Source organism: Nycticebus coucang, chromosome 12 (genome assembly GCF_027406575.1).
Source record: "Nycticebus coucang isolate mNycCou1 chromosome 12, mNycCou1.pri, whole genome shotgun sequence".
Lineage (NCBI taxonomy): Eukaryota > Metazoa > Chordata > Mammalia > Primates > Lorisidae > Nycticebus > Nycticebus coucang.
In genome coordinates, this window is record NC_069791.1 from 81,288,472 (window position 1) to 81,402,542 (window position 114,071).

At 41.9% G+C, this 114,071-nt stretch overlaps 1 protein-coding gene, 1 non-coding gene and 1 pseudogene across 4 annotated transcripts; 2 read left to right on the forward strand and 1 right to left on the reverse strand.

Annotated features, from left to right (window-relative positions):
* Positions 1-13,030: 13,030 nt before the first annotated feature.
* ITGAM (integrin subunit alpha M) lies at positions 13,031-73,022 on the reverse strand. Of its 3 annotated transcripts, none has more exons than XM_053555024.1 (31): positions 72,962-73,022; positions 62,368-62,477; positions 60,328-60,433; positions 58,168-58,271; positions 57,803-57,873; positions 57,554-57,671; positions 52,650-52,780; positions 52,079-52,224; positions 50,883-51,036; positions 49,893-50,043; positions 49,161-49,234; positions 48,855-48,984; positions 48,449-48,591; positions 40,411-40,551; positions 40,108-40,317; positions 22,137-22,267; positions 21,880-22,043; positions 19,445-19,599; positions 19,229-19,360; positions 18,999-19,072; positions 18,644-18,785; positions 18,445-18,552; positions 17,854-17,933; positions 16,895-16,978; positions 16,488-16,563; positions 15,884-15,991; positions 15,606-15,689; positions 15,368-15,481; positions 15,181-15,282; positions 14,797-14,907; positions 13,031-14,065 (listed from the first exon to the last, which is right to left on the reverse strand). In XM_053555024.1, the coding sequence occupies exons 2-31, from the start codon at positions 62,393-62,395 to the stop codon at positions 13,994-13,996; spliced, it is 3,444 nt and encodes a 1,147-aa protein (XP_053410999.1). In that variant the 5' UTR covers positions 62,396-62,477; positions 72,962-73,022; the 3' UTR covers positions 13,031-13,993. The 3 variants fall into 3 exon arrangements, with proteins under 3 accessions (XP_053410999.1, XP_053410998.1, XP_053411000.1); XM_053555023.1 differs by having other exon boundaries at positions 40,108-40,320; XM_053555025.1 differs by lacking the exons at positions 57,554-57,671; positions 57,803-57,873; positions 58,168-58,271; ... (1 more) ...; positions 62,368-62,477; positions 72,962-73,022 and having other exon boundaries at positions 40,108-40,320; positions 52,636-52,760.
* A 6,368-nt stretch (positions 73,023-79,390) lies between these two features.
* LOC128562966 (small nucleolar RNA SNORA70) lies at positions 79,391-79,526 on the forward strand. Its single transcript, XR_008373650.1, has one exon. It is a non-coding gene; the product is annotated as a small nucleolar RNA SNORA70 (small nucleolar RNA).
* Positions 79,527-83,697: 4,171 nt separating this feature from the next.
* LOC128561227 (39S ribosomal protein L28, mitochondrial-like) lies at positions 83,698-84,677 on the forward strand (annotated as a pseudogene).
* Positions 84,678-114,071: the final 29,394 nt, after the last annotated feature.

Sequence of the window (114,071 nt, forward strand, 5' to 3'; positions counted from 1 at the left end):
CAGAAACTCCAAAATGGCGATCGGCCATGGAAGGTGGTTACCATGGTAACGGTATAAACTGTAAATCGGGTGTAAGTCTCGGAACCACTCACAGCGCCACCTGGTGTCCAGAAAGTATATTGCAGTATGAATATATTCCTACAAAAGTTGATCCCTACAGCAGACATACAGATATTTATAGGTATATTTCTACACACAAGAATATTTTTGTAGTTGGTGCCTTTTTGTTTTGTTTTGTTTTGTTTTGGTTTTCATGCGGTTTTTTGTTGTTGTTGTTTTGTTTTTGTCTGTTTTTTCCTCACCATTTTCTTAGAGGAGATTTCGATAACTTTTTATTATTACTTTTTATATAGATATATTTTTTATTTCTATGTCTTCTAATTTTAATTTCTTCTTTCTTCTCATTTAACATTCCTTCTAACACCACTTTTCTCTCTCTTTTTTTCTTTCTTTCAATTATTTTACAATTATCACTATTTTTATTGCAGTTGTTCTTACATTGCTGTTGTCGTGGCTGTTGCCTGTATGTCTGTGTGTTTCCGTCTGTCTCTGTATCTATGGGTCCATGTGCCTGGTAACCTTTGTATCTGTTTATTTGTTCATTTGGTCTCAATGAGCTTGGTGTTACGACCTGCAACTCTGAGCTCCTAACACTCCCCTCCACTCTCACTCCGTGATCTGAGACCTGCCCCCCCCGGGAGTCCAGATTCTTGGGTGAACTCTTGAGAGGTGTAGACAGGACCTGGACTGCAGCTGGCCAGTGCTGACTCTGTAGCAAAGGAGCGAGAAGACGACAGTCGGCTGAGAGGGAATTACACTGGAGCAGTGGTGCCCCGAGGTGCAGAGCAACAGCCGTCTTCAGCAATAACAAGGCCCACCCCCAGATATCCCGTAGCCTCTCCTCCTGTCTTCCTGGGCAACCAGATGAGGCCAAGCATCTTCTCAGATGGCAATCACCATGGAACAGACCTGGGACTGAAACACAGGCCCCGTGAGTAAAGGGTTTTCCTGAGACGGTACTGACCTGGGTAGAACATGGGAACTAGAAAACACACCCGCAGAGCCGGGAAATTCCCAGGGTGGGGCTGATCCAGAGGACCGCTCTACTGAGCCTAAGACGCACCTGGCCCTTAGGGGATCACAAGCCTATAGACAAAGGAGGCCACGAGGCTATAGCCAACAACTGATTGTGCTGCGAATACAAACCTGCAGGACTAAAGACAGGGCCTGAGGCACAGGTTCTGGGAACTCAAATCAGCCTCTCCTCTGCAGAGGAATCTGGCAAGTCAGAAACAAACTCCCACAGGGTTGCTCCCTTCACCCAGTAACATAAACTAAGGGTGGGGCTGGAACTGGAGTGAACACCTCCAGCCTCCATCAAGTGCCCGAGGTTGACAGGCCACACCACCCCTGCTGGATAAAGACAGAGAATAGCGGCCTAGTCGAGCAGACACAGACTACCCTGTGACTTAGGCAGGTGCAAACCCCTGGAGTATCTGCTTACTGAAGACAACTGACTGGGTCACAGCCCTGTGGGGCTAGCAGCGACTGGGTGTGACAGAGCTGCAAGATGGGGAAGGAGGCATCAATCTTCTCAGACTGATCTATTTACTGGTGGCTCTTCCTGACTCCACACAGCACTGGAGCAAGCCATTTTAGAGCAGTCACCAGACCCCTGTGATCTGGTTCCCAGGGACCTCTTGAACTCTCCCACCTGAGGCAGCTGCTGACTGAGACAATTGACTTGGACCTTTTGAACTGAGTCACTCACCTGGGGACTATCCAGGTGGTACCCTGGGTGTGTGGTTGTAGGAAGGTTTGATTTTCCTTTTCCATTTGTTGCCTGTGGTGGGTAGGGTGACTTAATTGCTGGTATTTCTCCACAGCTGAGACTTCAACCCAGAGTAACTGTTTCACTAGGGTCACATAGAAACCAGCTGAAAACAAGACAGAACCACTTAGCCCCTCTACACCAAACAGTGTCCCAGTTTCTCAGGCCACAGCACTGTACAGGTCCTCGACAAAACACCAGAGGAAAATCAAAGGGAGTAAAACAATCATGGGGCGGAATCAGCGGAAAAACTCTGGTAACATGAATAACCAGAATAGATCAACCCCCCACAAGGAAAGATATGGCAGATGTAATTGAAGATCCCATTCACAAACAACTGGCTGAGATGTCAGAAATCGAATTCAGAATTTGGATGGCAAACAAGATTAACAAAATGGAATTAGGAATTCGTGGAGAAATTCAAAAGCTGTCTCAAGAATTTAACGAATTTGGGCAGTGCCTGTGGCTCAGTCAGTAGGGCGCTGGCCCCATATACCGAGGGTGACGGGTTCAAACCTGGCCCCGGCCAAACTGCAACCAAAAAATAGCTGGGCGTTGTAGTGGGCTCCTGTAGTCCCAGCTACTTGGGAGGCTGAGGCAAGAGAATTGCTGAAGCCCAGGAGTTGGAAGTTGCTGTGAGCTGTGTGAGGCCACGGCACTCTACCGAGGGCCATAAAGTGAGACTCTGTCTCTACAAAAAAAAAAAAAAAAAAAAAAAGAATTTAACGAATTTAAAGACAAAACCACCAAAGACTTGGACACACTGAAACGAGAATTTGCAGCCCTCAAAGATATGAAAAATACATAGAATCCCTTAGCAACAGAATGGACCAAGCAGAAGAAATGATCTCCAACATCGAAGATAAAGCCTTTGAACGCTCCCAAACTCTCAAAGAGGAAGAGAAATGGAGAGCAAAAATGGATCACTCACTCAGAGAGCTCTGGGATAACTCGAAGAAGGCAAATATCCGACTCATAGGAATTCCTGAAACAGATGAAGTAGCCTCACTGGGCGCAGAGGCCCTTCTGCATGAAATTATGAAAGAGAATTTTCCAGACATTCCTAGAGAACCTGAAATTCAGATAGCAGATAGCTTCAGAACCCCAGCACGACTCAACCCCAATAAGACATCCCCCAGGCATATCATAATTAACTTCACTAAAGTTAATATGAAGGAGAAAATTCTCAAAGTGGCCTCAGGCGAAAGAAATCTATTATCTTCAAAGGGAAGAACATTAGAATGACTGCAGATCTCTCTGCTGAAACTTTTCAAGCCAGAAGAGAGTGGTCATCAACATTTAATCTCCTCAAGCAAAATAACTTTCTTTTTTTTTTTTTTTGGTAGAGACAGAGTCTCACTTTATGGCCCTCGGTAGAGTGCCATGGCATCACACAGCTCACAGCAACCTCCAACTCCTGGGCTTAAGTGATTCTCTTGCCTCAGCCTCCCAAGTAGCTGGGACTAAAGCCTGCCACAACGCCCAGCTATTTTTTGGTTCCAGTTCAGCCGGGGCTGGGTTTGAACCCGCCACCCTCAGAATATAGGGCCGGCGCCTCACCGAGCCACAGGCGCCGCCCAGCAAAATAACTTTCAACCCCGGATCTTGTACCCAGCTAAACTGAGTTTCATTTATGACGGAGAAATTAAATACTTTAATGACATACACATGCTAAAGAAATTTGCCATAACCAAACCAGCTCTTCAGTATATTCTCAGACCTATCCTCCATAATAACCAACCCAATCCTCTACTACAAAAGTAAACTCACTCAGCAACTTCTGATCAAACTCCAACTTCCACAATGGCAAAAGGATTAAAAATGCCCACTGGACTTTCGAAAAACTCAGTACCCCAAATTTCACCAAACTTATCAATACTCTCCATTAATGTGAATGGCTTAAACTGCCCTCTAAAGAGACATAGGTTAGCTGACTGGATACAAAAACTCAGGCCAGACATTTGTTGCATACAAGAGTCACATCTTAATTTAAAAGACAAATACAGACTCAGGGTGAAAGGATGGTCATCCATATTTCAGGCAAATGGTAACCAGAAAAAAGCAGGAGTTGCAATTTTATTTGCAGATACAATAGGCTTTAAACCAACAAAAGTAAGGAAGGACAAAAGTGATCACTTCATATTTGTTAAGGGTAAGACTCAATATGATGAGATTTCAATTATTAATATCTATGCACCCAACCAGAATGCACCTCAATTTATAAGAGAAACTCTAACAGACATGAGCAACTTGATTTCCTCCAACTCTATAATAGTTGGAGATTTTAACACTCCTTTGGCAGTGATGGATCAATCCTCCAACAAAAAGCTGAGTAAAGAAATTCTAGATTTAAATCTAACCATCCAGCATTTAGATTTAGCAGACATCTACAGAACATTTCATCCCAACAAAACTGAATACACATACTTCTCATCAGCCCACGGAACTTACTCCAGAATCGATCACATCTTAGGTCACAAGTCTAACCTCAGTAAATTTAAAGGAATAGAAATTATTCCATGCATCTTCTCGGACCATCATGGAATAAAACTTGAGATGAGTAACAACAGGAATCTGCATACACATACAAAGACATGGAAGTTAAATAACCTTATGCTGAATGATAGCTGGGTCAGAGATGAGATCAAGAAGGAAATTGCCAAATTTCTGGAACAAAACGACAATGAAGACACGAACTATCAGAACCTCTGGGACACCGCAAAGGCAGTTCTAAGAGGGAAATTTATAGCACTGCAAGCCTTCCTCAGGAGAACGGAAAGAGAGGAAGTAAGCAACTTAATGGGACATCTCAAGAGACTGGAAATGGAAGAACACTCCAACCCCAAATCCAGTAGAAGAAAAGAAATAACCAGAATCAGAGCAGAACTAAATGAAATTGAAAACAAAAGAATAATACAACAGATCAATAAATCAAAAAGCTGGTTTTTTGAAAAGGTCAACAAAATAGATAAACCTTTGGCCAACCTAATCAGGAAAAAAAGAGCAAAATCTCTAATCTCATCAATCAGAAATAACAAAGATGAAATAAAAACAGACTCCTCAGAAATCCAAAAAATCCTTAATGAATATTACAAGAAACTTTACTCTCAGAAATACGAAAATCTGAAGGAAATTGACCTTTACTTGGAAGCACGTCACCTTCCAAGACTTAACCAAAATCAAGTGGAAATATTGAACAGGCCCATATCAAGTTTGGAAATAACATCAACCATACAAAATCTCCCCAAAAAGAAAAGCCTGGGACCAGATGGTTTTATGTCAGAATTCTACCAAACCTTTAAAGAGGAATTAGTACCTATATTACTCAACCTGTTCCAAAAGGTAGAAAAAGAAGGAAGACTCCCTAACACGTTCTATGAAGCAAACATCACCCTGATCCCCAAACCAGGAAAAGACCCAACAAGAAAAGAAAATTATAGACCAATATCACTAATGAATATAGATGCAAAAATATTCAACAAGATTCTAACAAACAGAATCCAGCAACATATCAAACAAATCATACATCATGACCAAGTCGGTTTTATCCCAGGGTCTCAAGGCTGGTTCAATATACGTAAATCTATAAATGTAATTCAACACATAAACAAAGTAAAAAACAAAGACCATATGATGCTCTCAATCAATGCAGAAAAAGCTTTTGATAACATCCAACATCCCTTCATGATCAGAACACTTAAGAAAATTGGTATAGAAGGGACATTTCTTAAACTGATAGAGACCATCTACAGCAAACCCACAGCCAATATCATATTGAATGGAGTTAAATTGGAATCATTTCCACTCAGATCAGGAACCAGACAAGGCTGCCCATTGTCTCCATTGCTCTTTAACATTGTAATGGAAGTTTTAGCCACCACAATTAGGGAAGAAAAGGCGATCAAGGGTATCCACATAGGGTCAGAAGAGATCAAACTCTCGCTCTTCGCAGATGATATGTTTGTATATCTGGAAAATACTAGGGACTCTACTACAAAACTCTTAGAAGTGATCAAGGAATACAGCAGCGTCTCAGGTTACAAAATCAACATTCATAAATCGGTAGCCTTTATATATACCAAAAATAGTCAAGTCGAAAAACAATTAAGGACTCTAGCCCATTCACAGTAGTGCCAAAGAAGATGAAATACTTGGGAGTTTATCTAACAAAGGATGTGAAAGACCTATATAAAGAGAACTATGAAACTCTAAGAAAAGAGATAGCTGAGAATGTTAACAAATGGAAAAATATACCATGCTCATGGTTGGGAAGAATCAACATTGTTAAAATGTCCATACTACCCAAAGCAATATATAATTTCAACGCAATCCCCATTAAAGCTCCATTGTCATACTTTAAAGATCTTGAAAAAACAATACTTCATTTTATATGGAATCATAAAAAACCTCGAATAGCCAAGACATTACTCAAAAATAAAAACAAAGCAGGAGGAATCACGCTATCAGACCTCGGACTATACTACAAATCGATAGTGATCAAAACAGCATGGTACTGGCACAAAAACAGAGAAGTAGATGTCTGGAACAGAATAGAGAACCAAGAGATGAATCCAGCTAATTACTGTTATTTAATCTTTGACAAGCCAATTAAAAACATTCAGTGGGGAAAAGATTCCCTATTTAACAAATGGTGCTGGGTGAACTGGCTGGCAACCTGTAGAAGACTGAAACTGGACCCACACTTCTCACCATTAACCAAGATAGACTCTCACTGGATTAAAGATTTAAACCTAAGACATGAAACTATAAAAATACTAGAAGAGAGTGCAGGGAAAACCCTTGAAGAAATTGGGTTGGGCGAGTTTTTTATGAGAAGGACCCCCCGGGCAATTGAAGCTGCTTCAAAAATACACTATTGGGACTTGATCAAACTAAAAAGCTTCTGCACAGCCAAGAACACAGTAAGTAAAGCAAGCAAACAGCCCTCAGAATGGGAGAAGATATTTGCAGTTTATGTCTCCGACAAAGGTTTAATAACCAGAATCCACAGAGAACTCAAACGCATTAGCAAGAAAAGAACAAGGGATCTCATCGCAGGCTGGGCAAGGGACTTGAAGAGAAACTTCTCTGAAGAAGACAGGCGCACAGCCTTCAGACATATGAAAAAATGCTCATCATCTTTAATCATCAGAGAAATGCAAATCAAAACTACTTTGAGATATCATCTAACTCCAGTGAGACTAGCCTATATCACAAAATCCCAAGACCAGAGATGTTGGCGTGGATGTGGAGAAAAGGGATCACTTCTACACTGCTGGTGGGAATGCAAATTAATACATTCCTTTTGGAAAGAGATATGGAGAACACTTAGAGATCTAAAAATAGATCTGCCATTCAATCTTGTAATCCCTCTACTGGGCATATACCCAGAAGACCAAAAATCACACCATAACAAAGATATTTGTATCAGAATATTTATTGCAGCCCTATTCATAATTGCTGACTCATGGAAAAAGCCCAAGTGCCCATCAATCCACGAATGGATTAATAAATTGTGGTATATGTACACCATGGAATATTATGCAGCCTTAAAAAAAGATGGAGACTTTACTTCTTTCATGTTTACATAGATGGAGCTGGAACATATTCTTCTTAGTAAAGTGTCTCAAGAATGGAAGAAAAAGTACCCAATGTACTCACCCTTATTATGAAACTAATGTAGGACCTTCACATGAAAGCTATAACCCAGTTACAACCTAAGAATAGGGAGAAAGAGGAAAGGGAGGGGAGGGAGGGGGGGAGGGAGAAGGAAGGGGATTAATGGGATTACACCTGCAGTGCATCTTACAAGGGTATATGTGAATCCTAGTAAATGTGCAATGTAAAGGTCTTAGCAAAATAACTAAGAAAATGCTACGAAAGCTATGTTAACTAGTGTGATGAAAATGTGTCAAACGATCTATGAACCAAGTGTATGGTGCCCCATGATCATACTAATGTACACAGCTATAATTTAATAAAAATAAATAAAATAAAATAAAATTTGGGAAGCTGTCACTTATTAATCAAGTCCTGGACATGGGACCAATTGTTACTGTTATTGTTACACTGCCTGGACTGGTTGTTAGAGGTTTTGTCTGATTTCCTGTAAGTCTGAGATACGCATAGTAGGAAGGGTTCCTGGGCCAGTTATTGCAGCTAATGGGTTGGTTTGTTGGGCCGGTTGCTGCAGATCGTGGGTCAGAAGTCTATTCTGACACAGGATGTGGCCATTGTTCCTTTTTATATTCAGTCTCTCAGTATCTAGAAAATGTGGAGTAAACCAGCTGATACCACATGGCCCTGAGGACATGTGTTGGAATGTAGGGAAACAAAGTTTTAAGAGTTTTGTCTCCTCCTAGAGGGCACAAAGAGACAGAAAGATGGAAAACTCTAGTCTCTTCATTCATTCATTCATTCATTCATTCACTTGGCACATATATGCAGCAATTGTTTGCTATGTGTTCCAGATACTGTCCCAGGGCCTGAGAGTACACTGGGGTCCTCTAGGAATGTGCTGTCTCCAGGAGAAGAAACACAGGTTACCGTGGCAGTATTTAAGAAAGTAGAACTTCTCTCATCTGGGGACAAGGAGGCTCTGGAGGAAGTAACACTTAAGCTGACTCTTGAGTCAGGTGAAGGAGAAAAGGAAGTGAGATATAGCATAGGCAAAAATTGAGAGGTGAGGTGGAATATGGTTGGGGAGCACAGGTTAACATCCTTTCTGTCCCAGCCAGGTCATGTTTAAGGCAGACTTCCCTGTGTAGTCACAATACCTTTCTTTCTTTCTTTCTTTTTTCTTTTTTTTTTTGAGACAGAGCCTCAAGCTGTCACCCTAGGTGGTGAAACAGCTCACAGCAACCTCCAACTCCTGGGCTTAAGCGATTCTCTTTTCTCACCCTCCCAAGTAGCTAGGACTACAGGCAACCGCCTATTTTTTGGTTGTAGTTGTCATTGTTGTTTGGTAGACCCTGGCTGGATTCGAACCCACCAGCTCTGGTGTATGTGGCTGGTGCCTTAGCCAGCCGCTTGAGCTACAGGCACCAAGCCATCACAATGCCTTTCATGTTCAAGAGCATCACCCTAAATATGGTGCATATGAGAAATGTAAGGTTGGGGGTGTGGGGAGCAGAAGCGAGCTTCAGGGGTGGTCAGGGCCTCAAAGGTCAACTTAAATACAATTGACCCTGGCCTTAGAGGCTGGAATGCTACCTGGAGGGGAGACTGGAGAGAATGGAGAGCCAGGTCCCACCTAACAGGAGGGCTGTGTCTAGCTGTAGCCTCGTGTTGCCAACATTCCAGTTTTTCAAGAGAATCCATACATTTTCGAGAGAACCCATGGATTTTTCTTGGAAATCTCTCAATTTTAAAATGTTAACAACTGATCAAAAACAAACAAGGCCGGATGGCACCTGTGGGTCAGTGAGTAGGGCACTGGCCCCATATACCAAGGCTGGTGGGTTCAAACTCGGCCCTAGCCAAACTGCAACAAAAAATAGCCGGGCGTTGTGGCAGGCGCCTATGGTTCCAGCTACTCGGGAGGCTGAGGCAAGAGAATCACCTAAGCCCAAGAGCTGGAGGTTGCTATGAGCTGTGACACCACATCTCTCTACCGAGCATGACAAAGTGAGACTCTGTCTCAAAAAAAAAAAAAAGCCACGTGGGCCAAATAAAACCTGAGGGCTGGATGTAGTCCAAAAGCTGTCAGTTTGAAATCTCTTTGTGATTAAGAGCTAGGAATTTCCAAAACCAAGGCCTGTGTGTTTTGCCCTGAGAAAAGGTAATGCATACCATCAGGGCACATTCTCTAGGGAATCTCTCCAGACAAGACAAGGAAAAGGCCTTTCTAGTACCTTTCTCATGCATCTATAGGGGAGATAGGCCATTCTGCCACCAGGTGCAAAGTGACAAGGGTAGGACCCACCCCTACCCTTTGGTATTCTCAGAGGTAGAGGATATTTACCCTTGGATTTCCTTAGAGACCAAACCCAGTGAGATCATCAGGAAGGTCCTATACATGGAGAAGCGTAACTTCAGCCTATGCCCATCTCCAGGATGGAGAGAGGGGAACACTTCCACACTCTCTCTTTTGAAGACTGGCCCTTTCCTAAGTACTGAAGAGGGAGGGGATTGAAATGCTATTTGGGGTAGTAGCACCATCAAGAAACCTTCAGGCTTTACCACAAGTCCAGTTTCGTGAACAGTGGGAAAGCAAGATCCATCTCTGGGAAGGCAGTGATATTAGTTACAATACAGAGTCAACTGCTGTGTCAAAGGCTCAGAATAGCAAGGTCTCCAACAAGATCAGTGTTCGTTTCTCTCTCCTGTAATAGCATAAGAACATGGAGTCCAGGGCTAACATGGTGGTTCCACAGAGTCAGGACTCAGGCTTCTCTGTCCACTCTGGCATTCTCAGCTTCGGTGTTGGCCCTTGGCTGTGAGGTCCAGCGTGGTGCACACTCAAGCCAGTGTAAAGATGTTGAAGAGAAAGAGAAGATGCTTCCTTTCAAAGCACCTGATTCAAAAGTTGTTCCCTCTACTTCATCTCTCTAGGGAATCTCTCCCATTAGCCAAACCTAGCCATGTGGCCACCTCAGCCACAAAGGTGCTGGGAAATGTGTTCTTTCACTGCCTGGTTATATGAATTGCCCATCGAAAATGGATAACCCACTCCAGAACACAGAGTATTGCAACATCAGCGATTTATTATTTCTCATAGTGTGTGAGGTAACAATCTGGGTGGTTCTGTTGGACTTACCTGTGGCTGCATCATCAGATGGCTGGACTGCGCTGGAAGGTTCACATTGGCCTCATATGTGCAACTGGCAGTTGCAGTAGCTGTTGGCTGAGGCCTCATCTGTCTCCTTGTGGGCATACATTGTCCAGTAGGCTACATGCATCCCGGCATGCCAGCCTCTGCATTTGGGAGGGGGATGACAGAAGCTACCATGCTTCTTAAAGCATAGGCTCCAGAACTCATTTATCCATTCTACCACATTCTGTTGGTCAAATCTAGCCATGAGACCAGCCCAGACTCAAGGAGAGAGACAAATATGCTTTGGGGGTTACAATTATAACAATCTATCATGGTGGCCCAGACAGAAATTCTATTACTAAGTAGGAAAGGGAGGACATGTACTGAAGGAATTTATTTATTCCGAAGCGAGAGACACCCCTCCCCCCCCCAAATAAAAACAAATCCAGGCTTTCTGGGTTTCGCTTCTTGTCATTGGAGATTTATAGCCATGTTTATTAGTAACGTTGTGGTCACACCTGGGTAATTTGTCACCTGAAATGATTTACTTTTCTCACTCATTATGAAGCTTCTGTCAGGCTGAATTTAACAAGCTTCTAATTCAAAGATGCCGATGTGGACTCTGAGCCCACAGACCCCTTGGCTGCCCAAGCAAGGCCAGGTGACTGCAAGGAAAGGGGCTCTTTCTTTCTTGGTTCAATTAAGGGTTTCTGGAGATATAAAGGACTTTTAACTTTCAACTTAAGGAAAAATAAACATTCTTAACAGATTTTACTTTTAAGGCAGAAGAGGAAATTTTGCAGAACCAGCTAAAGGTGACCATGTGTGTGGCACCCCCCCAGGATAAAAAGAGCCATTGTCTCACTAGTCACCCTCTGATAACATCTTATCACACTTTGAATAAAAGGGGAACTCCTCACTGTCTTACAAAGCACATATACCCAGGTCCTGCCCTCTTTTCTAGCCTCATCTGTGCTACCTTCTGCTAGGAAAACTTCTGCCCCTACGTGAGTCAGATGTCACCTCCCTTGGGGCCCCTTCCTTCACCTCCCTAAGAAGTAAGCCCTTCTCTCCTCTTATCTCATCTTGAACAGGTCATCTAAGCCATGATTTTCTTATATTTCAATGAACATAATTAAATTGCATTTTTATAAAAAAAAGCGTCAGCAATTTTATATGGTTTAAGTTAAGATGGCAGCTAAATAACAGCCACCCTCTCCCCACACTCCCTTGTGCCCTCAGCAAGGCCATTCCTCTGAGGCTGTCAAGATAGTAAAAGAAAAGTTTTAGAGCTAGGTAGGGTCAGGATTAATTACCAGCTACATTTCCTTCTTAGCCATATGACCTCGGGCAATTGCATGATCTATCTAAGCCTCAATTTCCTCATAAGTGAAATTCAAATAACAATAAATAGCAAGTAGCAGCCCCTTAGCAGGACTGGTGTGAGAATTAGAGAGCTTACATGCTAAGGCCAGGGCAGTGGTTACTGTATTTTCACAGTATGGTTACTATATGGCAGTGGAGGACCATCAGTGCTGGGGTCCTCCCCCTGAGGAGAGAGGGCTGGAGACAGCTATCAAAACTTTGCCAGCACAGGTTCAGCGCCCACAGTTCAGCAGTTAGGGTGCTGGCCACATGCACTGGGGCTGGTAGGTTCCAACCCAGACAGGGGCTGGTAAACAACAATGACAACACTAACAAAGAAGTAGCTGGGCATCGTGGCAGGCTCCTGTAGGAGGATGAGGCAAGAGAATTATTTGAGCCCAGGAGTTTGAGGTTGCTGTGAGTTGTGCTGCTACGGCACTCTACCAAGGACAACATAGTGAGACTCTGTCTCAAAAAATAATAATAATAAATAGGCTCAGTGCCTGTAGCTCAAGCGGCTAAGGTGCCAACCACATACACCAGAGCTAGTGGGTTCAAATCCAGCCTGGGCCTGCCAAACAACGACAACTACAACCAAAAAATAGCCAGGCGTTGTGGCAGGCACCTGTAGTCCCAGCTACTTGGGAGGCTGAGGCAAGGGAATCGCTTAAGCCCAGGAGTTGGAGGTTGATGTGAGCTGTGACGCCACAGCACTCTACCCAGGGCGACAGCTAGAGGCTCTGTCTCAAAAAAAAAATAAATAAAAATAAATAAATAAATAAATAAATAAATAAATAAAATGTACATATTCTGGCTCCTTCTCCCCAAGGGTGGGATAATGCCAAGGTGCATGTTCTATACGGGCTCCAGAACTGCCCAGTGAGATTAAGCGTTACTGGCTGCCTGCCCTTCCTCAGCCCTTTCCCCCCACCTCTCCGTATTTCCTGGGACCACATCTTCAACAAACTTCTTCCACTCAAATTTTTGGGTTTGCTTCTGTCAGAACCCAAACTTCTAAAAATATATCCCATGAATTATCCTTACACATATACAAAACTGACATATATTCAATTTATTAATTCAGCATTATTTGTAACAGTGAGAGGTTGGAAATAATATATCAAAAAAGACAGGTCAAATACATCCTGATACAGCCACACAGTGGAATACTACACAACTGTATAAAAGAACGAAAAGTAATTTATGCCTAGATGTGAAACAATGTCTGAGCTTTATTAATGGAAAAAGCAAGATCCATACGGTATAAAGTACACTACCATTCATGTAAACAACTTGTGTGTGTCTGTGTGTTTCTTTCTGAAGGAGGTCCCAAAACCCACAACCTTCATTGCATCTTCCTTCCCCAGCTGAATATTGGGGAAGGGAGACTTTTCACCATACACCCTCGAATGTTTTTTGCTTTTTGCACGAGGGACAGGTTTATCAATTCAGAAAATGAAAGTAACATTAAAATAATAAATGAATACATAAAGAGAGATTCATAAATCATTCCTCATTGGACACCCTGATTGGGGCCCCCCAGCGCGGGGTGGATTTGGACAGGCTCCTGTTGGCTGACAGCTCCTGCTTCCACCCATGGCTTCTCCACAGGGTCTCAGTCCTCACTCACATGGACTCCGGCAGGTCTGCCTGCTTGCCGTGAAGGGAAGTCTCACTTCCTTCAGCAGAGAGGGGTTCTGCTGCATTTCCCTTTATGTTCACCCACAAAACCTGCCGTTCTCTCTCCCAGAGGAAGGCCCAACAGCATCTTCACCCACACATGAGGAAGCAAAGCAATTTCCCTCTGCCTGAGGGTTGTGCTGAAGACACTGCCCACACTCAAGAGACATCTGAGCCACACACACAACTTACACACACTTGTACACGTACTAATGGAAACCCAAGCAGGTCTTTTCCTAGTGAGACCTCACCGCTCCAGTCTCCTAATGGACAAGTCTGTCCAACAGCCTGGAGACCCAAATGCTGGTCTGACCAAAGGGCTGCTTGCTGCGGGACAGGGCCACTCAGTGAGGAAGGAGCCGTTACTGGAGTGGGGCCTCCTGGGGACCAGCTTCGGTCATCATGTCCTTGTACTGTCGTTTGAAGAAGCCAAGCTGTTGGGACAGAGACAGAGCAGTAAGGGCCACAGAGGCCCAGAGAGTGGGCGAGGGTCTTGCAGACCAAGAGGGGAGAAAGAAGGACCAAGAAGGGTAATAAGAATGGGGTAGCATGTAGAAGACATCCGGGAAAAGTAGGGCAGGCAGGGAAATAACACCAATGTTGGGCCCTGGAAAGAAATATAAAATATAACAAGAAGAAGAAGCATTCCTTATATAGTGGTCATTCTATATCAGGGGCCATTCTAAGTGCTCCACATATAGTAACCCAGTATCCTTCACAAAATGGGTATTACTGTTCTATTTTTGTGTGTGTGTGTGTGAGACAGAGTCTTACTATGTTGCCATCAGTAGAGTGTCGGGGCATCACAGCTCACAGCAACCTCAAACTCTTGGGCTTAAGAGATTCTCTTGCCTCAGCCTCCCAGGTAGCTGGGACTACAGGTGCCTGCCACAACGCCTGGCTATATTTTTGTTGCAGTTGTCATTGTTGTTTAGCTGGCCCAGGCTGGATTCAAACCTGCCCTGCATGTGGCCAGCGCTGTAACCACTGTGCTACAGGCGCTGAGCCAGGTATCGATATTCCTGTGTTACAACTGAAGAAACTGAGGTATAGAGAGGCTAAGGTAACATGGCACTCCTGAGATTTGAACCTGGTAATGGAGCTGCTAAGTAAGAAGCGAAAGAGGAAGAGGGAAGTGGGCAGGAGGAGGCCAACAGGGCAGCACCTTGTACAGCCCAGCCGTGATGAGGGCCAAGAGCACCAGGCCGCCAATGGAGCTGCCCACGATGAGAGGGACAGGGTTGTGAACTTCATACGGCTCCACCTTGGTCTCTGTCTGGGGAAGGAAGAGGAGAAAGAGGGTGTGTCAGGGGAGACAGACCTCAGCTTTCTGGGGTTTCCCTAATCAGACAGACTTTGTGCACTCCCTGAACCTAGGGACTAACCCTCCCTATGTCTCCCAATATCCCAACCCTCACTCCTTTTCTCCCACTTCCTTCTCCCTTTTCTCTCTCTCTCTCTCTCTCTTTCCCTCCACTACCCCAGTGATCTACCCAAGCCCAACCTCCCCGCTTCCCCCCAATAGTCTCTCCGTGCCTAAGACAGATACCTGGGCCCTCACAAATGCGTCCTGTCCTGAAAGCAGGGCAAACACTGAGTTATTAAACAAGATCTCAGCTGTGCTCGTGACCAGGAGGTGGTTGTGCGAAGTCTGTGGAAGAGAAGCCAAATGTGAGCTGGACCTGAGGGCTTTAAAGTCCATGTCTACGCCCGATGAAGACACAGGACTCACCTACCTTAATATACCAGTCAAAGGACAGGTTGCCTTTAATGGTGACATCTAATTCTTCCTGGGAATTGAAGAACGGGATGTCACACTGGATTCTCTGGCAGACAGCAATCCAGCAGTTCTGGGGAAGGAGAAGAGGAGGGAGATGACTAAGAAAGCCAAGTGCAGAAAACATGCCCGTGTGCCCAGAGAGAATGGACTGGGTCAGCACATGGCTCCGAAGCAGGGGCTCGGCCTCTTCTCACCAGCACTGGGGTTTTCTTAAGCTCAGCCAGGAAGTCAGAGTTAGGGGGGAGACTGTTCTCGGTGTGGCACATGCTCGAGAGGTTCTGAGGAAAGACAAATACTGTAAGAAGAGAGAAATGAGGGCTCCTGGGTCCCTGCTTAGGGAGCACGAGAGCCTGGGTCCAGGAGAGGGTCAGAAGAGGCTCAAAAATCCAGCAGAGGAAATACAGAGATTTTAGAAAAGATCAGGGCTATGGGAGGAGAGCTAGGCCCACTTCTCAGGCCCAGCTGGACTCACCTGGGCAAAGGTGACCTGGGGGTGGTCCCATACGGTCACCTGGTTCAGCTGAATGGGGACCCAGAAGACCACACTGATGGGGAGGGTCCTCTGTCCCAGGTTGTTAAACTACATTGGAGAGGGGTTGGGGGTCAGGGCTTGGACCTTTCGGCCCCACCAGCTCTTGCCCTCGGCATCCTCCCCTCCCTCCAGCCCGGTACCCCTGAATAAGGCCTGGCAGGTCCAGGTATCCTGCTGCTTCCTGGGAGGCAGCAGAGTAGAAACACACAATCGAGAGCCAGGCAGGCTGGGCTGAAGCCCTCGCTCTTCCACTTCTTACTCCTCTTAGTTGTGAGACTTTGGGTATGTTCTGTTCATGTTCATGACCCTGAGCCCCAGTTTCTTCATTTGTAAACTGAGAGTAACAAGGGCGCCTCCCAGTGTTGTTATGAAGATGCAATGAGCTAATTATGTATTTGCATGAACACAAATATGCGTGTGCTTATGGGCTGGAGACGTATCCAGTCGGCCCCATACGCGTCCCCCATCATTGTTTCTACATCTCTTCACATTCATTTTCCTCCCCAGCCTCTTTCTCAGGACCCGGATGGCCCCAGCTCCCCACCTGATAGCGATGCTGAATAACCTTATTGGTCTTCTCTGAGGCCGTGAAGTTGAGATACTTGGTAGAGGTCTCATGGCTGAAGGGAGAAAGAAGGGGCAAGAGATGGCAGAACATGAGGGGTGTCCTGGGAGCAGGTCTCAGGCTAAGTGTGTGAAGGAGTGACACATGGTGGGATGGTGTGGGGGACATGGTGGGATGGAGGGAGGGGGAAACGTGTGCCCTTTTGACGTACACACTCACGCATGCACATACAAATACACACCTGTGCATATACACAAATGCACATACATCCTCTCTCCCACTCATAAGCACACACAAACATAAGCTCAGACTCACACACACAGTTATGCAATTGCCCATGCCCAGCCCAGTGGCAGAGGCTCAGCTAAAGTCCTGGAAGCCAGCACCTGTTGACCACCAAGTAGACGGCGTATTTCACAGGCAGCTCTAGTTGGAATTCAGTTTTCTTGGTCCTGGGCATGTTGTTCTCACTAGAGGGAGAGAGAGCGCTCTAGCCAGCTCTTGAGAGCTGGAGTCCTAAAAATGAAAATCAGCCTTTCCTCTTCCCTCTCCCTCAGCCCTCACCTCCAATCACCAAGTCCTGTTATCTCTGCGTCTCGCACACCTCTGTTCTCAGCCCCCTGCCCCTGCCCAACCCAGGCCCATCCCTGCTCACCTGGCTGTCCGCAGAAGCCTTCTTCTAACAGGTCCCCCAAATTCAAAACTGCTCCCACCCCAATCTCCAGCCCTCCTGGAGAGTGACCTTTCTAACACACAAATATGATTAGGTCACGTCCATGGATGAAATTGCAAATTTTCTCACACTACGCATCAGTTATGGTGTGACATGACCTATATCTAACCCACACCAACTCCTTACATCCTGCGTTCTGTGCTGAGGCTGTTCCTAAAGACATCCTGATCTTTCTGGCCTCCAGGCCTTCCCTAGTATATGCTTCCTTCCTTCTGTCTTCACACTCGCCTTCAGTTTGTGCCTTTGCTTGGTGAGTTTACAGCCTAAATATATTTTTCTTCAGGAATCTTCTCTGAATGCCAAGCCCCCAAGAACACCAGACATCCCCCATTAATCTTTCATTTCATACTATATTGCAATGCCAATTTTCTTGGCTATCTTTGTCACTGAATTATAATCTCTGTGAGGGCAAGAACCACAGGTGCCTGGTCTCTCATTGTCCCACCAGCACTGGTAACCGTGCCCAGCACGTGGCGGATGCTCAGTGTGTGTTTGTTGAACAAATGAATGAGTCGAAGGGAGAACCAGTGAGGAGAAGGAAAAGGTCCACCCTGGGCAAGGGGCTGGTGCAGCACAGGGGAGGGTGCTTGCGGGAGGTTGGGCACAGTGCACCTGGTCACATTGGCCTTGAGGAGCAGTTTGTTTCCAAGGGAAGCTTTAGCATCCACATCAAGTGTTATATTAAAGATGACCTGGAGTTGGAGAAAGGAGAAACAGTGATTTGAATAGGAGAGAAGAAATAGCCCATATATCCATCAACTGATGAACGGATAACTAAAATGTGATCCACCCCTAAGACAGAATATTGTTCAGCAATAAAAATAAATGAAATATTGCTGCATGCTACAATGTGGGTCCTTGAAAACATTATCGTAAGTGAAAATCAGTCGCAAAAGATCACATCCTGTACAATTCCACTTATGTGAATATCTGGGATAAGCAAATCTATAGAGACAACATAGATTAATGGTTGTCCAGGGCAGGGAGAGATAAGAGGATTGGGGCTGGTGACCAGGGTGGCCAGGATATCTTTATGAGGTACGAAGATGCTCGAAAATTGGCCATGATGATGGGTACACAACCCTGGGAATAAAGCTGTTTTGCAAAAAGTAACCACAAGAAAGGAAGGGGGCGGGGAAGGAAAGAAATAGAAGAATTCCAGAAAAAGTCAAAGGAGAAAAGAGAGAAGTCCGTAGTTCTGACCTCTGAGTTGTCTGGGAGGATGGGGTGGTTTATGTTACAGCTGAAGCTCTTCTCAGCCCCAGGCCCTTCTGTGGAGGAGACAGACTCACAATTCAGGCGCCAGGATTGCTGGAAGGCAAGGGAGATAAAGGTGGTAATGTTAACCACCAGCTCTGGGGATGAGAAAGCAAAGGTCAGATGGAGCCTAAGATTTAGTTACCTGGGTTTGAGACAGCTTCCGGTAGGACAAGCCAGGTGGGTGGAAAAAGGCAACCTGAGTCCTATAGGAGTCCTCACCCTCATTTTTCACCGTCACTGTTACATTGAATTCCCGGGGCCCACCCACCACCAGGGTGTCCAAGCTGTGGGAAGAAGGACAAGATAGGCCATGAAGCGCTGAAGGCTTCCCTGTGGTAAGTCTGCTCTGGTAGAAAGGAGACACGCGCTCAGTACACGGGGCAGCCTCCAGGGACCTGTGGCGCACAAATACCTCCACAGGGGCTGCTCTGGGCCAGGCTCCCTCACACCTTGTCATGGTACAGGTGTGGAAGAAGTAATGAGAAAAAGAAACTCACTCCATAAAACTGAAGGTGATGCTCAGGTCATCCTGGCAGATATTGTCATTGCCACAATTCTTCTCAAATGGGAACTGTAAAATAAAAAATACGATAAAATGAAAGGAAAGGAAATTATGAATACTATGAAATGAAACAAAATAAAATATTGAAAGAAAATAGGATGAGCTTCAGCCATCTTGGCCTCTGTTCTCTTCCATGCCCCTGCGGGACCCCAACGCAGGACTCACCAAGGCTATGAAAGGTCTCTGAGCGTCCACAGCCAGCACTGGCCGAAGGTTCCCGAAAGAGGACAAGGGCATCCCCACCAGAGAGAAGTTGAGGCGCAGGGTGATGGGGCTCACTGAGTCTTCTATACAATCCTGAGAGACAGCAGGGGTTTGGGAATCTGCCTTCCTCAGCTTCCCAAGCCCAGCCCATTCTTGGAGGACCCACAGCCTGCTCACCAGCAGCTGTAGCTTCAGAGTCTCACACTTCTGTGTCAGCCCCAAGGTCTGTAGCTGCCTGCGTGTGCTGTTCTTTGTCTCATCAAAGATGGCACGGGGCTGCGTGCGGGTGGAGTCCAGAGCCAGGTCATAAGTGATCGTGCTCTGGATCTGTCCTGCGGGGGCAGGGGAGCATGGCGGTGAGGCGCCCAGGCTTTGAAGTTAGACAGAACTTAAGGTCCCATTCCTCTGCTCCCAGCTACGTGACTTAGGGCATTTCGTCTGACCTCTCTGAATCTCAGTTCCCTGTTTTTAAAGTGGAAATAATAATTACACCTTCCCAATGGCAAAAATGAAATGAAATAGTGCCTATAAAGCATTTAGCACAGTGCCTGACATACAGTAAGTACTCAATAACTGGTAGCTAGTCTGTCACAGACTAGAAAATTATTTTATTTATTTATTTTTATTAAGTCATTTGTACATAGATAATAAATATATTTATGCCATTATGGGATTCAATGTGTTGATTATTTGTACAAATTGGAGTGCTCACATCCTACTAAACAACATAGCCTTGCAGACTAGAAAATTAGTTGTATTTTTCTAACTGCTTTAAAAATTTGTTCTCTTGGTCTTTGGTCTTCAGAAGTTTGACTATAGTGTGCCTTGGTCTGAAAATTACCTTTATATTTTATCCTGCTTTGATTTTGTAAAGAATCTTGATATCTTTTGTCAGTTTTAGAAAAAAAATTTTTTGTGAGACAGTCTCATTTTGTCACCCTCAGTAGAGTGCTGTGGTGTCACAGCAACCTCAAACTCTTGGGCTCAAGGGATTCTCTTGCCTCAGCCTCCCAAGTAGCTGGGACTACAGGTGCCTGCCACAATGCCCAGCTATTTTTAGAGATGGGAGTCTCACTCTTGCTCAGGCTGGTCTCAAACCCGTGAGCTCAGGCAATCCATACGCTTTGGTCTTCCAGAGTGCTAGGATTACAGGTGACAGCCACCGCACCTGGCAGTTTTGGAAAATTCTTAATCACTATTTCTTTAACAATTGCTTTTGTCTTACTTCTCTTTCTCCCCAACTCCAACCCCATGCTTTCTATAATTCCACCTACATGGTTGTCAGATCTTTCACTATATCCCATATGTCTCTTTTTTTTTTCTTTGTCTCCCTCAGTAGAGTGCTGTGGCATCACAGCTCACAGCAACCTCCAGCTCTTGGGCTTAAAGTGATTCTCTTGCCTCAGCCTCCTGAGTACCTGGGACTACAGGCACCTGGCTATTTTTGTTGCAGTTGCCACTGCTGTTTTAGCTTGCTGGGGCCGGGTTGGAACCCATCACCCTTGGTATATGAGGAACCCATCACCCTTGGTATATCAGCGCCCTACCCACTGAGCCACAGGCACCGCCCTATCCCATATGTCTCTTAAGATGTTTTTCTGTGTTTTTCAGCCTTTTTCTCCTCTGTGTGCCAATCTAGATTCTTTCAATTGACTTGTCTTCCAATTCTCTATTCTTCTTCTAATCTGCTATTAAATCTATTTAACTGAATTCTTAATTTTCCATTGTACTTTTCAGTGTAAGAGTTTCCATGTGACTCTATTTTATGAATTCTAGGTCTTTGCTAAAGTTCTCCATTCATTCCTTTTTTTCTTGAAGATATGAATTGTAGTTACTTTTAAAAAATTCCTATTCAATCACTCTAATTTCTGAATCATCTGTGAGTGTATTTCTAGTGCCTGTTGTTTCTCTTAGTCGCTGATCAGGTGTCTCAGTGAAAAGACTAAGGTGTTTTACAAAGGGTCCCTCTCTAATCTCTGTCTCCCAAGCACTGGGAAGCTGATGAATTCCCTGCTCTGCTCTTTTATGTTTAGCTCATCAACTCAATCTCCCCAAATGAGTTTTCTCTCAGTATATTTTTTTTAAAAACTTGTTTTTTTGTGGGTGGTGCCTGTGGCTCAGTGAGTAGGGCGCTGGCCCCATATACCAAGAGTGGTAGGTTCAAACCTGGCCCCGGCCAAACTGCAACAAAAAAGTAGCCGGGGGTTGTGGTGGGCACCTATAGTCCCAGCTACTCAGGAGGCTGAGGCAAGAGAATCGCCTAAGCCCAAGATCTGGAGGTTGCTGTGAGCTGTAATGCCACAGCACTCTACCAAGGGTGATAGACTCTACTAAGGGTGACTCTGTCTCTAAAAAAAAAAAACCTTGTTTTTTTCACAAGTGTAGGGTCCTCAGTTCTCTGGATTGCGGCGAGAGTAAGTACCACATGGTCACTAATTTAGTAGGATTTGCTGAGTTTCCCCAACCAGCAGGAAAATAGCCTGCTTACTCTGGTCTAGCTCAGAGAAGGCTGCCAGAATCAGTGAGATCTTTGCTTGGGACTGCCATAAGGCCAGGCAGACTAGACTGAGCCACCCATCAATGTCCCTTGATATTTATCCACCAAGCTGCACCTTCTCTCAGCCGATCCCGTGTGCTCTTGCGGACATGGAGGCAGACTCTGACCTCCCCAGCGGCCCGGCTTTTTGTCACTTGATTACTACATTCAACTATACTCCTTGGCACTTCCCGGGGTGTGAATTCCATGGTCACCTCAACTCTCAGCACTGGCTGGGACCTGCAGGGATACCAAAAAATCATCATGGACCTTCAGACAGCAAAAACTTCCTCCAAAGGAGAATACTTGGTCTCCTACAAAAGGAATTCTCACCTGAGCAGCAGCACATGTCCCTGGGCCCCTACAGACAGATCCACCAGTCCATCCATTGTGAGGTCCTGTCCTCCGCTCAGCGACTGACCAAAATACTGGAGACGGGGAGAGACCTGAGAGCCTATGATCCTCTGAGGGTAGAAAAAGGGAGAGAAAGGGAATAGGAAAGAATAGGCAGGCGTGTAACTCAGTTACCCAAGGTGAAATAGACATTCTCTGAGCTCTACTCTAGTCTCATCTCCCACAACTAACCAAGGAATTAGGGCAACTTAGAACTTATCAAGGAATTATTTAACTTTAGGCTACAACCTCTAAATGATACCCAAAATTTCTAGTAACTATCTGTGTTTCCCAGGGAAAACAAACAGTTGCACAGGAAAAAGTAATGGTATATTATGTGGCTCACTGAATCTCATTTACATGGTCAGAATAATGTAAACATTCCATGTTGATCTAACCAAAATTATCATAGAAATATCAGGAGTGCCTGGGAGGTAAAAGTGATGCTCATGTGTGGGAAACTGAAAGAAAACTCAATCTTTACCTTCCCCAGTGGGAAGTCATTGCTAAAACACAAAATCAAGAAGTGGCAACATAATCATGCTATTTGGACACGTGGAGAATAATTGAAAGAGTGGTTTCCTCAAGAAAAGGGGAAATAAAATATGTACGGAAATTGTTGTTTTTCATAATAAGTCTTTCAGAGCTATTTTGACTCTTTAAACTATGTGCAAGAGCAATACTGAAAAAATAACAGCCAAATAATAAATTTAAAAGAATTAGAAATAAAAGTGATTTGGTTGCATACTTAATGCCAGTGAACAGTACATTTGAAAATATGTAAATATTATGTCATATGTTTTTTTGCCTTTTTTTTTTTTTTTTTTGAGCAGAGTCTTATTCTGCCACCCTGGGTACAGAGTGCTATGGCATCATTATAGCTCACAGCAACCTCAAACTCTTGGGCTCAGGCAATACTCTTGCATCAGCCTCCTGAGTACTGAGACTACAGGTGCCACCATGCCTTGCTAGTTTTTCTATTTTTAGTAGAGACTGGAGGTCTTGCTCTTGCTCAGGCTGGTCTCAAACTCCTGAGCTCAAGCAATCCACCTGCCTCGGCCTCCCAGAGTGTTAGGATTACAGGCATGAATCACTGCACCCAACCATTTTATGTCACATGTATTTTATCTCACTCTCTTTAAAAAGTGATTTTGTAGATTGAAAGGAAGCATAAGGAAGCATGGGATGCTGACGATTAATGTAAGTGGTGGTTACTTGGGTTTACTGAAATATAAAAATTCATCATTTAAGATTTGTGTGTTGGCTCGGCGCCTGTAACATAGTGGCTAGGGCACTGGCCACAAACACTGGGGCTAGCAGGTTTGAACCCAGTCTGAGCCTGCCAAACAACAATGACAGCTACAACCAAAAAAATAGCCAGGCATTGTGGCGGGTACCTATAGTCACAGCTACTTGAGAGGCTGAGGCAAGAGAATCACTCAAGCCCAAGAGTTGGAGGTTGCTGTGAGCTGTGATGCCACAGCACTCTACCGAGAGTGACATAATGAGACTCTGTTTAAAAAAACAAAAAACAAAAAACTGTAAATAAATATTTAATTCTAGTTAATAATATGCATGCTGAAGTATGTAGGAATAAAGTGAACTGATGCTGTGGAACTTAGCCTCTAGCACTGCTTATCCCACATGGCTGAGCCTCAGAGTGCATCCTGTGGTGCTCCCCAACTATAGATTCCGAACAACAGTACCACCCAACCAAGGAAGACAACCTAAAACCATGCCCAAATGGAGATATCACAAAGTCCAGCCAGCAGACCTCCCTGAGACCAGAGTCCAACCAGTGGTCTCACCAGACTGTGGAGTACAGCCAGCAGTACCATTTGACCTCAGAACACAGGAAACAATTCAGCCTAACTAGAGTAACTGACATCAAGGTATGCCTGTCTAGGGTGGCTACCAGCCAGCCCATCCAAAATCCTGAGCTAGGTTAAACAATAGAAGTCTATGACCACCAAAGAACAACTTCAAATAGCAGGAGACGTGGTCATCTTCTCTAATGTGCAAGCATCATTGTGAAAACACTAGGATTATTTTAAAAAATCAGAAAAATGTGACACTACCAAAAGAAACTCATAAAGCTCCAGTAATGGCATCAGAGGAAATGGAGATAGATGAAATGACTGACAATAATTCAGAATAATCCTCTTAAACAAGTTCAGGCAACTATAACAAATACAGATAAAAAAAAATTAATTGAAATTTGGAAAGCAACTCATGAACAAAATCAGAGGTTTAACAAAGAAATAGAAATAGTTTTTAGAAACTAAATAAAAATCCTAAAGATATGGTGGCATCTGTGGCTCGAAAGAGTAGGGCACCGGCCCCTTGTACCGGAGGTGGTGGGTTCAAGCCCAGCCCCAGCCAAAAACTGCAAAAAAAAAAAAAAAAAAAAAAGTCCTAAAGATAAAAAGCTTAATAACTGAGCTGAAATTTTGAATAGAAAGCTCAACAGTGGATTCAATAAAGCAGAAGAAAGAAATAGTAAACTTAAAGGCAGACTATTTGGAATTAATCAGAGAAGAAAAAAAGATAAGAAAAATAAAGTAAGACTATAGGAATTTTGTGATTCCAACAAGTGAACTAATAGAAGTTTCAGAATGGGAAGAGAGAGGAAAAGACTTAGAAAGCTGAAAATTTCCTAAATCTAGGGAAAGACAACAACATCCCAGTACAGAAAGCTCAGAGGTCACCAGTCAAATTCAACCCAAAGAGAAGTGTACCACAGCACATCATAATTTAATTACCAAAAGGCAAAGACAAAATGAATATTGAATGCAGTAAGAAATAAGAAACATATTACATTTAAGGGATTTCTTATTTCTTTCTCTAATTTACTTAGAAAATATATCCTTCAGAAATGAGGGAGAAATAAAAATTATTCTAGACAAACAAAAGCTAAGGGACTTTATCACCCCTACACCTGCTTTACAGGTATTGCTAAAGGGAATTCTTCCAACTAAAATAAAAAGCCCCTAATTAATAACAAAGGACACATAAAAGTAAAAAAAACTCAATTATTTAAGCAATACATAGTTATAATTCTCAAATACTGTAAAGTTGGAGTGAAAAGTAATTTTATTCCAAGAGTTAAAGGACAAAACTATTAAAAGCAACTATAAAAAAATCCTAAATTCCTATAGAACCACAAAAGACTCCAAATAGCCAAAACAATCTTGAGCAAAAGGAACAAAGCTGAAAGAATCACACTATCTGACTTCAAAACATATTATAAAGCAATTGTAATAAAAACAGTATGGTACTGGCATAAAAACAAACACCCATTTTGGCCCCCCCAGAGTGCTAGGATTATAGGCATGAGCCACTCACCCAGCCTTGTTAAAATGTTTTTTTCTCAAAAGATGAACAATAACAAGTATTGGATAGGATAGAGAGCAAAGGGAACTCTTATACATTTGTAAGAATACAAATTAATATAGCTATTATGGAAAACTGTATGAAGTTTCCTCAAAAATCTAAAAATGAAACTACCACACAATCCAATAATCCCACTTATGGGCATATATCCAAAGAAACTGAAATAAATATGTTGAAGGGATATCTGCACTCCCATATTCATTCTAGTATTACTCACAATAGCCAAGCCAAGGCATCAACCTACATGTTCATCACAGATGAATAGGTAAAGAAAGAGTGGTATACATACACCATAGGATACCATTCCAGACACTAATAACCTATCATTTGCAACATGTGGATATATCTGGAGGACATTATGCTAAGTGAAACAAGCCAGGCACAGAAAGACAAATACCATAAGATCTCACTTATATAGTCATGTGTCACATAGTGACAGGAATGTGTTCTGAGAAATGCAGTCCATCATTGACCAAACATCCTTATACAGTGCAGGACTGATGTGGAATCTAATAAAGTTGAACTCAAAGAAGCAGAGAGTAGGACAATGGTTACCAGAGGCCAGGAATGGGGGGAATAGGGAGATAATCAAAGGGTACAAATTTTTAGGTAAACGGGAGGGATAGGTTTTGAGATATATTGCAAAGAAGAGTAACTATAGTCAATAATGATGTGTTCTATATTTCAAAATAACTAGGAGAGTGACTTTAAAATGTCTCACCATTAAAAATAATAGGTAAGTGAAGTGATATGTTAATTCGTTTTATTTAATCATGCCACGTATGTGTATCAGAACACCACATTGTGCCTCACAAGTGTATATAGTTATGTCACTAAAAATAATGTTAATAATACATTTTATTTTATTTTTATTTTTATGTTTTTATTGTTAAATCATAGCTGTGTACATTAGTGCAATCAAGGGGTACAATGTGCTGGTTTCATATACAATCTTAAATATTCTCATCAAACTGTTCAACGTAGCCTTCATGGCATTTTCTTAGTTAATGTATGTACACATTTGTATTCTGCCTTTAGTAAGTTTCGCTTGTACTCACTCTAAGATGCACCGTAGGTGTGGCCCCACCCATTGCCCTCCCTCCATCCAAACCTCCCCCCTCCTTTCCCCTTCTTTGGCCTTTTCCTCATAGTCTTGTGCTATAGTTGGGTTATAGCCTTCATGTGAAAGCTATAATTTAGCTTCATAGTAGGGCTGAGTACATTGGATACTTTTTCTTCCATTCCTGAGATACTTTGCTAATAAGAATATGTTCCAGCTCCATCCATGTAAACATGAAAGAGGTAAAGTCTCCATATTTCTTTAAGGCTGCATAATATTCCATGGTATACATGTACCACAATTTGCTAGTCCATTCGTGGGTCGATGGGCACTTGCGCTTCCTCCATGACTTAGCAATTATGAACTGGGCTGCAATAAACATTCTGGTATAGATGTCTTTGTTATATTGTGATTTTTGGTCTTCTGGGTATAAACCTAGTAAAGGAATTATAGGATCGAATGGCAGGTCTATTTTTAAGTCTCTTAAGTATTCTCCAAACATTCTTCCAGAAGGAACGTATTAGTGTGCATTCCCACCAGCAGTGTAGAAGTGTGCCCTTTTCGAACACTTTTACACTGCTGGTGGGACTGCAAACTAGTACAACCTTTCTGGAAGGAAGTATGGAGAAACCTCAAAGCACTCAAGCTAGACCTCCCATTTGATCCTGCAATCCCATTACTGGGCATCTACCCAGAAGGAAAGAAATCCTTTTATCATAAGGACACTTGTACTAGACTGTTTATTGCAGCTCAATTTACAATCGCCAAAATGTGGAAACAGCCTAAATGCCCACCAACCCAGGAATGGATTAACAAGCTGTGGTATATGTATACCATGGAATACTATTCAGCCATTAAAAAAATGGAGACTTTACATCCTTCGTATTAACCTGGATGGAAGTGGAAGACATTATTCTTAGTAAAGCATCACAAGAATGGAGAAGCATGAATCCTATGTACTCAATTTTGATATGAGGACAATTAATGACAATTAAGGTTATGGGGGGGAAGCAGAAAGAGGGACGGGGGGGGTAGGGCCTTGGTGTGTGTCACACTTTATGGGGGCAAGACATGATTACAAGAGGGACTTTACCTAACAATTGCAATCAGTGTAACCTGGCTTATTGTACCCTCAATGAATCCCCAACAATATAAATAAATAAATAAATAAATAAATAAATAAATAAATAAATAAATAGAAGTGTGCTCTTTTCTCCACATCCACACCAACATCTCTGGTTTGGGGATTTTTGTTATGTGGGCTACTCTTACTGGGGTTAGGTGATATCTCAAAGTAGTTTTGATTTGCATTTCTCTGATAATTAAGAATGATGAGCTTTTTTTCATGTGTTTGTAGATCATGCGTCTGTCTTCTTTAGAAGAGTTTCTCTTTAAGTCCCTTGCCCACCCTGAGATGGGATCACGTGTTCTTTTCTTGCTAATGCATTTGAGTTCTCTGTGGATTCTGGTTATTAGACCTTTATCAGAGGTATAACCTGCAAATATTTTCTCCCATTCTGAGGGCTGTCTGCTTGCTTTACTTACTATGTTCTTGGCTGTGCAGAAGCTTTTTAGCAAGTCCCAGTAGTGTATTTTTGATACTGCTTCAATTGCCTGGGGAGTCCTCCTCATAAAATATTCACCCAGGCCGATTCCTTCAAGAGTTTTCCCTGCACTTTATTCAAGTATCTTTATAGTTTCATGTCTTAAGTTTAAATCTTTTATCCAGTGAGAGTCTATCTTAGTTAATGGTGAAAGGTGTGGGTCCAGTTTCAATCTTCTACAGGTTGCCAGCCAGTTCACCCAGCAGCATTTGTTAAATAGGGAATCTTTTCCCCACTGAAAGTTTTTAATTGGCTTGTCAAAGATCAAATAATGGTAAGTAGCTGGATTCATCTCTTGGTTCTCTATTCTGTTCCAGACATCTACTTCTCTGTTTTTGTGCCAATACCATTCTGTTTTGATCACTATCGATTTATAGTACAGTCTCAGGTCTGGTAGCGTGATTCCTCCTGCTGTGTTTTTATTGCTGAGTAATGTTTTGGCTATTAGAGGTTTTTTCTGATCCATATAAAACGAAGTATTATTTTTTCAAGATCTTTAAAATATGACAATGGAGCTTTAATAGGAATTGCATTAAAATTAATAATACATTGTAAAATATATGAACTTATGGATGAGATGGAAAAGGATGAATAGAAGGAAGGGTATGTGATAAAGTAAATCTAGCAAAATGTTTATTATAGATTCCAGGTGGTAAGTTTATGAATTTTCACTGAATAAGTTTTCAGCTCTGCTGTGAAATTTAAAATTTTTCAAAATAAAATGTTGAACGCAATCTATTGATGCCCCGAGGTCCCAACTCCAGACCAATTAAATCAGAACTCCTATTGGCAGAGTCCAAGCAACTTTGTTTCTTTCTTTTTTTTTTTTTTTTTGTAGAGACAGAGTCTCACTTTATGGCCCTCCGTAGAGTGCCGTGGCCTCACACAGCTCACAGCAACCTCCAACTCCTGGGCTTAAGCGATTCTCTTGCCTCAGCCTCCCGAGTAGCTGGGACTACAGGCGCCCACCACAACGCCCGGCTATTTTTTGGTTGCAGTTTGGCCGGGGCCGGGTTTGAACCCGCCACCCTCGGTATATGGGGCCGGCACCTTACCAACTGAGCCACTGGCGCCACCCGCAACTTTGTTTCTTAAGACCCTCTGGTGATTTTAATGTGCTGATGGAGTTAAACCTTTGTGGTGGGGGGATTTGGCAGGAGTATTTGCGGGTAGGAGAAGACAGAGAAAGGACATAAGAAAAATCTGAGAGTTATGACATCAGCAAGATGGCAGAAGAGAAAGCCCTGGATTCTCCTCCTGCCCCAAACACTCTGATTTAACACCAATACAGAGATCAATTCCTTTTGTCTGAAATCCAGAAACCTGTTGAAAAGCTTCTGTACCCCAAGTGAGTGAAACCAGCTATATCCAAACTAGTAGAAAAAGTGGAGACATCCATTTTCTATAATCCTATATCCAGCATACCACCATACAATTGGGAGGAGACCCCCATCTCCCAGCTTCTCTCTGACGAGCAGAAGAGTTGGAACGCACATCTAGCATCCTAACTTTTCCAGATACTATCTGAGGAATCCGCTTCTGTCTTGCCTGTCTCAGAGTACCAATAACCTAGCATATGCCTGTTCCCTGGGAGCTACGGAAGAGTTGGAATGCACATCTAACATCCTAACTTTTCCAGATCCTACCTGAGGAAATGGCTTCTGTCTTGCCTGTCTCAGAGTTTAAACAACACTAGCATATACCAGTTCCCTAGGAGCTTCAAACAGAGGTTTGAAATAGTATTTGGTCACTCAACACAGCTCTTCCTCTTGATTCAGAGCAAAGTGAGTGGCTCCTAGTATCTTCCTGGAAATGAAAAGAACTGAATTGTAAGCAATCTACCTATTCAATGCCATTCCGATCAAAATACCAACATCGTACTTTCAAGATTTGGAAAAAATGATTCTGCGTTTTGTATGGAACCGGAAAAAACCCCATATAGCTAAGGCAGTTCTTTGTAACAAAAGTAAAGCTGGGGCATCAGCATACCAGATTTTAGTCTGTACTACAAAGCCATAGTGCTCAAGACAGCATGGTACTGGCACAAAAACAGAGACATAGACACTTGGAATCGAATTGAAAACCAAGAAATGAAACTAACATCTTACAACCACCTAATCTTAGATAAACCAAACAAGAACATACCTTGGGGGAAAGACTTCCTATTCAATAAATGGTATTGGGAGAACTGGATGTCTACATGTAAAAGACTGAAACTGGACCCACACCTTTCCCCACTCACAAAAATTGATTCAAGATGGATAAAGGACTTAAATTTAAGGCATGAAACAATAAAAATCCTCCAAGAAAGCATAGGAAAAACACTGGAAGATATTGGCCTGGGGAAAGACTTCATGAAGAAGACTGCCATGGCAATTGCAACAACAACAAAAATAAACAAATGGGACTTCATTAAACTGAAAAGCTTCTGTACAGCTAAGGAGACAATAACCAAAGCAAAGAGACAACCTACACAATGGGAAAGGATATTTGCATATTTGCAATCAGACAAAAGCTTGATAACTAGGATCTATAGAGAACTCAAATTAATCCACATGAAAAAAGCCAACAATCCCTTATATCAATGGGCAAGAGACATGAATAGAACTTTCTCTAAAGATGACAGACGAATGGCTAACAAACACATGAAAAAATGTTTATCATCTCTATATATTAGAGAAATGCAAATCAAAACAACCCTGAGATATCATCTAACCCCAGTGAGAATGGCCCACATCTCAAAATCTCAAAACTGCAGATGCTGGCGTGGATATGGAGAAAAGGGAACACTTTTACACTGCTGGTGGGACTGCAAACTAGTACAACCTTTCTGGAAGGAAGTATGGAGAAACCTCAAAGCACTCAAGCTAGACCTCCCATTTGATCCTGCAATCCCATTACTGGGCATCTACCCAGAAGGAAAGAAATCCTTTTATCATAAGGACACTTGTACTAGACTGTTTATTGCAGCTCAATTTACAATCGCCAAAATGTGGAAACAGCCTAAATGCCCACCAACCCAGGAATGGATTAACAAGCTGTGGTATATGTATACCATGGAATACTATTCAGCCATTAAAAAATGGAGACTTTACATCCTTCGTATTAACCTGGATGGAAGTGGAAGACATTATTCTTAGTAAAGCATCACAAGAATGGAGAAGCATGAATCCTATGTACTCAATTTTGATATGAGGACAATTAATAACAATTAAGGTTATGGGGGGGAGCAGAAAGAGGGACGGAGGGAGAGAGGTGGGGCCTTGGTGTGTGTTACACTTTATGGGGGCAAGACATGATTGCAAGAGGGACTTTACCTAACAATTGCAATCAGTGTAACCTGGCTATTGTACCCTCAATGAATCCCCAACAATAAAAAAAAGAAAAGAACTGAATTGAATATCCAACTTTCAAAATTTTCCTGGTGCTACCCAAAGGACTTGCTCTTATCTCACCTATCTCAGAGCACTGATGGAGCCAAACATATATCAGATCCCTGGGGGCTACGGTGAACAAAGTGCCAGTTTGAACAAACATGCAGACACTTACTACAGCTCCTCCCTCCAGCTCAATACAGAGCAAGGAGGCAGAAAACTCTACCTCCAAGCTTCTCTCTGATGAAGGAGTTCAACCACACACCTAATGTTCCAGTTTCTCGGGGAGCTACCCAAGAAATTGACTTCTGCCCTGCCTTTCTTGAAGAGCTAACACAACCTAGCATACTTTAGCTGCCTAAGAACTACTAGTGGTTTGGACCAGCACAAATGTTTGAGATGTTCACAGAAGCTCTGCCCAGGTTGATTAGTGAAAGTGTATGCTTTCTTTTTCTTTTTCTTTTTTGAGACAGAGTCTCATTATGTCACCCTCAGTAGACTGACATGGCATGACAGCTCAAACTCTTGGGCTCAAGCGACTCTCTTACCTCAGCCTCCCAAGTAGCTGGGACTACAGGCACCCACCACAATACCTGGCTATTTTTTGGTTGTAGTTGGCCCGGGCTGGATTTGAACCCACCAGCTCCAGTGTATGTGACTGGCGCCCTAGCCACTGAGCTACAGGTGCTGAGCCAGTGTATGCTCTCTTGAATGAGGCCAATCTGTGAATACGAGGTGGTGGTTTTTTTCTACTGGGTAGAGACCAAAAGAAAGAGTCAAACATTGAGTAATTATGTAAGATTTACTGAGGGATCTTAATGTACCTTGTAGTCTAGAGTCTGGAGTCTTGGACTAAATCATGTCTAAGATTCCTTCTGACTAGTTCTAATATGTGTCTTGAAGACATGAGATTGTTGAACAAATATTAATTAAAAGATCAGAAATAACCTAAAAAAAAAAAGAGTCAAACAAAATGAAGAAACAAGAAAACACATTTCAAACAATAGAGCAAGATAAAACCCCACAAACCAACTCTAATGAAATAGAGATATATAAAGAGATATATAAATATATATCGAATTTTAAATAGTAATATTTTAAATGCTAAACAATCTAAGAAGAACAATGTACAAAATAACAATTTTAGCAAAGAACTAGAAATTTTTTAAGGTGCTAAACAGAAACGTTGGAACTAAACTACTTGTCAATGAATTTAAAATAATAATCATTAAAATGCTCAACAAGCTCAGGAGAACAATACAAAACCAAAGTCAGAAATTCAACAAGAGCTAAAAAAATTTTTTAAAGAGCTAAACAAAAATTTTGGAGCTAAAGAATATAACTAAACCAAAAAATTTAATAAAGGGGTTCAAGCAGAATAGTGCAAGCAGAAGAACTCAAAGATGTGTCGTTTGAAATTATCTGTCACAAGAGCAAAGAGAAAAAAGAACTAAATATAGAGTGAGGAGGGCACAATGCCCTTCACAGTAGCTTCAAAGAAAATGAAATACCTGGGAATGTGTACCAAAGGGGAAGGATCTCTACAGAGAGAATTATGAAATCCTAGGAAAATAAATAGCAGAAGACAACAAATAGGATAATATACCAAGCCCTTAGCTGGGAAGAATCAATATTGTTAAAATGTATACACTACTCACAGTAATCTACAAATTTAATGCAGTCCCCATTAAAATACTAGCATTGTACTTTGAAGAAATTGAAAAAATAGTTACTCATTTTGTGTGGAACCAGAAAAAACCCATATACCCAAGGCAATTCTTAGTAATAAAAACAAAGCCAGAGGCATCACTCTATTAGACTTCAGGTTATATTACACATCCACAGGAATCAAAACAGCATGGCATTGGCACAAAAATGGAGACATAAATATATGAAACAGAATAGAAAACCAAGAGATGGAACCAGCCTCTTATCACCATTTGATCTTCAGTAAACCAAACAAAAGCACACACTGGGGAAAAGAATCCCTATTCAACAGATAATGATGGGAGAACTGAATAACCACATGTAAAAAATTGAAACTGGACCCACACCCCTCACCACTTACAAAAATTGACTCAAGATAGATAAAAGATTTAAATCTTAGGCACAAAACAATAAAAAATCCTAGATGAAAGAGTAGGAAAAACTCTTGATGATATCAACCCGAAGAAAAATTTTATGAAAGAAAACTCTATTGGCAATTGCAACAACAACAAAAATAAATAAATGGAACTTAAGATGAAAAGCTGCACTGCTAAGGACACAACAATTAAAGTAAATAAACAACGTTCAGAATGGGAAAAGATATTTGTATGTTATAAATCTGATAAAGGGTTGATAACTAGAATCTACAGAGAACTCAAATTCATCAACAAAAAAGGAACAAACAATCTCATTTAACACTGGACAAAAGACATGAGAAAAATCTTTTCTGAAGAAGATAGACAAATGGCCAAAAAACACATGAAAAAATGCTCATCACCCCTAATCAGCAGAGAAAAGTAAGTCAAAACCACCTTGAGATACCACCTAACCCCAGTGAGAACAGCACACATCACAAAGTCCCAAAGCTGCAGGTGCTGACACAATTGTGGAAAGAAGGGAACACTTTTACAGTTGGTGGGATTGCAAACTAATATAGCCTCTTTGGAAAGAAGTATGGAGAATCCTCAAAGAACTAAAAATAGACCTTCCATTTGATCCTGCAATCCCATTACTAGGTATCTACCCAGAAGAAAAATAGTGCTAAAAAGAAAAACAATTGCAAGCAAAGAATACTATACCCAGAAAAACTGTCCTGCAAAAACTGCAGTACAGATAGATTTCTAGATAAACGAAAGCTCAGGGAGTTCATTAGCACCTGACCAGCCTTACAAGAAATGCTAAAAGTTCTTCAGGCTCCGTGCCTGTAGCTCAAGAGGCTAAGGCACCAGCCACATACACCAGAGCTGGTGGGTTTGAATCCAGCCCAGGCCTGCCAAACAACAATGACACCTACAACCAAAAATTAGCCAGATGTTTTGACGCATGCCCATCACAACATCAGCCACTTAAATATGTAAATCAAACATTAATAGAACTAAAGGGAGAAATTTCAGGCACTACTTCAAAAGGAAAATATACACTATTCAATCACTTTGGATGAATCAACTGATCTTACTGACTTGGTATACGTTTTATACTCCATTCAGGTCATAACAGATTTTCTTTGCTATGAAGAGTTACTCACTTTGGGCACTCTTGCAACAGGACATGGGAAATAGATGTCTTCAACAACTTTCAAAATAAATATCATGAAGTCGGACTGAGTTGGGTAATCCCAGCTACCTGGGAGGCTGAAGCAAGAGAATCACTTAAGCCCAGGAGTTGGAGGTTGCTGTGAGCTGTAATGCCATGGCACTCTACCCAGGGCAACAGCTTGAGGCTCTGTCTCAAAAATAAATAAATAAAATAAAAAAGAAGTTCTTCACTTGAAATGAAAGGACATTAAACATCAACATGGGGTGGCACCTGTGGCTCAGTGAGTAGGGCACCAGCCCCATATACCAAGGGTGGCGTGTTCAAACCCAGCCTTGGCCAAACTGCAACAAAAAGTGGCTGGGCATTGTGGCGGGTGCCTTTAGTTCCAGCTATTTGGGACGCTGAGGCAGGAGAATCGCCTAAGCCCAAGAGCTGGAGGTTGCCGTGAGCTGCGATGCCATGGCATTCTACAGAGGGCAACAAAATGAGACTCTGTCTCAAAACAAACAAACAAACAAACAAAATGATATCATAAGAAAGTATAAATGTGTTGGTAAAGGTATGTTTATGCACATATAGAGAATACTGTATTTTATTTAATAATTGTGGGCAAATCACTTTAAATTCTAGCATAAAAGTTATAAGACAAAGATATTAAAAATTACTACAACTAAAAATATGTCAATGGATACACGATATAAATAGCTATAGATTCTGAATCAATAACATTAAATGTGTAGGGGGAATAAAAGTATAGAATATATGCAATTGAAGTTAAGTTATTATCAGCTTAAAGCAGACCATTATAAGATATTTTATGTAACCCCATGGAAACAACAAAGAAAATACCTTTAGAAGTCACATACACAAAAAAGGAAAATAGAATGAAAGCATATTAATACTAAAAACTGAAATGAACTACTATCTAGTGCCTGAAAAAATAAAAAAGATATAATCCAATTATATGCTGTCTACAACATACTTTAAATTTAAGGACATATATAGGCTGAAAGCAAAGGAGTAGAAAATGCTACTCCATGTAAATGATAACCAAAAGAGAACAGGAGTGACATACTGGTATCAGACAAAATAGACTTTAAGTCAAGAGACAAATAACATATAATGATGAAATGGTCAATTCACCAGGAAGTTATAATAAGCTACTTGGGAGGCTAAGGCAAGAGAATTGCTTAAGCCCAAGAGTTGCTATGAGCTGTGATGCCAAAGCATTCTACCCAGGACAACAAAGTGAAACTCTGTCTCAAAAAATAATAATTATTATCATTATTATAAATGTATACAAAGCCAACATCAGCCACTTAAATATGTAAATCAAACATTAATAGAACTAAAGGGAGAAATTTCAGGCACTACTTCAAAAGGAAAATATACACTATTCAATCACTTTGGATGAATCAACTGATCTTACTGACTTGGTGTAAGTTTTATACTCCATTCAGGTCATAACAGATTTTCTTTGCTATGAAGAGTTACTCACTTTGGGCACTCTTGCAACAGGACATGGGAAATAGATATCTTCAACAACTTTCAAAATAAACATCATGAAGTTGGACTGAGTTGGGTAAATTTAGTGAGGGTATGCACAGATGGTGCCCCTTCCACGCCATGAAAGGTTTACTGCACAGATTTTAAAAAGTATTAACAGATTCAGATGCTCTCATTTCTTTTCGTTATATCTTGCATCAGCAAAATCTCTGTGGTAAAGCTACTACTTTAAGTGACTCTTTGCAACAAGTTATAATTTTGTTAACTATATTCATGCAAATGTAACAGAGCATCATCAGTTTCCTAACATACTAAAGTTGAATGATGAGGTATTCAGTGTGGATTGCCATATCATTCTGAAGTGCATTGGCTATCACTGGGTCAGGTGTCAGCCAAATTTTTATCTCTGAAAAACAGTTTAATTTTACGAACAGATCAGCAATGTGAACTATTGAAAGAAAACTTGTATAGGAATGCAGCATTTCAAGTCAAATCAAAATGACTTGAATATTTCTTTGCAAGGTTAAAAACTAAGTCTATACATGATGTGAACAAAAAATCTAAGCATTTTGAAAAAAAAAACAACTATCTTTCTTCAAAACACTTCTTCAAAAGGAAATTTCAGATGAGCATTTTCCCCAATTAGCAAAGGTCATTGATGAGCAGGATGATATATCTGAATCATTTGAAGAATATGCAGCTGTTATAGACCTATTAATTGGAGAATACAACAAAAGATTCATTGACTTTGAGAATCATGACATCACACTCAAATTAGCATTTCAGCCTTACCTAGTTTATAATCAACAAGGCACCTATGGGCAGCGCCTGTGGCTCAAGGAGTAGGGCGCTGGTCCCATATGCTGGAGGTGGCGGGTTCAAACCTAGCCCCGGTCAAAAAAAAAACCAAGGCACCCCAAAGAATTAAGGTGGAATTGAGTGAGCTCTCAGTATATGACATTTTAAAGTCATTGTTTGAGGCCGGGTGCAGTGGCTCATGCCTGTAATCCTAGCACTCTGGGAGGTGGGTAGATTGCTTGAGCTCATGAGTTCAAGACCAGTCTGAGCAAGAGCAAGACCCCCCATCTCTTAAAAATAGCTGGGTGTAGTGGTGGGTGCCTATAGTCCCAGCTATGTGGGAGGCTGAAGCAAGAGGATCCCTTAAGCCCAAAAGTTTGAGGTTGCTGTGAGCTATGATGCCATAGCACTCTACTAAGGATGACAAAGGGAGACTCTGTCTCAAAAAAAAAAAGTCATTGTTAGACACTAAGAAATGTCCAATTGAAATGTGGCAAAATATAGTAGAACACCCACACCTTTGGCAACATGCCTGAAAAATGTTTTCTTGTTTTTCAACCACTTAATGTTGTGACCCTAATGTTCTTCTACCTAACCCAAATCAAGGTGCCCTTAAACTCACAAAGGACTGATACTCATCTAGGGGGCCAATTGAAACTATGGACCTACAACGCTGCAACCAAATATTCAAATACTTTCCAACACAAAGCAGACATAACAAAGTCAAAGATTAGTTGACTTTAAAATTAACAAATGGTTTTCATTTTTGAAACTGTTAAGTATGTGGAAGTTAGATTTTTACAAAGCAGTATGCATTTTTAAGTATATCTATTTGAAGTTTCTTGAAGGTGGCTGTATTTGGTTGTAGCTAAATTAACTCAGCCTTCCAACATGAAAAGCTTCCCCACTGCTGGTTTGGGCAATGATTTTTTTTATATGATCCTGTAAGCACAGGCAACAAAAACAAACATAGACAAATGAGATTGCATCAAACTAAAAAGCTTCTCCGCAGCAAAGGAAATATTAACAGTGTAGAGACAACCTGGTTGAGAAGTTGAGAGAAAATATTTTCAAACTATACATTTGAAAAAGGATATCTGTACTATATAAGGAACTCAACAGGTTTATGAAAAAAAAAAAGCTCAACATCATTATCATCAGGGAAATGCAAATTAACTACCATGAGATATCACCTCCCATCTGTTAGAAGGGCTCTTATCAAAACAAAACAAAAGATAAGCATTGTAAGAATGTGAAGAAAACGGAATCCTTGCAAGCTGTTGGTGGGAAGGTTAATTAGTGAAACCATTATGGAAAACTCTGTGGAGATTTCTCAAAAAGTTAAAAATAGATCAGATGGTGATATGAAGCTGCGTGACTCCATTTATATGAGTTATCCAAAATAGTCAAAATCACAGAAGCTAAGAATAGAGCATGCCAGGGGCTGCGTGTGGGAGAAATGGGGACTTGCTAATCAATAAGTATAGTCTGGACTCGATGACTCACGCCTGTAATCCTAGCACTCAGAGAGGCCAAAGCGGGTGGGTTGCTTGAGCTCACAAGTTCCAGACCAGTCGGAGCAAGAGCAAAATCCCATCTCTGTTAAAAATAGAAAAACTAGCCAGGCATTGTGGCGAGCACCTATAGTCTCAGCTACTCCAGAGGCTGGGCAAAAGGATTGCTCAAGTCTGAGAGTTTGAGGTTGCTGTGAACTATGATGCCACAACACTCTACCCAGGATAACAGAGGGAAACTCGGTCTCAAAAAATAAAAATAAAATAAAGTAAAATAAATGAATATAAAATTTCAGTTATGTGGCTTGGCACCTGAAGCTCAGCAGCTAGGATGCCAGCCACATACACCAGAGCTGGAGGGTTTGAATCCAATCCAGGCCTGCCAAACAACAATGACAACTACAACCAAAAAATAGCAGGGTGTTGTGGCAGGTGCCTGTAGTCCAGCTACGTGAGAGGCTGAGGCAAGAGAATCACTTAAACTCAAGAGTTTGAGGTTGCTGTGAGCTGTGATGCCACAGCACTCTACCCAGGGCGACATAGTGAGACTCTGTCTAAAAAAAAAAAAAAGTCAGTTATGCAAAATACATTCTAGAGGTCTGATGGATGACATGATCCTAATAAAGAACATTATTTAATTGTACATTTTAAAATCTGTTAAGAGAGTATATCTCATTCTAAGGGTTCCTACCCAATAATTTTGTAATAATAATAAATTTTTTGAATATAAAGATGGTAAAGAGCCAGAAGACCAGATGGCCTCAGCTGGCTGTGATGGGAAAGAACATGACAGGTGAGGTGGAATCAAACTGTGAAGGTCCCTCCAGACAGCGGTCTCCATCTGGCAGGAAGCAGAGAGCTATCTTCAAGAGGAAACCAGGTATAGGGGCCAACATTTAGGTGATCAGTTATCTGGATGAACTATATAATTGCAAGACCCAATACAAAAGAAAAGTGTGGGACATCTTGTTCAAAATGTGTTAAGAATTTAAAAAGCAAGAGCAGAGCCTTAAACTAAGCACAGGGCCCTTCTGAAAGAATGGCCCTGTGTGACCGCACAAGTCACATACCCATGAAGCATGTAGTCCCACAAGGTGACCAACTTTACAGATTTCCTGACATGTGGGACTTTCTTAAAACCAGGACAGATCTGGGCAAGCCAGTACTGGTGCTGGTCACCCTCCCAGAATAAAGGAATGCTTACATCCAATACCTTCAGCTTGCCATTTACCATCTCCAGGTCTTGATCCACTCATCTGTCAAGTTGGAATAATGATGCCCCAGGAACCCTTAATCTGGAATTAAGATTCTCTGAGATTTCTAGGAAGCATGTGTTCTGAAAGGACTGGGAGAAATGATCTGGAAGCTATGGGAACATTGAATTAGAAGGGGACAGATTAGTAAAGAGGCTGGCCTCACCTGGCTGTGGGAGGAGCTGATGCTAAATCCTGAAGTTCCATGAAAAATGTAGACCGCACCCTGGTTCTCCTGTTCTCCAGGGGCCCCGATGGCCACATCCGTCAGCTTGTCCCCATTCACATCCCCCAGCACTGTCAGAGCTGCCCCAAAGCGGCCCCAGGGGTGGCCCTGTTCACCATGGAGAACAGCATCACACTGCCACCGAGCCCTCTGCTGAATACAAACAATGTCAGGCCCAAACCGAAGCCACCCCTTCACCCCACACCCAGACCCCACCCAGCCCAGGATTCATCAGCTACTCACCCCCCGGGGCAAGGGGCACACAGACACTTGGCCCCCCTGGGTGTGCTCATAGTAATGAGGCGCCCCGATGAGGACCAGGTTGGTACTGCCACTGCCGTCCATATCCACGGAGCAGAGGGAGGCCCCAAAGTAGGAGCCAATCTGAAAGAGATGAGGCTATTATCATACTAAAGCAGAGTACAGGGGAGAATTATGCCATGTGGGGAAAACCCTTTGGAGTAGATGTGATCTTCTGTATGATTCATGATAAATCCTCATTGAATGTGCTGTCAGCTAGAGGAGACCTTTATAGAGTCAATGAACACTGGGTGAGGATTTCCCCAAGTTATTCTAGGGGACATTATTAAATAAGCAAAGAAGAAAGTAGATTGGAAAATACAAACAGAAAAGCCTGGAAGAGCAAACAAGATACCCTCTCAATATAATGGAAATTCTTAGGAGCGTAAAAAGTCAAATTTGACAATCTAATTAATAAGGAATCATCTGGCTGGATTAAAAATGACTATTGCTACCCAGGAATATTTTTTGTGATATTAAGTAATGATGTCTATCTACCAGCGAAAGGATTTTTTATATATGTCCAATGTTAATATATACAATTCATCCATTTAATCATTCATTTATTCATTTATTCATTCATTCAACAAACAAGGGTTTGCTGTTTGCTGAGCACAGGGCTGGGCAGGAAAGACACGGTGCCCTCCAAGGACCTCAGTGCAGCAGGATGGGGGGAGAGTAGTAACCACATAGACAGGGACAAGTTCTAGGAAGAAAAACTGTGGGGGAACATCATGCCAGGACTCTCTACACACAGTATGATCTCTGCCCCACACACCAATGAGGGAAGACTCACTGAGAACCCAATAGAGGCACTTAAGCTTTCATTTAAGCAATAGGGTTAATTTAAGCTAAAGTCAGCAGGATTTGGGTTGTTTTTAGGTTAGGTTTATTGAAACACATAGAACCTCCATAGTTGACCACCTCCCCACACTGACCATCTCTAAGTTGACCTCGTTTTCACAGAGCAGACATGTGCCACCTGTACTCGTGGAAGTTCCTTATGTTAACCAACTCTGTATGTTGACCAGTTTGTTACAGTCCCATGGGTAGTCAACTTACAGAGGTTCCACTATATAATTTACATAGAAAAAAACTTAACCTTTTTGGTATACACTTTTATAAATTTTGACAAACATACAAAGTCATAACCATCACCATAATCAAGATATAGAATAGTTTCATCACCCCCCAAAATATTCCCTCATGCCCCATTTTAGTCAACTTTTCTCCTTCAACTACTAACATCTGGCAACCACCAATCTGCTTTCTCTCTTTATAATTCTGCCTTTTCCAGGATGATAAATAAGGATGATATAGGATGATGTAGAATTTTTGTCTGGCCTCTGTCACCTACAATAATTGCACTTAAGATTCATCTGTCTTGTCACATGTATTAGTAATTCGCTTATTTATTTATTTATTTATTTACTTGAGACAGAGCCTCAAGCTGTCACCCTGGGCAGAGTGCTGTGGCAGCATAGCTCACAGCAACCTCCAACTCCTGGGCTCAAGCCATTCTCCTGCCTCTGCCTCCCAAGTAGCTGGGACTACAGGCGCCCGCCACAATGCCTGGCTATTTTGGGGTTGCAACCATCATTGTTGTTTGGCGGGCCTGGGCTGGATTCAAACCTTCCAGCTCAGGTGTATGTGGCTGGCGCCTTAAACCATTCACTCCTTTTTATTCCATATTTCTATCCTACTATACAAACTGTTTGATGAGAATATTTCAGATTGTATACGAAACCAGCACATTGTACCCCTTGATTGCACTAATGTACACAGCTATGATTTAACAATAAAAAAAAAAAATACCACATTTGGTTTATCCATTCCCTAGTTGAAGGCATTTGGGTTTTTTCCTAATTTTTAATGATTTTCAATAGAGCTACTAGAAATATTTGCATACAGGTTCTCTTGTGAACATCTGTTTTCATTTATCTTCAGTAAATATTTAGGAATGAGATTGCTGTTATGGTAACTGTACGTTAAACTTAATAAGAAATACTTATTTTGAATTAATTTTATGTGGTGTGAGATATGGGTAGAGGTTTTTTATTTTAAAGACAAAACTAAGAAGATAAGAGATCTATTTTTTGACTATGGAGGGCCAATTTTTCCTGTACCACTCACTTGTTGAATAGACTCTTCATTAAACTTTGTTTGCCCCTTTATTGAAAATCAATTTGGGGCCAGGCACCACGTTTCACACCTATAATCCCAATGCTTTGGAAGGTCAAAGAGGGACGATCGCTTAAGATCAGGAGTTTGAGATCAGCTAAGGCAACATAGTGAGACCCTGACTCTGCAAAAACATTTTTTTTTTTTTTTGCAGTTTATGGCCAGGGCTGGGTTTGAACCCACTACCTCCAGCATATGGGGCTGGCACCCTACTCCTTTGAGCCACAGGCGTCGCCCCCAAAACATTTTTTTTTTAATTAGCCAGGCATGGTAGCAGGTGCCTGTAGCTAACTACTTAGGAGGGTCAGGTGGAAGGATCACTTGAGCCCAAGAGTCCAAGGCCACAGTGAGCTATGATCATGACACTGTACTCCAACCTAGGTGGAGTTGAAGGAGGAAGAAAGAATAAAGAAGAGGATGCGGAGGAGGAGGAGAAGGAAGAGAAGATTAATTGGTAAAGTATGACATTAATACCCTAAAATATTGGGAGGAGAAGACATTAAAGTGTGAGTTTTTGTATGTAGTAAAGCTGTTGTCGGCTTCCAGGGGTCCTCAAACTTTTTAAACGTGGGGCCAGTTCACTGTCCTTCAGACCATTGGCAGGCTGGACTAAAATTTAAAAAAAACAACTATGAACAAATTCCTATGCACACTGCACATATCTTATTTTGAAGTAAAAAAACAAAACAGGAACAAATACAATCACACCACCTCTTGTGGCCCAGCAGGCCGTAGTTTGAGGATGCCTGGTAGACTGTGTATAACAATAAGACGTTTTATGTAAGCCTCATAGTATCTACAAAGTAAAAAACCTGTAGTAAACACACCAAATGTAAAGAGAAAGGAATCAAAGCATGCCAGCATGACACTACCAAAATGAATAAATAAATAAACAAAATCACAAAGAAACACAGCAAGAGGTCAGTGCCTGTGGCTCAAAGGAGTAGGGCATGGGCCCCATATGCCAGAGGTGGTGGGTTCAAACCACCACCCCAGCCAAAAACTGCAAAAAAAAAAAAAAAAAAGAAACACAGCAAGAGAAGAATGAAACAAAGGAACTATAAAAATAATGAATAAGACAGCAGTAATAATTTCTACCTAGCAACAATTATTTTAAATGTAAATAGATTAAATTATCTAATCAAGGCTCAGCGCCTACAGGCTCAGTGAGTAGGGCGCCGGCCACATACACCAAACCCACTGAGTGGGTTCGAGCCCAGCCCAGGCCTGCTAAACAACAATGACAACTGCAATCAAAAAATAGCTGGGTGTTGGGCGGCACCTATGGCTCAGTCGGTAAGACGCCGGCCCCATATACCGAGGGTGGCGGGTTCAAGCCCGGCCCCAGCCAAACTGCAACCAAAAAATAGCCGGGCGTTGTGGCAGGCGCCTGTAGTCCCAGCTACTTGGGAGGCTGAGGCAAGAGAATCGCTTAAGCCCAGGAGTTGGAGGTTGCTGTGAGCTGTGTGAGGCCACGGCACTCTACCAAGGGCCATAAAGTGAGACTCTGTCTCTACAAAAAAAAAAATAGCTGGGTGTTGTTGCAGGCACCTGTATTCCCAGCTATTAAGGAGGCTGAGGCAAGAGAATCACTTAAGCCCAAGAGTTTGAGGTTGCTGTGAGCTGTGATGCCATGGCACTCTACTGAGGGCAATGTAATAAGACTGTCTCCAAAAAAAAAAAAATTATCTATCAGTGTAACCTGGCTTATTGTACCCTCAATGAATCCCCAACAATAAAAAAAAAAAGATAAAATAAATAAAAAATAAAAAAATAAAATTGCATAAATAAAAAAATTATCTAATCAAAAGACACAGAGTGGCTGAATGAATTTTAAAATCCAATTATATGCTGCCTATGAGAGACTCAATTTAGATTTAAGAACACACATAGATTGAAAGTGAAAGGATGGAAAAAGACATCCCATCTAAATGTTAACTAAAAGAGAACCATATTTATTAACATATCAGACTAAATAGACCTTAGGTCAAAACTGCAATAAGAGACAAAAAAGGTCATTATATAATAATAAAGGAGTCAAATCATCAAGAGGATGTAATAATTAAAAAAATACATGCCCCCAACATCAGAGTAGCTAAAAAGATAAAGCAAATATTAGCAGAACTAACAGGAGAAATAGACAGCATTATAATAATAGTGGTATTATATTATAGTAATATGTATTAGGGGACTTCAATATCCCACTTTCAACATGGGTCGAACATCCGGACAGATCAATAAGGAAACAACACTTTATCAGCATAAGCAGAACATTCCATCCAATAGCAGCAGAATACATAACTTTTTCAAACACACATGAAATAGTATCTAGATAGATCATATGTTAGATTACAAAACAAGTCTTAAAAAAGTCAAGAAGACTGAAATCATATCAAGTAGATTTTCATCATCTTGCCCCAGTTAAAATGGTTTTTCTTAGCGACAGAATCTCACTCAGTAGCCCTGGGGTTTAGTGCCATGGCATCATAGCTCATAACAAGCTCAAACCCTTGGGGTCAAGTGATCCTCTTGCCTCAGCCTCCCAAGTGGCTGGGACCACAGGTGCCGGCCACAGTGCCGGCTATTTTTTAGAGATGAGGTCCTCCCTCCCAGAGTGCTAGGATTACAGGCACTCTAGGATTATGAGCCACTGCACCTGACCCTAAAATGGCTTTTATCAAGAAGAAATAATGAATGTTAGCAAGGATGCAGAGAAAGAGGAATGCTAGTACACTGTTGGTAGGAATATAAATTAGTACAGCCACTGTGAAAAACAGCATGGAGATTCCTCAAAAAAATTAAAAATAGAACTGCTGGATATAGATCCAAAAGAAAAGGAACCAGTGTTGTCGAAGAGATAGCTGCACTCCCATGTTTATTGCAACACTATTCGCAATAACCAAGATATAAAATCAGTCTAAGTGTCCATCAATGGAGGAATGGATAAAGAAAATGTGGTACAAATATACAACGAACTATTATCCAGGATTTTTTTTTTTTTTTTGAGACAGAATCTCACTATGTTGCCTTCGGTAGAGTGCTGTGGTGTCACAGCAACCTCCAACTCTCGGACTTAAGTGATTCTCTAACCTCAGCCTTCCGTGTGGCTGGGACTACAGGTGCCCGCCACAATGCCTAGCTATTTTTTTGTTGTAGTTATCATTGTTGTTTAGCTGGCCCGGGCTGGGTTCGAACCCTCCAGCCTGAGTGTGTGGCTGGTGCCATAACCACTGTGCTACAGCACCAAACCTATGCAGGATTTTTATTGCATTGACTCTATAGATCAGCAGTTCTCAACCTGTGGGTCGCGACCCCTTTGGACTATATTAAAGGTTTGCAGCATTAAGAAGGTTGAGAACTACTGCTATGGATCAACTGTGGGAGAACTGACATCTTAACAACATTCAAATTCCAGCATTTCAGTCCATGGCCACAGTATAGCTCTCCATTTGTTTCAGTCTTTGATTTCTCTCATTAACGGTTTATAATTTTCAACATACAGGCATAGTACACATTTTGTTAGATTTATACCTAAGTATTACATGGTCCTTGGTACTATTGTAAAAGACACTTTTTATTTAAATTTCTAGTTGTTCAATGACATTACATACAAATTTTTAATAACAATAATTTAATTATTTTATTATTTATTTAATAATTATTGAATAACAAATATAAATTATTTTTAAATATTGATCTTGTATCTTCAGGATTTACTGAAATAACCTATTAATTATAGCAGCTACTTTATATAGTCTTTGATATTTTCCATGAAATGGTGTCATCTGCAAATAAAGATAGTTTTATTTCTTCTTTTCCACTCTGAATTCTTTTTTCCTTCTTTTTCTTGTTTTATTGTGCTAGCTCTTCCCTGATGAATAGGAATAGTGAAAGTGGACATTCTTACCTTTTTTCCAATTTTAGGAGAAAAGCATTCTCTTTCACTTTTAAGTATGATACCAGCTACAGATGTTTTGTAAATGTTCTTTTATAGGTTGAGGAATTTCCTGTTAGTTTATTAGTTTGCTGAGAGTTTTTAAACACAAAAGGATGTTGTATATATGTTGTCAGATCATTTTTCTATATCTATTAAGATGATTACATGTTTTTCCTTCTCTAATCTGCTGTTATAGTGAATTTTAGTGATTTTTCAATGGCTTTTTAAAATTGAGTTAAAATTTACCTGACATTAAATTCACCATTTTAAGTGAGTTTTAGTATATTCACATTATTCTGTAACCATTACCACTAATTCCAGAACACTTCCATCTCCCCAGAATGAAACTTTCTATCTGTTAGCAGCCATTCCCAATCCCCACTCCCTCCCACATCCCCTGGAAACCACTGATCTAATTCTTCCCTCCATGGATTTGTAAGTTTTGAATTGGGAAGTGTGAGTCCTCTAACTCTGTTCTCCTTTAAGATTTTTTTTAGCTATTCTGAGTCCACATGGACTTCAAGATCAGCTTATCCATTTCTGCAACATTATTATTATTATTTTTTTTTACAGAGATGGAGAGTCTCACTATGTTGCCCAGGCTGGTCTCAAACTCCTGGGCTCAAATGACTTTCCCATCTTAGCCTCCCAAGTAGCTGAGATTACAGGCATGTGCCACCACTCCCAGCTGTACATTGATTTTTCAAATTCTGAACAAGTCCTTCATGCCTGAGATAAACCACACCTATCCTTTTCTTTCTCCTCCTCTCTCCTTCACTTCTCTCCTTCTTCTGCCTTAGGCCTTGACTTAACTGTCACTTCCTCCAGGAAGCCTTCCCAATACCCTTATGTAAGTGCCCCTCCCATTTGTTGTCTTAACTCCCAGACTATCCCAGTTTAAGCATTTATCACCATTGATGGTAATTTGCAGGAGTTTGTGTGTAGCAGGACAGTTGACCAGCCATCCTCCCTCATGTGATCCTTGACCACACACACAAAACAAGTAACATTACATCCACACTTGACTTCTTGGAATTCCCCTAACATTCTCCTCCACCCACCCTTCGTATATGCCAGGCACTGACAGCATCACTGGTCATTGTGTGTAAAACATTTGGAAAGACTATGTGAAGTATTTGACTATTAGCAAAGAATTACAAAAAGCTATTTGAATATTAGGGCAAAGTGGTTTCACATTAATTGCAGACCAAAAAGAACTACGGATGAAAATTAAAGAAACACACACAGAACCACAGGCACGATATCAGGGGTGCAGTCCTGTTTCAGGAATTCTCAAGAATGATTTTGACTAGAGATTTTTGCCTCACACACCAGTTCCCACATAATATGCAACTATTCAGATTTTTCAGGGGGTGACATGCAAAATATTGAAGCTCTAGGGTTGCATAGGGATCAAGGACTAATTCTTGGAGCTTGACTGGAACAGGCCCTGGAGGTCCCCTAAGGTGTTCTGCCTGACCCCATAGTTGCTAGATCATAGGGAAGCCCATATGGCACTGGAAGAAGGGTCAGAGTATAGGGATGAGGGGGAAGTAGCCATTTATCAACAGATAAGGAACTATTTCAATATTTTATAACTACTATGGCTATACTGGTTACATACCAGTTGAATACCAGCTCCGAGATCAGTTCTGTACAGGTCAAGCATTCTTATTTATTATTGTTAGTTGGAAAAGCTAAGAACGTAGCATTCTCAAATACAGAGGCTGATCCCATGACTCTCCAGGTCAAAGCTCTCTGAAGGCTCCTTTACAAGAATCAGCCATGAATGGCAATTGCCAATGTCAATCCTAGGACCGCTCAGCCCCCAGGGAACCTCTGTTTGCACATTCATGCACTCACCTGGCTACCCTTGACAGCAGCGTTGAACTCCCATGTGCCAAAATTCTGTCTGAACATAACCACCAGGCCAATGTGCTGATGTCGGGGTGCCCCCAGAACCAGACTTTGCACCCGATTCCGTGAGATGACTGCAGCAGCATAACCTGAAGATGATGGGCTAAGCGGTGAATACTTTCTCTGCCCCCTTGTCCACCATACAGACCCATCCCTTGAGCTGAAGAATGGGGCAGCCCAATGCTTGGTAGGTTGAACTGAGCCCTGCATTATATTCTTCTTTACGAATATAATAAAAATTAAATTTTGAAGCTTCTGTCTTTAAAGCCATCCCGAAGGCCTACAAAAGATCCAATGACATCTACAGTAGTTGAGTTATGCCACATCCTGAACCTCTGTCCTCTCCACTTACCCAAGTAAGCATCATTCATGTCTGAATCTACCCTGGTTGTGTTGATGAAAGTGAATTTTTCCTTTGATGTGTACAGAAAGGCTCCACCAGACCAGTCAAAGCTTCCCACAGCACCCAGCAAGGGACCATTCTGGGAAAGGGGGTAGGAAAGGATTGATGAGAAAGAGAGAAGGGACCACTGCTACCCAACGAAGATGTAACCCCCAACAAGTACCCATCACAGAGAAGAACCTCCAAACCCTTAAACCTCATCCATCTCTTTCTCTTGTCGCTCCCTACCCCCAACTTAATGAAGGAGGCACTTACAGAGGTGATAGCTGCACTGAAGCCTTCCTGAGACATCTCATGCTCAAAGGAACTGGTGCTTCCCATCTGAGTACCTGTAAGGAGAAGTTTCTACATAAAAGAAAGCAGAAGTGCCTAGAACAAATGCTAGAAACTCAAATGCTTTGGGGACCAAACAGAATGAGGCTCAGATGGAATCTGTGTTGAACTGGAGAGCACATGCCCCTCTTATGCCCCTGTTAATGGGGTGGCATCTATTCAGTGCCAGCTACCTCTTGCCAAGCAGGAATGTGGTCCTCAAGGTGTCTAATCCTTCAACTTTCCCAGATAAACCATAAATCCAGATTATATATAACCCCCCCAATTACTAAATTACTTTTATTCAACACCTTCTATATACCAGGCACGATTTTAGGCAGCAGGGACATAACAGTGAACTAAACAGACAAATGTTGGCAACACATCCAAATTTGGGAGAAAAAAATACCATGTGGGATTTGACTCCCCCACACTCCAACTTATCAGCCTGTAACCAAGACTTGCAAAATTAGAGGTAAGAGTGTAGATGCTTTGATTTCAAAGAAATTGACCATATGAGGCCAGGGTGGCTGGGAGCTGGAGGAAGTGGAGAAAGAGTTGATGCTGGCAGTCAGGATACCAAGGGTTAGGAGGGTCTAGTTTCTAGAGCAGAATATATGTTTGGGGTTAGAGAGGACCTCTGGAGCTGTTCTGGGAACATAGATGCCTGCTTACCCTCAATCGCAAAGATCTTTTCCTGAAGCTGGTTCTGAATGGTCTTTAGAGCTTCAAAGTTAGTCACCCGGAACACGTGATCACGAGGTGGCTTGGATGCAATGGTATTAAGCTCTTGGAGGGATTTCACACTGTTGAAGGCATCTCCCACCTGTTGCCAAGGAACAGAGGCCAAGTCAGACACTGCCTAAGGGTAACAGCATCATCTAACAAAGAAAATCATGCAGGAAAAGAATCTGAAACATGATTTGTCAAATGAGAGAATGTACCGGAGGCCCCTGGGACGGGGCTTCAAAGTATAGGAAACTACTGAGAGCTAAAGCCTTTGGTCCATTTGCCATGCCATGCTTCCCGGAGGAAGGGAAGAATTTTTTTTATATATGAGGGTATTTCCTACTTGCTAAGTCATGCATCCATGATAATATCTTTTTCTATGTTACACAGAGTGTTATGATAGTTTGATTACACTGAGATGCTAGCTCTCTTTCTCTTCCTTTGTCCAAGTCCTTTCCCTAAAGCTTTGCTGTGCCATCCTTTTTCCTAGTAATGAGTACTGTAATGTTAACATTGAGCCATCTACCAAACCATGTACAGAGATGCCTACCCAGGGAGTGAAGAGCACAATCATCCCAGTTATTCCAACAAAGGCCATCTAGTTCAGCAGACATAGTTGGCAACCCTCAGAAATGAAGAGAGCCTAGCCAAGATCAGCAGATCTGCCTGACAGCCTGCAGTTGATTACAGATATGTGAGTGAGCCCAGCTAAGAAAAACCTGCCCAGTTGACTTTGAGGCTTATTTGTTATTTTAAACAACTGAATTTTTGAATAGTTTGTTAGACAGCATTAGTGTGACAAGAGGTAACTGATACAGGTGCATATGAGCTAGCAATAACCCTTTCCTCACTCTGAGTTTACTCATATTTGCAAATTAAAGAGAGGGTATATCCAAATAGAAAACCTCAGCAGAAGCGTCAGGCCATATTTCATACCCCAATGACATAGCGAATGACTCCTTCTTTGTCTGCCTCAGGGATGACATCCTCATACTCCAAAGGATCACCAAACTTTTCTCCATCTGTTATGACAACTAGGATCTTAAGGGCATTCTCCCGGGCTCCTTTGGTGACATTAAACAGTTCTATTCTGTGCAGGGAAAAGGAGGGGCCAATTCAAATGCAAGTAGACAGAGATGTTATTAATGTTAGGAAGGAAAAGTCAGCAGAGTCACAGACACAGATACAGCTGGCCTCTCCTGGGTCTTAACACTGAAATGTGCCCAAAGACCTGGAAGACCAGGGGAGAGAAAGGAAGCCTTCGCACCTATGTATACTTTTCCATAGCTTGGTTGTTTTTTGTTTTTTGTTTTTGAGACAGAGTCTCAAGCTGTCACCCTGGGTAGAGTGTCATGGTGTCACAGCTCACAGCAACCTCAAACTCTTGGGTTTAAGTGATTCTCTTGCCTCAGCCTCCCAAGTCACTGGCACTACAGGTGCCCACCACAACGCCTCTTTATTTCTTTGCTGCAATTGTCATTGTTGTTTTAGCTGACCCAGGCCAGGTTCAAACCCACCACCTTTGGTGTATGTGGCCGGCACCCTTACCCACTGAGCTACAGGTGCCACCCATAGCTTAGTTTTTAAACTGAATGCTATTACTTCCAATTTTTTTTTTAATTTAAAGAAATAAATTTAATTAGGCCTTCGTCTAACCTCTTCTAGAACATTGCACGAGCTCTCTAGCACACCTGGGACTCTCGAGTCCTTCCTGCACTTCTGTCCCAACCCTACCCTTTCCTCCACCCCACCCCACCCCACCCCCCACACACACTGAAATCAGCATGAACTTTCCAAAACAAAGTGTGGTGATGTCTGCCCACTGCTTAAAACCTTCAATGGATCCCCAACTGGCTATAAAGTTGCCTTTAGTGATCTGACCTCAACCAACCTTTTTAGCCTCCCTCAAGCCACCTTTTTCTCTCACTTCCCCGCTTTACCCTCAACTTGACTCACACTTGTTTTTCGTGAACACACTAGGCATAGTACCTCCACACTTTTCCCATGCTGTTCCCTCCCCTGGAAACACCCTGAACCCCAGCCCTGCATGAACCCCAGCCCTTTCATCCTTCAAAGCCCAGCTAAAAATATCTCCTCCTCCTCCCACCCTTACCAAAGAGGGAAGAGCTTACACTACTTTGAGGATTCCTGTGGCAGTGTGCGTCCTCCCCTGCAGCTGTTTTACTAGCCTCATCAGGGATTTTGGGTTGGGGTTTTCCTGGAAGTCTTTGAAGGTGAAGTGAGTCCAGAAGTCGTCAGAGTACTGCATCAAAGCAAACTGGAAAGGGGCACCTGGCATTACACTGGAGAAGGTGTCCCCACTCCCTTAAACATCTTCCAACAAGCCCTACCTAAATCTTGAAACACTGAAACATTTCAGTCTCCAATTCCTTCCCTGCCCTGCCCCCAGTCCCTCTTCCATCGGAGATCAGCCATCAGCTCCCACTTCTTCCCAATACCAGAATTCAGCCAGAGATGTGACACGGGTTTCATCTCCTAAGCCAGCCCCTATCAATCAGTCAGGGTTGCCTGATTTACAAAAGGCTGAGGGAATGCTGAGGCTACATCCAGAAAAAGGAGGAAAGAGGACCACAGTGGATTGTCAGCTTGGCACTGTCTACAATTGCAGTAGGAGGAGAAAGCAGTCGCCATGCATCTGCCACCCTCATATGGGCTGTTCCTAACCTACCCATTGGCCCTCACCAAGGTTTTGGACTTTACAAATTGCTGCATCACAGTTGAGACAAAATCCTTCATCCGCTGAAAGTCATTTGGGTTGATGCTACCAGAGCCATCAATTAAAAAGGCAATGTCACTATCCTGTTGGGGACACCCTGGGGAAGAAGAAAAAAGAGTATGAATCAATTAAGTGACTAGGGACTCAGTGCTCATTTTTTCCTTGCTTGTCAGCTCTCCGCTGGGCAATGAGAATAACAGGTAAACAAGATTTAATCCATGCTCCAAGCTAGATAAAAACATAATAAAGTGGTATGGGAACTTTGGGACCCATGGGAGTCAGGAAAAATGGTGACATTCAACTGGATCATGATGAACAAGAAATGTTATAATTTGCCAGAAATACACAGAAAGAAAGAAATTACAGAAAAAGGAATAACTCATTTCAAGGTACATTGGATGTGCTCCCCTCTGCCTCCACCCCTATCCCCACATCTATCCTTCTCCACTCAGCTCTGTGGTCCAGGAAGTCAACTTACATAGACCTCATCACCAGAGTTCTTTCTGGGCTCAACAGGAGACTGCAGAGCAGGAGGGGAGTGAGATCAGGGTATTCTCCCCTTGATTCCCCCAATGTGAGGTTGTCTTGAGCCAACTATGTCCTTAACAGAAGACCACTGTTCCTCTCAAGGAAGCGTGCTCCATGTAACTCTCTGGATTCTGGTGACCTCACCCTCTCCTCATCCCATCAGCCTAGGGGTGACAACAGGTCTGCTCTGCTGCTTCCCCCTCAGGGTGCTCAGACTATCCCTATAGCTCCTTTAGTCCCTATCACACCTTTATACTTAGTCCTTTTACAAATAAACTCTCCTCAAACTATTGAGATTGGGGTATGCCATCTTTCCTAGTTGAGACTCTGACCAATACAAAGAAGATGGGGCCCAAATGGATTCTGGCAGAATCAAGGAAAGCCATTTGTGGAACAGGGGTAAATGTACATGATGGGGATGGAGACAAGGCTCTGACATTAAGTGGAGAATAGCCAGCAAGGGCCTCTCTACTCCCATGAAAAGTTCAACTTTACCCCTAGGCAATGGGGAGCCACTGAAGGTTCTCTGAATAGGAATGACTTGTATTTTAGAGAGGTTGTCAGAGCAGTGAGGAGTTTATACAGCTCTAATCATGATTGCCAAATACTAGAAACAACCCAAACATCCTTCAGTGAATGAACAGTGAATGAGACGGTGGTAAAGCCACACAATGGAATACTGCTCCGCAAGGAAAAAGGAGGGAACTTTTGGACACAGACGACATCATGGGTAAGGCTCCAATGCTAGAGAAAGAAGGCAGTCTCAAAAGGTTACAATTCCATTTATGTAACGTTCTTGAAAAGACAGAAAACTGTAGTGAACCAGAACAGATCAATGGCTGCCAGAAGCTGGGGGAGGTGGGAGGAAGAGGAACAGCAGGAAAGAAGTTTTAGGGAGATAATGGAACTTTTGTATCCTGATTACGGTGATTGTTACACAAAATAGGTTAAACATATGAATATGTTAAAATTCATGGCTGAACACTAAAAGAAAAACAGGTCAATTTTACTGTATTAAAAAAATAATATAGGCTGGGTGTGGTGGCTAACACCTATAATCCTAGTGCTCTGAGAGGCTGAGGGATGTGGATCCCTTGAGCTCAGGAGTTGAAGATCAGCCTGAGCAAGAGCAAGACCCCATCTCTACAAATAGAAAAACTAGCCAGGCATCATGGCAGGCGCCTGCAATTCCAGCTACTAGTGAGGCTGAGGCAAGAGGATCCTTTGAGCCCAGGAGTTTGAGGTTGCTGTTACCTATGATGCCACAGCACTCAACCCCAGGGTGACTGAGTGACACTTGGTCTCAAAAATAATAATAATAATATAAAATATTCTAAAGAGTTTTGGCATTTTTGTGACTAGAAAGCAGATTCTAATATTTATGTGGTAACTATACAAAGCAAACTAGCCAGGAAATTTTTAGAAAATCAAAGATATATTGTTAAGTGAAAGAAATCAAGGTACAGAATGGTGTGGATAGCATGCTACCATTTGTGGCACAAAAGTGAAAAATATACATATGTGTATATTTTGATGAAATCACAAAGAAACCGGCAACAGCGGTTTCCTGACGAGAGAGAAGGAAATTTTCATAGTATATCTTTTATTTTGTGCATTCTGAATTTTAAACCAAGTGCATGTATTACATGTTTGAAAGTAAATAAGAACAAAATTAAGAAGTAGTCCTGAACTCCTGGAAGTGAGGTTGTTATAGTTTGGATGTTTCTCCCCTTCAAATCTCATGTTGAATTTGATCCCCAGTGTTGGAGGTAGGATGTGTTTGGGTCATGGAGACTGAGCCCTGAATGGAATGGTGCGCCTTTCGAGGTAATGAGTGAGTTCTCACTCTGTTCCTTCACTGGAGAGCTGGTTGTTTAAGAGAGCCTGGCACTCCCTCTTCTCACTCTAGCTCCCTCTCTTGCCATGTGACAGGCCTGCTCCCCCTTCACCTTCTGCCTTGGTTGGAAGCTCCCTGAAGCCCTCACCAGAAGCAGATGCTTACACCAAGCTTCTTCGGCAGCCTGCAGAACCGTGAACCAAATAAACCTCCATTTCCTTGTAAGTTACCCTTTATAGCAACACAAAATGGACTAAGACAGAAGTCTAAAGAAAGATGTAGCGATGGGTAGCTGAAGCCACAGAACTGATGATATCAGATAGGAAGAACATACGGGCAAGAAAAGTGGAACTCCTGAGTGGACAGGGTAGGCAAAGGAGGACTGCCTGGGGGTGATGCTGAGAAGCCCCAGCAGGGGCAATGTCAGAGACTGGGGTGTCCAGAGCAGGCAGAAAGGATCTACAGGTCACATGAGCAAGGCCAGTGATTGTGAGGACAGAAAAGAGATTGGGCATTCAGGGTGTCACCAATGCCATTGTCAAGATCAAGGTCTGTACAGTGGATGTACAGAGAAGCCAGACATCAGAGGGTGAAGAATTGTGAAGGGGAGCAGTGGAGATGAGGTGAGAGAGCCCTTGTAGAGAGGCGAGCTGAAGCCACAGAACTGCTTCAAGAAGCTTGGATGGAGAGATGGCAGAAGATAAGGAGAGACCACGGGAGGGAAGATTATTTTCATTGCTGTCAATATGGGTGGTTCATTGTTTTTAAAATATATGTAGCAGGAGCATGTTAACATTCAGGGGATGGGGGGAATTAAAGTTCCTGGAGAGATGAGGGGTTGAAGAAGTGGGCTTCTTAGTTGGTGCAGGAGAGACCTTCAAAAGCCCAGATGGAAGAATTAGTCATGGAAAGAGGAGAGACAGATCTTTTTCTAAAACCGAGGAGACACTGCCAAAAGTGGTGCTGTTACGGAAATTTGAAAAAGGAGAAGGGGGAAGTGGAGGGAGTCCATGCCTGGAAGCATCTGTTTTCTCTGTGAAGGAAGGAGGATCCTCTGAGAAGGCTGAAGTACAAAGGAGCAGGGCTTAAGAAAGAAAAATTGTAAAAGGGAGGGATTTGGTTCCAGAACCAACTTGGACACAAGCAAAAAGATGATCAAGCAATTGAACAAAGCAATGGGAGAAATCAGCATGAACAATTCACTCATTCATTCATATTCTCTCTCTCTCTCTATCAATAAATGTTGGGGAACAAGGGTGTGGTGGGAAGCCACCAAGATGGTCTCCAAGATTTCCACCTCCTGGCAGTGACACCTTTGCATAATCCCCTCCTCTTGAGTGTGAGCTAGACTTTTTGACTCACTTCAAAAGAGCAGTATATGGCAGAATTAATGAGATGTTACTTCTGAAATTAGATTATAGAAACTATGACTGATGTCTTGGGTGCCCACTGTCTCTTGCTCTCCCGCTATCCTGTTCACTGTCTCTGAGGGGAGCCAGCAGCTATTTTGTGAGCTGTCCTATGGACAGCCCCATGTGTCAAGCAACTGATGTAGGCCTCCAGCAACTGCCAGTGAGGAACTGAGGCCTCAGGCCAACAACCATATGAGTGAGCTTAGAAGTAGATCTTCCCCCAGCCAGGCCTTCAGATGAGAACAATTTGATTCAACAATATGACTTTAATCTCATAAGACATATTCAGGCAAAGGCACCCAGCAAAGCCATCCTCAGATTCCTGACTTACAGAAACTTTGAGGTAAGGAATATTTGTTGTTTTAAGCTGCTAAGTTCAGAGATAATTTTTTAAGCACCAATAGATAAAGGGCATGTAGCAGTGAACAAGGTAGACAATATCCCTGCTGTCATGAAACCTATATTACAGAAGAAAAGACAGATAAATGACAGGTAGAATATGAACATGGAGATGTGAAGAGGGTAAAGCAGGGCCATGTGACAGGGAGTGGTGGCCACACTGATTAAAGGGCCACACAGGAAAAGCCTCTTGGAAGAGGTGACATATGAGCCAAGATGGCAACGATGGATGGTTGACTGAGATCTGGGGAAGAGCACAGAGGACCAAAGGAATAGTAAGTACAAAGGCCCTGAGCCAGGAACAACTGAGTAAGCTTCCTGGAGTGGCTGGAGCACGGTGACTGTGACAGAAGGGATGGGAGGGTTTGGAGAGGTGGGCAGGGGCTGAAACCAGCCAGACCAGCAAAGGCTGTGGGTGGGAGATTCAGGCACTTGCTCTAAGGACAGTAACTATGACATCTGTTAATTCAGGGTCCCTGAGCCCCTTCTCTCACAAAGGTGAGTGGCCATATCAGGACTTTTCTTAAGTGCCAGCCCCTAGCACCTCCCCCAGCCTCTCTCACACAGCCCCGCTCCCCCACCTCTGCACCTAGACCTCTAAGTTATTCCCCAGACTATGAGCAGTCCCTAGCCCAGACCTGCACCGTCTTCTGTCTCATGTTGTCCATCTGTACCCTGGCCAAAGGCCACCTACCTTTGAGGACCTCTGGGAACCTCCGGGGCTCCTGCAGTAGGTTGGAGCCAAACAGGAAGCAGAAGCCTTTCACGTATGTGTTTTCCTTGCAAGTCTGGTGCACGGTCGGGCCACAGGCCTGAGGGACAGGGTGCCAGTGAAAAAGGGCTTCCCCTCTCCCTGTCCTTTCCCCCTGGCATCTCCACTCTCCACTAGTCCTCCCAATCCCTGCCCCCATCCCAAGACCTTTCTGTGACCAGGGCAACTCACCAGCAGCTGGGTGGGGTTGGTGGCGGCTGCCAGAGACAGACCTAGGGACATGTTCACAGCCTCCGGAGGGACTGAGGGGACAAATATGTGCATGGTCACCCTCAGTGGGAGGAGAGGGACTGTGTCTGAGCTGGGCAGGACCCACCTCCACCTGGGAGACACAGAGGACTGCCAGGTCAAGGGGCACGGAGGAAGGAACATGGACGGGTGGCCCGAGGGTGTCTGGGTAGACTGTAACGACAAAGAGGAGGCCGCAGAGCCAGTGCACCCTACCACAGATCCCCAGAACATGAGATGCCTGGGAAGACCATATGTGCTCACAGGCGATTTCTAGCCCTGGGGCCCAGGCAGGAGCAATGACTCACCCTGCAGGCGGATGGGCTCACACATGCCTATGCCATAGTCACACTGGTAGAGGCCACCAATTTGGTTAGGAGCCTTTATCTCCTGAGGGGCTCCAACCACCACCCTGGAGGGAGAGATTGGAATAGAGAAAACCCTAACATTGGGGAGGAAACTCTAACATGACCACGGAAGTTCTACTGCCCAGTGGAAAGTGGAAACCCTCACAGGGATTCCTGAATTCCCATAAACAGGACAAAAAATAAGCAAATTTTAAAAATGAATACATTTTAAATTTCACAATGGGAAGGGTCTTTTTTTTTTTTTCTGAGACAGAGTCTCACTATGTCACTCTGAGTAGAGTGCCGTGGAGTCACAGCTCGCAGCAACCTCAAACTCTTGGACTTAAGCAATTCTCTTGCCTCAGCCTCCCGAGTAGCTGGGACTACAGGTGCCCGCCACCATGCCCAGCTAATTTTTGATGTTGTTGTAGTTGTCATTGTTGTTTGGCAGGCCCAAGCCAGGTTCGAACCCGCCAGCCCCAGTGTATATGGCTGGCGCCCTAACCACTGAGCTACAGGCTCCAAGCCATGGGAAGGGTCTTTATAAGCTCTACACAAAAGCTGGGGATCATTTAGAAATAGATTTTTTAAAAGAGAGAGAGAGAAATAGATCAATTCAACCACACAGTCATTTTATTTTTATTTATGTATTTATTTATTTATTTATTCTGAGAGATAGCCTCAAGCTGTCGCCCTGGGTAGAGTGCCGTGGCGTCACAGCTCACAGCAACCTCCAACTCCTGGGCTTAAGCAATTCTCTTGCCTCAGCCTTCCAAGTAGCTAGGACTACAGGCACTCACCACAATGCTCGGCTATTTATTTTTTTTGGTTGTAGTTGTCATTGTTGTTTGGCAGGCCCGGGCTGGATTCGAACCCACCAGCTCTCGTGTATGTGGCTGAAGCCTTAGTGCTGAGCCCACACAGTCATTTTAAACAAATTTCTATATGTGATAAACTACAGCATAAGCAAAGTCAATAAATAAATGATAAACTAGGTGGAGGAAGATTAGAAACTCATATGGAGCAACTCTACTCTATGCAGAGTATCTGGAAAAAATCTATTACAATTATAAGCTTGGCACCCGTAGCACAGTGGTTATGGCTGAGGCTGGCGGGTTCAAACCCAGCCCAAACCATCTAAACAATGACAACTGCAACAAAAAAATAGCCGAGCATGGTGGTGGGCACCTGTAGTCCTGGCTACTTGGGAGGCTGAGGCAAGAGAATCGCTTGAGCCCAAGAGTTTGAGGTTGCCGTGAGCTGTGTAGCCACAACACTCTACCCATAGTGACATAGTGAGACTGCGTCTCAAAAAAAAAAAAAATATATATATATGCTTGTTTTTCCTTTAATCTATCAATCCTAGTTCTAGGAATTTACTTCCAAATACACTTGCACATAGGAAAAATGACAGCATTGTTCATATAGCAAAAGCCTGAAAGCAATCTAAGCATTCATTAAGAAGGTATTTAGTGTACTGTAAAACTATATTATGATATCTCCAAATAATGGAATCTGATGCAAGCATAAAACAGAATGAATAAGCTCTTTATGTACTTATCTGGTCAAGTCACCATGCTTAAGGAGGAGAGAAAGCAAAGGGCAGCATACAGTGAGATCAGCAAAGGTAATATTATCTCTGCAAATGTTATTTCTGTAAAGATAAATGCTTCAACTTTGTGGCCTTCCATCTCTGCCACAGTTGCTCAATTCTGCCATTACATCTTGAAAGTGGCCACAAGCAGTAAGTGACAGGTGGCACTTAATAAAATTTATCTTCAAAAATAGGTGGCAGCCTGCAGGCAGGCCGTAATTTCAGTATAATGTGTGCTGCATTGTGGTGGGGGGACAGGCCTGGGAAGATGTATGCATGTCACATGCGCCTAGACGCTCTCAGCCCTCCAGAAGAGCACACAGACACCACTGCTCTCCTGGGCAGGGAACCGAGGGAAGAGGGGGAGAAAGAGATTCTTACTCTTACACCCATTTGTGTCTTTTGAATTTTAACCCTGGAACTTTATGATCTATTCCAAAAAACCACTCAAGGAAATTGCAGCTTTTTTCAGGTAAAGTTTTGGAGAGAAAGCATGTGAGACAGGGAACTCCATCTCAGGCTCTTACCTGGATCCTTCTAGCTGGACCACGCTATGCCCAAAGCCCTTTGCATTCTCTTTGAAGATCACTGCATTTTCAGTGTCCAGGTTGAACCCGTGACATAAGGTCAAGGCTGGAGGGGGAGAAAGGGGTGGGGTCAAAGGAAAGGAGACAAGAAAGCAGGACGCCTCCCACTCTGTGCATCTTCCTGTCCAGAGTCAGCCTAACCCAGCGTCCAAGTGTCTGCCTCCCAGGTCCAGCTCCCATAGGCCAGAGCAGGGGTCAATACGATTTTCTATAAAGAGCCAGATACTAAATATTTTAGGCTTTACAGCAGTGATTTTCAACCAGTGTGCAGGAAGAGCATCTTAGGTGTGCCACAAAATTTTTTAAAGATCATTAATTAAATAATTTTCAGGCTTGCCGCTCAAGCAGCTAGGGCACCAGCCACATACACCAGAGCTGGCAGGTTCAAACCCAGCCCGGGCCTGCCAAAACAATGACAACTACAACCAAAAAATAGCCAGGCGTTGTGGCAGGTGCCTGTAGACCCAGCTATTTGGGAGGCTGAGCCAAGAGAATTGCTTAAGCCCAAGAGTTTGAGGTTGCTGTGAGCTGTGATGCCACAGCACTCTACCAAAGGCAACACAGTGAGACTCTGTCTCAAAAAAAAAAAAAAAAAAGTTCACAGCATAGTTTTTTCTTTTTCTTTACTCCTATTTTTTTTTATCAACATAATTTAAGTGTGCCGTGGAAATTAAACTATAGGTTCAAGTGTGCTGTGAGATTAAAAAAAAGGCGGGGGCAGGGGGGCTCTGCACCTGTGGCTCAGGCAGCTAAGGCACCAGCCACATACACCTGAGCTGGCAGGTTCCAATACAGCCCGGGCCCGCCAAACAACAATGATGGCCTCAACCAAAAAATAGCCAGGCGTGTGGCAGGCACCTGCAGTCCCAGCTACTTTGGAGGCAGAGGCAGGAGAATCGCTTAAGCCCAGGAGTTGGAGGTTGCTGTGAGCTGTGATGCTACAGCACTCTACCCAGGACGACAGCTTGAGGCTCTGTCTCAAAAAAAAAAAGGTTGAAAAACATTGCTTTACAGGCCAAGAAGCCAAGAGAATGTGTTGTATTAGGTACTTATATAACAAGAGCAGAAATACATTTCCACAAATTTTTCATTAAGGAAAGTCAAAAGATAATTATTAAGTACAAATTTTTGTAATACAAGTTTACTACTAAGGAGACACATGGAATTCTTTGGGGGTAGAGATAGCATTTCACTTAACTGGATGCAGTTAGCATTCCATCATATGGATTAGAAGTATCCATTTTCAAACTATGAATATGGCTCCCAAGTTGTACAAAAACAGGTGGTGGGCTATATTTGATCCACAGGCCACAGTTTGCTCACCCAAGATCTAAGAACCACCACCATCATTGAATGCATTCAGCACCTCTCTGATCTCCATTCTCATTGAGCGCACAAATGGCCTCTTCACTCAGTGTCAACGCCCCAATGATTTGCTCAATAATTAAGTTTCTATATACTCTTGATTAGAAAATTTCCTTCCTGTGAAACTCTCACATATTTCCTTCCCCTTGTCTTATTCTCCACAAAACACAGGCATAAAAGGAAACAAACTAAAATCACTTTGATTCATCATTCATTTTTATATAAATTCAATAGACATTTATATCTGGATCGTAGGGAAACAGAACTGAAGGTAAGGGGAGGTGGTGAGGTGGAATCCAAGAGGAAACACCTGCTATGCACCCTTGGACATGTCACTTCACACCTCTGGGCCTCAGTTTCCTCATCTGTGAAGTGAAGGGACCAGCCAAATGGCCTTGCATAGCCTATGACTTCAGTCATTTATCCAAGTTTCCCCAGCCATTCCATCTTGGTCCAGCTCTCCTCCCTGCTTCCTCTCGAATCTTTTGTCCTCCCCCAAGTCCCCTCAGCTTTTCCCAGACTAACTCCTAGATATTCTGTGCCTTTTCTCTTCACTCATAGATCCAAAAGTTCCCTTCATCCCCACCCCAAGGGCCCCCCAATCCCCTGGTGCACCTGATAACAGAAGGGCTCTGCAAGTCATGGCTGGAAGGAGCAGGAGCCTAGAAGGAGTAGAAACTGTAGGGTAGCAGGCACCGCTGAGCCATTCAAGGAAGCCACCAAACCTAGGAAGGGTAGAAAAAAGAGAAGTGGAAGGCAGAAGTCTATTACTGACTCAAAGGAAAAGGGCGGAGGTTCAGTGAGCACAGTGGGTCTGACCTTCCTCCCAGGAGTGCACACAGCCTACTCCCTTCTTACCCAGCTTCCTGACTAAACCATCAAGTTCACTATCAAAAAGCTGCCATTTATTGCCCACTTGATTCTGGGGTTGCCAAACTATTGTGAAAAACAAGCTGGACAGACTTGGGACCTGCCTCCCAGAATATATGCTCTAAACATTAACACAAATCAAACAAGTGTGGGGAGTCAAAGTCTGCATCTCCCCAAAAATACATTTTGCAAAATGTCCCTCCTCCAGCCCAGAGAAACAGCAAGAACCCTTCAGCCGTAGCTGTCCTTATGCATAGCCCTCAACACGGACAACTCAATTACAGAGATATCTAGTACTTTTTAAATATTATTTTGCTTTTTCTTAAAGCCTCAAAACTTTTGCCCAAGAATTATCACTTCCAATAATTTATCTCAAGACATAGGTAAGAAGTGACATCAAAGATATATGTACAATTGTATTTATTGCAGCGTTGTTTTTAATAGTGAAAAAGTGGAAGAACCTGAAAAACCAACAAAGGAAGAAAGGTTAAATGATGACGTATTTCATTTATGATTATAGAAGTCATTCTTTTTTTGCATAAAGGTTTTAAATACAAAATAGAAAGGAAAAAATTATCCTTGATATAGCCTTACATTACACTGTGTATAGTCACTTCTGATTCTGTTTTCAATGACACAGGTAAATGCTTTCACAAAATAGACCATAAAACCACACCTGCATAGGATTGCTAATATGATTACTTTTTTTTTTTTTTTTTGAGACAGAGCCTCAAGCTGTCATCCTGGGTAGAGTGCCATAACATCACAACTCACAGCAACCTCCAACTCCTGGGCTTAAGCGATTCTCTTGCCTCAGCCTCCCAAGTAGCTGGGACTACGGTACCTGCCACAGTGCTACTTTTTGGTTGTAGTTGTCATTGTTGTTCGGCAGGCCTGGGCTGGACTCGAACCCGCCAGCTCTGGTGTATGTGGCTGGCGCCTTGGCCACTTGAGCTACAGGTGTCAAGCCTGCTAATATGATTTCTATACTAATGGTTCTTTTCACTGGTTCTCAACACATTTTTATTTTTACCCCTAGTTCTACTTTCCTAATAACGAGCTGGAAATAAATGTTTCATGGCTGAAAAAAAAATTATAAAAATTCTGTACATTTTGTTTAAAGGTTATCTGTTCAAAAATACATGTGTGCAGGAAAAGACCAGGCACAGTGGCTCACGCCTATAATCCTAGCACTCTGGGAGGCAGAGGCAGGTAGATTGCTTGAGCTTAAGAGTTGGAAACCAGCCTGAGCAAAAGCAAGACCTCATCTCTACTAAAAATAGAAAAACTAGCCAGGTGTTGTGTGGTTGAGGTTGCCTATAGTCCCAGCTACTCAGAAGGCTGAAGCAAGAGGATCGCTTGAACCCAAGAGTTTGAGGTTGCTATGAGCTATGACACCAGGGCACTTTACTCAGGATGACAGAGTGAGACTGTATCAAAAAAAAAAAAAAAGGCTCAGCACCTGTAGCTCAGCAGCTAGGACACCAGCCACATACACCGGAGATGGCAGAGTTGAACCCAGCCTGGGCCTGCTAAACAACAATGACAACAAAAAAAATAGCCAGGCATTGTGACAGGCACCTGTAGTCCCAGCTACTTGGGAGACTGAGGCAAGAGAATCACTTAAGCCCAAGAGTTGGAGGTTGCTATGAGCTGTTAACACCACAGCACTCTACCCAGGGCAACATAGTGAGACTGAGTCTCAAAAAAAAAATAAATAAAAACACCAAAATGACCCAAGTGATAGTCGTTTAGTAGTGCAAATACTACTAAATTGTCAACCACACACACACACATATATATATTTTGTACAAATGTGTGCGTATATATGTGCAGGAAAACCAAAATGTAAATATGCTTATCTCCAAGATGGTAGGAATATGGGTATGTTCCAATACTTATTGGAAACTTAGTAGCTAAAAACAAAAATTTAGGCTCAGCGCCCATAGCCCAGTGGTTAGGGCGCCAGGTGGGAACCCGCCCAGGGCCTGCCAAACAACAATGACAAACTGCAACAAAAAAAATTAGCTGGGCATTGTAGCGGGCACCTATAGTCCCAGCTACCTGGGAGGCTGAGGCAAGAGAATCACTTAAGCCCAAGAGTTAGAGGTTTCTGTGAGCTGTGACATCACAGCACTCTACCAAGGCAACCTAGTGAGACTCTGTCTCAAAAAATAAATAAATAAATAAATACAAATATTTATTATTGATTCATAACAAACCACTCCAAAACTTTGTAGCTGAAAATAGCAATTTATTATTATCTTCTGTGACTTGCCTGGCCTCAGCAGTTCTCAATGGGGTATCTCATATGATTGCTCTCAGATCATGACTGGGACTGAAGACATCTAAAGTCTCAGTTGGGCTAGACTTCCAAAATGGATCACTCATAATGGAGTGGAGTTTGGCTATAGGCTAGGAGCTCAGTTGGGACTGTCACTTGGAGCACCTATATGTACCCTTTCCAAGTGGCTTGGGCTTCTTACAGAGTGATGGCTAGGTTTCAAAAGCAAGTGTTCCCAGAGACAGGAAGTAAAAGCTTCCAGTCTTGTAAAGTCTTGATCTAGAAACTGACAGAAACTCACTTCCTATACTGTCAGTACATTTTGTACATTTTGTTTAAAAGTCATCCACATTCAAAACAGGGGACATAATCAGGCAAGAGAAGGAAATCCAGGGTATCCAAATGGGAAGAGATCAAATCCTTGCTCTTTGCTGCTGATACGATCTTATATACAAAAAACTCCAAAGATTCTGTCAAGAGACTCCTGGAATCGATAAATTCAGGAAAATCTCAGGTTACAAAATCAATGTACACAAGTTAGTAGCATTCCTCTGCACCAACAACAATCAAGCTAAGAATCAAATCAAAGACCCAAATAAAATACCCAGGTATATATTTAACTAAGGAAGTGAAAGACCACTACAGGGAGAACTACAAAACACTGATGAAGGAAATCACAGAAGGATATAAACAAATAGAAAACCATATGCTCATGGATTAGCAGAATCAACATTGTTAATTACCACCAGAGTGATTTACAATGCAATCCCCATTAAAATACCAACATTGTTTTTGGCAGATCTAGAAAAAATAATTCTGCACTTCATACAGGATCAGAAACAATGCCAAATAGCCAAAGCAACCTTAAGCAAAAAGAACAAATCAGGAGGCATCACTTTACCAGACTTCAAGCTATACTACAAGGCTATAGTAACCAAAACAGCATAGTGCTAGCACAAGAACAAAGATGTAGTCCAATGGATTGAAACAAAGAACCCAGATACAAAACCATCCTTATATTGCCATCTGATCTTTGACAAAGCAGACAAAAAGAGACTGGGGAAAGGATCCCTTTTCAATAAACAGTGAGGGGAAAATTGGATAACCACATGTAGAAGACTGAAATAGGATCCACACCTCTCACCACTCACAAAAATTAATTCATGATGGATAACTGACTTAAACCTAAGGCATTAAACTATAAGAATTCTAGAAGAAAATGTTGGAATAACTCTTACAGGCATTGGCCTGGGCTAAAAAAATTATGAAGAAGACCCCAAAAGCAATCACGACAACAACAAAAATAAATAAATGGAAACTGATCAAATTAAAAAGCTTCTGCACAGCCAAGGAAACAATCCATAGACCAAATAACCTATAGAAAGAAAGAAAATATTTGTATGCTATACATCCAATAAAGGGCTGATAACCAGAATCTACAAAGAACTCAAGCAAGAAAAAAAATCAAACAACCCCATTAAAAAGTGAGCAAAAGGGGTGGCGCCTATGGCTCAAAGGAGTAGGGTGCTGGCCCCATATACCGGAGGTGGTGGGTTCAAACCCAGCCCTGGCCAAAAACTGAAAAAAAAAAAAAGTGAGCAAAAGACATGAACAGCAATTTCTCAAAAGAAGATAGACTAATGGCCAATGAATATATGAAAAAATGCTCAACAACTCCTAATTGGGAAATGCAAATCAAAACCACGATGAGATAATACCTAACTCCAGTAAGAATGGCTTTTATCAGAAAGTCCCAAAACAACAAATGCTGTTGTGGATGCAAAGAGAAAGGAAAATTTATACACTGTTGCCTGTAAATTGGTATAACCTCTATGGAAAGTGGTATGGAGATACCTCAAAATAAAAGTAGACTTATTATTTTCATCCAGAAATACCACTAGTGGGTATTTACCCAAAGGAAAAAAAGACATTTTATAAAAAAGACACCTGCACACAAATGTTTATAGCATTACAATTCACAATTGCAAAGATGTGGAAACAACCCAAGTGCCCATCAATACATGAGTGAATTAATAGAATATGGTATATGTATACCATGGAGTACTATTCAGCCATAAAAAATGGTGAACTAGGCTCAGTGCCTGTGGCTCAAGCAGCTAAAGCACCAGCCACATACACCTGAGCTGGCAGGTTCAAATCCAGCCCGGGCCCGCCAAACAACAATGGCAGCTGCAACCAAAAAATAGTTGGGCATTGTGGTGGGCGCCTGTAGTCCCAGCTACTTGGGAAGCGGAGGCAGGAGAATAGCTTGAGCCCAGGAACTGGAGGTTGCTGTGAGCTGTGATGCCACAGCACTCTACCCAAGGTGACAGCTTGAGGCTCTGTCTCAAAAAAAAAAAAAGTGAACTAATACTTCTTGTATTAGCCTGGACAGAACTGGGGACCATTCTTCTTTTTTCATTTTTTTTTTTTTTTGAGACAGTCTCACTCTGTCACTCTGGGTAGAGTACCCTGGTGTCATAGCTCATAGCGACCTCAGTCTCTTGGCTCAAGTGATCCTCTTGCCTCAGCCTCCCAAGTAACTAGGACTACAAGGTGCCTGCCTCCACACCCAGCTGATTTTTCTATTTTTAGTAGTGATGGGGGGTCTCTACTCCTTGCTCTATGCTCTTGCTCAGGCTGGTCTCAAACTCCTAAGCTTAAGCAACCCACCTGCCTCTGCCTCTCAGAGTGCTAGGATTTCAGGTGTGAGCCACCATGCTCAGCTGAGACCATTCTTCAAGTGAAGTATCACAAGAATGGAAAAATGAACACTACATGTGTTCACTATTAAAGTGGAACTAACCGGTCAACATTTCTGTCCATAACATTCTGATCAAATAACTTTTAAGCTGGTGGCAGGGGAGAGGAGAGGATGGGTAAATTCACACCTAATGGGTACAATGCACATTCTGGATGAAGTGCACACTTATAACTTTGATTCAAACTGTACAAAAGCAATTTATGTAAATAAAACATCTATACTCCCATAACATTCTGAAGTAAAATTTTTTAATTAAAAAGAGAACATAGATCCCACTTCTCAATAGGAGGAGTGTCAAAGAATTTATGGCTATCTTCAATCTGCCACAGGATGATTTTTTCTTCTCTATGTATTTTTTGTATTTAAAACCTGTATACAAAAAAAGAGTGACTTCCATAATCATAAAGAAAAAATACCGACAGACAACAAAGTCTATACTTGTTAACAGATGAAGAAGATGAGGAAAGGAGGCCCAAGGTCATGGGCCAAATGAGAAGATACCAACCAGGATGTGGGGAGTAGTTTAGTAGGTAAGCTAGGTTTGTTTCATACTCTGACCACCACAGGGATCTAATCTAATATAGGCATTGAGGTCCCTCCTTGCCCTGAACGGTGGCCAAGTATCTGCTCTCTATAAAGATACAGGCAAAAATCACAGAATGGGCAACCTGCAGAGCTTTTCTCAATGAACTAATCAGGTGAGCACAGGTGGGTGCATACCTACAGGCGGCCAGCCATTCCCTCCCACTGGTCCCCCACTTCTACTCTTGATAAAATCTTACCTTTTTTAAAAAATGTTATCTTTTATAGCAATTACACTAGCAGAATCTGTGTGATGTAACTCTCCCTGAGACAAGGATTCAAGTTTAAGTAATTTATTTGGAAGATCATCCAGGGAACCCTGATGGGAAAGTGGAGAAGAGAAGAAGCTCATGAAAGATGTGTAATGAAATAAATTACCAACTCGGGCACCTGTAGCTCAAGCGGCTAAAGCGCCAGCCACATACACCAGAGCTGGTGGGTTCGAAACCAGCCTAGGCCCGCCAAACAACAATGACCACTACACCCAAAAAATAGCCAGGCGTTGTGGTGGGCACCTGTAGTCCCAGCCACTTGGGAGGCTGAGACAAGAGAATTGCTTAAGCCCAAGAGTTTGAGATTGCTGTGAGCTATGATGCCACGACACTTTACCCAGGGCAACAGCTTGAGACTCTGTCTCAAAAAAAAAAAAGAAAGAAATTAGCACTGCAGACAACTGGAGCTCAGGAAGCTGAGGGGAAAAGAAGCTAGATTCTTCTTTTTTTTTTTAGAAGCTAGATTCTTATCCTCAATTCACATAAGCTATGGTTGAGAGGTGCTCTCTGAAGCATGCTCAGTTCTCTGGTGCTCCCAGCCCTGTCCTGCACTCAGGCAGAGTAGGCTCCAGGAACCAGAGAAGGCCCTGAGGCTACAACAATGCCTCAGGGCAAAGTACCCACAATTTGCATGTGGGTACTCTTAGCTGGAAATCTAGCCAGCTTGTATGAGAATATTAAATGCTGGCAGGACATGGCAGGGCAACTACAGCATCTGCCGCAGCATATTTTTCCATAGCACTTATCATTATATAAAATTACGTTTTAGTTTTTTATTATCTGACTCCCCTTATATAAGCTCCATGAGGGTGGAAATTCTTGCATATCTTGCTCAGTCTATCTCCAGTGGACAAATAATGACTTGTTCATAACAGACACGCGATACAAATTAACTGAATGAGAGAGAAGATTCTGGAGAGACGGCAGGGTAGGCAGCACCAGAAATCCATCTCCCCACCTAGACAGCAATTGCACTGGCAGAATCTGTGTGACATAACTCTTTTGGAACTCTGGAGTCTATTCAAAGTCTCAAACTTCCAGGGGAAGACTTAGACATAAATTATGGTTAATTTTGGTCAATTTCAGCTCTTAACACTATAACAGTTACCAATCCCTCACCGACCAACCCCTTGGCAGGCAGCTGTGTGTGCATTCCCGGAGCAGCCTGTGCAATTTACAGAGCTAGGGCTGTCAATAAGACCCCTGCCCTCCAAATATCAGAAATTTGTGTGCTGATTATTGATTGCTGCTTCTGACCTCAGAAGTATAGACACTGAGCAGGACCATCCCCTCCCCCATTGTTGCAAGCCCTTCCTCTTCTGGCTGAAGAAATTTCCAGGGGATTTAAAGGACGAGAGCCTTTTCCTCCTTCATGTGTCTCTCTTTTTACATTCGGGAGCCAAACATTTAAGGATAGGACATTCAAAAGCAAACACATGTACACAAAAATTTAGAAAGTCACCACATCTGCCCAGGAAAAAGCACAGACTCAGAAAAGACTTGAGAAGACCTTATGTGTATACCTCAGGCTGATGTCTGGCACAGAGACAGCTCACTTCAATAAAGAAACAAAAAACAAAATACAACCAAAGAATAACAGAAAACTCTCAGAAAGGGGGAGAATCTGATTGCTAGAGTTATCACATTATTATATTCAAATGCCCAAATTTTCAACAACAACTAAAATAACCTGACAAGGCATAAAAGAAAAAGTAAAGTATGACCCATTTGAAAGGGAAAAAAAAGTAGAAACCTCCAGGAGAAAGACCAGACAGCAGACTAACTACACAAACACTTTAAAATAACAATCTTAAAGATGCTAATAAGAACTAAAGGAAGATGTAGATAAAGTCAAGAAAACAATGTATGAACAAAATAGAAATAGGCATAAAACCTAAAAAGGAATCATAAAAGAATCCAGGAGCTATAGTGGAAATTATTGAGTCTGAAAAGAAGAAAGAAAAAAGATTGAAAACAAAGTGAACAAGGGTCTAAAGGACCTGTGGGACACCATTAAGGGAACCAGCATATGCATCGTGAGAGTCCCAGAGGAGGAGAGAAAGAAAGAAGTAGAGAGGATATTTGAAGAAACAATGGCCAAAAACTTCCCAAATTTGATGAAATCATGAATGTTTATCCCAGAAGCTCAACTCCAAGTAGGATGAATGCAAAGAGATCCGCACTGAGACATGTTATAATCAAATTGTTGAAAGACAAAAAGAGAATCTTGAAAGCAGCAAGAGAGAAGTGATTTTGACAAAAGATCCTCAATAAGATTATCAAAAACTTTGGAGGCAAGAAGGTAATGGGTTGATATATTCAAAGAGCTAAAAAAAAAAAAAAAAAAAAATGACCCTGTCAACCAAGAATTCTTTCTCTGGCAAAAGTGTCCTTTAGGAATGAAGGATAAATTAAAATAATTCCCAGACAATGAGTAAAAAATAATAAATAAAGAAGAAAAATTAAAACAAAAACAATTTAAAAATTTTTTTTTTTTTTTTTTTTGTAGAGACAGGGTCTCACTTTATGGCCCTCGGTAGAGTGCCGTGGCCTCACACAGCTCACAGCAACCTCCAACTCCTGGGCTTAAGCGATTCTCTTGTCTCAGCCTCCCGAGTAGCTGGGACTACAGGCGCCTGCCACAACGCCCGGCTATTTTTTGGTTGCAGTTTGGCCAGGGCCGGGTTTGAACCCATCACCCTCGGTATATGGGGCCAGCGCCTTACCGACTGAGCCACAGGCGCCGCCCAACAATTAAAAATTTTTAAAGCAGGCTCGGCACCTGCTCAAGCAGCTAAGGCACCAGCCATATACTCCAGATCTGGTGGGTTCGAATCCAGCCCAGGCCTGCCAAACAATAATGACAATTACAACCAAAAATAGCCGGGCATTACGGTGGGCACCTGTAGCTTCTTGGGAGACTGAGGCAAGAGAATTGCTTAAGCCCAGGAGTTAGAGGTAGCTGTGAGCTGTGACACCATGGCACTCTCTCTACTCAGGACGACAGCTGGAGGCTCTGTCTCAAAAAAAAAAAAAAAATTTTTTTTTAAAGCATTAGAAGTACTAAAAATAAAGAAAAAGTAGAAAACTAGAAAAATAAAATAAATAAAAAGAAAACACAATAAAGAGGTTCTTATTTTTAAAAAATACATAAAAGAAAAAAGATATTCCCAAACAAAATTTAGAATTACCACAAAATTTCCATTACCACAATACTTAGCCTATAAGAAATGCTAACGAGAGTCCTGCAGATTGAAATGAATGGAAATTAGACAGTGTAAAATCATGGGGAAAAAATATTGCAATAAAAGTAAATACGCAGGCAAATATAAAAGCCAGCATCATTGTAACAATGGTGCATAACTCCACCTTTTCTATATGATTTAAGATATTAATATTTTTTAAGTTATTGGTTTGTTTTTGGACATATATGTATAAAGATAAAATTCTGTGACATCAACAATCCAAAAAGGTGGGGATAGAACTGTTAAAGGAGTAGACTCTGTGTGTATTATGAAAATTAAGCTGCTATAAATATGAATTAAAGTATTTTAAAATCTTAAATGTAATCCCCATAGTAACCACAAAGAAAATAGCTAAAGAATATACAAAAAAGGAAACGAGAAATTTAAACATTTCACTATAAAAAATCAACTAAATACAAAAGAAGACAATAATGCAAGAAATAAGAGACAGAAAAGCTATGAGACGTGTAAAAAAATAGCAAACTCACAAAAGTAATTATTTTAAATATAAGTAGATTAAAATCTCCAATCAAAAGACAGAGATTGGCAGATGGATAAATACATATGCTGTATTGAAGAGATTCACTTTTGATCCAACGACACAAATAAGTTGAAAGTAAAAGGATAGAAAAGGATATTCCTTTCTAATTTAATGTGTAGAACAACCAGACAGAACATAAGTAAGGCAACAGAAAACTTGAACAACACAATAAACCAATTAGATATAAGAGATATTTAAGCATCCCAGGCCCAACAACAGAATACACGTTCTTTTCAAGTACACATGGGATGTTTTCCAGGATGGACCATATGTTAGACCACAAGTTAAGTCTCAATAGATTTTAAAATATAGATTCCATACAAAGTGTCTTCTCTGACCATAAAGGACTGAAGTTAGAAATCAATAACAGAAGGAAAACAAGAAAACTCACAAATTTGTAGAAACTAAAGAATACACTCTTGAACAGTCAATGGATCAGAGCAGAAAGCAGTGGTTCTCAACCTTCCTAATGCCACAGCCCTTTAATACAGTTCCTGTGGGTCGCAACCCACAGGTTGAGAACCGCTAAATTATGGGCTGGATGCAATGACTCACACCTGTAAACCCAGCACGTTGGAAGGCTAAGACAGGAAGACCATGTGAGGCCATGAGTTGGAGATTTAAAAATAAGCCAGACATGGTGTCACATACCTATAGTCCTAGCTACTTAGGAAACTGAAGCAGGAGGATTCCTTGTGTCCAGGAGTTCAAGGTTACAGTGAGCTGTAATCATGTCACTGTACTGCAGGCTAGGCATCAGAGCAAAACCCCATCTCTTGAAAAAAGAAAAAGGAGGAAGAGGAAGTGGGAGAGGAGGAGGAAGAGAGGAAGAAGAGGAAGCAGAAGAATCACAATGGAAATTAGAAAATATTTACAGAGGAATGAAAATCAAACACCACATACCGAAACTTACGGCATGCAGCAAAAGCAGTGATAAAAGGGAAATTTATAGCTGTAAATGTTTATGCTTGAAAACAAGAAAGATCTCAAATCAACAACCTAAATTTACCACTTAACAAACTAGAAAAAGAACAAACTACACCCAATCAGAAGGAAGGAAATAATGTGATTAGAACAGAGATAAACTAAATATAAACAGTCAAGAAAACCAAAAGTTAGTTCTTAGAAATGATTAACAAAATTAATACACTTGTAGCTAGATGGACTAAGAAAAAAGAGAATACTCAAACTACTAAAATCATAAATAAAAGTGAGGACGCTACTACTAATTCTACAAAAGTAAAAAGGATTGTAAGAGTATTATGGGGGCTGGGTGTGATGGCTAACTCCTGAAATCCTAGCACTCTGACAGACCAAGGCAGGTGGATAATTTGAGCACAGGATTTCAAGACCAACTTGAGCAAGAGCTAGACCCCATTTCTAAAAATAGCCAGGCATTGTGGCCAGTGCCTATAATCCCAACTACTTGGGAAACAGGTAAGAGGATCACTCGAGCCCAAGAGTTTGAGGTTGCGGTGAGTTATGACACCACGACACTCTACGAAGATGACAGAGTACTGAGTATATGCCAAAAATTTGGATAATCTAGGTAAAATGAACAAATTTCTAGAAACACAAAACCTACCAAGACTAAACCCTGAAGAAAGAGAAAGTCTGAATAGAACTATAACAGTAAAGAGATGGAATCAGTCATCAAAAATATCCCACCAAAGGAAAGCCCTAGACTTGATGGCTTAAGCAATAATTTCTAACAAATAATAGAGAAGAACTAACACCAATCTTCTGAAACTTCTCCAGAAAATTGAAGAGGGGAGAATACTCCTTAACTCGATCTATGAGGTCAACATTACTTTGACACTAAAGTCAAACAAAGATATCACAAGAAAGAAAACTACAGACCACTCTCCTTATGAACTTTGACGTAAAAATCTTCAACAAAATACTTCTCAATTGAATTCAGCAGCAAATTAAAAGAATTATGCACCATAACCACGTGAGATTTATTCCTGTAATCCAAGGATGGATCAACATACAAAAATCAATTGATGCAGTACAACGTGGGGGAAAAACGATTGTCTCAATTGGTACCAAAAAAGCATCTAACAATTCAACAATCTTTCATAATAAAAAACTAGGAACAGAAGGAAACTGCCTTAACATAAAAACATCATATGAAAAACCCACAGCAAACATAATACTCAGAGGTGAAAGACTAAAAGTTCTCTAAGATTAGGAACAAGGTAAGAATGCCCACTTTTACTCAACATAGTACTGGAAGTCCTAACCACAGCAATTAGGCAAAAACTAAAAGGCATCCAAATTGAAAAAGAAGAAGTAAAATGATCCCAGTTTGCAGATGATATGATCTTATATGTAGAAAAACCCATGGGCGGTGTCTGTGGCTCAGTGAGTAGGGCGCCGGCCCCATATACTGAGGGTGGCGGGTTCAAACCCAGCCCCGGCTGAACTGCAACAAAAAATAGCCAGGTGTTGTGGCGGGCACCTGTAGTGCCAGCTGCTCGGGAAGCTGAGGCAAGAGAATCGCCTAAGCCCGAGAGCTGGAGGTTGCTGTGAGCTGTGACACCAAGGCACTATACATGGAGCAACAAAGTGAGACTCTAAAAAAAAGAAAGAAAGAAAAACCCAAAGATTCCATAGGCTCAAGCGGCTAAGGCGCCAGCCACATACACCTGAGCTGGCGGGTTCAAATCCAACCTGGGCCCGCCAAACAACAATGATGGCTGCAACCAAAATATAGCTGGATGTTGCGGCGGGTGCCTGTAGTCCCAGCTACTTGGGAGGCGGAGGCAAGAGAATCGCTTGAGCCCAGGCGTTGGAGGTTGCTGTGAGTTGTTATGCCACGGCACTCTACCCAGGGTGACAGCTTGAGGCTCTGTCTCAAAAAAAAACAAAAAAACAAATCAGTCACAGCCAGACATGGTGGCTCACACCTGTAATTACAGCATTTTGGCGGGTCAAGGTGGAATGATCACTTGAGCCCAAGAGCTTGAGGTTACTATGAGCTTTGACCATGCCATTGCAGTCCAGCTTGACAGCAGAGTGAGACTGTTTCTAAAAAACATATTAAAAATAGGCCAGGCACTGTCACTCACACTTGTAATCCAAGTGCTTTGGGAGGCCAAGGCAGAAGTATCACTGAGGCCAAAGATCACTGAGTGCAAGACCAGCCTGGGCAATATTACAAGACCCCAGTCTCTACAAAAAAATTTTAAATTAGCCAGTTATGGCGGTACATACCTATAGCCCTAGCTACTTAGGAGGCTGAGGCAGGAGGATCGCTTAAGCCCAAGAGTCCAAGGCTGCAGTGAACTATGATCCTGTCACTGCACTCCAGCCTGGGCAACAGAGCGAGATGCCATCTGTTAAATAAGTAAATAATTTTTAAAAAATCAATTGCATTGTAGCTGGGTGCAGTGTTGTTCACCTGTAATCCCAATTACTGGGGAGGCCAAGGCAGGAGACTAAAGCAGGAGGATCACTCGAGCCCAGGAATTCAAGGCCAGCATAGGCAACATAACTAGACATGGCTCTACAGTCTACACCATGTATAAATAAATAAAATAAAATAAAACTGTAAGAAAAAAATTTGCATCTCTATACATTCATAAGAACCAGCTGAAAGGAAATTAAGAAAACAAATTCACTTACGATATCAGAAAGAATAAAATACTTTGGAATTCACTTCAACTAAGAAGATGGAAGTCTTGTACAATGAAAACAACAAAATGTTTCTGAAAGACATTAAAAAATCATTATTAAATGGAAAAGTATCCTGCTCATGGGTTGGAAAACTTAATATTGTTAAGATGTTAATACTACCCAAAGTGACCTATAGATTTCATGCAATCCCAATCAAAATCCCAATGATGGTCTAGGTGCAATGGCTCATACCTGTAATCCCAGCACTTTGGGAGACTGAGGAAGGAGGATAACTTGAAGTCAAGAGTTCAAGACCAGCCTGAGCAATATAGTGAGACACTACCCCTCCCCGCATCTCTATAAAAAGTAGAAAACTTGTCCAGGCATGGAGACCCATACATGTAGTCCGAGCTACTTGGTATGGCTGAAGCAGGAGGATCACTTGAGCCCAGGAATTTAAGGCTGCAGTAAGCTAAGATCATGCCACGCCGTTGTACTCCAGCCTGGGCAACAGAGTATTTTAATAAAATAAAAAAATTTTTTTGTAGAAATAGTAATATGCATTATAAAGTTCTTAGGAATTTCAAGAGATCATGAATAGGCAAAATAGTCCCAAAAAAGAAGAACAAAGCTGGAGACCTCACACTTCCTGATTTCAAAATTTAGTACACTACTTGGAAGGCTGAGGCAAGAGAATCGCTTAAGCCCAAGAGTTTGAGGTTGCTGTGAGCTATGACACTACAGCACTCAACCAAGGGCAACATAGTGAGACTCTGTCTCAAAAAAAAAAGAAAAATCAAAATTTAGTACATTTGAAGCCAGCTTGATCAACATAGCAAGATTCCATTTCTTTGAAAAAAGAAAAACAAACAAAAGCTTAGTAGAAAACTACAGTGTGGTACTGGCCTAAAGACAGACGTAGAGACCAAGGGAACAGAACAGGGAGTCCAGAAATGAACCTTCACATATATGTTCAAATGATTTCAACAATGGTGCCAAGAACATTCAATAGAGTCTTTTTCAACAAATGATGTGAGGAAAACTGAATATCCACATGCAAAAGAATGAAGCTGAATTTTTTTTTCTGTTTTTTAAGTTGGATTCTTACCTAACATCATATACAAAAAGTTAACTCAAAATAGATCAGGGACCTGAAAATAAAAGTTAAAATTATAAAACTCTTAGAAGAAAACAAGTAAAATCTTCATGACGTTGGATTTGGCAATGAGTTCTTGGATGTGACACCAAAGGCAAAACAAAAGAAAAAATGGGCAAATTGGACTTCATGAAAATTAGTAACTTTTGTTCATCAAAAGACATTATTGGCTCGGCGCCTATGGCTCAAGCGGCTAGGGCGCCAGCCACATACACCGGAGCTGGCAGGTCCGAATCCAGTCCGGGCTGGCCAAAAAACAATGATGATAACCAAAAAATAGCTGGGTGTTGTGGCGGGCACCTGTAGTCCCAGCTACTTGGGAGGCTAAGGCAAGAGAATTGCTTAAGCCCAAAAGTGAGCTGCAACGCCACGGCACTCTACCCAAGGGGACAGCTTGAGACTCTGTCTCAAAAAAAAAGACAATATTGGCTCTGCGCCCGTAGCACATTGGTTACAATGCCAGCCACATACACCGAGGGTGGCAGGTTCAAATCCAGCCCGGAACTATTAAACAAAAATGACAACTGCAACCAAAAACAGCTGGGTTTTGTGGCAGGCGCCTTTAGTCCTAACTACTTGGGAGCTGAGGCAAGAGAATTGCTTAAGCCCAAGAGTTTGAGGTTGCTGTGAGCTGTGACACTACAGCACTCTACATAGGGTGACATAGTGAGACTCTGTCTCAAAAAAACCCAAAACACTATCAACAGAATAAAAAGACCACCCACAGAAGGAGCGGAAATATTTGCAAATCATGTCTCTGATAAGGGACTAATGTCAAGAATATACTTAGAACTCCTAAAACTGAACAACCTCCAAAAAACAGACTAATTCAAAAATGTGAAAAAGACTTAAGTAGACATTTTTCTGAAGAAGATATACAAATGATCAATGAGCACATCATGAGGGAAATGCAAATCAAAACAAAGCTACCTCACGCCCATTAGGATGTCTACTATTTTGTTAAAAACAAAAAATAAGTGTCAGCAAGAATATGAAGAGATTGGAACTCTTGTGCATTGCTGGTGAGATCATAAAATTATGTAGCTGGTATGGAAAAGTTTGGTAGTTTCTCAAAAAGTTCAAGATAGATTCTCACATGATGCAACAATCCCACTTCAGGTATGCCCACAAGAATTGAAAGCATGGTCTTGAATATGCATGTTCATATCATCAATAGCCAAAAGTAGAAGCAACCCAAGTGCCCACCAAAACATGAGTACATAAGCAAAATCTGGCATATATATAGTAGAATGGACTATGACTAGTACTCAGCCTTAAAAAGGAAAGGAATTCTGACACATGTTACACCGTGGATGAACCTTGAGGACACTATGCTCAGTGAAATAAGCAATTCACCAAAGACAAATATTGTATGATTTCACTTATATTAGGTAAATAAAGTTAAAGTTAAATTCATGGAAACAGAAAGTAAAATAGTGGTTGCCAGGGGCTGGGAAGAGTGGAGAATTGGGAATGACTGTTCAATGGATATAGAGCTTTAGTTTAGTAAAATAAAAAGGGTTCTGGAGATACATGGTGGAGATTGTTGCACAATAATGTCAATGTACTTAATACCACTGAATTGGGTGGTGCCTATGGCTCAAGGAGTAGGGTGCCAGCCCCATATACCAGAGGTGGTGGGTTCAAACCTGGCCCTGGCCAAAAACTACAAAAAAAAAAAAAAAACACTGAATTATACACTTTAAAAATGGTTAAGATGGCAAATGATATGCTATATATATTTTGCTACAATAAAATTTGGGGAAAATATTGAGTAAATGAATGAGGTAAATGAATGGAATGAAAAAATAAACTGGACCCATTCAAGCTCTTCCAGTAGGAATCTGGACAAAGAACTAAGATCTACTTCTTTTCTCATGAGGACAGACAAATGCTCATCATCCCTAATTATTAGAGAAATGCACATCAAAACCACTTTGAGATATCACTTATCCCCCTCCCCCCCAGGGAGAGTGGCCTACATCACAAGGTCCCAAAGCAACAAATCCTGACATGGATGTGGAGAGAAGGGAACACTCCTGCACTTTTGGTGGGACTGCAAACTAGTACAACCTTTATGGAAAAAAGTATGGAGAGTCCTCAGAGAACTAAAAGTATCATTGACCTTCCATTTGATCCTGCAATCCCATTACTAGATATCCACCCAAAAGAAAAAAAAAAGTCATTTTATCATAAGGACATTGCACTCAAATGTTTACAGCAGCCCAATTTACGATCACAAAGATGTGAAAACAACCTAAGTGCCCTTCAACTCATGAATGGATTGATAATGTGATATATGCCTGCAGCTAATTCAGCTAACCATGCTCCTTTCCTCATGGGGGGCCTGGTGTGCAATGGCTGCAAACCGTAGCCTCCTTGGTAGGGTATGCAGCCTGCTGTTTGTACGGATTGTTCTAAGAGACCTTGGAGAAATTCCTTTCCAATATATGTTCATGTGTTAGACCTGGTGCTGTCCCCAGTCTAGGGTCCAGACAGGTATGGGTGGGGCCTTTGGAAAGCCCCAGGGCACCAGAATGAACAGGGTTCACATTGGCCAAGTCATCTCGTCCATATACACCAAACTACAGAACAAGGAGCATGTAATTAAGGCCCTGTGCAGGGCCAAGTTCAAGTTTCCTGGCCACCAGAAGATCATGTCTCCAAGAAGTGGGGCTTTACCAAGTTTAATGCAAATGAATTTGAAGACATGGTGGCTGAGAAGTGACTTATCCCAGATGGCTGTAGGGTCAAATACATCCCCAGTCATAGCCCCCTGGACAGGTGGTAGGGACTTATGCTACCCCTTCATTTGCAACTACTAATAAATTCTACTTCCAGTCCAAAAAAACATAAAAATAACAGTGTGGTATATATATATCATGGAATACTATTCAGCCATAAAAAATGGAGATTTTGTATCTTTTGTTAAAACTTGGATGGATTTGGAGGACACTCTCCCAAGTTAAAGTATCACAAGAATGGAAAATCAGGCATCCCATATACCCAGTACTAACTTAAAACTTGTAAATTAACAAGGTACACACATGAGAAAAAACCTGAATTTGGGGCTGGGCACTATGGCTCACGCCTATAATCCCAGAACTTGAGAGGCCCAGGTGGGTGGATTGCCTTACCTCACCAGTTCAAGACCAGCCTGAGCCAGAGCAAGCCTTGTCTCTAAAAATAGCTAGGCGTTGTGGTGAGCACCTGTAGTCACAGCTACTTGGGAGGCTGAGGCAAAAGGATCACTTGAACCCAAGAGTTTGAGGGTCCTGTGAGCTATGACACCATAACACTCTAACCATGGCGACCAAGTGAGATTCTATCTCAAAAAAAAAAAAAAGAAAACTCAACTAAATGCAAGAACAAAGCTGGGTGCGGTGGCTCAGACCTGTAATCCTAGCACTCTGGGAGACCAAGGCAGGTAGATTGCCTGATCTCAGGAGTTCAAGACCAGCCTGAGCTAAAGCAAGACTCTAAAATAGCCAAGGATTGTGGTGGGTGCCTGTAGACCCAGCTACTCTAGAGGCTGAGGCAAGAGGATCGCTTGAACCCAAGAGTTTAAGGTTGCTGTGAGCTAGGATGCAACGGCACTCAACGCCAGGGTGACTGAGTGAGACTCTCTCTCTCTCAAATAAATAAATAAATAAATAAATAATAAATGCAAGAACAAGGCAGGAGGTTTGATAAGTTCCCTCTTGATGGTACAATGTAGGGGTAATATAGCACACTTCCTGGATGAAGTCCACAATTACAACTTGGACTTTACCTGACAAATGCAAACAATGTAACCTAATAGTCTGTACCCTCATATTAATCTGAAATAAATAAATAAATAAAACGAAGATCTACTGGGTAGAAGACACCCAGTTAGGCTGAAATCTCAGGATGTGGATTTGGAGCTGGAGAGGATTTGTATAAACTAAAATCATAAGTAAGCGGGAGAAGCTGGTTATTAGAAAAAGAAGATCACAACTGACTTGCAGGGCGGCACCTGTGGCTCAAGGAGTAGGTTGCCAGCCTCATATACAAGAGGTGGCAGGTTCAAACCCAGCCCCAGACAAAAAATAAATAAATAAATAAACAAAATAAAATAAAGGAAAATAAATAAAAAAGAAAAGAAATTTAGAACTGACTTGCAGAGAGAGGTGGAGACAGCATGTGTGGAAAATAGTATAGTCCCCAGAAGAAAGAAGAAAAGTGCCCTGGATTTGCTTCTGAATCAGATGAGATTTCAAGCCAGATTGTGGGTTTCTGTATCAATAAAGATATGCTGTAGTGATAAACAATGCCAAAATCTCAGGGGCTAATAGAAAAGTTTACTTCTCATTTGTCTAAAATTCACTTTATTTCTGAGAAACTTCCAGACAGCTGTCCTCCATGGGTTATCTCAGAAATCCAGTCTTCTTTGCATCACATTTCCATGTTAACATGTGCCTCCACGGGCACCAAGACAGAAGAATAAGAGCACGAGAACCATGTTCACGCTCTGAATGTTTCTTCCTGAAAGTCACGTACATCACTCTGCTCACGTTTCATTGGCTAAGATTAGTCACATGTCCAGATCCAACTTCAGGGAACAGGAAAGCCTAATTAGGAAGTGGTGACACCTATTATGGAATTCTAACTACAAAATATCCCGAACTTGAAATAATTTGAGTGAACCAGTCTTCCTAACAGCAAGTCTAAATAGAACACAAAGCACCTTGTGGGGAATTCAAAGGTAAAAGCAACCACCATTTGCCTAGTGCTTGAGAACTCACTTTCATAGATATCATCTCTTCTGATACTGGCGCTCAAACTCTAAATCAGATGTTATTATAAATTATAATTGTCATTTTGGGGGCAGAAGTTCTTCTATTTAGTGTAGTCAAATTTATAATTGATCTTTTCTGTCACTTGTTTAAGAAATCCCCAAAGTTAAAAAAATTCTTCTCATCAATATATTCTTCTTCTCCTGGGCTCAAGCGATTCTCCTGCCTCAGCCTCCCAAGTAGCTGGGACTACAGGCACCTGCTACAACACCTGGCTTTTTTTCTTTTTTTTTTTTTGGTTGCAGCTGTCATTTTTGTTTGGCAGATTTGAACCTGCCAGCTCAGGTGTATGTGGCTGGCATTTAGCCGCTTGAGCCACAGGTGCCGAGCCTTTTTTCTTTTCTTTTTTGAGGCAGAGCCTCAAGCTGTCACTCTAGGTAGAGTGCTGTGGTGTCACAACTCTCGGCAATCTCCGACTCCTGGGCTTAAACGATTCTCTTGCCTCAACCTCCCAAGTAGCTGGGACTACAGGCAACTGCCACAACATCCGGCTATTTTTTAGTTGTAGTTGTCATTGTTGTTTGGCAGGCCCAGACTGGATTCGAACCCACCAGCTCTGGTGTATGTGGTTGGCGCCTTAGCCATTTGAGCTACAGGCGCCAAGCCAATATATTCTTCTAAGATACTTCTTTTACTTCCATTTTTCCTTTTTCTTTTTTTGTAGTGCCTTTGCCCCCCAAAACACTGGGATTGTAAGTCCAGCATTTTACATCCATCATTTAAGTTCTTGTTTTGTGTAGAATTGATTTCTAAGGCCAGGCCTGATGGCTCACTGCTGTAATCCTAGCACCCTAGGAGCAGAGATGGGTGGATTGCCTGAGCTCAGGAGGTCCAGACCAACCTGAGCAAAGTAAGACCTCCATCTCTAAAAATAGCCAGGCATTGTGGTGGGTGCCTAGAGTCCCAGCTACTCAGGAGGGTGAAGCAAGAGAATCACTTGAGCCCAAGAGTTGAGGTTGCTGTGAGCTATGACAGCACAGCACTCTTCCAAGGGGTGACAAAGTGAAACTCTGTCTCAAAAAAAAAAAAGAATTGATTTATACCTGCATGTAATGCAAAGTAGGAAATCCAATTTTGTTTTTACCCACATGAATAATTTTCTATTCCATTTTATTGGACTGCATTCTTTTAAAATAAGCTTTTAGAAAGAAATTTTAGTTCCCTTTGTCAAGCTTTTTTGTTTCTTGCTCTTATATTATCCACCCAAGTCAATATATAGCAAGATTATAGTATTACAAATCACTGTTGGTGCAATTATTTTCTCAGTCTGAGAAAATCTTGATGCCCACAGTTTATAGCCCAATGCTCTGAGCAACTGCTCCAAAGAGAAGAATTTTTTTGCCCACTTATTGTCTCCCAAAAAGCAAAAATGATGTGTAGCAGTAATATCCAGTCCTAACTCTATTCCCTACTTGAGGTAGACTCAATGTATCATTTACAGAGGGCATGAAAATCTAAGCCCATTAATGGACAGCTTAGAATTAGAACTAATCTTGTTCTAATTCTAAAAGAATTCTAAAAATTATTCTAAAAGAACAAGATAAACATATAAAAATCTAACCCATTCAGAATCTAAGACAATGAGGTGTCAAAAAAGAAAAAGCAACCCATTTCTTATTCAGCAGTGGTAACAAATCAGAAAATATAATAAGAAAAACTCCCTTTATAACATGAAAAAAGCTCTAAAGTACCTAAGCACAAATCAAACAAGAAATATGTAAGAACTATGTGTTTTTACATTGTTAGTCTTTCCTGAAGGGCATAAAAGAATAAAGAAATAAATTGTAGTGGAGTGGCGTTCCCTGCCTCCGCAAGCCCGCGCTATGCCCCTGCACAAGTTCCCTGTCTGCCTGTGGAGGCGGCTGCGGCTGCGGCTGCAGCAGGGCATCTGTGCGCGCCTGCCCGGGCACTACCTGCGTTCGCTTGAGCCGGCGCGGATGCCCGCGCCTGTGCACTATCCGCCGCATGGGGCCAGGTTCAGGGTTAATCCCAAGAACAGGCAGCGGGAGCGCGTGGAGGTTGTGCCCATTCCCATCTACTACCCCCCGGAGTCACAGCAGGGGCTGTGGGGCGGCGAGGGCTGGATCTTGGGTCACAGATACGCCAACAACGACAAGCTCTCGAGGAGGATGAAGAAGGTGTGGAAGCCATAGTTGTTTCAGCGAGAGCTTTACAGTGAGATCCTGGACAAGAAGTTCATGGTGACTGTGACCATGCGGACCCTGGATCTCATCGATGAGGCCTATGGATTTGACTTCTACATCCTCAAGACCCCAAAGGAGGATCTATGCTCCAAGTTTGGGATGGACCTGAAGCGAGGGATGCTGCTAAGGCTTGCCCAACAGGACCCCCAGTTGCACCCGGATGACCCTGAGCAGAGGGCGGCCATCTATGACAAATATAAGGAGTTTGCCATCCCAGAAGCAGAGGCAGAGTGGGTTGGGCTGACGCTGGAGGAGGCTGTGGAGAAGCAGAGGTTTCTGGAAGAGAAGGACCCTGTCCCTCTGTTCAAAGTCTACGTGGAAGAGCTACTCCAGCAGCTTCAGCATCAGGCATTGGCGGAGCCCGCAGTACAGAAGAGAACCAGCCGGAAGTGACCACAGGGACCTTCCCTGGACACAGAACCTGGGGTGTACAGGCTATCTGTGGGCAGTGGGTGAATCCTGGCCATACAGCTCCTGGGCTGGGTTGGCTTTGCAGAGGCTCCTCCCAGAGGGGGTCCCACCCTCTTTATGTTCACAGCAGGACCAAGACTGAGTAAAGTCTGAACCAAGCTCTGTGTGCTGCTTTGCTTGGAAGACCAGAGTTCTCTGGTGGTCCTGGCCATGTGTGATGTCTGACTTCAGCTGCCAGTCCCCACCTGAACTGTGGAGACCAAGGTTTGATGTGTTTTCCTGCTCTCTGGGAAAAGGCCCATTGTAGCTGAAGGTGTCCTGGGGTACAACTGATGGTACTTGACTCCTCCCTGGGGCAGGCCTGGCTCTGGAGGGACTAAAAGAGCTCCTGGTGGTGAACCAGGAAGTGGAGACCTCAGAGAGCCTTCCTGTAGCTGCTACTTGAATCAGGTGCCTCTATCAACGTCATCCTATTGCAGTTATGCAGGAGGTGGGGGCCACATGACTTGGGCAACTTTGGTATCTTCTTTTCAGTAACCCTGCCTGACCTGCTAGATGGAGGTGTGCCTCTCAATCAGATGCCAAGCTCAGAACTCTAAGGTGGTTCCTGCCCTGAGGTTTAGGGGTGCCCCAGTTCTCTTCCTGACCCCTACCTAAAAGTCCTGAGGGTTGAGGCCCATTCTGTTTTCAGGGAGAACAAGGAGGGCTTTACGTGGAGGAGGACAAAGTGTTTATTTGTGTCCCCAGCGCCCAAGCTATGATCACAGCTGATGTCAAGAGGGTGAATTGGCGGCACCTTGTCTGATGTGGGCCTGGCAGCTACTGAGGGGCACTACATAGCCCATAGGAAGGTCAGGGTGGGTGGGGACCTACCTGCCCTGGGGCCAGCTGGTGGGGGGAGTTCCTTGTGAGGCTGGCCATATACCAGTGTTATCTTGTGTGATACCCCTGCTCTGTAAACTTTTTAAATTAAAAAAAAAAAAATTACAAAAAGTAGACAATGCTCAATAAAAAAAAAAAGAAAGAAATTGTATTCATGGATGACAAGACTTACCATTGTAAAATTATCATTTCACCATTAGATTGCTCAGTAATTTAGTGTGATCTCACCCAAGAGAATTCTCATAGGATTTGACATGCTGATTCTAAAATTCACTACAAGACAATGCACAGGAATAGCTAGAAAACAGTGAAACGTACCCTATTAAATCATGTCATTCCATAACTAGACATGCCCTATCAAAGCAATATCCTAAAACTATAGTAAGTAAAAGTATGGTGTTGGTTCTAGAATAAGATATAAGACCAGTAGAAAGAATTCATAGTATATGCGTATGTATAAATACAAAAATTTGAAATTTCCATCAGAAATATGTTTCTCTTCGTGAAAAAGCAAACATCTAGCACTCTGAGATCCCAAGGTGGGAGGATTCCTTGAGCTCAGAAGTTTAAGACCAACCTAAGCAAGAGCAAGACCCCACCTCTACTAAAAATAGAAATGTATCCCATATGGCGACCCATGCCTGTAGTCCCAGTTGCTCAGGAGGCTGAGGCAAAATGATCGCTTGAGCCCTGGAGGTAGAGTTGCAGTGACCTAAGATGATACCTCTGCACTCTACCCAGGGTGACAATGTAAGGCTCTGTCTCAAAAAAAAAAAAAGAAAGAAAAAGAAAACAAACCCTTCTTTGATCCCACTTCCCCATCAACCGCTGCCACTTTTTTTTATTTTGCTTCCTTTTTGCAAAACTTCTCCAAAACAGTTGTCTATGTTTGCTGCCCTGTTCCACTCCTCCCATTCTCCCCAATCAAGCTTTTGCCTAACTCTACTCCACCTAAACTAGTTTCATCAAGGTCACGTCAGCAAGGATACATAGGTAACTCTAGTGCTCAGTTGTCAGCCTTCATCTTTTTTTTATTTCAAATTATTAAGGGAGTACATATGACTTGGTCACATAGTTTGCATATGTAAGCTTAAAGTCAGAGTTACGCTTCATCTGAAGTGACTCAGCAGCAGGTTTGGACATCGACTACTGCTTCCTAGAACAAACTCATTCATTGGCCTTCAGCACCCAGCCATCTCCTGGCTCTCTTCTACCACCCTGGTCCATGTTCCTCAGTTTCAGTTTCTTTTGCTGATTCTCCTCTTCTGCCCAACATCTTAAGGAGGATCTCAGAACTCTGTTCTTGGAGTTCCTTTTATCTACCCTCAGTCCTTATGTGGCCTCCTGGTTGTAAATATCATCCATATGCTGATAATTCCCAGGTTTATGTCTCTGTCTTAGACCTCTCTCCTAAGCTAACTGCCCACTAGCTGTCCAACTGCCCACTAGCTGTCCAACAGACATCTCAAACCAAGTTGGTCTAAAACGGACCTCCCCAAGCACTTCCAATCTGATTCCACCTCAGCTGGCCCCATGTTAGTGTCAAGTACACAAGACAAGGCCAGGCCAACCAAAACCTGAGTGGTCTGACCAGTAAAGACACAAAGAGCTGTTTTGAGGTCCAGTTCATTACTACTTACATAGGCAGCAAAAGGAAAAGTAGCCAAAGTTCCCCACAGTTCTAGTTTAGTTCCATCCATCAAAATGGATGGAAAAGGAGTAGGGACTATCCTAGACCGCAGCTTAAGCAATTTTAGTCTCTGGTTCTATTCTCAGGGGAACTGGTGGGGGGAGGAAGGGAACTAAACAGAAAGCCTCAGACCTTGTCATAACTTAGGAGACCATGAGAGAGTATCTCATGACAGCCTCTGAAAGGAGGTAGGGAGGTGAAACAGGAGATGGTCCTGGAGCAGCTCCTCACAGGCCTCCCATCCTCTGTTCAGAGAGGATCATGGGTGTTCTGCCAAGACGCAGTTTGCCTGTGGTTCAAGCCTTTGTCTCTGTAGCCTATGTAGATATATACCAGGTTGCCAGGGTGCCGTGGTAGAGCTATTTCCCTATATTCATTTGGTCCATGACAAAACTATCCTCCAGTTGTTCACATCAAAAGTCATCAGAAACTGCTACATCTCTGCCTTCAGACTTATCCAAAAAATGACGACTTCTCACCAACTGCCCTGTTAACAAAACCGTGGAAGTTTCCTTGGAAAGAGGCAACTGTAGTGGCCACTTTCCATGCCCAACTGCTTCTATACTTGCCTTCCTCCAAAGCCAATTTTCAATACAGCAGCCAGAGAAATCTTTTCAAAACACAATGCATATGATGCCTCTCCTCTGCTCAAAGCCTTGCACAGTCTTCCACCTTACTGGAGAGTAAAAGCCAACCTCTCCACAATCTGTAAGCCTGTGTGGTCTGTCATCTCACACCCTATCCTCACCTCTCTGAGCTCATCTCCTTTCCTTGGACCCCTCTCTCTTTACACTCCAGCCATAGTGTTCCTCAAACAGGCCAGGCACACTTCCATTGTTAGGTCACCAGATTGGCTGTTCCCTCTCACCAGACTATTCTTCCTCTAGGCATCTGCAGGCTCACTCTCTCACCTTCTTCAAATAAGTGGGTTTTGCATCAACGTGACTCTCTATACTCAAATTCGCAAATCCCCTTTGCTGTTTCTTCTGTCAATTTTTTCTAGCTTTGTTCTCAAGGGAAGAAACGTATCAGGATCTCTGCATCTCCTATTGTCCTGCACAGCACCCAGGATCATGGCTTCTCTCTTCCCAACAGAATTTCTCAGACCCAACTCTCAAAGTCTCTTTCCTCTACCCATACAAAAAAAAAAAAATCATCTCTGTCTAACCTCCTCCAATCTGCAGACTCATCACACTCAAAGGAACTTGCCACATGGGATCCACCCTCTTGAGAAGGTTCCGGGAAGTACAAAAAAGAAAATATTATATTTCCATTGTTTTGGATTGCCAAGAAAAGTTCCATCTGAATGTCATCCTCAGCTATATTGTTAAGCATTTGGGATCTGAGGTCAGACTAAGGGGATTTAAATCCTAGCTCTATAAGAATGTGACCTTGAGCTTTCTCGTCATCTGGAAAATGGAGGTAATAATAGTCTTAACATCTTGGGGTTGTGTGACAATTAGATGAGGTAATAGATGTCAAGTACATGCAGTGAATATTCTACCAACTTGGTCTCAGGTTGATCGATGTTATGGCTAGCCCAGTGCCAATGACATATAAAGGCTAAATTGGCTCACAATGTTGTTTCCTCACTTGGAAGCATTCTAGACTGCTTTGTCTGCCCCCTCAATTGTCTAAGCAGGGGCCACCGGTGGGCAGGCCAAAGAAACAGTTCTATCATAGACTTTGTGGTAGTCTCCCGTGTTACCACTAAAGGTCATGCTAAAAGCACGGTTAGCCAGAGGTCACTTACAGTGCAGGGACAATCATTTCACCACCCCTAAAACAGTTCTTCCTGATTCTTACCCTTGAAAGCAGAAGCAGCCCAGGGCCTAACCGGAGCAGGACAGAGGTTAAAGCTGCTTAATGCCTGCAGTAAGTTATTTGTTACTCAATCCAGGCCATTTTTCACATGTTCTGTGGTTTACCCAGAAGGCCCTAAATGATGTGTTACTTTCAAGTTTATGTTGGTTGTTTGTACCCTCACACTAACCTGAAATAAATTTACTTCTCAAAAATAAATAAATAGGGGCAGCGCCTGCACCTCAGTGAGTAGGGCGCCGGCCCCATATACCAAGGGTGGTGGGTTCAAACCTGGCCCCGGCCAAACTGCAACAAAAAAATAGCCGGGCACTGTGGCAGGCGCCTGTAGTCTCAGCTACTTGGGAGGTTGAGGCAAGAGAATCGCTTAAGCCCAAGAGTTGGAGGTTGCTGTGAGTTGTGATGCCACTGCACTCTACTGAGGGTGACAAATGAGACTCTGTATCTAAAAAAATAAACATAAATAAATAAATAAATAAAAAGTTTTTGTAAGGGTGGAGCACGGTGGCTCACACCTGTAATCCCCAGCACTCTGAGAGACTGAGGTGGGAGGATTGCTTGAGCTCAGGAGTTCAAGACCAGCCTGAGCAAGAGCAAGACCAAGACCCCATCTCTACTAAAAATAGAAAAATTAGCTGAGCATCATGGCTAGGGCTGATAGTCCTAACTCCTTGGGAGGCTGAGGCAGGAGAATTGCCTGAGCCCAGGAGTTTGAGGTTGCTATGAGCTATGACACCACAGCACTCTATCCAGGGTGACAGAGTGAGACTCTTTCTCAAAAAAGGAAAAGGTTTTGTAAGGATTAAGTTAACAAATAAATATCAAAAACTTAGCACAGTGCCTGGCATGTAAGATATGCCCAACAAATGATAATTTGTATTGGTGGAGATTAAGGTTCAACTGCTGTAACAAGGCCCCAAATCACAGAGACTTAAACCAGACCGCCCTGTTGACAGCCAAGCATAAGCAGTCCCCACAGGCTGTAGAGGACCCACGGTGTTGGAAATCCAGGCTCCTTCCTCTGTCATCCCAAGGGTTTTGTCCTCACACATTTGGTCAAAGATGACTCACCACAAAGTCCACCCTCTGCCAGGAAGAATAAAGACAGGCAGTAGTGGGCATGCCTCTTTCCTTTAAGCATGTGACCCAAAAGTTGCACACATCATTTCCCCTCACATATTGTGGAGCATCTGGTCACATGATCATGCACAATTGCAAGGGAGGTTAAGAACTGCAGTCTTTAAAGAGCCATGTGGGCTCAGCGCCTGTAGCTCAAGCGGCTAAGGCACCAGCCACATACACCAGAGCTGGTGGGTTTGAATCCAGCCCAGGCCCCCCAAACAACAATGACGGCTACAACCAAAACAATGGCCAGGCGTTGTGGCGGGCGCCTGTAGTCCTAGCTACTTGAGAGGCTGAGAATCGTTTAAGCCCAGGAGTTGGAGGTTGCTGTGAGCTGTGATGCAACAGCACTCTACCCAGGGTGACAGCTTGAGGCTCTGTCTCAAAAAAATAAAGAGCCAAGTGCCTAGCTAAAATTTGGGGTTGCATTACTAATGGAAGAAGAGAAGAGCTTACCAGGAGACAATTAGCTCTCCCTGCCACATTATCATTTATCATTACTCTAAATGTCCATCTTGTACAGTATGACAAAGTAACAATGATCCTTAGGCATCCTTGACCTGACCCATCCAGCTGTCACTTTCAGCTTCAAGCCCTTTCTATCCAGGGCTTTACAGACAGGGATGATTGGTCTGTATAGGCAGTGGGGAGAGAGTTGGAGAGTTGGGTCTGGGCAATTCTGTTGAGAAGACAGAAGCCGTGATCCTGGGTGCTGTGTTAAACAACGGGAGATACAGAGCTCCTGATACCTTTGGGGAAAGGCTACAGGTATGAGAGCTTTCCTCTGGAAAAAGTTATGCGGCTTAAATAAAATGGGAAAATTGAGGGATAATAGGAGCTTCCTGGTTCCACAGGAAGGAGCACAAAGGTTAGAGAAAGGGCTGAGGCAGCATCCCCCAGGGAAGGCAGGCATCCCTCGCTCCCAGGGGCTCCTCTGGCAGCAGAGAGAGCCATGGTAAAGCTAAATTATACCCCAAGGACAACTTATACCCCAGTTTCTGGGACGTGCAAGCAAGAGATGGAGCCAGCTTGGACACTAGGGACACTAGGGACACTTCTGACCACAAATGGGCAGCCAGGCATGTGAGGAACTTTCCACCATCCCTCTGTTCTTTCCTCCCTGTCTCTGACTCTGGGGGAAACTACAAGCAGAAGAGGGAAGAGGAGATGAAGGAGGAATGAAAGGGCAGATCACACCCTTGTCCCTTCAAAGTCCCTAGAGCCAGAAGTAAATCTTATATGGTGTGGTATATACATGTCTTTCTTTCTCTTACACTGTTCATTCAATAGACTATCTACTGAGTGCCTACTAGATGCCAGCTGCTGCTCCAGGCTCTGAGGATATGGATATGAAAAGAGAGAAAAATCCCCACCCTTACTGAGCTTATGTTCTTGGTGGTTAATAAACTGTGCCTGACTGGAGAGCAGGGACTGAGTCCTATCTATGGCTCTATCCCAGAGACCTGCACCATATTTGGCTGGGGCTTGGTAAACATTGGTTAGATGAACCACATTAAAGTTTTGGTTTTGTGGCTCAGTGTGGTGGCTCACGCCTGTAATCCTAGCACTCTGGAAGGCCTAAGTGGGTGGATCCTTTGAGCTCAGGAGTTTGAGACCAGCCTGAGCAAGAGCAAGACCCTATCTCTCCTAAAAAGAAAAAGAAAAAAAAAAAAAAAGGAGGAAATTAGCCAGGCATTGTGGCAGCCACCTGTAGTTCTAGCTACTCAGGAGGGTGAGGCTTGAGAGCAGGAGTTTAAGGTTACTTTGAGCTACGCTGATGCCACCCCACTCTACCCAGGGTGACAGAGTGAAACTCTATCTCAAAAAAGAAAAAAAAAAGTTTTGATTTTGTATTGATAACATGTGGTTACTTCCCCAATGTTGACAGGAAAAAAAGAACCACAATCTGTAAAATAATTTAAAGAGATCTATTCTGAGCTGAATATGTTTTACCATGGCCCAGTGGGGAAGCCACACCCAAGAAGTCTTGAGCAATTGATCTGGAGACAGTTGAGTTAGTTGGCTTTAGACATTTTAGAGAGACTAAAATTGCAGGTACAATCATATAAATCAAAGCCTGGTGTGGTGGCTGCCACCTGTAATCCTAGCACTCTGGGAGATCAAGGCAGGAGGATGGCTTGAGCTTAGGAGTTCAAGACCAGACTGAGCAACAGTGAGATCCTGTCTCTACTAAAAATAGAAAAACTAGTTGGGTCAGGTGGCAGGTGCTTGTCAGTCCCAGGTACTCAGGAGGCTGAGGCAGGAGGATTGCTTGAATCCAGGAGTTTGAGGTTGCTATGAGCTAGGCTGACATCACAGCATTTTTAGCCTGGGCAACAGTGAGACTCTGTCTCAAAAAAAAAAAAAAAAAAATCATAAATCAGTACATTGATTTGGCCCAAAAAGGTGAAACATCTCAAAGCTCAAAGATTTTTTGGTTTGTAATCTGTTAAAGAAAGCTTCATCTAATGGTTTGGAATGTTTTGGTGTTTTTTGTTTTTTTTGAGACAGAGTCTCAAGCTGTCGCCCTGGGTAGAGTGCTGTGGCATCACAGCTCACAGCAACCTCCAACTCTTGGGCTTAAGCTATTCTCTGGCCTCAGGCTCCCAAGTAGCTGGGACTACAGGTGCCCACCACAATGCCCAGCTATTTTTTTTGTTGCTGCTGTTGTTTCAGTTGTCATTGTTGTTTTAACTGGCCCAGGGCTGGGTTTGAACCCGCCAGCCTCTGTGTCTGTGGCCGGCACCCTACCCACTGAGCTACAGGCACCACAAGCTTAGAATGTTTTAAGATGAGAAAATCTGTTAGCCAGAGACAAGCCACACTATACCAACCCAAGTGATCTGTTAAGCAAATTGATGGCCTGTAGGTATAATTTAACCTTTGCCCTGCATGGTCTTAGGTCTTGTTAATAATTTAGTACCTTCTTTGTTCATTTGTTTGTTTTTGTCTTTGTTCTCAGAGTCATGCTCTGTCGCCCTTGGTAGAGTGACAAGGTATCATAGCTCACAGCAATCTGAAACTCTTGGGCTCAAGTTATCCTCTTGCCTCAGCCTCTCAAGTAGCTGGGACTACAGGCGCCCGCCACAACGCCCAGCCATTTTTCTTTTAGAGACAAGCAATCCACCCGCCTCAGCCTCCCAAAATGCTAGGATTACAAGTGTAAGCCACCATGCCCAGCCAATAATTTAGTACCTTATTGTCATGAAGAGTCTCTTTTGTCAGTCTTATAATCTCTTTTTTAACACTGATGCTAATCAATTTTGTCTAAATCCCAGGAGCTAGGGAGTATAATGAGGTATGTTTGACCTCTTTTCCCATCAAGGCCCTGACTCAGTTCTAAGGTTTTTCTGGGGTCCCTTGGCCAATAGGAGGTTCATTGAGTTGGCAGTGGGGGCTTGGGATTTTATTTTAGTTGACATCAGCATCCAAATTCACCCTTCCAGGAAACTCTTCAATTTCTACTTGCAGAACTATGTGGTTTGGCAAAAATTGACTTTATCCCCAGCACTAAGGGACGTGAACTACACTAAGCCAATTTGGGTAGTCATCACCCTGATCTAAGTAAATGGTCAAATATGGGCATGTGACCAATTAAAGTCGATCTCAGGACAAAGGTGTATTTTCTCTTCCCAGAGTAATATAAAATCTATAGTATAGGCATTTTTGCTACTGTAGAGAAAGTCTGCCTGAAGATGAATCAACACATCACAGAGTCAGATCCCTCATGAAAATGAGGATCAAACCACATCTAAAGTACCTATGAATTTTCCAGTTGCCCAAGTCAATAAATTATTCTCATTGCTTAAATCATTTTGAGCTGATATTTTTATTTGCAACCCAAAGTATCCCAACTAATCCAGAGATATTTAATTTTATGTAATGGAAGAATATACAAGGTAACATATAACACAGACTAACAGTTTCCAAAATGTAGTCCAATACAAAATTGAAGACTGGGAAGTGTGTAAATACAGGGTGGCCATAAAGTTCCCATGTGGAATTTAAATAGTAGACACAGTGGCTCATGCCTGTAATCATTGCACTCTGGGAGATTGAGGCAGGTAGATTGCCTGAGCTCACAAGTTCAAGACCAGCCTGAGCAAGAGCAAGACCCTGTCTGTACAAAAAAATAGAAAAACTGAGGCAAGAGGATGGCTTGAGCCCAAGAGTTGGAGGTTGCTGTGAGCTGTGATGAGTGATGACACCATGTCACTCTACCCAGCGAGACAGCTTGAGACTGTGTCTCAAAAAAAAAAAAAAATAGTTTCACATGAACTTTATGGCCACCCTGTATACATGAGTTTCTAAACAGTCCAAAGAAAAAGCACAGAACGTCAGAGAGCTTATCTGAACCCACTGACAGCTCATCCTGCCAAATTTAGATCAGAAGAGACAGCTAGGCCCTCTGGATGCCTTCTTAAAGTCCTTCAGTATTTCCCTATCACCATTAGTTACAGGCCAAACACCCTAGCCCTTGATGAACTTTTCAGCATTATTTCTAACCATGTCTAGCCCAAGCACAACACATCGGTTACACCTAGGATGCCTCATGTGGTAGTCATCTTCCAAAATGGCTCCTTAACGATCTTCTTCTCCTAATATTCACAATTTGTGTAGTACCCCTTCCACCGTGAATTATGACTGGCAGTGTGAACAACAATATACAAAAGTAGCAAAGGTGTATGATTTCCAAGGCTAGGTTATGAAAAGCATTTCAGTTGCTCCCTTGGATCATTCTCTCTGGAGGCTGGAGGATATCAACCACTGCTGTGAGAACATACAAGCAATCCTATAGCAATGTCTTCATGGAAAAAACTGAAGCCTCCCACCCACGGCCATGCAAATTAGCCACCTTGGAAATGGATCCTTCAACCCCAGTTAAGCCTTCTGATGACTGTGGCCCCAGCTGACATCTGACCACATCCTCATGAAAAATACTGAGTCAAAACTGCTCAGCCATGCCACCCCCCAAATTCCTGACCTTCAGAAATCATGGGAGGTACTAAATGACTACCATTGCTTTAAGCCACTACTTTTGGGATCATTTGTTATGTAGTTTTAGATAACTAACCTGTTTCCCCGAAAATAAGACAGTGTCTTATTTTAAGGTGTGCTCCCAAAGATGCACTAGGTCTTATTTTCAGGGGACATCTTATCTTTCCTATAAGTGGTCTTATTTTCGGAGGATGTCTTATTTTCGGGGAAACAGGGTAGTACAACCTACCATTGAGCATGTCTGGAATGCCATCCTTCCGCTTCTTTTTGTTATCCTTAGAAACTCCTACTTGATTTCTAAGGTTTGGCTCTTCTGAGAACTCTGCCCTCATTTTCCTACTCAGATCCAAGCTCTGTTGCATTCAGCTCTATTAGCAGTTCTCACACTGTAATCTTTTTGTTGTTATTGTTTTTAGAGACAGGTTCTCACTCTGTTGCCTAGACTAGAGTGCAATGTCTTCATAATAGCATTTATTAAAAAAATAAATAATGGAAACTTCAGCTCTGAACAAGAGAAAGGAAGGAAGGAAGGAAGGGAGGGAGGGAGGGAGGGAGGAAGAGAGACAGAAAGAAAGAGAGAGAGAGAAAGAAAAGAAAAGAAAAAAGAGAGAGAAGAGCTGGAGATATCACTACAGGATTAGCCTAGAAAGCTCCTAGGTCTTTACTTCGCACTGAAAACTTCCTTCCCTGGTCATAAAAATGCCAACAAAGCCTAGATAAGCTATAGCAGGTAGTTCCATAACATCTTTCACCCTCAAAAAATTAGTCTGAGGTGCAAGGAGAAGGAACCATTCATGCACTATTGGTGGAACTCAAATTAGTACAAGCCTCTATGGAAATAAGTATGGAAATTCCTCAAAGAACTAAAAGTAAACCTACCATCTGACCGTGCAATTCCATTACTAAGCATTTACCCAAACAAACAAACAACAACAACGGAAAAGACATTTTACCACAGGGATATTTGCACTAGAATGTTCATAGCTGCTCAGTTCACAATCACAAAGATGTGGAAACAACCCAAGTGCCCATCAACAGATGAATGGATTAATCAACTGTGGTGTATGTACACCATGGAATACTATTCAGCCCTAAAAATAAACATTCTTGTAAGTAAAGTATCCCACAAGATTGGAAAAACAAGCATTGCATGTACTCAATGCCAATTTAAAACCAGGAGATTAACAATCACAGACCCACAAGAGAAAAAATATCAATTAAACTTACAAAGGGGCAGGAGGGAAGGGGATAAATAGCTACCCACCCACTGAGTACAATGCATGGGTATATGGCACACTCCCTGGGTATAGAACATAACTACAGCTATGATTTTTACCTGTCATGTATAAATTATATTACCTAATGGTTTTTACTCTTGTGTTAACCTAAAATTTAAAAAAATAAAAAAACAATAATAATTAGTCTGAAGATAGAAAAATATAAGAACAATTACAAAAAAGAACTGGAACAATAATATAGTAAAAAGCTGAGTGCCAGTGCCATGGCATGGGAGGAAAAAAAGGTGGATCTTCACAGTATCTAGTCCACCCTCCAAAACAATTTTGGAACTCTTTTTCATTATCATCATACAACGTCTAACAACAAAGTTTATGAACTCATCCCAAAATATCCACAAAAAAGTGCTACATACCTCATTGTTGAATATTATTATAGTCACCAGATGGCCAAAGGGAGTACTTCCAAGGTGACTGTAGTGATATTCAGCAATAAAGTATGTAGCACTTTTTCTAGGATGTTCTAGGATGAGTTCTCAAACTTAATTGTCTGACCTCATATATCTTGGAAAGATTTAGAAAGCAGAAAAGAGAGGGCAAATTTAGACATAGTTATAGATATGGAAATCAACTGATCCAAACAACACAATAAAGTAGTATCAACAGATGTACATTGAAGATTAGCAATTCAGAAATAGAATATAGCTATTTAAGCACTAAAGCACATTTCAAAAAAGCATTCCAAGGAGAAGCAGAACAAGATGGAGGACAGCAGACATTTCTTTAGCAGCCACTTGCAGTGAGATAGGGAAGAAAAGACTCCAGCTACCTTTGACAGGGGTGTCCTACCCAGAAGCAGACCTACCATTTGACCCTTCCAGGTCACAGGGAAAATCATTCCAGGAGCACATTGAAATAGCAGGGGGTTCCAGGAGCCAAGAAGGAGGTCAGGAGCAGTGGAAGACTAGAACAGAAGGCGAGTGCCTGGGGGTAGACAGAAGCCAGCCAGCCCTCCAGCAGAGAGCTGGAGACAGGGAAGGCCTATTCTGCAGTTTTTTTGGACTTTTTTTACAAAAGAAATTTTCAAGATTTATTGAAAGATTTTAACAAAAGTATACATCCAGTTATGTATCTACCTCCATTTTTGCTATGGTTTTTCTGTCCCTTTTTTTTCTTTCTTTTCTATTTCTCTCCCCTTTTTTTTTCTTCTTTTTTGGAGATTTTTCTACTTTTCTCATCTTTCCCTCTTAAATTTCTCAAATAACAACTAAAATATTACTTTTTAATACCTTATGCAATTTTATTTTTAATTTTATCTATTTTTTATTTTTTCTGATCCATTTTATTCTATTTCATTCTGTATTATTTTTATCAGGCAGAGCCTCACTCTGAGCCCTGGGCTAGAGTATGACAACACTGGCCTGGTTCAAGGTCTTGAGTCCTTGGTCTAGGATAGCCTTCTAGCTTTGGCCTTTGAAAGGACAGTATTGGTAGGTCCCCACTACAACATACTGCTGATTTTATTCTGTACTTGGTGGAGTTAGGGTATAGCTGTTCCTCAGGCTATTGAGGTGCTTCTGACCTCAAGGGACCCACCCAGCCTGGCTCCCCAGAGTCCTGGAATTGCAGGTCAAAACATACTGCCAAACACCACTATTATTTTCCATCTTTCTTATCTCCTTTTTTAAATTTTTTTTTCCTTTTTTTCTTTCTTTTCCCCTTTCTTGCTCTTTTCTCTTGCTTTTTGCCCTATACCAAAAGGCCACTTCAACACCTAAGCACAGAGACAAGGTAATTTAAAGAGAAAGAGGGCACGAGAGGAAAAAGTAGGGGAATGAAATGAATAAGAAGAAAACACAGATGAGGAAGAAACAACAGAAAAATTCTGGCAACATGAAAAACCAGAACAGATCAATCCCCCAAGGGATCATGGGGTAGCTGCTGCAGAGCATCCCACCTATAAAGAAATTATGGAAATGACAGAAAGGGAATTTAAAGTATGGACAAAAAAATAATGAAGGGAAAGTGTAAAATCACCAAAAGGACCAAAATCTATCCAAAAAAGTGAATGAAAGACATGAAATTAGAAAGGCTATATCAGATCTTAAGGACTTGAAGGAGTCAATCAGGGAACTTGAAGATGCAGTAGAAAGTATCAATAACAGTTTAGACCATGTAGAAGAAAGAATCTCAAGCTAGAGAACAAGGCTCTTGAGCTAACTCAGGCATTTAGAGAGGCAGAAAAGAAGAGAGAAAAAGCATAGCAATCACTTAGAGAATTACAAGACTTGGCAAAGTATTCAAACATACAAATTATAGGTAACCCTGAAGGGGAAGAAGAACAACCCAAAGAAATGGAAGTCCTATTGAAGATATCATAAATGAAAATTCCTCAAGCATTACACATTTCTCAAGCATTCCAACACACTCATTTTAGAGGAATATCAAACCCGGTTTCATCTCAACACAAACAGAGCATCTCCAACACACATTGTATTGAACCTATCCAAAGTCAAATATATATATTAACTAGTGTGATGTAAGCATTCCTAATTCTATATGAAATCAGCACATTGTATCCCATAAATGCATTAATGTATACATGATCTATGTGTTTATTATTCAATTAAAAAAGTCAAAATAAAAGAGAAAATTTTGCAAGCAGCCAAGAGTAAGCACCAATTGACCTACAAGGGCAGATCCATCAAGGTAACAGTGGACCTTTAGCTAATTCAAGCAAGAAAAGAATGGTCATCTACCTTTAACCTTCTTAATAAAACAATTTTCAATCCAGGATTCTGTATACTGAAACTAAGTTTCAAATTGGATTAAGAAATAAAATCTTGGGGCGGCGCCTGTGGCTCAGTCGGTAAGGCACCGGCCCCATATACCGAGGGTGGCGGGTTCAAACCCAGCCCCGGCCAAACTGCAACCAAAAAATAGCCGGGTGTTGTGGCGGGCGCCTGTAGTCCCAGCTACTTGGGAGGCTGAGGCAAGAGAATCGCTTAAGCCCAGGAGTTGGAGGTTGCTGTGAGCTGTGTGAGGCCACGGCACTCTACCAAGGGCCATAAAGTGAGACCCTGTCTCTACAAAAAAAAAAAGAAATAAAATCTTTTATTGACATGCAAACATTGAGGAAATTTGCCACAACAAGATGATCTCTTCAGGAAATTCTCAGACCTGCTCTCCACACTGACCATCACAATGAACCACCAGCAAAGTAACACCCAGAAACTAAAAGATAAAACCTAGCTTCCACAATGACACAAAGTATAAAACTAAGCAACGGACTTTCACAAAATAAGATGACTAGGACTCCACCATATTTATCAATTTTCTCAATAAATTTAAATGGCTGAATTCCCCACTGAAGAAGCACAGTCTGGCTTGGATAAAAAAGACAAGCCATCTATATGCTGTCTCCAAAACATACCCAACATCAAAGGACCAAATAAAATTCAGGGTGAGGAGTTGGAAAACAATCTTTCAGGCAAATGAAAATGAGAAGAAAGGAGAGATTGCAATCTTATTTCCAGATACAAGTGGATTAAACCAACTAAAGTTAAGAAAGACAAAGATGCTCAGGAGGCTGAGGCAAGAGAATTGCCTAAGCCCAGGAATTGGAGGTTGCTGTGAGCTGTGTGATGCCACGGCACTCTACCAAGGGCGATAAAATGAGACTCTGTCTCTACAAAAAAAAAAGAAAAGAAAGAAAGACAGACAAAGATGTTCACTTCAAACTGGTCAATGGAACAAAGGGAACAATACAAGAGGGCATTTTAATTCTAAATATTTATGCACCCAGCTTAAATGTTCCCAGACTTATGAACAGACCTTAATTGGTCTGAACAATATGATATCCTAGAAAACCACAATATCTGGAGACTTTAACACCCCTCTGATAGAAGCGGATAATCCTCTAAACAGAAACTAAACACTAAAATAAGGGACTTAAATGAGACCCTAGAACAATTGGGCTTAATAGGAATATATAATATACCATCCCAAAGCTAATGAATATATGTTCTCATCAGCCCATGGATCATACTCCAAAACAGATCATATCCTAAGACACAAATCAAACCTCAACAAGATTAAGAGTTGAAATTATACTTTCTATCTTTTCAGATCACAAGGCAATAAAGGTGGAATTCAACTCACATGGAAACTATATCTTATGCTGAATGACAGTAGGTCACGGAGTGGATAAAGGATGAAATTGTAAAATTCCTTGAACATAACTACAATGAAGCCACAAGCTACCAAAACCTGTAGGATACTGCAAAAGCAGTCCTAAGAGGGAATTTATCACATTAGATGCCTACAGAAAGAGATCACATCAACAACCTAATGAATCATCTCAAGGAGATGAAAAAGGAAGAGCAGGGCAGCACCCGTAGCTCAGTGAGTAGGGCAATGGCCACATACACCAAGGCTGGTGGGTTCGAACGCAGCCCAGGCCAGCTAAAAAAACAACAGTGACAACTACAACAACAACAACAAAAACAGCCAGTTGTTGTGGTGGGTGCCTGTAGTCCCAGCTACTTGGGAGGCTGAGGCAAAAGAATTGCTTAAGCCTAAGAGTTTGAGGTTGCTGTGAGCTGTGATGCCACAGCACTCTACCCAGGATGACAGCTTGAGACTCTGTCTCAAAAAGAAAGAAAGAAAAGAAAAGGAACAGCAATACAGTCACAAACCTGGCAGAAGAAAAGAAATAGCCAAAATTCAATCTGAAATAAAAAACATGAAACTGAAAATAAAAGAATGACTCAGAAAATTAATGAAACAAAAAATTGGTTCTTCAATAAGATAAATAAGGGCCAGGTGCAGTGGCTTATGACTGTAATCCTAGCACTTTGGGCGGTTGACCTGGGTGGATCACCTGAGCTCAGGAATTCAAGACTAGCCCAAGCAAGAGTGAGACCTCCTCTCTAAAAAATAGCTGAGCATTGTGGCAGACACCTGTAGTCCCAGCTACTTGGGAGGCTGAGGCAAGAGGATCACTTAAGTCTAAAAGTTTGAACTATGACACCACAGCACTCTACTGAGGGTGACAAAGTGAGACTCTGCCTATTAAAAAAAAAAAAAGAAAGAAAGAAATAAGAGATAAACAAAATTGATAAACCTTTGGCCAGATTAACTAGAAACAGAAAAGCAATATCTCTAATAACCTCAATCAGAAATTTAAGAAAAAGAAAAGTAACAACAGATACCACAGAAATTCAAGAGATTATCTCTGACTACAACAAAAAACTCTATGCCCAGAAATTTGACAATGTGGAGTAAATGGACCAATACTCAGAATCCATTATCTCCCTACACTTAATCAGGAAAAAAATAGATCCCTTGAAGAGACCAATATCAAGCACTGAAATTGAATGAACAATAAAGAAGCTTCCAACAAAAAAAAGCCCGAGACCAGATGACTTCAAACCAGAATTGTATCAAACCTTCAAAGAAGAGCTTGTACCTATACTGTAGAACCTATTCCAAAACATTGAGAAGGAAGGAAACTTTCCCAACACATTCTATGAAGCAAACATCACTCTGATTCCAAAACCAGGAAAGGACCCAGCTAGAAAGGAGAACTACAGACCAATTTAATTAATGACTATTAGTGCAAAAATACTCAATAAAATTCTAGCAAATAGGCTTGGCGCCTGTAGCTCAGCGGCTAGGATGCCAACCACATACACCAGAGCTGGCGGGTTTGAACCCAGCCTGGGCCTGCCAAACAACGACAACTACAACCAAAAAATATGGCTAGGTGTTGTGGTGGGTCCCTATAGTCCTAGCTACTTGGGAGGCTGAGGCAAGAGAATCACTTAAGCCCAAGAGTTTGAGATTGCTGTGAGCTGTGACACCAGGACACTCTACCAAGGGTGACATAGTGAGACTCTGTCTCAAAAAAAAAAAAAAAAAATCCTAGCAAATAGATTACAACTACACATAAAAAAAAAAAAAGAAAGAAATTATACATCATGATCAAGTAGGCTTTATCCTAGGGATGCAAGCTTGTTTTAACATACTCAAATCCATAGAAGTAAAAACATTGTTTTTTTAACATATGCAAATCAATAGAAGCAAAAACAAAGACCATATGATCCTCTCAACAGATGCAGAAAAAGCATTTGACAGTTCAATATTCTTTTCTAATAAGAACACTTAAGATAATAGGCATAGATGGCACATTTCTTAAACTGAAGCCATCTATGACAAACCCACAGGCAATATCATACTGAATGTAGTAAAACTGAAACCTTTTCCACTTAGAACTGGAACCAGACAAGGATGTCCATTATTGCCACTACTATTCAATATAGTTATGGAATTTCTAGCCAATGTAATCAGTCAAGAGGAGGATATTAAGGGCATCCCAATGGGGGCAGAGGAGGTCAAACTCTCACTTTTTGCCACTGATATGATCTTATACTTAGAAAACCCCAGAGATTCAACTACAAGACTCCTGGAAGTGATCAATAAATACAGTGATGTCTCAAGGTATAAAATCAATGTCCACGAATCAGTAGCCTTGATATATGCTAAAAACAGCCAAGTTGAGAAGCAAATCAAGGACATAATTCTTTTCACAGTAGCTTCAAAGTAAATGAAATACTAGGAATATACCCAACAAAGGAGGTGAAGGATCTCTACAAAGAGAGTTACAAAACCCTGAGAAAATAAATAGCAGAAGACATTGACAAATGGAAGAACATACCATGCTCTTGGCTGGGAAAACTCAACATTGTTAAAATGTCTATTCTACCCAAAGCAATCTACAGATCTGAAGCAATCTCCATTAAAATACCAAAATCATACTTTGAAGAACTCAAAACAAATAGTTCTTTGTTTTGTATGGAACCAGGAAAAAAACCATATGGCCAAGGCAATTCTTTTTTTTTTTTATTAAATCATAGCTATGTACATTAATGCAATCATGGGGTAAAATATGCTGGTTTTATACACCATTTGAAATATTTTCATCAAATTGGTTAAAATAGCCTTCACCGTATTTTCTTAGTTATTGTGTTCAAACATTTATACTCTACACTTAGTAAATTTAACATGTACCCTTGTAAAATGCACGGTAAGTGTGGCCCCACGAATTACCCTCCCTCAACCCATCCTCCTCCTTCCCCTCCCCTCCCTCTCCTCTTTCCCCTTCTTCTTGGGCTATAGTTGGGTTACAGCTTTCATATGAAAGCTATGAATTTATTTCATAGTAGGGCTGAGTATATTGGATATTTTTTCTTCCATTCTTGAGATACTTTGCTAAGAAGAATATGTTCCAGCTCCATCCATGTAAACATGAAAGAGATAAAGTCTCCATCTTTTTTAAGGCTGCATAATATTCCATGGAATACATGTACCACAATTTGCTAGTCCATTCGTGGGACTATGGGCACTTGGGCTTCTTCCATGACTTAGCAATTATGAATTGGGCTGCAATAAACATTCTGGTGCAAATATCTTTATTATAAAGTGATTTTTGGTCTTCTGGATATAGACCTAGTAGAGGAATTAAAGGATCAAATGGCAGGTTTATTTTTAGATCCCTAAGTGATCTCCAAACATCTTTCCAAAAGGAACTTATTAGTTTGCATTCCCACCAGCAGTCAAAAAGTGTTCCCTTTTCTCCACATCCACGCCAGCATCTTTGGTTTGGGGATTTTGTGATGTGGGCTAATTACTGGGCTTAGATGATATCTCAAAGTGGTTTTGATTCGCATTTCTCTGATGATTAAAGATGATGAACATTTCATGTGTCTGTAGGCCTTGCTCCTGCCTTCTTCAGAGAAGTTTCTCTTCAAGTCCCTTGCCCAGCCTGCAAGGGGAATCACTTGTTCTTTTCTTGCTTGTACGTTTGAGTTCTCTGTGGATTCTGGTTATTTAAACCTTTGTCGGAGACATAACCTGCAAATGTCTTCTCCCATTCTGAAGGCTGTCTGCTTGCTTTACTTACTGTGTTTTTGGCTGTGCAGTCTCCTTTTAGTTTGATCAGGTCCCAGTAGTGTATTTTTGGTGTTGCTTCAATTGCCTGGGGAGGGGGGAAGGTCTTCCTCATAAAATATTTGCCCAGGCCAATTTCTTCAAGTGTTTTACCTACACTTTCTTCTAGTATTTTTATAGTTTCATGTCTTAAGTTTAAATCTTTAATCCAGTGAGAGTCTTAGTTAATGGTGAAAGGTGTGGGTACAGTTTCAGTCTTGGTTAATGGTGAAAGGTTTGGGTCCAGTTTCAATCTTCTACAGGTTACCAGCCAGTTCACCCAGCACCATTAGTTAAACAGAGAATCTTTTCCCACTGAATATTTTTAATTGGCTTATCAAAGATCAAACAACAGTAAGTAGCTGGGTTCATCTCTTGGTTCTCTATTCTGTTCCATACATCTACCTCTCTGTTTTTGTTCCAATACCATGCAGTTTTGATCACTATCAATTTATAGTATAGTCTGAGGTCTGGTAGCATGATTCCTCCTCCTTTGTTTTTATTTCTGAGTAATGTCTTGGCTATTCAAGGTTTTTTCTGATTCTGTATAAAACAAAGTATTATTTTTTCAAGATCTTTAAAGTATGACAGTGGAGCTTTAATAGGGATTGCATTAAAATTGTATATTGCTTTTGGTTACATGGACCTTTTAACAATGTTGATTCTTCCCAGCCATGAGCATGGTATGTTTTTCCATTTGTTAACATTTTCAGCTATTTCTTTTCTTAGAGTTTCATAGTTCTCTTTATAGAGATCTTTCACATGCTTTATTAGGTAAACTCCCAAATATTTCATCTTCTTTGGCACTACTGTGAATGGAATAGAGTCCTTGACTGTTTTTCCAGCTTGATATTGTTGGTACAGATTTATGAGTATTGATTTTGTAACCTGAGATGCTGCTGTATTCCTTGATCACTTCTAAGAGTTTTGTAGTAGAATCCCTGGTGTTTTCCAGATATACAATCATATCATCTGCAAAGAGTGAAAGTTTGATCTCCTGTGACCCTATATAGATACCCTTGATCACCTTTTCTTGCCTAATTGCAATGGCTAAGACTTCCATTGCAATGTTGAAAAGCAGTGGAGACAATGGGCAACCTTGCCTGGTTCCTGATCTGAGTGGAAATGATTTCAATTTAACTCCATTTAATATGATGTTGGCTATGGGTTTGCTGTAGATGGCCTCTATCGGTTTAAGAAATGTCCCTTCTATACCAATTTTCTTAAGTGTTCTAATCATGAAAGGATGTTGGATATTATCAAAAGCTTTTTCTACATCAATTGAGAGAATCATGTGGTCTTTGTTTTTTATTTTATTTATGTGATGAATTATATTTATAGATTTACATATATTGAACCAGCCTTGAGACCCTGGTCACGGTGTATAATTTGTTTGATGTGTTCCTGGATTCTGTTTGCTAGGATCTTGTTGAATATTTTTGCATCAATATTTATTAGTGATATTAGTCTATAATTTTCTTTTCTTGTTGGGTCTTTTCCATGTTTGGGGATCAAGGTGATGTTTGCTTTGTAGAATGTGTTGGATAGTATTGCTTCTTTCTCTATATTTTGGAAAAGGTTAAGTAATATAGGTACCAGTTCCTCTTTAAACATTTGGTGGAATTCTGATGTGAAGCCATCTGGTCTCAGGTTTTTCTTTTTAGGGAGATTTTGTTTAGTTGATGCTATTTCAGTACTTTATATAGGCCTGTTCAACATTTCCACTTCATTCTGGTGAAGTCTAGGAAGGTGGTGTGCTTCCAAGTATTGGTCTATTTTCTTCAAATTTGTGTGTTTCTGAGAATAGAGTTCCTTGTAATGTTCATTAAGGATTTTTTGAATTTCTGAGGAGTCTGTTGTTATTTCATCTTCCATTTCTGATTTATGAAATTAGAGATTTTACTCTTTTTTTCCTGGTTAGGTTAGCCAAAGGTTTATCTATTTTATTGATCTTTTCAAAAAAACAACTTTTTGATTTATTGATCTGTTGTATAATCCTTTTGTTTTTGATTTCATTTAAATTCTGCTCTAATTTTGGTTATTTCTTTTCTTCTGATGAGTTTGGGGTTGGAATGTTCTTCCTTTTCCAGTTGCTTGAGATGTCCCATTAAATTGTTAACTTCCTCTTTTTCCATCTCTTGAGGAAGGTTTGCAGTGCTATAAATTTCCCTCTTAGGAATGCCTTTGTGGTATCCCAGTGGTTCTGGTAATTCATGTCTTCATTATCATTTTGTTCCAAAACTTTGGTAATTTCCTTTTTAATCTTGTCTATGACCCAGCTATCATTCAGCATAAAGGTATTTAGTTTCCATGTTTTTGTATGAGTATGCAGATTCCTGTTGTTACTGAATTCAACTTCTTTCTTTTTTTTTTTTTTTTTTTTTGAGACAGAGTCTCACTTTGTTGCCCTGGGTAGAGTGCCATAGTATCACTCACAGCAATCTCTGAGTTCAACTTTTATTCCATGATGGTCTGAGAAGATGCAAGGAGTAATTGAATAATTTCTATTCTGGGCAGCACCTGTGGCTCAGTGAGTAGGGCGCCGGCCCCATATACCGAGGGTGGTGGGTTCAAACCCAGCCCTGGCCAAACTGCAACAAAAAAATAGCCGGGCGTTGTGGCGGGCGCCTGTAGTCCCAGCTACTTGGGAGGCTGAGGCAAGAGAATCATGTAAGCCCAAGAGCTGGAGGTTGCTGTGAGCCGTGTGACGCCATGGCACTCTACCGAGGGCGATAAAGTGAAACTCTGTCTCTACAAAAAAATAAATAAATAATAATAATAATGATAATAATAATTTCTAGTCTTTTAAATTTGCTGAGGTTAGACTTGTGACCTAAGATGTAATCAATTTTGAAGGATGCTCCATGGGCTGAGAAGAATGTGTATTCAATTTTGTTAGGATGAAATGTTCTGTAGATGTCCATTAAATCCAATTGTTGAATGGTTAAGTTTAAATATAAAATTTCTTTGCTGAGTTTCTTATTATAGGATCTATAGAACACTGCCAAAGGAATGTTAAAATCTCCAACTATTATGGTGCTGGAGGAAATCAAGTCCCTTATGTCTGTTAGAGTTGCTCTTATAAAATGAGGTGCATGCTGGTTAGGTGCATAAATGTTAATAATTGAAATCTCATCATGTTGAGTGTTACCCTTAACAAATATGAAGTGACCATCCTTATCCTTCCTTACTTTTGTTGGTTTAAAGCCTATTTACCTGCTTTTTTTCTGATTTCCATTTGCCTGAAATATAGATGACCATCCCTTCATCCTGAGTCTGTTTATTTTTTAAGGTAAGATGAGATTCTTGTATGCAGCAGGTATCTGGCCTGAGTTTTTGTATCCAGTCAGCCAATCTGTGCCTCTTTAGAGGACAATTTAAACCATTCACATTAATTGAGAATATTGATAAGTCTGGTAGAATTTGGGGTATCAAGTTTTTTGAAAGTCCAGTGGACATTTTTAATCCTTTTGCCACTGTGGAAGTTGGAATTTGATCAAAAATTTCCGAGTTTACTTTGGTGGTAGAGGAGTGCACTGGTCATTATGGAGGATAGGTCTGAGACTATCCTGGAGAGCTGGTTTAGTTATGACAAATTTCTTCAACACATGAATGTCATTAAAGTAGTTAATTTCTCCATCATAAATAAAACTCAGTTTAGCTGGATACAGGATCCTGGATTGAAAATTATTTTCTTTTAGGAGATTAAAAGTCGATGACCACCCTCTTCTAGCTTGAAAGGTTTCAGAAGAGAGATCTGCAGTCATTCTAACATTCTTCCCCTTGTAGGTTATGGTTTTTTTGCATCTGGCTGCTTGCTGAATTTTCTCCTTCACTTTAATTTTGGCGAAGTTAATTATAATGTGTCTGGGAGATGCCTTATTCAGGTTGAGTTGTGCTGGTGTTCTGAAACTGTCTGCTATCTGAATTTCAGAATCTCTTGGCATGTCTTGGAAGTTCTCTTTGATTATCTCATGAAGTCAAGAATCTAGGCTGTTCAAAGCTGCTTCATCACCTTCAGGAATTCCTATAAGGTGAATATTAGTTTTCTTCAAATTATCCCAGATCTCTCTGAAGGAATGATCCATTTTTGCTCTCCTCTTCTCTTCTTCTTTGAGCATTTGGGAGCATTCAAAAGCTTTGTCTTCAAAGTCAGAAATGCTTTCTTCTGCCTGCAGCATTCTGTTACTGAAGGATTCTACTGTATTTCTCAGATCTTTTGAGGGCTGCAAGTTCTTGTCTCAATTGTGTCAAAATCTTTGGTGATTTTGCCTTAGAATTCATTGAATTTTTGAGACAACTTTTGAAATGCTCCTTGAATTTCTAATTCCAACTTTACCTCCATTCTATTAATCTTATTTGCAATCCAAATTCTGAATTCAATTTCTGACATCTCAGCCATTTGTTTATGAATGAGATCTTCTGGTGTGTCTGCCATGTCATTCCTTGGGGGAGTTGATCTACTCTGATTATTCATGTTGCCAGAGGTTTTCCCACTGATTCCGCCCCATGATTATTTTACACCTTTGGCTAGATGAGCAGATAAGGTGAAGTTGGGTAGGAGGCTCCTGGAGTAGGGATTAACTAGCCCTTTGCCCAAGATCTGGGACTGATGTCTGTACCTTTGCCCCTAGAACCCATACAGTGCTACAGCCTGAGACACTGGGGACCTGCTTGGTATAGTGGGTCTAAGTGGCTTGTCTTGTTTTCAGCTGGCCTCTTTCCACTCCTAGTGAATCAGTAACTCTGGGTTGAAGTCCCAGGGGGCCTGTGTTTCCATCCCAGTTCTGTTCCGCCAGTTACTGCCACCGGAGTAGAGGCCTGGCTTTCTCTGATTGTCAAAAGAGGTGGGAAGTGTCTCTCCAAAATATCTCCAGGGGTGTGAGCCCTATTGTTCCAGCCACTGCCGCTGCTGCTCTGTGCTATGGGGCACTGCTTCTCCCTTTCCCTCTTGGTCACAGTCCTCTTTACCCTCGTGTCGCAGAATCAGCACAGTCCTATTGTTTGTTAACTTGAGGTCGCAGCTTGCCTCAGCAGGGTTGATGTGCATTCTTCAACCTTCTCTCTTGGCTCAGCTCCAAACCATCAGCTTACTTGTTAAACTTCTGTCTTTTAACTCTCCTTCTGGACAGGAGCCTCTTTGGGAAGCTGGCTCCAGTTGACCATCTTGCCTCTGCCCCTTGTTGTTTGTTTTTTGAGACAGAGTCTCACTGTCTTGCTCTGGGTTGAGTGCTGTGGCATCATAGCTCACAGCAACCTCCAACTCTTGGGCTCTAGTGATCCTCTTGCCTCAGCTTCCTGAATAGCTGGGACTATAGGCACCAACCACCCTGCCTGGATAATTTTTCTATTTTTAGTAGAGACGGGATCTTGCTTTTGCTCAGGCTGGTCTTGAACTCCTGATTTCAAGTCCCAGGCAATTCTTAGTAATGAAAATTGAGCCAGAGGCATCATTCTACCAGACTTCGATTATATTACCAACAGCATGATATTGGCACAAAAATAGAGACATAAACATATGGAACAGAATAGAAAACCGAGAGATGAAACCACATTCTTATCATCTGATCTTCAGTGAACAAACAAAAGCATACTCCCTATTCAATAAATGGGAGAACTGGATAACCACATGTAGAAGACTGAAACTGGACCCACACCTTTCACCACTTACAAAAATTGACTCACAATGGATAAAAGATTTAAATCTAAGACATGAAGCCATAAAAATCCTAGAAGAAAGCATGGGAAAAAACCTTAATGATGTCAGCCTGGGGAAAAGTTTTTTTTTTTTTTTGTAGAGACAGAGTTTCACTTTATTGCCCCTCGGTAGTGTGCCGTGGCATCACACAGCTCACAGCAACCTCCAACTCCTGGGCTCAGACGATTCTCTTGCCTCAGCCTCCTGAGTAGCTGGGTCTACAGGCTCCCGCCACAATGCCCGGCTATTTTTTTGTTGTTGTTGCAGTTTTGGCCAGGGCTGGGTTTGAACCCACCACCCTCGGCATATGGGGCCAGCACCCTGCTCACTGAGCCACAGGTGCCACCCAGCCTGGGGAAAAGTTTTAATGAAGGTTACTTCCTTGGCAATGGCAAAAACAACAAAAAGAAACAAATGGGACTTAATGAAGCTGAATAGCTTCTGCACAGCTAAGGACACAACAACTAAAGCAAATAGACAACTTTGGGATGGGAATGGGAAAAGATATTTATTTGCATGTTACAAATCTGACAAAGGGTTGATAACTAAAATCTACCAAGAATTCAAATTAATCTGAAAAAAAGAGCAAACAATCCCATCTATCACTAGGCAAGAGACATGAACATAACTTCTCTGAAGAAGACAAACAAATGGCTAACAAACATACGAAAAAATGCTCATCATCAGAGAAAGGCAAATCAAAACTATCCTGAGATGTCACTTAACCCCAGTGAGACTAGCCCACATCACAAAGTCCCAAAGCTGTAGATGTTGACACATATGTGGAGAGGAGGGAACACTTTTACACTGTTGGTGTGACTGCAAACTAATACAACCTCTATGGAAAGAGGTATGGAGAATCCTCAAAGAACTAAAAGTGAACCTTCCATTTGATCCTGTAATCTCATTACTAGACATCTACCCAGAAGAAAAAAAAATCATTTTACCACAAAGACATTTGCACCAGAATGTTTATTGCATCTCAATTCACAATTGCCGAGATGTGGAAGCAACCCAAGTGCCCATCAACCCATGAATGAATTAACAAACTGTGGTATATGTATACCATGGAATACTATTCAGCCATAAGACAAGGTGGAGACTTTACATATCTTGTGTTTACCTGGATGGAGTTGAAACACATTCTTCTTAGTAAAGTATCACAAGAATGGGGGGAAAGTATCCAATGTACTCAATATTAATATGAAACCAGTATATAAACAACTACAGGCCCACACAAAAGAAAAACACAAGTATAGTCTAGCAAGAGGGAGGGAAAAGGGGGGGAAGGAAAGAGGGTGATTGGCGGGATCTCACCCAATGTCCCTAATGTGAGGGTGTTCAGTGCATTCCTGGGTGAAGGGTTCAACTACAACTTAAACTTTACCTCAGAAATGAAAATGATGAACCTAAACATTTGTACCCTCATATCAATCTAAAATAAAAACAGAAAAGAAAGACATGTGTCCTCGAAGAAGGTATGTTGAAGCCCTAACACCCAAGATAAGATCCTTCTTACCTTTGGAAATAGGCTCTTCACAGATGCAATCAAGGTAAAATGAGGTCAGACTGGATTATATTTCAAATCCAGTGACTGGTGTCCTTATGAGAAGAAGAAAAATCTGGAAACAGGGGGAGAAGACCATGTAAGGGCAAGGGCAGAGATTGGAGTGATGTGTCTTCAAGTCAAGGGACACCAACATCTGCCCGGAGCCACCAAAAGCTGGTAGAAGCCTGGGACAGAGTCTTCCTCACGACCTCAGAAGGAACCAACCCTACTGACCTCTCAATCTTGGACTTCTGGTTTCCAGAAAAGTGAGACAATAAATTTCTGTTGTTCAAGCAAGCTACCAAGTTTGTGGTACTTTGTCACAACAAAGTACCCATAGCTAGAGTCCAGGGAAGAAACTGGCAAACCGCAGGGAAGTAGGTCTTCTACCAGGGGTGCTGATTACCATCAGCACTGCAGATTGGACTTCCTTCGCAGGTGGGACACCCTGGTGCTGGGCGGGGCCCTAAGGTGGTATAAATGAGGGAAAGGCCAGGGTTGAGAGAGCCAAGCAGCATCACTTCCTTTATTCACACTCAAAAAGATTGCCTGTGGAAATTATTTCATTATAATGCAAACTGTAATATGATCTGTTAAGACTTTTGTGCCATTTCTTTTTCAAATTCTGGACACACAGATCACGTTACAGTTTGCATTATAATGGCAAAGTTGTGTTCTTTAGATGATGACATTCTGTATTTGCCCAGGGGGCACATGGACATATAGGGATATTCTTCCCTTTTATAAAGCAATAAACTCTTCCCTAACTGTCTTGAAAACACACAGCTCCCTCTGTCTATGTTTGTTTCCCCCATTTTGGGATATAGGCATGACTCAGGAGAAACATCTGCCTGTTACAAGAAGATGGTGACATCACAAATGAAATCAATGATCTAAGTCAAAGAGACACCAGACACCAGGGGGTGGAGGGGACTTGTGCCCTCAACTTGATTCTACGCAATCAGGGTAGAATCTACCCATGATGATTGGAAGCCCCTTCTCACCAGGGTGTCTGAATTTTTAACTGATGGTAGAAATCCAGAATTTTTAGGTGAAATCATCAAAGTGTTAAATGTTGGCTCAATTTTTCTCTGTTCTATAACCTGTTTTACTGTCTTTTGTAAAACTGATGACTAGACAAAAGTTATTTTGTTGCCCCCTTCTTCCTGCTAGATGTAAGTGAAGTCTCTGAGAGTGTAAGTGTGCCTATTGTATAATTTTTACAGCTCTATCTCCAGGGCTTACATCTGGGTTTACAGGGTTTGCAGGTGCAGAGTAGCTGCCTAATAAGCACTGGCTGGATAAATGAGTGATCCAATCCCGGCTTCTCTTTGCATGAATGCAAGGATCTCATGCAACTTCTCTTTATGTGCAATTGTGTCGGGGCTGCACTTGATAAAGGAATCTAAAGATCAAACTTTTTTTTTTTTTTTTTTTTTAGATAGAGTCTCACTTTCTTGCTCCCAGTAGAGTTCTGTACCATCACAGCTCACAGCAACCTCAAACTCCTGGGCTTAAGTGAATCTCTTGCCTCAGCCTCCCAAGTAGCTGGGACTATAGGCATCTGCCACAACGCCCGGCTATTTTTAGAGATGGGATCTTGTTCTTGCTCAGGTTGGTCTCAAACTCCTGAACTCAAGCTGTTGCAGGAAGATGAGGCCCAACGGAGAGAAAGAGCACCCAAACACCACGTTTCCAAACACCATGTTTATAAGAGGAAGGGCCAGGAGTTTACGGCATAGAAGAATTCCAAATGGCCACGCTCCCTGACTGGCTTGGTCTTTCCCTTTTTATCAATAGTCAAAAAGTTCCAACCTATTCTCATTGGCCAGTTTCAATCAAGTGGGAGATGCTCTTCCAGCCCCTACAGAACTACAGGATTTCACAGAACTTGGAAATTTCCAAGTTCCAGGAAGTTACGTTTACTAATTCCCAAGAGCTGAGTCACCATGGAGAGGACCCTGCAGGTGTATCCTTGTGGTCTCCTTGAGAAGACCTGTTCTCCTAGACCTCACCCTTCTCAGGTATCCTCTCTCAAAGCAATCCACTGGTCTCAGCCTTCCGGAGTGCTGGAATTGCAGGCATGAACCACTGTGGGTGGCCCAAGGTCCAACGTTTTCACCCAGCCCAGTTACTGTGCACATGTATAAGGCCCAAGGAAAGGACAGAGCATTTTCGTGATCCAACCCAAAGAAGGGCAGAAATTTGTGCTTGCCTCCCACAGTTCTCACTTACCACCATCAGTCAGCAGGCTTTTAGGAGAGAATTGCGTATGTGGTTTATTTACAAATCCTTTCAAATCCTGAAGAAGAGACACTTAATACACAATGCACTTTGTCCTCACATGTCAATCAATGTCTCCTCAATGCAGAGAGCAGCACTATGGGGTCTAAGAGTGTAAGTGGATTGTGCTTGGATCCTTAAATCTTCATTTCATTTACCAAAAGCCACAGTGTTTGAAAAGTCATTTGCAATTGATGCTAGCCTATTGGAGGAGTCAGTGTGTAGAAAGACAGAGGAAAAACATAAAGTTCCTGAATGCAAACTTCATATTTACAGTCAGTAAAT

Excerpts from the sequence above, each read along its gene's own strand:
- ITGAM (XM_053555023.1), bottom strand. The coding sequence starts at position 62,395 with ATGACTTGCAGAGCCCTTCTGTTATCAG. Across the intron at positions 48,985-49,160 it reads TCAGTGCAGCTATCACCTCT|AATGGTCCCTTGCTGGGTGC; the intron begins GTAAGTGCCTCC and ends CCCCTTTCCCAG. Across the intron at positions 19,600-21,879 it reads ACGGGATCGGCTGAGAGAAG|GACAGATCCAGAGCACGATC; the intron begins GTGCAGCTTGGT and ends CTGCCCCCGCAG.